General features: G+C 30.1%; 2 protein-coding genes across 2 annotated transcripts; one reads left to right on the forward strand and one right to left on the reverse strand.

Moving 5' to 3' along the window:
• Nucleotides 1-27322: 27322 nt before the first annotated feature.
• TrissinR (Trissin receptor) lies at nucleotides 27323-101699 on the forward strand. The gene is made up of 5 exons (XM_087160909.1): nucleotides 27323-27402; nucleotides 57629-57666; nucleotides 57746-57871; nucleotides 72640-72920; nucleotides 98748-101699. Exons 2-5 carry the CDS (start codon nucleotides 57654-57656, stop codon nucleotides 99537-99539), a joined length of 1212 nt encoding a protein of 403 aa, XP_087017035.1. The 5' UTR covers nucleotides 27323-27402; nucleotides 57629-57653; the 3' UTR covers nucleotides 99540-101699.
• LOC147810884 (uncharacterized) lies at nucleotides 39287-41099 on the reverse strand. The gene is made up of 3 exons (XM_087162136.1): nucleotides 40097-41099; nucleotides 39570-39850; nucleotides 39287-39346 (listed from the first exon to the last, which is right to left on the reverse strand). Exons 1-3 carry the CDS (start codon nucleotides 41097-41099, stop codon nucleotides 39287-39289), a joined length of 1344 nt encoding a protein of 447 aa, XP_087018262.1.
• Nucleotides 101700-144179: the final 42480 nt, after the last annotated feature.

The raw sequence follows: 144179 nt of genomic DNA on the forward strand, positions 1-144179 counted from the left end.
ATTAAGATTGAGTCATAGTAAGTAAAAATCCGATCATCAGATCAAAAGATATTTTGGGTGTTCCGTTTTTTACTTTGCACTGAGTGCCTGAATTACTATCTTTTTATATGCTTCCTGTTTCTAAAATATTCTTTGGGAAAGACACATAAAGCAAAGAAAGGGCACTTTTTTGTCAAATATATCTTGTGCCCAAAAAAGTTGATTCTCCTCACAGACATACATCTCTTCACAGAAAAATTTGAGTTATCTTTCGTATCTTTGAAGTGATTGCTTTTCTTCAATATTACCTTTTTATATTTATCGTTGAACAGCCGACCCAAATTTGGGTTTACTACTTCTAATATTAAACTCCGTAGTCTTGTCATTTTGCTTGAACCCAATCCGAAAGACAAGGGAACTCCTGGATCAAGTATTGGGAGAAATCTACCTCTGTGGAAGATTTTTTTATGGAACTAACCCACATTTGCGTGACATGGATAGGAATAGACCACGAGAACCTCCCACGGTTAGCCTGACGGCAAAGGGACTCGAACCCATGATCCGTCTACCACTGAGAATATTTCACGTCAACACTGCTAGCTGGTGCAAGCCGGATTCGCACTGACCAGCCATCGCTGGGATTCGAATCCCAACCATGGAACATTGGAAGGCAGACTATTACTGTTACGTGCATTCAAAATTGTTTTGTTTTTGAATGCACGTCAAGCAGAACTTTAGTTATAGCTATTTTAGTAACAGACGACGGCTGTCTAACTTACCGGAAATTACAAAAATGAAACCGGTAGTAGGTAATAGTTTCGGTTTCATTTCTATTTGTGTGTTTATTTTTCCAAGATATTTAATTTTTAAAAGCTCTTAAACTCTCAGCTAATAATCTGAATTATATTTTAATTAGATTTTACGTTTCGTGGTTACTGTTTGTGGGTAACATGAAAAAATAGCATATTTTCTGATAGTTAGTTTACATTTGAAGCGTACTTTCTATATCTTGATTTTGATTTGTTTTGAAGAAATTTATTGACTTCTTTCAAAAAAATTTGTTATTTATTTTGATAAATTTATTGAGATGGATAAAGGACGTACTTCTCGATCTAAGAAACGTAAATATTACGGTAATCAGCATGCCAACAAAAGCGATGATTTGAGTAAAGTTGATTATACCATTTCTTCAAAATTGTGTAAAGCAGATGAATCTATTACTTCAAGCTCTTCAAAATTATCGATTTCTATGGATGTCAATAAAGAACTGATCCTTTTGGATAAAAACAATTTGTGTGGCAATCGAATAATTGATATTGAGATCCTGATGATTATATTAACTTCAGTATGTTGTCCGGTTTGCTATGATAACAAATTGCATTTAGAAGAAAATTCTAGATTTGTGCTATTATAAATATTATAAAAATTATTTTTTTACTTCTAATTATTAATAAAAACTATATTTAGACATATATAGTAAAGTGTGAAAATACAGTAAGATGGTTGTTTAATAAAAAATTGTTCCTGCGTTAAATGCTTTATAAGTAGTAGACTTTTGATGTTATTCACTAAATACTTTAAAATATCGCTAAATAATACGTTAAAATATCGCTACGTTAAATATCGCTAAATACTTTAAATAAAACTAAGAAAATATGTGAAGGAATGTGCCCCCTATAAAATATAATAACTTCCTACCGACAAACATTCATAGTTTTTAGAAAAAATGTAATTATAAACTTTAATTGTGTTTTTCTCAAAATGAAAATTTTGCTGTTTTTTGTCTACGGAAAACAAGATAACTTAACTAATTATTATAAATTTGTCTTCAAACTTTCAGAGATTGTTTCTTGTATTCGTGGTTATATAACAGACCTCCAGAATTCAGATAACTGCATTATTTTTTGTTTTATGAGATATTTTGCAGTTGATAATGTAAAGAAAATGTGAAAAAAAATGGAAAAATATGCTTAACACTCCATAAATTTTTTTAATTTCATGATATCATTTAAGTTGAGGTTCATAACACTTCAGAGGGTCATACGAAACGGCTCAAAAAGTTTGCTAGCTGTATGTACAATAGTTTTTTGTGTAGTAGTGTTTTCCGTTAATGAGTTTTCATTAAAATTATCTAAAAAATACTCTTTAAACAAAAAATTTCCTGTATATTTAAATTTTCACTATTAAATATGTTTATTTAAATTAATATACAATATAAATTACAATAATGTTGTGGAAAATATTTATTTTTCAAAAATTTTGTCCCGAAGGTAGTCGGATACCTTAATATTATCTTAAAATATTCGGATTAAATCGATCTTAAAATAGTACAAAAAATTAAAAACCATAAGAATCGCGGCGAAACTGGGGCTGTTCATTCACTCGATTTATGTAATTTTTTGGTTTGTTCTTTTTTCTTCGGTTCTTGTTGCTATTTCTTTTAATCGTAAGTTTGTTTTGGCATAGCTTAAATATCGCATATGCGATTTGTTTCAATCGTTATACGCTTTAATTACAGTGATTTTATATCTTTTTCCAATAATATTATTTTCATTAGGTAAAAACAGCTTAATATTTAAACTTATTTTAGGCATATTTAAGCTTACAATTGATAAATGTTTTACAGATAATTTTTTAATATAATTCAAAAAAATCAATGGAATCAACGAATATTTGGGTCTTCTAAAGGAATCAATAGAAAAAAAAAAAATCACGTGGATCAACAACTGTTTCTTCAATCAAAATACATTATAAAATGTATGAATTAGAGTTGTAAGATATATATAATATAGAGCTGTGTTGCTAATCTACATTCTGAACTGAGAACACTACTTTATCACCCGCATCTTTATTTATCTATAGAATATTGATTCTAGAAACTAATTTTTAACTGAAAAAAGTTTTTTTCCCCTTCTGTTTTTATTGGTATTGGAGATGTAACACATGGTCATGTGATCAATAAGCGTGAAGTATATATTTTTTATTTTATTTATTAAACTTATCTCTGAATGAGTTTATTACATTATTTTCGTTCAATTTATTGTTGTTTATTCCCATTATATATAATGCAGAGTTTTATGCCACAAAAACGACTCGACTGCACCCGGTCGCAATTTAACGATACTTTGATTTTTTATAACTTAGTTTTCTGCAGTAGTTAAAAAAATAAAACAAAGATTCAATTTCTTAATATTTAATGGAACATTGTTCTTTAGATAATATTTTACAGCAGGTGTTTGATTAATAACGTATTGTCAGTGGACTGATCGTTAAGATACGGTTCCCAGCAGATCACCGAAGTCAAGCATCACTGGCTACGGTCAGTGTGCGGGTGGGTGACCACTTGGATCAGCCAGTGTAGGGACCGAGGGTGTGCGGTATTGGTCCTCGTTAAACTGTTCTACCGTAAAGTGCTCGACTTCGCGAGCAGGTCGTCAGGCTACCGAAGCGGGGGTGTCATCCCCTCTGCAGAGGATCAAAATTGTGATGGCATGTCCTCGGATCATCCTCAGGGATGTTTCCCAGACCGTCACCAATAGCCCATTGTGCAGCTCTAGTGCGACGTAAATGAACAACAACAACTTAAAAAAAAACTCAAACATTAAAAATAAATTTATTGTTCTTCAGATTCTATACATTTAGGATAAAAATATATGTTTAAAAATAAAAAATAAAAAATTCCTCAACATGTTGCCACTATAAAATATTTGACAATCGAAAAATTTCCATTGGATACATTATCGCTTAAAACTCCGCAATTAAGAGTTTTTTTTTCGTTTTTTTTTAAGGAACGTGATTTTAAAATTGATAAAGATATTTTTTTTTTATATTTCGTGCATAGACTTAAATTTATAATGACTAAAGCTTGCAAAAATTTCAAAATTATCAGATAAATATTGCGATTTTTTTAAACGACTATTTTCTAATGCTCTTATACTTTATCATTCACTTAATTGCTTTACATGAAGAAAGTGTGAAAGTTGAGCTTCATATCTGCCACCCATAAAGGAGAAAAACCCCACTATACGAAACTGGTTGGTTGGTTGGTTCAAATGCCACTTGCCACAAGGACAAGCCTGCTGCTGTTACTAATACGACGCATCGCAACGAATGGTAACGAATGTTTGAAAACTCGACAGTTTTGCACGTTCTTATATACAGAAAAGGAGATGAGTGGTATGTTAATCACTTTTAGTTACATGATCATGCTAAAATAAATTAAATAATTGAGCCTTTAGAAGTGCTGAAGATTTCTATTCATAGGTGTTCCTAAATAACGAGGCTTCACAAAAGCTTCGAAAAACGATCACCCTTCCAGTAATGTACCATTGAACCGTGATCTCCCCTTTTCGCTTCTTTGAAAACTAAAGTATTGTGTAAGGAACTAACTCGACACCTGTGAGTTTAGCCACGCTAATTATTTTGCAAAAGATAGTTTAGTATACATAAATTTACCTGTCTCTTGATGGAAAAGGTGTGCCCAGGCCAACAAAAAGGATAAGTACTCTTGAGCACTTTAGTCTCTTACTGATTATACCGCAAAGGACGTGTAATCGAAATATATATATGTCAAAGAGGCAGTAGAAAATATAAATTTAGGATAACATAACAACGTCATAATAACGTGCAGAAAAATCAAGTTACTTAAATACTTGATGATACGTAGTATATAAAGATAGAATACAGTAATATTATAATAGTATACAATGATATCTATCTATCTATCTATCTATATATATATATATATATATATATATATATATATATATATATATATATATATATATATATATATATATATATATATAATATAAAAAGATAATAGCCTGACGCGGTGGTACCATTATTGTCGGTGCATTTTTATTGGCCTGGAAAATCACATGGTCGAAACATATGGGTCTGAAACCTGGATTTTATCCAAAAAAAAATTACTTAAAACTTTGAACAATGTATGGAGTATCGAAATAACACATTTAGAAAAAGATACTACTGTAAAATAGAAAATTTAATTAGATGGGAAAAAATCATAAGATTTATCTAAGCTGAAAGAAGACTACAAGGGATATGTCATGTCAAGAGAATAAAAGAAACAGAAATATCTAAAAAAAAGAAGAAAAAAAAAAAAACGTGAAGGGAAAATTATATAACTACAGGAAAAAGAGAAAGACCGAAAATAAGATATAAAAAATAATGATAATAATAAATAAACTGAAAAAAAGAAATGTGGAGAGGAAGCTTAGTTGTGCTCCATTGTAAAGAAAGTCAAAGCCCACCAGGGACTGTAGAGTTAGAAAATAAGAATATCTAACTATGTATAAAAATCAAATGATGCAGCGGCTATTTTGTAATGCTAATTTCCAATCTTTTTCTTCGTTTTCATCAGCATAAATAACACTTATACAAATATTCGAAAAAATTTTATATCCCAAATTTATAGGTATCTTCAAATTATTTTAAAGATATTGCTATTCATTTTTCTTATTTAACAATGCTATATTATGACGTTTATTATTTTGAAGGTTTTCTAAATTTAAGTTTTACAACGAGTCGTTTCTCTCTAATAACGTAATTTCATGATTTTCTCTCATTACGCTACATTTTAAAAAATAAACTTATTTTAGTCAGTGTCTAAGTTTATTAACCGTCTTACAACTATAAATTTTTAGTGTGGTTTACATTAATATACCATTATAATCACATAATATATCAGCCTGTAAGCAAAAATATGGAATTACGGTTTTTGACACAAATATATTGTAACAATGTACCTTTAATTTTCCAATGTTATTTTAAGAACTGATTAATAAGCAAAATTAGCTATGTTAAAAAATAAATATTTATCTTATCATAATGAAATGTTTGAACATTTTTGGTACCACAGAGTTTTTTACCTGCACAAACAATCCGCTTTGTGGTTCAACAGTCTTCCACCTGCATGACCTCACCACTACACTGTTCCACATATTTTTCCACATTTATAATTATTATTAGTCAGTGATCACAACTACGAGTTACCACATAGTATTCCACCTGTATTCCATTTTTAAATTATTTTTTTTTAATATTATGTGCTGATTTCATAAAAAAAACAAAATATATTATTATTGGTACAAGTTAAACAGATTAATGTTGGTACTAATTAAACAGATAACTGTCTTAAATTTACGACATTCGAAACGGTAAGTTTATCGATTTTTTCGAACTACAATAGATAGTCTCTGCTTAAATTAATAAAATTTACTATAATTTTTGAATACTTCTATAAATAAAAAAAATTAAAGATATCCTTGGCGATAGAGGTAAGAGTCATCCACAGAATTGAGTAAATAATAATAATAGTAATAATAATAAAAAAAAACATATTTTCGGAGGGAGTTTAGTTTTTTTTTTAAAAAAAAGAAAATTAAGTTTATCGAAAATAATTTTATTTATTTAATAATAAGAAAGAAATTAGAAAAGGGTAAAAGAATTATGAATTTTGGTCACCTCAAAATATTTCAATACTTGACGAATCCTATGACAATAAATGTAAAAAATAAAATAACTGTAAAAATTTAAAAAAAAAACTAAAATTTTTATATTATTTTGCATGAAAATAATAGAAATCTTATTTGTATTAGGACAATTTTAATAAATTAATTAAGTGTTAATAAGCCAATTATTGATTGGCAAAAAATTAGCTTTTCAAAAAACATTTCTATTTTAAAACGATAAAAATGTTTAATAATGATCAAGATCTATTTAAATTCTTAGAATTAAATAAGAACATGAGTTCCCATAAGCTTAATTTTTTAATAAAAATATTTTTTCACGCCTCTTCTATTTAGCAAATAAAATTTGTGTTAATTTTGGCATTAAATTTGAAAATGCAACTGTCGAATTGAAGTAGATTCCATGTAATACGCAAACAGCAATATTTGAGATTTCTTGAAATAGAAAATTTACATAATTAAAAATAAAATATGAATTTTAATTGATTGAATATCCAGAGTTGTTGTGCACCCTTTTGATCCCCTTGCGGGTATTTATGAATTTATAGCGCCTTTATCATTAAATAAATTAACAAAATGAAACTACGTAAATGAATTTTTAAAAAAAGAAAAGAAAGAACGAAAAGAATCTTTGCGTAATGAGTGGTCAGTTTTCACTTTCTACTTTAGTAGAAAGTGATTGGTTTCCCCAGAAGATTTTCCTTCTAACTGGTCAATTAGGACTTACACCACTTCCCTACTCACAAGATTAGGCGGGGTCAAAGCATTTGGGCGGGTCTCAAAAAAATTAAATGAAATAATGTGTTTTTTATCAATATCTATAATACTTATACGAATGAATTTTTTTTCAAATGCTTTGTAAAAATAGTTGCTTGATGGACGCGTTGTCAAATATTTCAAAAATCTTGTAGTTTTCCCGCAAAAAGTAATTTAAAATTTCTCATTAAAAAAAATGAATTTTCTTTAGCACTTATTATTTATTATCGCAAGAAATAATAAAAGACCCCGAAGCATATTTTAATTTTCTTGTATAAAAAATTAATTGTTATGATATATCCCTAATAGTTTTAATGGAAAAGGTAGCGAAAATTCCCCCATAGACTTAACATTACGGAGAGTTTTCAAGATGGCGCAGGTTGAGGCCTCTTAAGGCAGAGTGTGCGATTCTTGTTTTTCAGTGGTGCCATCTATGGCCAAGAATTCGACTTTTGCCACATCATACGTCACACCTGTTTATAAGGCGGACCCATTCATGCATCCATTCATCCAGTGTTTTCACTACAGCGCGAGAACGCGAGAATCTCGCATATTTTTTTTATATTCTCGCATTAAAAAATGATTACCGCGAGAAATTTGCGCATTCTATAAACCAATTTCAAAATTCGCAAATTTCTCGCATTTTGAAAAAAAATTCTCATTTGCGCCATTTAGAATAAAATCCGTTTTACTTTTCTTCCTGGATCTTTTATTATTTTCAACATCTGCCCCATTATCTAGCTTCCCTATTTACCAGTATTGTTCAGAACCTTTAAGAACAACAGAACACCATCCTTCCGAACCAAGGAACCTCTTTCAGAACGCATTTCTCTGCAACCACGTGTTTACCGTAGGTAAGGTTTCTTCATGTAAGACGTTCAAATTTTTTGCTCGTTAATGTAAGATGGACAAATACTTTGTAAAGCCAATATCTTCTACTCCGAAACGGACAAATGAAAATCAAACAAATGTGGGTAGAAACGATCAAAACGAAACAAATACGCATTTGAGCAACCTAATGAGAATAGCTGATGAAAAAGTCGATGTAGAACATTTTCCATATGATGATGCAGCAAAAATATTCAATGCTTTAAAAATTAGAAGATGTTAAAAATGCATTATAATTAAAGAAATGATTTTTTTTTCAAGTCTCCTTGTGTTTTTTTTTTTTTTTTTTTTTTTAAATTTTTGAAATCTCACTTAACTTTTTGAAATCTCACCCTGTTTTTGAGAAAGGGTGAGAAATTCTCACCCATTTTTTTTCTGAGATGAAAACACTGCATTCATTCACAGATCGTAATTTTGACCTGAATCAGAGAACGATCGATCTCCAATCCAGTACTCCCAGAGGTTTTGATTTGTTATGGGGACATGGGGGAACTTGCGACTCGACAGAATTTTAACGTGCACCAGTCACCAACTATACGGGGAGTCTTCGACCGGCGGGGTTCGAACACTATACGAAACTGAAACATATTATTGACAGCAATGCTGATCGGTGAAGAAAACAGTCAACTTTAAACGTGAATATCTCAATAACCAATATAAAAAAAAAACTTTCATGAGCTTATTTTTTCGACTCTTTTCTGTTAATGCGCGAAAAATGGGAAAAATTGCAAAACTTTATCTGCTATTTAAAATCGAAATACGAAGACTTGTCTTCCATTAAAATAACGTTACGGTTTCTGGGCACTAAGTTGGAGTTTGTTTATTTTAATCCAGAGTTCAAACAGGGAGAACCCTAACCCTGCATTAAATGTTATCTCTATTAGATTTACCTTGTAAGATATCACCAGCAGGCCCGTAGCCAGGGGGGGGGGCAACGGGACAAATCCCCCCCCCCCGAAATTCTGGGATTCAAACTTTTTAGTCTTTCTTTGAGCCTCTCAGTAAAAAGAAAAACAAAAACTGTCGAATCAAACCTTTTCCCAGTACACCACCTTCGCTAGTGCATCATCTTCACTTGACCTTGTGGCTCATCTTTCCTTCGGTTAGACTCCTCCCCCGAAATCAATTGTTTTCCAGCATATTAATTTATGCAATTTCCGAATCTACATAGATTTCATTGACATCGAAAACCTCATGAGAGAAAAGGAAGCATGGGCATCAAAGTGGAACCTGCGTGTACCCCTTAGTAGACCAGATACGGCACTTTCAGCAATGGAAGAATGTGACAGTATCTTTTTCCCAAACATTTATTGCTTGTTATCAATATTGGCTACGTTGCCAATCACCACAGCAACTGCAAAAAGAACTTTTTCTACTCTAAAAACAGCAACAAGAAATGCTACTAAAGAAGAAAAGCTAACAGGGCCAACTTAATTAAGCATATTTCGCGATATTCCGGTTTGTCCTAAAAAAGTAATCGAAAAATTTTCTTCAAATCCCCGTCGCATGTCTTTGTAAACTTTGTTTACAAATTGATTATAATTATTATGTAATATTAATTGAAAAATAATTATTATATAATATTTTTTATTTACTAGTTTAACTTTTGAAAACAACAGAATAAACGATATTTGTTAGAATGTTTTTCCCCCACTTTGCAGGTCTGAAGCTGCCCTTGCTTCTTACCATATCCCCCCCCCCCCCGCGAAAAAATATCCTCGCTGCGGCCTTGATAACCAGTGAATACTATTTAGGCTATTATTTATTTATGATGATGCTATTTTCGAGCTATGCAGCAACTACAGTCGGATCTCAGTTTAGTAAAGTCGCTAAATCCCGATAAAAAGTTCGTTATATGGAAAATTCGTTATATAGAAAATCACCACTTGAAATACTTAAACAACACAAGACAGGTTTTAAATTCATAAACACTAGACATAATTAAAATAGCAATTGATTCATCTTTATCTTGTAAATTATAATCGACTATCAAATTGTTTCAAATGATTTTAACATTTTATCATATGAAGGATTGGTGACTTCTTCATCATTTCAGTCTTCCTCACAATTTATTGCTGCATTGTTTTTATTTTTCACACTCTACAAAATATCTGATTCAGATAACGTTTCTGTGGTCGCAGCTTCAGAATAAAAAAAAAAAAGGTAATTAATCAGTACATTATCAATAATTTCGTGGTTCTCTCTTAGCTTTACCCACATTTCAGTTCTTCTGAAGGAATGCCATCTTCGTCCTCCGCACTTTCCAAATTCTCCGCGCTGACCACAGCTTAAGCAAAACTGTTGCGAATAGTACGATCTGTAACATCATAATTCCATGCCTTAGAAGTTTCTGATATGCTTTTTCGTAAATTGATTTCTGGCATGAATTCCGTTATGAAATGCAAACAAAAAGGAATTTTACCGCTTTCTCTAATTAGAGTTGAGTGGCAGCGAAAATCAATTCAAGGTCATTTCCCCCATAAAATGCGTTAACAAGTTCGACATATTCCGAAATATTTTGAGAAGTAGAGAAAGTGGATCTTAAAAAAAAAGTTCGTTAAATAAAAAATTCACTTCGCTATTTGAAAGCTATTTTACGAAGAAATTTCCAAAATGCACTTGATTCCTCAAAAAAATCGCAATGTAGCGAAGTTCGTTAAATAGAATTCCTCTGTATTTGTGAATGTCAACTTCAAGTGAAGCTTTGCAAAAAAAGAATTCTTCAACTTTGAAGTATGAAAAGTAATAACAGCATCAAGGAAATTTTGATATCAGAATGTACTTTCTCCAGAATTTCATACTGTTACGTGTAATAACTTTTGACAGTGAGTTATTTCCTTTTTTAATATTGAGATACGATGGGGATAAAATCAGAAAGATATATTTCTTCTTTCAAGGAAAGAACTTTATTTAGTTGTTTGTTGACATAACTTCGTTTTTAAGAGGTACGTCAATACATCGATGTTCTTCTACATGAATTTCGAATGAATGTCTTCCATTTCTGACTAAGATATTTCTTGACAAAATAGTTTTTTTAAACCACAACCTGTTGCCTATTTTAATAAAGTTTCTGCTGAACAACAAATTTGCATTTGACTAAAATTATATTTCGACAAAAATAAACATTTTGGAATTTATCTTTAGAATCAATCTTTAGAAATCTAATCAATGCAAATGATGTTTGCAATAAAAGGGGTGTGCATCAATTTCAAATATTACTGATGGGTTTAAAAGGCTGCATTTTCTTTTATTGAATGTTTATTTTACATAAAATATTATGTTTTGTACAATTTCGTTCACTCAGCTTTATCAAATATTTTTTTTTTTTTTGCTTCATTAACTATGGTTTTAATCTTATACAATAATAATATTTTATTTTATTATTGTATAAAATTACAATTTACGTCGTTGAACAGCCGATCCAATTTTGGGTTTACTATTACTAATGTTCAACTACGTAGCCTTGTAGTTTTGAACTTAATCCAGAAGACAAGGGAACTCCTGGATAAAGTATTGGGAGAAATTGACCTCTTTTTAATGGGACTTACGCCCATTTGCGTTGCATGGAGATGAAGACGACGAGAACCTTCTACGGTTAGCCTGACGGGGACTCTTACCCATGATCCATCTACCACTGAGGATAGCATTGTGGTCGGTGCAAGGGGATTCGAACTCGGTTCGCCTAAGAGGAAGGTCAATAATAATATTAATTCAATACTAACTCATTCGTTAGAAAGTGAGTGTCTCTTTTTATTAGAAGTATCTTATATTCCAGTGATAACTGAGCAAAGTTGATCCATAAAAAATGTCATTTGATTGTGCAAACCTTGTTTAATCTCATCATGGTTACATATGGATGACATTCTTATCAATATGGCTAGCATAATGAAGTTAGCATAATCCCTGGCATAACTCAGTTACAAATCTCTGTGTCTTTTAGTGTCTTAAAAACCAAGAACACTGCAAAGTGACTTTTTGCTACATTTTGATTACATGATGATCATTAAGTAACTGTGTTTTAACTAGATTAATGAAACCGATGATGATGCAACGTTGCAGCAAGGGTGAACTTGTGGTGCATCGTTTTTTGTACCACCTGATGTTGGTACTATTCCTAATGATTGTTCCATAGCATATTTAGCAACAAATAATTAATAATAATAATAGAATCAACAATGGTAGTAAAATAGTTATTCATAATTATAATAAGCGTACCAAATTATTTGATATCTTAGTTGGCTCACTTCATAAATGATATGGTTAGCTGTCAAGGGAGAATCACACTATCTTGAAAGGGCATGTTTTTAAGGTTGAAATGGCGTACCAATTTAGGCATTTAATGTTTAATTTAGAAGGTCTATTGAAATTACACATTTGAATTACAGACTTATCTCTACAACTACTGGACCAATTTTACTGAAATTTCATATCTACGTACATTAATACAATACAAAACAAATAACTATTCAACAATTGTAATACACATGCATGATTGAGTGTAACACTCGTTGGAGTCGGAAGGTATGAAACAGAGGTTGAAAAAAAAACAAAAAATGGGTTAATAGAGGGTGTATGGTCCCCTCTTACAGATATACAGGCCTTGCAGCGCGCTTTCATACTTGAAATAAGGCAGTTTATCATTTCCTATGGCGACTGGCTTGAATTGTCCTGTGGCAATTTCATACTTTCCGACTCCAACGAGTGTTACGCACGATCATGCGAGTGTGTTACAATTGTCGAATAGTTGCTTGTTTTGTATTGTATTAATCAGAGTTGGCCGTTGATTACAGTAATCGATTACAACTGTAATTGATTACAGATAATTACAGCTATGTAATCAATTACTTGTAATCACGATTACAAGTAATCAATTACTTGTAATCGTGATTACAACTTTCAAAAAATTTTGATTACAGCTGTAATCATGATTACAATTTTGATTACAGTAATCAATTACTTGTAATCATGATTACAAGTAATTGCGATTACAAGTAATCACAACAAAAACGATTACAAGTAATTATGATTACAAGTAATCAAAATATATGATTACATGTAATCATGATTACATGTAATTTGATTACATGTAATTGTGATTACTTGTAATCAAACTATACGATTACAAGTTATTACGATTGTATACTATAGTCAAATTTTTTATGTAAGTATTCATGTGTTTACATATTTTTATGTACATAGAATGTACGCACGCATGAACGTACAATTTGCGATTCCTATGCATACAATGTATGCACAAATGTTGTTTGTACGTACAATATTCATAATTATATTGTAATATACTTAATGCAATGCGCATATGCTTAGTACATATAATTATGCATTTATGATACATGTACGCATGTATGTTAGTTTGTACAAAAAGGCAATGTTTTGTATCTTTGTATACATAGACAATGTATGTATGAACGTATATGAAAATAATGTTTATGCGTTTGCATGCTTTTATGTACTTAAGTGCATATATTGTATAAATTTACGATAATAGCACGTATATACAATGTACGTTTGTATATAAAATTGTACGTATTTGCGTACAATATGTAAGAACGTTATTTAAAGGTACAATATATGCACATAGTTGCGTAAATAAAATGCGTACATGTATACATGCATATTTATATGTGCATCGATATATGTGCACGCAAAGTATGTACTTATGTACAACTTACGTATGTACTTGTATAACTACATACTTTGTTAATACTTATGCGCATGTAATGCATGGATGTACAAAAAAATAGTTATATGCACAATGTATGCATGTGCATACAACGTATACATGTACATAATTACAAGTAATGTACAAATACGTGCGTACATTTAAATATATGTAATTACAATATACACATACATTGTGCATACATTAAAAAATTTATATGAGTAAAGTTATTAAAATTTGTTTTAAAATTTATTCTAAGGTATATGAAACTCGACCTCATATTTTTTAGAAAGCAAACGATAATTTTATTTGGAATTTCTAAATATTAATTCCACACATAAAATTTACCGTTTTTCTTACCATTTAAAAAATTTCTATGAATCATGCATTATGTTATAAAAAAAATAAATCTGTATTGTCAAACATTTCATGAAAATACCTGAAAATAATTTTTTATTCAGAGAATTTCAAAATGATATAGAACAATTAAAGCTGAAAACTAAAGTTAAATATCGTTTGATTTTGTCATTTAACTTGCTTGAGTCATTAAAAGTTAACTTACATGCATTTTATTTATTTCATTGTACACATATTTAGACATAAATATAATGTACATATGTATATGTGTAATGTATGTACGCATGTACAATGTATGTACATACATTCATGTATTGTACGTGCATATATAGTACATATGGATATGCATACATGGAACATACGTGTATTGTACATGTGTGGATACATTAATTGGACATATATACATTGCACCATATGCATAGATAGGGATAGCATGCATGTACACATGTAAAATTTGTACGAAAGAGTTATGCCCCATATATTTATGCACATACGTACTGTATATGTACACACATATGAACGTTATATGTTCATTTCATCATATGTACATTATATGAATATACATCTGTACGCTATATGTATATACATCTGTACGCTATATGTATATACATCTGTACAATATATGCATCTCAAATGTGCGTATGTACATACGTTATGCAAGTCGAATGCATGTATGAATATATGTGAAATATAAATACGCCCAATGTACGTACAATAGTTCGCAAATGTATTATGCATATTTGGATACTTACATTGAGCATGAACATATTATGTACATGTACATAAATACACTGGACATGCATATCATGTACATGTATACATACATATATTGTACATCCTACAGATATACCTATATTGTACTGTTCATAAATAAATTGCACATACATGCATGGGACATACATTGTACAGACAATGCATGTATGTTCGTACAAACACAAGTACTTGTATATACATGCGTACATGAACACAGATATACATTTTACATACACAAATATTTGCATAAAATGTATATATTCATTGTGTATAAATGTACATGCCTACATTGTTTGCACATACATAAGTAATTATTATCTATATACATACGTACATATATTTTATACCTACAATATAAGTGTATGTACATGTGTGTGATACTAAAATGTCTGAACACATGCACTAGGTAAAATCATATGTACATACATTTCAGTTACATTCATTTGTACGTATACAAATACGTACAAAATGCAATACATGTTAATGCGTGCAAAATGTATCATTATAAAATACATTCTACTATCTACTGTAAAATATTATCATTTATAAGAATACAATAGTCTTGTAATCGTGTAATTAGATTACATGTAATCATAATTACATGTAATCGTTTTTGTTGTGATTACTTGTAATCGCAATTACTTGGAATCATGATTACAAGTAATTGATTACTGTAATCAAAATTGTAATCATGATTACAGCTGTAATCAAAATTTTTTGAAAATTGTAATCATGATTACAAGTAATTGATTACTGTAATCGACTATGTAATCATGATTACAGCTGTAATCAAACTTTGTAATCACGATTACAAGTAATTGATTACTGTAATCAATATTGTAATCATGATTACAGCTGTAATCAAAATTTTTAAAAATAGTAATCATGATTACAAGTAATTGATTACTGTAATCAAAAAATGTAATCGATTACATTTTTGGCCAACTCTGGTATTAATGTACGTAGATATCAAATTTCATTAAAATCGGTCCAGTAGTTGTAGAAATAATCGAACAAGTGTGCAAATTCTCTTGATTTCTTACACCAGTGCGTAAAAGGAATAAAAATAATTTAAAACACCAGAAAAAATATATAATACAAGATTTAATTGATTTTATTTCCTGAATTAACACTAATGAAACACTCATAAAGTTTTTCTTGGGGGATTCTTCTCAATGGACGAAATTCACAAAAAGAAAAAGAATTTTTTTTAAAAATCTTATTGGCTATGTTAATTTGATGCACCCTGTATGTGATAATGATAGTTAAGTGCTTTTATTGCGCTTTCATTGCCATTTTACATATAAAACAACTTCTTAGAGTCGTGATGGTTTAGGGGACAGTTCTCTTTCCAATGAGATGAACGGGGTTCAAATCCCAACTACGGTTGGTCGATACGAATTCCGTATCCGGCTTGCACCAACCACAGTGCTGACGTGAAATATTCGTAGTTTTAGACGGATCATGAGCCAGACTCCCCTTGCCGTTAGGCTCACCGTGGGAGGTTCTCGTGGTCTTCCTCTCCATGTAACGCAAATGCGGATGATTTCCATCAAAGGTCCTCCACGAAGGCAAATTTCTCCTAATACTTGATCCAGGAGTTCCATTGTCTTCTGGATTGAGTTCAAAATGACAAGGTTACGTAGTGAAATATAAGCAGTCGTAAACCAAAAAATTAGGTCTGCTGTTCAACGACTGTTATAAACTAAACTAAAATAACTGCCTAATAAAACTGGTTATAAACATGTTATCTTTACTAAAAATATTTCTAAAAGGTGGTCACACAGATATTTATTTGCGTGATATACCAATGATTTAGAAGATTTTTTTTATCTGCCTTAAAATTCTAAAACTTATTAATGAAATAAATGCGAAGGTGTAAGCATGTATTATAATGCTTTAGTTGCGTGATATACCAGTACTAGCAAATGTTTAGATTTAGAACATTTCGGAATATTTTTTCAACAGTCTTAAACATTTTTGCATTTAAATAAAAAATGAAAAAACAATAATGTTTCGAAATTTGCATTAAAAAACAAGTGCGATGAGCAAGTTTCATTAGTTTTATAAATATTAACTGCTTTTTGATATCGCTAGTTCAAAACTAAAAACTACACATCTGCAAACATAATTACGTTTGCAGATGTGTCGTTTAAGTTTTGAACCAGCGATATACTTTTTAATAAAAATTTGAAGAAAAATAAATTTGTGAAATGAAAAGTATCTGCATTCATAATTATTTTATTATTTGCATCAAGAATATTTTTTCTAATGAAATGTTTTCGTTTCCTTGAATTAAAATTTAAATATGAAAATAATAAATAAAATTTATTTATAAAAAATGGACCGTAATAAAGTAGCAACACTATTTTAATACGGTCGTAAACACATGTTTATCATTTGATACAATCTGAATCTCATTTTACAGAAAGCTATCGATAATTCATAAATAATTAAAATGAATCATAAATAATAAACCAAAGCAATAAAACACTCATAACTAGGACTGGGCTATAAATCGATGTATCGAGACATATCGATTTAACGCATATATCGGCAAGACGATACAGCGACTTTCATTCAAGGCGATGCATCAGAAATCTGATTTAAGCCGTCGAGTAAACACAACGAGCGCAAAACGATATAGCGATATAAGACACGCAAGGTTATAAGATAACGATATAGCGATATAAGACTCTTCTCTTACGTTCCGATGTCGACTCGCGCTGTGGAAGACGATGTTCGTTTCGTTGTGTTGAAATGGCCTTGATTGGTGAGCTGTAGAATCAGAATCAGAGTTTTGAGAACACATATCGTTATATCGCATGTTCCTTTTCGCACCTCTTAGCTTTTTTTTTTCTTTGTCGCGACTTTTCTTGTAGATTATTTTCAGTGGAACTAACTTCGTGATCGCCGATGTTACCTTGTACTGAAGGCAATCTATTATTGAAAAGAATATATAAAGAAGAGTTTCTTCATTAACTAGATAAGTTTTTTTTTTTTTAAAAAAACTTCTTTTTATTTTTAAATGTGAAAATTATCGGCAATCTAATTTAGGCGCCCATAAAGAATTGAATTTGTTAGGTTATTTTTTTACTTTCTTTTAATTTATTAAGAACTTTTTGCATGAAACTTCTAATAATTTAATGAGTTTTTATTACTGATTTTAATTTTATAAATCTTGTTGTTTTTATTTTTAGAAATAAAGTTAAAACAAAATTTATTTTTTTCATTTGGATTTGGAGATAAGTCAATCAACTTTGTTTATACAAAAAAATTTGAAAGGTTTGCGTATTTTATTCATTTTTTTAAATCGTTTAGCACTTCGTTTTATTAGAGAGTATAATAATTTTTTTTAAAAAATATTCTTTTCATATTATTTGTTAATTTATCGAATATCACAGTTTTTTTATTTTTAAGAAATCAAATCTTACTTTGTTTTTCGTTCATAATTTGGTCACTATTTAATTTAATTTAATTATTTATCTGAAATGATAAGGTCCCGCAGTGGACTAATCGTTAAGACATGATTCCCTGCAGATCACCGAAGTCAAGAATCACTGGCTGCGGTCAGTGTGCAGGTGAGTGACCACTTGGATCAGTCTGCGTAGGGACCGAGGGTGTGCGGTATTGGTCCTCGTTAAACTGTTCTATCGTAAAGTGCTCGACTTCGCGTGCAGGTCGTCGTGCAGGGCGTGCCATCCTATCTGCAGAGGATCAAAATTGTGATGGCATGTCTTCGGATCATCCGCAGGGATGTTTCCCAGACCGTTGCCAATAGCCCATTGCGCAGTTCTAGTGTGACGTAAATGAACTATAATAGAACTATAATAACTGAAATGATAATAATAAAAAATAGTGTTTTAAAAGCGTTTTTTTTTTCTAAAATTTATTTAGCACTTTGTTTTAAACATACAAATAATTTTTAACGTTTCATTTAGAAATTGAACATTACGATCGAACTTAATAAATATGTAATTATTTATGCATAATAGTACAAGAAAATATTAATTTGTAAAAAACGCTTTAAAAAAAGTTTTTAACTTTTTGTTTTTCGCGTATTATGAATTTCTAAACAAACATTTCAATAAATATTTTAAGTAAGATTTGTACATTAGTCAATTTATTCAATATCTTTCTTAAGCAAAACATATATATCTTCAAATTTATAAATTGATTTAAATCAATCTGAGTATGAAGTTTTGATAGAAATCTGCAGCCTTACAAGTAAATGAAATTAAAAAATACTATATCGCGATATATCACTATATCGCGATGCAAAACTGACGATGCATCACGATATATAATTTCTAATATCGCCCAGTCCTACTCATAACGTTTATAATTTATTATTAAGAAACGAAATCTTTTGTTTAGCGCTCTCACAGTTCTCATTGATTTTTCTAGCAAATAACATAAAATATTTCATTAAGTTTTCATTTGGTCAGATCGTGTTTTCCTTGTTTTAAATCAGAAATATCTGGAGTTGATCAGAAAAGCTTCATCGATAACATTGCTCAGATGTTTGTCTTTCTAACAAGAGCACTTTTTCATCTTAGGTCTTTAAAAATAATATCACTTCTACACACATTGTATATACTTTTTATGAAAACTTTATTTTAACTAAAGCCAATGATGAGACATTGTAACAACATTGTAATTTATGCTTCTAAAAAAAAATTAAGTATATTAAAATTTATGAATATCTTGAATATGGAAGTATTTTTGTGAAAATTATGTTTTGAACTATTTTATTTTTATTTTATTTGTATAAGAACAAAAAATCACCTTAGATATTCCTTTTTAATAAATCCATCTGTTAGAGCAGCAGAGAGCGTGGATTCAGATATAGTGTGATTACCAGGAGTTGGCACTTGGTTCCTCGAACGCTGAGTTCGTTTCAACGCGAGAGTAAGAGGATCTCCGCACTTGAAATTGAGACAACCCTTAATGCGTACCAAACGCAAACAGTGAATTCTATTATACCTTTTGTTACTCTAGCTAATTAAATTTATTTTAAATTTAAAAACTGCTGTTTTCCTTGCAAAATGTCTCAAAAAGGACAAACTATTCACCCAAAAGAGAGAAATAACATCAAATTTATGAAATATTTAATGTTAAAAAAATGCATATAAAGATTGGGAAATAAATATTTTTGTCATACGATCGCCAAATAGCAACCTTGTTCAGGATTGTTCACATCTTTCTCCCCAAAATAGCGAAATTGTATCGTCGGATATCACGTGATGTAGGTGGAAGCCAACTGCCAATTCCTAGTGAACGAACTGTACTGTCCTTAGTGGTTGTAAGATTCATTTAAGAGAAATTGAATGTAGAATTTAATGGTTCTGTAGAATTTATGGAATTTAGTGGTTTTGTTTTGTGAGTTTTATATTTTTGCTTTCTCCTCTTTGGTTATGTGAATGAATTGTAATTGTGTGATTTCTCGTTATTACTAAATACTGAAAGAACGCAAAGGAACCAAATTTTTAGTAGGATTAAAAATAGTTTACTAAGAAATATTGTAGTTCTTCGTCAATTAAACTCTAAAATTCCGTTTTTTTTTCTTCTTAAATAGTGTTTCATGATTTTTTACTCCAGTGTCCATGTATCACCGAAAAGTCAACATCTTCAAGAAATTGCATTTTTCTAACAAATAACAAATGTCACCAAATTATAAGAACGATCTAGTAATGACTTTGAAATAATAATTGAATAATTTTGGTTGTTGGCTTGTTTTTCGTTTATTTTCGAAATAAAGCTGTCGTCTTTTTTGGAACTTTTGACTATACTAGTTTGAATAATTATCATGAGATTGCTCTTATAAAAAGATTATTAAAATACTTTTCCCTAAATGGATTGTATTTTTGATTATTTTAATAACTATGAGATTAAGAAAAAAATGTAACAGCAAATTTATGAACTGTAGCAATTATTGAATTTATTATATGCAATAGTTATACAAAATTTCCTATATTTATGGAGATAGGGAGGTTTAAACTCATTTTTTTTGCCATAACTTTAAGAATATTCGATAATATTAAACAAAACTTTTAGAACAAGTTAAAATTAGTTAAAAAAAACCATTGCTTTAAAATTTGAGGAAATGTGTGTAAAACTGCGCAAGATATGAGCAATTTAAGTAGTTCTTTTATACTGCGCTTGCGCGAGAAAAATCTAAGAAAATTTTTACTACTTAGTTTTGTAGGGAATCGTATTTGGCAACAAATAAAAAATGAACAATTTGAATATTTAAAAAATTTAAAATATTTCCAGTAATTTTCGAAGTAGTTTTTGTAATTTTTAAAAGAAACTCATATTATTTTGTATCATACTACAAATTTAAAGAGCAAATAACTTAAATAATAAAGGATGCTTTTATGGGGAAGATCCCCAACAATGCCGGTGTCATTTTTAATAATAATAGTACAAAATAAACTTTGTGGAAAACCCCTTATCATTTTGAGTGGATTTGTGGAAAAACTCCTTATCATTTTCCCTTATTTCATCCACCGCCTGTTATGGGTGTTTGATGATATTAAAGATAGAAAAAAGGATATTCAAGATAGAATGTAAAACATGATTACTTTTTTACAATTACTTTTTTGAAATCGGTAGTATAAATAGAATACACAGTATTTTTTCCCATGGAAAACACACCACCGTTAAATACATTTTGATCGTAAAATTTATACCGTAATTTTTACAGTAAAATTTATAAATTTTTACGTCGTTGAACAGCCGATCCGATTTTAGATTTATGACTACTCATGTTCCGTAGCCTTTTAATTTTGAACCTAATCCAGAAGACCAGGGAGCTCCTAGATCAAGTATTGGGAGAAATTTGCCTTCGTGGAGGACTTTTTGATGGAACTAACCCGCATTTGCGTTACATGGAGAGGAAGACCACAAAAACCTCCCACGATTAGCCTGACGGCAAGGGGAATCTAACCCATGATCTATTTACGACTGAGGATATTGGAACACTCTATCCCCTGAGCCATCGTGGCTCTAATTATTCATAAATTTCAGTGATTCAGTAAATATTACTGTAAATTTATGGGACATCAGATTTGTCTTTTGTTCCTTAAAATTTTGCGGTAAAAAGTAATGGCACCCTGCGTACCGTTAATTTTTACCTTATGTTGATCCTAAAATTTGATATTGTTGTAATCAATTTAATGAAATTAAAGGGCCATGAATTGTGAAAATATAAAAATGAAAAATATTTAGTATAACTACAGAACATGTGCTCTAAAGTAAGTACAGACATTTTGTGACAGGGAGGGATTATGGGTATTTGATGGATCCCACGGAATACTTTCAAGTACGTCAAACAAATCTATGATAAAAAGAATGTATCGAAGAAAGCTGTTTCTGAAATTATCCAATATATTTCCCAAAAAGAGAGTCAGACAAAAGAGGCATCCAAGAATTATTTGCATTTCTATTTATTGTTACATAAGTTATTAAAATGTTTACGATCTGAGTTTCCTAAATTTCACCTAATGCCGTTTTAATTATATTTACCACCACAATAACTTCAGCTCTGATCAAGTGAAATAGAATAAAATTGGTTACGCCTGTTTTTTTTCGCAATTTTTTTTAGATTAATTTTAAAAATTTTTTTAGGAATGAGAAATAAAGTTCATACTTTTTATAACACCTATTGGTTAGTAGTAAACGTACTTACCACAAAAATTTTTTTTAATTAATTTTATCAACTGATCAAAATGAATTTTTTCATCTAGATTCAAAAGATATTTTAATATAACCTTAAAATGCCCATTCCTTGATTCGATTTTGCATTCAATATTAGCGGTACTTATATACTATGGATTGACCTCCAATTACTCTCACGAGCGAAATCACTTATTTCACATTTTCAAAATTTAAACCCACAGCAATTTTTTTAAGTTTTACATTAAATTAGAAATTTAAATCATGTTTTTTAAGACAACGTACCTTGATAACATCATAAATTTTGCTTTTATTTGGTTTAAAGTTCAACTGTGTATTCATACATTAGTAGCATATACTGTAGAAATCCAACATTTAAAAATGTTTGTCATTTCTGATTGAATGATATTTTTCCTCATAACAGTCATCAGCCAATGGGTCGTCAAAATGCAAATAATAATGACAAAGTAACCCAACCTGCAAAGCAAACTACATTGTTAATACACAACAATACAATTTTTAGGTAAATCGTAAAAATGTTTGAAGTTATGGAGCCTGCAATTAGTAAGTAAAACTAAGGATATTTAAAAGAAAAAAAGCATTTTACTCAGGAATTTATTTTTAATTACTTTTTCATAACTTTGGCGAATTCTAAGGCTGCACTAAAAAGGATTTAAAAAGTTTTTGTTTAAAAAAGTCTGCGTAAGAAAAAAGAAATAATTAAAAGATACTGGGAGGGGATTGAATTTTACTAATCCACCCAATAAAAATGTCTTTTATTCAAATTTTTTTTTACAGTTATAGATGTTAGCTATTACATTTTATTTTTACTTGAGAAAACGTTCCTTAACAAAATTAAAATTTTCGTCAGAATACTTGACGATATTTTTTTTATGTAGTTTTACTCTTATACGCCTTTAAAAATCAGTTGAAACTTTTTATTTTGCAGAATCTGATAATGCATTACTTAAAATTCGATTAATTCCCTTAATATTTACTTCGAATATACACTACGGCACAGTATTCAGATCAATATATTTGAAGGCAGAAACAAATTGTGTTTTAATCAGCGTTAAAGACATTCTTTTAAATAGTGATAGTTATTAACAATATGATTGAGGACTATCGATTCTATGTCATAAAGACACTTGATTACAATCGATTGGCAATCGATAACAATAGAATGACAATCGACTACAATGAATCGATTCTATGAAAGATCATAGCGAGATGCTATGATTGCTTTACTATATGATATTTTATTCCCTGTTTACGAAGAAGCAGTGCAAATCTTTTAATAAAAAAATATTCACTTCTGATATACAGTCCCTGGCCAAATTATTAGACGCACTATAAGATTCGATGTAAAATCTTAATTATCAGGCGATACTATACAGCTGTATTGTTCTTACGCGACTGAAACTAGTTTGCACTTGTTTTGGTTCGTGTATCAATTGGTTAACATTGTAATGGAATACGTTAAAAATAAATACAGTAGAAAGTATATATAAAAAAAATAGTGCGTGAAGTCCCTCCGCGTGGAAGAAGTTAAACTTCGCAACCTGCGACGTTAATTGTAGAAGAATCAGCAGTCGTAGAAGGATCACTAGTTCTATTCAACGACTCTTTTTCATGCTCCGCTCGCTTCCGTGCTCTGTAATTACGGTAATATTGTGCATTTTTCCCTCGTGGACCTCTTGAATCAGTGGTAGTACTTGTGGTTGCCTCATCGTCTCACCCAGGAAAATGTATTTGTATTAATAATGTATGTGAATGTGTCATAATGTAATTTCAGAAGAGAAAACCTAACAATCAATTGATATTCACAAGAGACGTACATTGACCTAACCTTAAATCCGTCGCATTGTCCGCGGGATTGTTTTCACTCTTTTTTTACAATTGTTATCCACTAAATTTGAAAATAAAAAATACTACCCTATAAATTATATGTGTATCAAAACAAACTAAAAAAATACTTATAGAAAAACAATACTTTTATTATTTTTATGCTAGTGAGAACCAAAACAATATGGAAATGAATGAGGGAAAACTGGATCCTACCACGTGATTTCCCGGCCAATAAAAATGTAGCGTTAAGCGTTTAACGCAACCTTGTTGGAAGTCGCACAAGAAGTATAACTTCAAAAATCTCCCGAATAAAAACCCATTACATGTATGTTTAACTATAAAAGTATAGCATATAAACTCGTGCAAAACATGTCAATATTAAAACACTATAGAGAGACTAATAATCTGTTCGAATTATTATAATGTACTAATATAATATCAGTCTATATTTACATAATATATCGTCTAATTTTTCCAATCGTCGAATATATATTTTATATCGCCTAATTTAACCAATTGATACAGGAACATAAACTAGGGCAAACCGGTTTCAGCCGCGTGAAAACAATAAAGTTGTATAGTATCACCTGATAATTAAGATTTTACATAGACTCTTATAGAGCGTCTAATAATTTGGCCTGGGACTGTATTTGAATTTTAATCGAAATTTTAAAATTTTGTTTTTCTGAATACAAATTGTCTCGTTTTGGTTACTACAGTGAACCAAGCTTTTGTTCGAGCTTTTAAGAGCAATAAACGCTTCGAAAGGTTGCAATGAATTAAAAACCTACAGATATGAATGAAGACAGAAAAATACATACGTTCTCTGAATAAGTATTTGTTCAAAGAATTTTGGATTCCAAAAATATGGGGGAGGGGTAGCTGCAATATGGGGTGATTCCAGATATTGCACGTCTTTGTAATGTTTATTTTACTTTCAACTTCACATTCCGAGAATTTTCGATACGAAACTTTGAACATACCATTATGGAGTTCGTTTATCCAAAGATCCACGCAGAAAATATTTCTTGATAATTATTTATTATTTTTTATAATTTTATTTTTTTTATCATTCTACAGATAATTAGCAGAGGGCAGAAATTTTTTTCAATTGTGAAATATTTCCTACTATATAATTATATAGAGTCAGATCTCTTTTTAACGAAGTTGCTAAATCCCGATAATAAGTTAGTTAGACAGAAAATTCGTTCAATCGAAAATTACCTTTATAAATACTTAAACAACACGAAACAGGTTTTAAATTCATAAACACTAAACATAATTAAAATAGCAATTGTTGCATCTTTATCTTGTAAACTAGTATCTTCTATTTATTTTATAAATCTTAAGCATAAAAAAAATCTGCATTGAAAGCAAGAATAGAGCAAAACATTATCCAGTGTTACACTATCACGCTACATACATTTTCATCTATAAAAAGCTAAATTTATGTACAAAATTTATTTTAAAAGTAATTTTAAACACGCATTTCCACACGCGTTCTTAAGTTTAATTGCTACTGATAAAATCCGTTCATTTTGTCTGAGTTTTTAGTTTGAAATGAAAACAAAAAGGGATTTCACTGCTTTCTCTAAAAAATAAGCGTTTTCGAAAATTAATTCAAGGTCATTTACCCCCAAAAATGCGCTAACAAGTTTGAAATATTTTGGGAAGCAGGAAAAAGTAGTTCTCGAAGAAAAGTTCGTTGAATAGAACATTTACTTCGCTGTTTGGAAGCTATTTTACGAAGAAATTTCCAAAATGATCTTGGTTCCTCGGGAAAAAAATCTCAAAATAGAGAAATTCGCAAAATGGAAGTTCGTTGAATAGAAGTCCAACTGTATTTTAATTTCGACTTCTTAAAAATAGATCTGAATGCCCAGGTGAAAATTTAAGTTTGATACTTGTGAACTGATGCATTATGAAACATAATTCCGTACGAGCATTTCCTATTTTGCCTAAATGCCGTAAAATACCGATTATGTGAATCTCAAATTTTGACGAGAATCGCTCAGATACCGAATGGGCGAATAAAGGCATAAAAGTCAAAGGGGAAAAAAAATCGATTTTATTTGATAAGACTTAAATGTTGCTCAATTTAGTAATATGAATGAGAATTTAATTCTATACTAAGTATTTTACTATATGAATTAGAATTTTAGTATGTAAATAAATAAAAATTAGATAAATAAGAGTGATATGAATAAAAGACTAAGTTAATTCTTTTTTATTTCAAAAATCATGCTTTTATGCAAAAAAAAGTTTACCTTAATCAGGTAGAAACTGTTAATGTAAAAGTTTATAACATCATCTTCCGATAGTACTTAATAATTGTTAATAGTAATGCTTTAATTGTTAATAAATAATCTTTGCTAATAATAATGCTTGGCATTTATTTCATAAAAGCTTAATACTTCTTTGTTGGTAATGCCTTATTCTTCATTACTTAAAATAAAAGTGTTGATATTAATGTCCTTTTTGTTCGTTGGAGTAATAATAAGTACATTCGTCATAATAATAAGTTCTTTCGTAAATAATAAGTACATTCTTACGCTTCATTAATATGCATCAAAGATGCTCGGGCATGTAAAAATTTTATTCAGTCATGTATTTTGTTGTACAAAATATTACATATTTTTTCAAAACCACACATTAAATATCCTAATAAAAATTAATTCACATTAGATTGATTAAAAAAAATTAAAATAGGTTTTAGTTAGGTTAAAAAATTTTTTTTTTTCTATTCGAACAATCCGAGGATTTCTCTACTAAAATATTTAATTTCAGCGTACAAAAGAATCCTAGAATAATAAAAAATCCTCTCTTTGTTTCGGACTTGATGGAAGAATTTCCAAAGATTTTTAAATATCCCACTAGGTGGCGTTGAAACGAGAAAGTTAAAGGTAAGGTTCGTTCAATCGCAGTTGTGTCCTGTATTGCTTCCTTGTCTAGCGTAGTTCAGGAGAAAAGGTAATTATTGATTGTTTCTGATCTATTTTAAGGAATGCTTCTGAATGCATATCTTCAGTTTAATTCATTAAAAGATAATGCGCTTTGAAACTTATAGTTTGACTCAAGTAATTGTTGAATGCATAAAATTATTTTAAAACAAATCGTTTTTATCACTGTCTGTTATTGTTTATAACATCCGAAAATATTTGTAAGTTGAAAACTTTTTAACGTACAGAGCTAATAAACAAAAAAGTTTATACTTTAACAAATGCGTGAATGAATAGATGCGAAAAATTTTTTTGATTAGGTTATTCAACATATGACTCAATTTTCAAAATTATTATTTTAAAATCTTATGTCTACTTTTATGAATCATGTGGAGTACCTGATATTTATTTGATGATTATCTTTTGATTCGCAATTGTCAATGAAATCATCTGGAGGATAACTTCTTAATGGGTTTATAATTACTGGAAAGGGAAAAAACTCTACCGATTAAAATCTTTACGGAAATGTAATTTTTTTATTTTCTTTTTTTTTCATTTTTAAATTTATTTTTTACGTAAATATTTTAAACTCATTTGATAAATTATTTAATCTAAGCGCTTATTGCAGCAGAAAATTTTCTCTCTATTGTAATTTCAATGCCCGAATACTTAATAAGTAAGCTAGTTTGAAAATCATATTATATTTTCCACTATAAAATATTCTTCTTGAGCCAATTATTTAAGGTTCAATTTTCAATAATAGTAGTCATAGATTTCATGAATTAATTATAGTCCTTACTGTGTAAGTGTTCCAGTTAGAGTAAGTATAGATACTCCATAGTTATTGCACACATTTCATTCAATACTGAACAATTATTTTATAATTTACTCAATTATTTTTGCTTAAGTCGAAGTTGCAATGATAAAATTTTTTATGTTTTTCTGAATGCAATTTTAGCATGCCTTTAATTAAAAGTTTGAAGTAAATAAAAAAGAAACAGACGAGAATGTCCTAGTATCTGTATATAAAATTTAGTGTCTCATTTTACCTTTATTTTGAACTATGACCTTTTTTCATTATCTAATTTGGATATATAATGAGCAACTATTCATCTAATAATCGAATTTTCACTTAATTGATCTTAAAGGTTTGAGGGTTGACCTCGAATATGCTAATTAATTAGTGTAGACGATATTTTAAGTTAAACCAGGCATAACAACGTGCTTTCTGTGAAAGAAAATGCATATTTTCAACGAAATCATATTCAGATCCCTTGAAATAAAAGGGTAGCCACAATATGGTTTCAATAGTTCGGTCAAGAAAGCCGTCCAAAGTTCATATATTTGACTCTTTTAAAATTTGGTTTCTCAGGAACTATTCACTGATTTCGTTCAAAATTTGTATGTTGTCATTTAAAATTACATTCTTTAAAATGATGTAAACATTTTCTTTATGACTTGTCTACACTAACCTCAAAACATGGGGTTAGAATGGGCAGAAAAATAATTATTTTATTTAAAAAATTTAATTATTTATTTATTGTAACCAGCAAAAAGAAAGCAAAATCAGAATGGAATTAACTTTAGAAAAAAGAAAATCCAAAGAATGTGCTAAAAAATGTCTATATTTTTTGACAGTACAAAAATAAATAGAATTCTTATAAAGAATAGCTAAGTTGAAGAGAAATAGTACGTGCTTAAAAAAATAAATGCTTTAGAATGAATACTTAAAATAATGAATTAAATTATTCTGAACGGAAGCTTTCTAATGATATCTCCAAATCTCTTATTATTGGGAAAGTGAATGCTAATAAATATATAACATTCATCCTATATTTTAAACTTCGTCTAAAATACCAATTGAGAACCTTGTTTTATAATTGGCTTTAGTAGAGTCCAAAATTTAGTTGCCGCGTTTAGAATTATTTCAAAAATTTTATACGTAAATAAATATTTGAGTGAATTTTCATACTCTGACCAATCACTATTGAGGTAAATATATTGTAAAAAAATATTGTAAAGTATATTGTAAGAAAGAGCTTTAATTAAGCTTACTTGTTATGATCTGTACTTTTGATTGATTTGTACTCTCCTTTAATAATACAGTCGGACCACGATTTAAATAATTTATAGGGAAATATTATTTGTTAAATCGGGGATAATTCGTAATATCGGAGGCAAAATAAAGAAATTGACTAACCTTATGAAATATTCGAACCTTTCTAATAAGGCACAAAATAAATCTTTTTATTCAGGAACATAAAATACAGCGAATGAATTCGAAAGCATTCCGTGAGTAAGCTTTGCTTGACTTAAAAAAAGTTCTTTTTTGACGTCATGAAGAGACTTCATTTACATCTTGTGTTGTAGGTAAGTTTTCACTCTTTGCGCACAAAACATCATAAAAAGTAACAGTTACCATTGAAGATTCCTCAGTCACTATTCATTGTTTCCTATAAATCTACTTCATAAGCTTCATAAAATTCATTAATCACGAAATTCGGTTAATAGGGGCTCGCAAAAGCGGGGTTCGACTGTAAAACATAAAATTGTATTGTGTAAAACATAAAATTTCTTATTCTTACACTCAGTTGTAAATAATTGAAAAGATATTTTATGCTTAAAAACGAATAAATCAAAAAAGAAAAGTCAAATGAATTATTTTGAAACGTTTAGTGGTTTCTCACAAAACTAAAAAAATGGAACAATTAAAAAAATGCCTTAACAACTTTAGATAAAATGATCGTATTTGCAAGTACTAACATCTTAATCGATCTAGTCTAAAATATACTAATTTATAAACACAACTGCACTTTTCCTATATAAACATACCCGAAAAATTCGGATACTTTAACTTTTATAATAATTTAATCTATGTAAATTTAAATGACAAAATCAAAAATTTGAGCAGAATCGGTTAAATAGTTAATGAGAAATGAAAATTTAAATATACGACACTTAAAAAATTGAATCAAACAGAAATTGTTCACCAAATCTGTTCTCAAAGTTTGGATTTTGCCATTTAAAATAGTTTAAAATAATGCAATTATGTCTGTGCCTCACATTTCAAAAATTTTTTCATTAATTATTAAAATAAAGTATAAATAATAATGAATAATCTTGGTGAAAAAAACCTATATCTTGCATTAAATTACCTTTGAATAAAGAGTTCTATAACTGCTTTTGTTTCTTTTAAATAGTTCCTGGCAACTGGAACTATTTAAAAGAAACAATCCAATTTAAAAGAAACAATCCTCCCCATCCTCCAAATTTTGAATATCAAATGAAGAAGAAAATATATACAGAGAAAGTATATTTTTGTGTCTGATTTCGCAACTATCCTGTGAACTAATTAATAAGCATATTTAAGGATTATCCCTTCAAAGTTTGTATTTTAACAAGTGCAATCATTGGATCAAAAGTTATTAAGAAGACCAATTTTGCTCATTGTACATAAATGTTAAAGATCTAACTCTATTTAATTTGAAACATCATTTTTAGTTCAATTATCATATCTAAGAATATTTCTTTTGGTTGGCAAAATTTTCCTTATGTTTTTAGCTTAAAAAGCAGCTCTTAGAAATTAATTCTCAATCGTATCGGGTGTGTAAATGCGTCTTTTGAAAGTTTTTCGAAGACGCAGTATCATTTTAATTAGACGCATTAATATTTTTATCATCATATTTTAATCATTTAATAGCCGCATTATTATTTTTAATCATTATAAATATTGATTAGTGCATAAAATATCACGCATTTTACAAAATTCTACTTTTTGTAAAGACTTGAGTGAGATATCTAAACCATAGTAATAAATGACCGTTTCTAAAAAATCCAATTTATTACATAAAAACATGCAGATCTTCGTATTTATATGCATAATTTGTTTTTATAAAGCCTACTTTTATCTTAATTAATTACTTTTTCATTTCTTTTCAGGCATTCATTTGTGTTTTCTTATTTTAGAATATTTCATTTTTGGACCTTATTTCCATACGATTCTTATTTGTGTATTTTTTAATATTATTTACTATTTTTTCAATTCAATTTGTTTTTTTCGAATTGTGTTATTTATTTACTTGATTTAATTAAAAGTTCAATTTTGTACACTTTCACATTTTTATTTATGCATTTTTTCATCAGTATTGTTAGTCAAGTATGTACTTGTGTCCTATTATTATTGTGACAAACTTTAAGGGTAGGTTGGGGAAATTACAAGTATACTCAGAATTGCATAGTAATCTATAGTTGAAATCGTTACGAGAAAGTAGTGTGGCGTAATTACCACTATAAATAATAAATATAAATTTCCTAGTAAATAAAGGCACTTTAACTTGATTCTCTCTTGAGATACCTTCTGGTAAATAACGTAGAAATTGTCAACCTTCATATCTATGAAAAGGTACCCTTCACGACAGAAGCGAGTTTTATAGTGGTAGATACACTGCAGTTGACATAGTCGATAATTATGCTCCCCTCAATGATGACCTGCGGAGGTGATTCACCAACATCGATGGATAGTTCACATTAAACATTTAATTTGCTTAAAATATAGCGCTAAAAGGAAAGGGTGAAGTAAATAAGAGTCTCCCGGTCAATTAGCAAAATTAAAGGAAGAAAAAATGAGCGAAATGATATAAGTTAACAAAAATGAAGAAAAAATATAATGAGCAAAATGAAAAAAAAAATTTTTAAACATTAAAAAAAACATAAATCAATTAATGCTATTCGTTCATCGAATTCTATGAGTATTACAGATAAAATTCTGGAAGGGGAGTAATGTGGCGTAACTACCACTAAAAATATTAAATACCAATTCACTAGTATATAAAACATGAAAGCTTGATTTTATCTTGAGATATTTTTTGATAGATGAAGGTTGACATAGTTGATAATTACGCTTATCTCAGTAGTATGACAGGTACAAAACACAAAGAGACACAAAACATCAGAAATATTTATTGTTTAAAGATATTACATGAGCTATGGCAGATGATATGCGTCATAAAAGATGTTTACACCAATGCATGAATTGCACCGCCTGGATTGGTTCGTGGTTTTGTTGGTTGTTGGGCAACCAGATTCATTTCGGAATCCACAGGTGTTGCGAGCACATTTCAGTGCCAAAAAAAGCTGTTTAAATCAAGAAAGTGTGGTAACCAGAGAACCGATCCACCGCGACCCATCAATCGGTGACCTGATTCAAATGTTCACGAACACACCTGCCATAATGGGGAGGAGCTCTATCTACCACATGTGATGTCTGACGTGTTGTGGCATAAGCTTTTTAATAATTCTTGCAAAAAGATGAGATAACTTGCAAATGGTGATGGCAACAAGTAAAGCCCGAGATCGCTGACAACACAAGTGCAAAAATTGACTGACATGGGAATTCTTGCCAGCCCATAAATGAGCATTGCTGTGGTTGAACACATGATATCACGTGAAATACGCCTCATCCGTAAATAAAACGCATGCGACATTCGTTGAAACGTAAAACACAGAATGTTTTGGGAGTATTCTCTGAAAATGGGTTTTACGTTGCAAAACGCAATGAAGATACTTTAAGATCTTAGTTCTTACGTTAATACCCTTTGAACTGTATTCAACACATTTTGTTCCATGCTGAGAGTTCACTATACCTTGTAATTATTCATTCCTTGTAATTATTCACCCGGCATTTCACCAAATAGAGGCCACATATTGATCATATATAGGCCCTATATAGGACCAATATTGAAAGACATCCCTCGGTTCATACAGAGCAAATTTTGAACGAAACTGAGACTAATGTGCACATTGGTTCGTAAAACGTTGCCTGCTTGTGAACACCATCACTATATTTTTAATGCACCACCTACATTTTTACTTAATTATTGGGATATTTTATAATAATCCGAGTAATTGCGGTAATTGACCTAATTGACACAACTGCTGTAACATGTTTTTACCAATTAACAACGTTCCCAGTAGAACACCAAAGTCAGTAAGTGGGTGAGTGGCTACTTTGATCAGCCTACGTAGGGACCGAATGTGCGTGTTATCGGTCCACGTTAAACTGTTATATCGGAAAGTACTCCACTTCACGCTCCGGTCGTCAGGCTACCAAGGCACATGAGCCGTCGGGCAGAGGAGCCATCCCCTCTGCATAGGATCAAAATTGCGATGGCATGTTTTCGGATCAGTCTTCGTATTCAGCCTGTCGCCAATAGCACATTGTGCAGCTCTAGTGCGACGTAAATAAAGTACCTACCTTCAGCCATGATTTTTTTTTAAAACTTTCATCTATATATCGATTTCAGGGAACAACGAATTTTTGATAACATCGCAAAGTTTTTAAATAGCCTTTAAAATGATATGTATGATTCTAAATAAAATCTTTCCCCATGTTTTTAAAACATCGGTGTTTTTTTAATAGAAACTTGGGCCTTTTGTGTCCAAAGAGTTCTCTTCTTGTTATTCGCTTTCTAATATTTAGTTTTGGAGAAATTATCTCCATAAAAAAACATTCTGACCCGTCATTATAACCATTATACCATTGAAAAAGTCTTTGAATAAGCTTGTTAACTGTCGTTCTTTCTCGTTTCACTCTGTGTGAGGACCAACTTTATCTATGAATCCCCAACATAGAATCTATGAATCCCCAACATAGAATCGAGTTGTCTTATATACTAGTAAATTGTATTTTTGTCGTGGTCACATGGATTTTGTGTTTTTCACTGAGAAATCCACTTTTTCAAATCTATACAAAACTTGCCTTCACTCTTATAAGTCGATTTCTGGTAAGCACAACTTCTTCTACATTTTTTTTTTACTCACTCGAGGACAATAAATAATCGTGAATCAGAAAATTCATTAACTACTCTACAATCCCTGGCCTAATTATTAGACGAACTGTAAGATTCTATGCAAAATCTTAATGCAAAATCTTCTACAGCTTTATTGTTTTCATGCGACTAAAATCGGAATGCACTTGTTTATGTTTGTGTATCAATTGGTTAACATTATAACGCAATACGTTAAAAAATATATATACAAATAGAAGTATATAAAAAAATCTCCTTCATAAAAGCCCGTTACATGTATGTTTAAATATAAAAGTGTAGTGTATAAACTCGTGCGAAATATGCAATCATTAAAATATTACAAAGCGTCTAATAATTTGAGCTAATTATTATAATATACTAATATAATACCTGATTTAATAAATATTCTATATTTACGTAATATATAGTCTAATTTTTGTAATATATCACCAATGGTCGAATTTATATTATATATCACCTAATTTAGCCAATTGATACACGAACGCAAACCGGTTTGAGTCGTTTAAAACCAATAAAGCTATCTAGTATGACATGATAATTAAGATTTTACATAGAATCTTAATAGTGCATCTAAGAATTTGGTCAGGGAATGTATAGTGCGGCTTTCAGGAGAACTCTAGACTCACATCGTGGAGGGTACCATGTTCACTTTGAATAGGGATGTGGGGTGAATAGTTTTGTCTTGATCTTTGCATAAGTCAGCGTGAATGAACCCATCAACACATGTGCTCTAACTTACAGAAATAGCAGCAGACAATCCCGGACTTTTAGTGTGGAGGAGTTCTCCTCAAAGCCGAACTATAGATTATTTTCAGCACCTTCCTATCAGAAGTTCATAAAATGCTTTCTCAGTTCCTTCTATCCGGATCTTCTATAAACATCTTCATTTCACCCAAGAATTCATCTGACCTCTGTTTCTGAAAGACCAGTTGTGTTTCTGCGTAGTGTCTAAGACATGCTTGAAGTTCAAAAACATTATTTACTGAATGAAATATATTATTGCTGACTTTGCCCTTAAATAAAAACATCACAATGACATCAATTGTATTGAAAACAGAAATGAATCCACAGCAACTTACCACTATTTCTATCAAAATAACCATCAAACGATTTTATAACAATATCTGACACTCTTTTTGAAAAATAACTTTCAAGCAGGAGTTTATATCAAAACAAAAAGAAACATGGAATTGATTAATGTATCAAAGAAAAAGAATGTAGATGGCGTAAAAAACAATGTAACAGAGTTCTTCCTCTAATAGAGTATCTTCCTTTAATATTTAAACAAAACAAATCATAGAAAGTCAAAAATCTTTTCTCTTACCTCAAAAAATAATCGAATAACTCGAAAAATAATCGAAATTTCTTCCAAAATAAAATTGTTCTAAATGCTTTAAATGAAAGGCAAAAGTGAGCTAAATCAATTTGTTGCGCAATCACAAATGTAATTTGCGAATAGTTATTTCCAAAGTTCTTAAAGAAAACTGAAATTTGTAGCGCAATCACCAATGTCTTTAAAAAGGAAAGATTACACAAATCGACAGCAAATAGAATTAGGAAACACACAAGTAGAAGGGTTATTATATTTGAAAAGAACATTGAAAACATTTAGATGGCGCATTTAAAGAAGAATATCTTTTTCCAATTTGTTCTTTGCACCTCTTAGAGTCATAAAAAGGGAGATTTAATGTTTTTAACACAAAATATTGCATTGAATCTCGAAAATGGTATAGAAATTTTATGCAATATTAATTCAGTTAAATCTCTCTATTACGAAATCAGTTATAAATTCGTTATGGAGAAAAATTCCAGAAGGTTAGAGGTTTTTGCAATTATTGAATTATTTTCAGTCGGTGAGACAAGTTAGACAGTACCGCCCATAGCCAAATTATTAGACACACTATAAGATTCTATTTAAAATCTTAATTATCAGGCGATATTATACAGCCTTATTGTTTTTACGCGACTGAAACGGGTTTATACTTGTTTATACGTCCGTGTATCAATTGGTTAAATTAAAGGATATTGAGCCGCTCAGAAAACAATGCGGTTAAGTCCATTTTTTGATATTTTCTGATTTTTGGAAATTCTGATAAAATAAATAATAATCTTCTTGGTTATTAAAGGATTTACTCGCTGGTTACTTTTTTCTAGGTAAGACAGCCCTTTTTTTAATAGCTTCTGAATATATTGTATAATAATTTCAGAAGCCATTGTGAATAAGTTCACCTTTTATCAATATTTTTTTACATAAACTTTGAAATAAAAATTTAATTATTATTCTTCTTTCGATATTTGTTGGTAACACTGAAAAACAAGAAATTAATAGTAATTCAGGGTTGCCAGACGTAGTATTTTTTTACCAAAAAAAAGGGGTATGGTATTTTTCGTGGTATTTTTTTAAAATGTGGTATTTTTAGTTTTTTATTTTATTTATTAATTTTATTTTCATTTCCTAAAACGAAGAAAAGTGCCACTCTATTTTTGAAGTAAAAAACAATTTCTGAAATAATCCGACAGTTTATTTTCTATTAGTCACTGTATCTAGTGATGATTGTGAAAAATAAAAGTTCGTTTATACTAGTAGACTCTAATATAAATTGTTTCTTTGATTAAGTAGGTCATTTGGTTAAGTGATTGCACTTTGATTAAGTAGATTTTACGTTTCTTTTCTATGTAGGATGTGAAACAAAATATAAGATTTTATATTTTCATTTAGGTTCAATTTTATGCAACTTTGAAATAAATTATTATTTTTACACAAATTTCTTATCTTTTTCAGCTGCCAAAAGGTATAAGTCCTAACATTTTTAAGATGCTGTCATTATTTCAATAAATACTTACGTTTTTATTTACACATCCTGTACATATCTTGTTTTTTTGTAGAGTTTACCCCTCGAAAAAAGACTTTATACACTTTTCTAAATAAATTAATAAGCCAAGAATTTTAAAAACTAATGTATCAAGAAACATTAATTTTCTCAATTTTTGTGTTTTGGACTTAACCGCATTGGCTTCTGAGCGACTCATATACAATATAAATTCGACGATTGAATAAATTAGACGATAAACTATATAAATATAGATTATTTATTATATCAGGTATTATATAAGTATATTATAATAGCTAGACCAAATTATTAGACGCGCTGTAATTTTTTAAATACATGCTTGTTTTGCGCCAGTTTATTCTATGTAAAGTCTTAATTATCAGGTGATACTATCCAGCTTTATTGTTTTTACGCGACTGAAATCGGTTTGCACTTGTTTAAGTTCGTTTATGAATTGGCTAATTAGGGCGATATATAATATAAATTCGACGATTGAATAAATTAGACGATAAATTATATAAATATAGATTATTTATTATATCAGGTATTATATAAGTATATTATAATAGCTAGATCAAATTATTAGACGCGCTGTAATTTTTTAAATACATGCTTGTTTTGCGCCAGTTTATTCTATGTAAAGTCTTAATTATCAGGTGATACTATCCAGCTTTATTGTTTTTACGCGACTGAAATCGGTTTGCACTTGTTTAAGTTCGTTTATGAATTGGCTAATTAGGGCGATATATAATATAAATTCGACGATTGAATAAATTAGACGATAAATTATATAAATATAGATTATTTATTATATCAGGTATTATATAAGTATATTATAATAGCTAGACCAAATTATTAGACGCGCTGTAATTTTTTAAATACATGCTTGTTTTGCGCCAGTTTATTCTATGTAAAGTCTTAATTATCAGGTGATACTATCCAGCTTTATTGTTTTTACGCGACTGAAATCGGTTTGCACTTGTTTAAGTTCGTTTATGAATTGGCTAATTAGGGCGATATATAATATAAATTCGACGATTGAATAAATTAGACGATAAATTATATAAATATAGATTATTTATTATATCAGGTATTATATAAGTATATTATAATAGCTAGACCAAATTATTAGACGCGCTGTAATTTTTTAAATACATGCTTGTTTTGCGCCAGTTTATTCTATGTAAAGTCTTAATTATCAGGTGATACTATCCAGCTTTATTGTTTTTACGCGACTGAAATCGGTTTGCACTTGTTTAAGTTCGTTTATGAATTGGCTAATTAGGGCGATATATAATATAAATTCGACGATTGAATAAATTAGACGATAAATTATATAAATATAGATTATTTATTATATCAGGTATTATATAAGTATATTATAATAGCTAGACCAAATTATTAGACGCGCTGTAATTTTTTAAATACATTGCTGGCAGAGTTTAGTGCGTTGTGGAAAATGCCCAGCAAGCATAATGAAAAAGTCATCTTTTAACTAATCATAAATTTTATTAAGCAATAAAAATCATAACTTAACTTAAACATCATGAAGGAAAAACAATCCTCTCCATAACATGAATTCAATACATACAGTCTTGAAAATAAAAAGAAACAAACTCCAAATCCAATCTTGATTTGTTATATATATATACATAATAACAGTTGCATAATGAGGGTACTTACACACTCAAAATTAATACTATGCAAATTCTGTCTTTAAACCATTTTTAAATGTTTGAACTCCCTCTTTCAGAGGTTTTTCGAACTCGTGATCTCTGACTCTTACTCGAACCTTGTTCATTGAAATCCATAGTCTGACATGCGGCCCCATCGAACATTTTAAAATAAGTTCCTTTAATTTTATTTAATTCAGTCTTAGTTAAAGCCTTAGTCAAAAAATCAGCCAAATTACTTTTACTTTTAATATACTTAATTTCGAATTTTCCCTCATTAAGCAAATTTCTCACGAAATGAAATCTTATATCAATATGCTTCGTCTTTAAATTTTCAACATTATTTTTACAATAATAAATTGCAGATTGATTGTCACAATACAAAACAGGTTTTTCAATTTTTGATATTATGTTTAACTCATTACATATGTTTGTAAACCATAAAAGTTCTTTAACCGTATCTGTTAAAGCTATAAATTCTGATTCCATGCTACTTAATGCAATACATTTTTGTTTGCTACATTTCCAACTAAAAGGAATACCTGCTAAGCATATCAAATAACCTGATGTAGAAAATCTGTTTGTTAAATGACAACCCCAATTTGCATCTGGAGTGTATACTGAAGTTCTCTCCATACGTATACCTAATTCATTAAGAAAATCTTGAAATTTTACATTACAAAATTCCATGCCGTTATCACACCTTACAGATTTAAGTTTAACATTTAATTGTCTTTCATATTTTGCTAAATACAGTTTAAGGCAATTAAAAACTTCATGTTTATGTTTTATAGTAAAAATTTCAACATAACGAGAAAAATTATCTATTACAGATACGAAATATTCAGCTCCGCCAACTGAATTTACTGGACTTTTACCCCAAACATCCATATGTACTTTCTCTAATACACTTTTAGTCATTATACCGTGATTTACTTTAAAACTAGTTCTAGTCGATTTAGTTATTTTACAAGTATTACAAGTATCAAATTTACCACACAAATTATCTAAACCATTCACAACATTGTTTTGACTCATATGATTTAGCATTGCAACATTTAAATGGCAAAATCGTCTATGAACCAATTCCCTATCTAGACCTGTACTAAATGCTAATTCTTTAGTTACTACCACTTTTTCAACATAGCCTTTAAGTATATACAACTTATCAATTCTAGGTACAGTAAATAAATAATTATGGTTTTTACCAAATACAGTCATTTTGTTGTTACCCCATTTTACAGTAATCCCTGCTAAATCCATATTCGAACCGCTTATTGAATTTCTACGCATATTGGGTGCAAAATATACATTTTCTAATTTTATGGGAACAAATTTATCTCTATCTTTAACATTAAAATGTATATCACCAATACCAAAAATATCAGACTTACTATTTTTATCTCCAACAAGTACTTGACTAGGATTCAATGTCTTGAAATTACTAAAGTAGTCTCTTTGTGTACAGAAGTGAGCTGTGCTGGCAGTATCTATCAGGAATTCAACAAACTGCTTGTCTTTCCCTTGGCGAATTTCAGCACCTCTTATCGTAGTCAAATCACTATAAAAGGTTTCCTTGGAATCTTGAGTTTTAGAATTCCGTTTCGTGGTTTTCTTCTTCAGGAAACATCTTTCCGCACTATGTCCTTTCTTATTGCAGTAGGAACACATAATCGTTGTTGTTGTATCATTACCCAGGACGCGACCACTGCTTTTATTTCCATTCAACTTCCGATAGGCTTGCTTTCTAGTAGATGAAGTAGTATAAGCATCGGCGACTATGTCCTCTCCTCTGTCTTTCTGCTTTTGTTGTATCCTTCCAGATTCGATTAGGAGCTCCTTTTCAACATTAGAAATCGAAAAATCTTTATCTTCTAGTCGATAAAGCATTTGAACTAAGTTGTCATAATCTGCTGGCAATCTTCTAATTAATTGGAAACATGTGAGCTTTTCTGGAATTTCAAAACCTGCGTCGTGAATCTGTTTCCTTTTTTCATTTACTAACTTGCAGAAAATGCCAATAGTCTCCTTCTCTGGATCAAACTTCAATTCAAAGAATTCATCAATAAGTCCGGCTAACCGTGCTCGGGAGGTAGGTTCAAAGTTTTCCTTCAAAATAGTCCACGCTGTTTTTCCGTCCTCTGTGTCGGCTATCAGCGGTTGAAACTGCTCATCAATTCCTAGGAATATAGTAGAGTAACTTCTAGCTTTTCGCATTTCATAAGAGCGTAAGTCTCTGTCTGTTGCATCAGTTGGTAATGGCTTCTCTGTACCACCAACAAATTCCCAAGAGCCTTTATCGATGAGTAATACTTTCATATTTATTTTCCAACTACTGTAATTAAAACTGTTTAGCTTTGTAAATCCCAATATGGAGCTGCTGTCATTTTCGGCCATCTCCAATCGATCTAAACGGCCCCTGTAGCGTTATAATAAACTTGCTTCCAAAGACGACAAAAGCTTAACTAAGCTGGGCAGGCATGGCCCATAACCTTGCTGGCAGAGTTTAGTGCGTTGTGGAAAATGCCCAGCAAGCATAATGAAAAAGTCATCTTTTAACTAATCATAAATTTTATTAAGCAATAAAAATCATAACTTAACTTAAACATCATGAAGGAAAAACAATCCTCTCCATAACATGAATTCAATACATACAGTCTTGAAAATAAAAAGAAACAAACTCCAAATCCAATCTTGATTTGTTATATATATATACATAATAACAGTTGCATAATGAGGGTACTTACACACTCAAAATTAATACTATGCAAATTCTGTCTTTAAACCATTTTTAAATGTTTGAACTCCCTCTTTCAGAGGTTTTTCGAACTCGTGATCTCTGACTCTTACTCGAACCTTGTTCATTGAAATCCATAGTCTGACATACATGCTTGTTTTGCGCCAGTTTATTCTATGTAAAGTCTTAATTATCAGGTGATACTATCCAGCTTTATTGTTTTTACGCGACTGAAATCGGTTTGCACTTGTTTAAGTTCGTTTATGAATTGGCTAATTAGGGCGATATATAATATAAATTCGACGATTGAATAAATTAGACGATAAATTATATAAATATAGATTATTTATTATATCAGGTATTATATAAGTATATTATAATAGCTAGACCAAATTATTAGACGCGCTGTAATTTTTTAAATACATGCTTGTTTTGCGCCAGTTTATTCTATGTAAAGTCTTAATTATCAGGTGATACCATCCAGCTTTATTGTTTTTACGCGACTGAAATCGGTTTGCACTTGTTTAAGTTCGTTTATGAATTGGCTAATTAGGGCGATATATAATATAAATTCGACGATTGAATAAATTAGACGATAAATTATATAAATATAGATTATTTATTATATCAGGTATTATATAAGTATATTATAATAGCTAGACCAAATTATTAGACGCGCTGTAATTTTTTAAATACATGCTTGTTTTGCGCCAGTTTATTCTATGTAAAGTCTTAATTATCAGGTGATACTATCCAGCTTTATTGTTTTTACGCGACTGAAATCGGTTTGCACTTGTTTAAGTTCGTTTATGAATTGGCTAATTAGGGCGATATATAATATAAATTCGACGATTGAATAAATTAGACGATAAATTATATAAATATAGATTATTTATTATATCAGGTATTATATAAGTATATTATAATAGCTAGACCAAATTATTAGACGCGCTGTAATTTTTTAAATACATGCTTGTTTTGCGCCAGTTTATTCTATGTAAAGTCTTAATTATCAGGTGATACTATCCAGCTTTATTGTTTTTACGCGACTGAAATCGGTTTGCACTTGTTTAAGTTCGTTTATGAATTGGCTAATTAGGGCGATATATAATATAAATTCGACGATTGAATAAATTAGACGATAAATTATATAAATATAGATTATTTATTATATCAGGTATTATATAAGTATATTATAATAGCTAGACCAAATTATTAGACGCGCTGTAATTTTTTAAATACATGCTTGTTTTGCGCCAGTTTATTCTATGCAAAGTCTTAATTATCAGGTGATACTATCCAGCTTTATTGTTTTTACGCGACTGAAATCGATTTGCACTTGTTTAAGTTCGTTTATGAATTGGCTAATTAGGGCGATATATAATATAAATTCGACGATTGAATAAATTAGACGATAAATTATATAAATATAGATTATTTATTATATCAGGTATTATATAAGTATATTATAATAGCTAGACCAAATTATTAGACGCGCTGTAATTTTTTAAATACATGCTTGTTTTGCGCCAGTTTATTCTATGTAAAGTCTTAATTATCAGGTGATACTATCCAGCTTTATTGTTTTTACGCGACTGAAATCGGTTTGCACTTGTTTAAGTTCGTTTATGAATTGGCTAATTAGGGCGATATATAATATAAATTCGACGATTGAATAAATTAGACGATAAATTATATAAATATGGATTATTTATTATATCAGGTATTATATAAGTATATTATAATAGCTAGACCAAATTATTAGACGCGCTGTAATTTTTTAAATACAGGCTTGTTTTGCGCCAGTTTATTCTATGTAAAGTCTTAATTATCAGGTGATACTATCCAGCTTTAATGTTTTTACGCGACTGAAATCGGTTTGCACTTGTTTAAGTTCGTTTATGAATTGGCTAATTAGGGCGATATATAATATAAATTCGACGATTGAATAAATTAGACGATAAATTATATAAATATAGATTATTTATTATATCAGGTATTATATAAGTATATTATAATAGCTAGACCAAATTATTAGACGCGCTGTAATTTTTTAAATACATGCTTGTTTTGCGCCAGTTTATTCTATGTAAAGTCTTAATTATCAGGTGATACTATCCAGCTTTATTGTTTTTACGCGACTGAAATCGGTTTGCACTTGTTTAAGTTCGTTTATGAATTGGCTAATTAGGGCGATATATAATATAAATTCGACGATTGAATAAATTAGACGATAAATTATATAAATATAGATTATTTATTATATCAGGTATTATATAAGTATATTATAATAGCTAGACCAAATTATTAGACGCGCTGTAATTTTTTAAATACATGCTTGTTTTGCGCCAGTTTATTCTATGTAAAGTCTTAATTATCAGGTGATACTATCCAGCTTTATTGTTTTTACGCGACTGAAATCGGTTTGCACTTGTTTAAGTTCGTTTATGAATTGGCTAATTAGGGCGATATATAATATAAATTCGACGATTGAATAAATTAGACGATAAATTATATAAATATAGATTATTTATTATATCAGGTATTATATAAGTATATTATAATAGCTAGACCAAATTATTAGACGCGCTGTAATTTTTTAAATACATGCTTGTTTTGCGCCAGTTTATTCTATGTAAAGTCTTAATTATCAGGTGATACTATCCAGCTTTATTGTTTTTACGCGACTGAAATCGGTTTGCACTTGTTTAAGTTCGTTTATGAATTGGCTAATTAGGGCGATATATAATATAAATTCGACGATTGAATAAATTAGACGATAAATTATATAAATATAGATTATTTATTATATCAGGTATTATATAAGTATATTATAATAGCTAGACCAAATTATTAGACGCGCTGTAATTTTTTAAATACATGCTTGTTTTGCGCCAGTTTATTCTATGTAAAGTCTTAATTATCAGGTGATACTATCCAGCTTTATTGTTTTTACGCGACTGAAATCGGTTTGCACTTGTTTAAGTTCGTTTATGAATTGGCTAATTAGGGCGATATATAATATAAATTCGACGATTGAATAAATTAGACGATATATTATATTAATATAGAATATTATGTCAGGTATTATATTGATACATTATAATAATTAGACCAAATTATTAGACGCACTATAGTGTTTTGATAATTACATGTTTTGAAAGAGTTTATATGCAATACTTTTATATTTAAAAATACACGTAATGGGTTTTTATTCAAGAGGTTTTTTATATACTTCCTATTTTTATTTATTTTTAGTTACTATGTAGAATTATTGCATTAATATGTTAACCAATTGATACATAAACGTAAACAAGCGCAAACCGGTTTCAGCATCATAAAAACAATAAAGCTGTATAGTAACACCTGATAATTAAAATTTTACATGGAATCTTAGAGTGCGTTTAATAATTTGGACAGGGACATAGGTTTATTAAAAAACGAAGTAAAATTATTATAAATATATTGATGCTATGCAATGCTCAAAAGTGAAGACAAATAATCATGGAATAACAGATACAAATACGTAAAATTAAATAAAACACTCGGGCAACAACCTAGTTTAAGGCCAAGAGGATTATGATAACAACGGCAGGACTGTGACAATACGTACTAGCTACGTTTACATCCCAGATAGGCTGGTACAAATGGGAATGAAGCAGGGTAGGTTCCAAGTCCCCCCTGATGTTCGAACCCTATTCCGTCACAATGGCAGCCCAGAGTTTTTAACTTTTAAACCTTTGCGGTTCGTTCAAGTATGTACGAGAGTTTAATTTGCTTCAAAAATTTTAGTTTGCTTTGCACTTTTTGACATTTTAAGAGTAAGCTCTTCCATTTAAAAAAGTAAAATATCGTTTTAGGGTTTCGAATGATATGTCCAATGATGCTCTTCGGAATCTGACATTTTCCCGCTTCTGTTTATCAGTTCTGTTAGCATTCTTTTTTAATGATCTTCCTTTAATCAGAAATTAAAATGAAATCGTCATCTTAAACTAAAAAATCCGGTATAGGGAAGAACATTTCGTTCTATGGGGATATTTTCCGCAGAGATCTTTTTTTAAAAATTGGAATGATCAATATCCAAATGATGTCAATAAGAAAAAATTTCCTGATTTCAAAACTGATTTACAATAAAGAACTGCTTAAAAATAATGATTTAAAAACAAATAAATTTAACTGATGCGATAGTTCAGAAGATGTGTATCACACCACACTTTAAACTGTCACCACAACCCGATCTTTAAACTGTCTTTTAAGGGTTATTATGGTAGGAATGTCACGTGACGGACCACAACCGACGACAGAACTAGTTTAACAAACCTTTTGTTTTACTGGTGTGAGAGACTTTGTTACCGGAGCACTTATGGAAAGTAACAATTAAAGGTTTAAAAACTTCGTCAAAAATATGAAGAAGATAATAAAACTTTACGTGATTCGAGCACTCAAAAATAGGCGAATCGTCAGACGTCAGTGAAGAAGAAAAAAGTGATTTAAAGCAAAAAACGAAAATTTATGATCAAAAATTAGAAAATAAGGTAAAAACAGAGCCTAGAAATCTACGGAAGCCAAAAATGTAACAAAAAAATTTGAGAAATGAAAAAAATAATACTAAATAAATGAGTTAATATGAAGGGAAGAAAAAAAGAGAAACCGCAGTGGCCGAGGGAGGCAATTGCGGGCAAAATGCTATGGAAAGAACCACATGTTCTTAACAAGGCATTAGATTCCGGCGTGCAAGAGGATGAGATGGAACACTTTAGCATTGTCGAAATTGAATTAATGCCAAGAATTTATATAGAACATGGGAATGCATTTTAGACGCACTCTAAGATTCTATCTAAAATCTTAATTATCAGGTGATACTATACAGCTTTATTGTTTTTACGTGGCTGAAACCAGTTTACACTTATTTATGTTCGTGTATCAATTGGTTAACATTGCAATGCAATACGTTAAAAATTAAAAAAAAAATAGGAAGCATATAAAAAATCTCCCGAATAAAAATCCATTGCATGCATGTTTAAATATAAAAGTATTGCATATAAACTCGTGCAAAAAATGTAATTATAAAAACACTATAGTGCGTCTAATAATTTGGTCTAATTATTATAATGTACTAATATAATACCTCTCATAATAAATATTCTATATTTATATAATTTATCGTCTAATTCAGCGTTTCTCAACCTTTCAGTATTGGCGGCCCAGTTTTCAATCGTAATTTTCACCGCGCCCCCCAATTGCAGTAAAATGTATGCAACAGTAATGTATATTGAATATTTTTAATTCTGTCTTTAAATTACTTTTAACTAACTGCCAACACAAAAGCAAAGTAAAAATCAGCAGCAATTGATATTGTATAAACTATGTTTGGAGTTAATTTTTCAAAACAATTACAGTCCATACCTCTTTCAAATGATACTGTTGCTCGTCGAATTGGTGATACAGCTGGAAATGTAGTGTCAGCTTTTCTCGATGTTGCGTGACAAAATGTTTTCAATAAACTTTGAAGCAAGAGATATTAATAAAGATGCTCATTTCATTGCCTATGTTTGATTTTGTGATAATATGTCAGTAGTAGAACTACTTTTCTGCAAAGCAATAGAACTCAAAACAACAGCGATAGCATTATTTGCTATTTTAAATGATGTTATGAATGATGCAAACACAGAATGCAAAAATTGCATCGGAATATGCACTGGAATATGCATCGGAATATGCTTGTTCAATATCCGGGAGGTTCGAAAGTATACAAGCACTAGTAAAACAAAAATCGCCTCAATGCGTCTGGTCACATTGCATGATCCACAGAGAAGCTTTGGGTTCGAAAGAAATACGTCCTGGTTTAAATATTGTTTTAACTGCGGTTGTAACCATTTCAAATTATATAAAAATGAGAACGCTGAGAGCGAGAATCTTTCTGCTCTTTGTAATGACATGGTTTCAGTACATTCAGAGTTACTATTTAAATGTGAGGCAAGATGTTTATCACGTGAGAAATTTTTGAAACGTGCTCATGAATTAAGAGAAGAAATTGTCATTTTCTTACAAGATAACAGACCGGAAACCGGGAATTTACACTATTGTTTATTTGTGATGAAATTGAGATACTTGGTCGTCATATTCGAGAAATTAAATAACTTGAATCTTCAACTCCAAGGAGCAAATACACATATGTTGGATACGAGTGATGAAGTTAATGCTTTTTGTAGAAAATTAGAATTGTGGGGCAGAAATTTAAAGCAAAAAAACCTAACAATGTTTGCAAATGTGGATAATTGTACTAAAACTTATAAGGCTGAAGAAGAATATATGAAACTTACGTTTGTAACCATTGAAAATCATTTAGTCATGCTGGGAAAGAATTTTAAAAAGTATTTTCCTGCTCATGACAAACTGCTAGCAAGTTACGAGTGGGTTAGGAATCCATTTCATAAGACTCCCGAAGGACTCTCAATTGATGAAGAATAAAAATTCATAGACTTCACGACAAGTGGCGAAACTGAAATGCAATTTAGTAGTAAATCACTATTTGAATTTTGGCAGGAGGAGGATTTTTCTGCACTGAAACAAAGGGCATTTCGCATTCTATTACCGTTTTCAATATCCTACCTTTGTGAAACTGGATTTTCTGCTGTGGCTTCTTTGAAGACAAAATATAGATCACGGCTAAATATAGAAACAGGACTGAGAGTGGCTATTTCTAATATTAAGCCTCACCTCAAAAAACTTTGCTCTGCAGGACAGACCCAAGGAAGTCACTAAAAATTATTAAATTTTTTTTTAAAAATTTAGTATGTTTGATTAAGTAAGGTGGGTAAGCCAAGGGTGGCCAGTGCTCCTAACGTAGCCCCCCCCCCAAAGTAAAATGAAATTCATTTTAAATCATAAGATGTCCCTTCTGCATTGTAAATCTTGTATCTGAGGTGCACGAGGCTGAATTGGAAGATATTTCCTTGAATGGCTTCCATTGTATGAAGTGATTTAATTATTTGCAGTTGTCGTTCTAAATTCCAGGTGAGAAGATAATGTGTTCAAATTCTTAGAACTTTGAGTTATAATATGTTTTCTGAAAGTTTATTTCTTTTTCTTTAACCACATTACTTTAATTCGAATTAATCTATCAGATTAATAGTTTTATGTCGTGCAAATGGTAAGAGAGACTTTATGTATGTTCCCAAGTGGCGCGACACTCTGGCCACCTTCGGAAGCAAACGTGAAATCTATAAAAGAGTTAATTATAAATTATCACGTAGCATATTATTTCTCAAAAAGGAATGCTTGAATTAAATGCCAATTGATTTATTTCATTTTAAGCAAATGTGGAACTTTGGTATTTTTTAAATTTTTATAATATTTTGACGTCCTCTGCACTTTAGTAGACTTTGCGATATTTAGTTTCAAGTTTTTTGTTTTGTTTGCATTTTAAAGTCATTTTTCAGGTATTTTTTTATTTTTGTGGTAGTTATGAGTGTTTTTGTGGTCGATTCTGGTATTTTCTTGCAAATTTGGGTATTTTTAGATTAGTTAAGGGTTTAGTTAGTTAACTCTAGTATGGTTATTTAACTCTTATTTGTTGGCTGATCCTTCTGAAAAAATTAACTCAATAATTCTTGATTAATTCTAATGAGTTAACTCAAAAGAATCGCTAGTGACTTCACACAAGAACTATCAAAGTAAAATCAATAAACAAATTATACACTCTGAAAACAAATATCTTTTTTAAAGTCGGGAAACTTGTTCCTACCAGCAAGACACTTAAAGTGCCTTTTTAAAAGAAGTTTGCCAGTCCGAGTGTTTTTTCTAAAGGTAATTTGAGGAAGTGAAAAAGTGATTTCAAAACATGGCTCACCTTTGAAACCTGTGCGAAACCTTAGGTTCAGAAGCTAAAATTTTAAAATTGTACTATAAAATAAATGAAATTTTATTTTACAATGAGAAGTATACGTGATATGTATTAGAGATAGGTGTAAGATAATACAGAAAAAATTCAGATACACAGACTTAATCAGAAAATTATAAAAAAATCATTAAGGCCAAGCCACCCTTGGCTCCCCACCTTAAATTTTGATTAAATAAGTTGTTTCACTTTAATAAGTTATTAAATATGTCAAAATGTATTTTGTTTTCTATGTATATGTGTGTTTTCCTTTCATCCAGTTAATCAATTTTTTTTAATAATGTTTTCTCTTGAATATTCTCGCGCCACCCCTCTGGAGTGCTCGCGCCCCCCTAGGGGGGCGCGCCCCACTGGCTGAGAATCGCTGGTCTAATTTATCCAATCGTCGAATTTATATTATATATCGCCCAAATCATACACGAACTTAAACAAGTGCAAACCGGTTTCAGTCGCGTAAAAACAACAAAGCTGTATAGTATCACCTGATAATTAAGATTTTACCTAAAATCTTACAGTGCGTCTAATAATTTGTGCAGGGACTATAGAGTTCCCTTGTCTTCTGGATTGGCTTCAAAATTACAAGGCTAGGGTGTTGAATATTGGTAGCCGTAAACTCAAAATTGGGTCAGCTGTTCAACGACAACTATAAAATCATCAAGTATATCTTTCAGTTTCCAGAGATTATTCATTTTACATTGGACTCATCTTTTGAGTCACATTAAATGACCCTTTGTATGGCATATATTAATTTAATTTACATCATCGAAGAATATTATTTAAAAATAAAATATAGACATCTTATGAATCAGATAATGCTTCAAAATTAAGAACATTCTGTTACAGTTTGTATTAAAAGAAAATACATCTTACAAATTAATTTTATGACACTTTATTTAAAAATTCATCATTACTAAGTATTTAGTAGAAATCCTCTGTCTTTGCTCTTAGTGTAATTTTGATAGTGCGTCTGTTAAATGAGGTCATTAAATGTGTCTATAAGTATGTTCTTATGTTTGATACAATCAACAGTCAAGACTTTATTTATATGCATTATAGTTTGCTTTCAAGTCTTTGTTCATTACTGTGACTGCCTTGTGAAAGAATAACTAATGCGACAAAAAATTTGTTTAATTAATTTTTAATATTTTTCATGTTATTTACAGTTATATAACAAGTTATTAGTAAATATTAAGAAATTTTTTCTTCACTTTGAAAATTTTTTTTTTTATGCATTATTATTTGTACATTTTTTGCAAATGAAAAAACAGCTAAAGAAGCCCTTGGGCAATCTAGTGTTAAAAACTTTATATTTCAAGAGCTACTCAAGGAAATTAAACAAAAACTTCAGGTATCCTAAGAAGTAGTAAAGGATTTTTAGAGTAAATATAAAAACTGCGAAATATTAAATGCAATCACGTGAAGAGATTTTTTAAATTAAAAAAAAAATGATGGATAAAATAAAAACAGCGTTAAACGAAGAAGTTTTTTTATAGAATGTAACTACGAAAAAAAATTGTCCGGTAGTTTAAAAGAAAAAAGTTAGGTTTTTTCCATAGGTTCATGTTTAATTTTTAAGGTAAAAGTAGTTTTTTATTTTCCTGCTGCCGAGAAAAAGCATTTTTTCTTTGGTTATCAAAGTAACTCCCTCTGCTTCTTTCACGTAATTTTTACATAATTTTAATCTTTGTTACTCATTGCTTTGGGAACCTTTTATAAAAATTTCAGTAGAAATGTAGAATAACAAGCAGTCTAAATGTTGCCCAATTTACGTTTTTTAAAAGTGCAGGAGCAACCTTTAATAAATTACCCGTTTAACATTGATTTTATTTCTTCTCTGAATGATATTAAATATTTTTCAATTGAAAATTTTCTTTGAAAAACACTTACTATTTCACATAATTTTTTTTAATAATTTTCTTTTATTCTCGAGATATGTATTTTTTAAGGAATAAGTGCAAAAAATTCAATTGTTTCTAACTAAATAAATATCGTTATCTTATTCTTGAAAAGTTATTTTAACCTATGACTAAACACAACAGTCTATTTAATGCATATAGCTTCAAAAAATTATATTAAGTTTTTCTGTTACAGTAGAAAAAGTTTGAATATATCTACATATTTTATTTACTTATATTTGAGAGAATCAGCGTATTTGATATTATATATATATATATATATATATATATATATATATATATATATATATATATATATATATATATATATATATATATATATATATATATATATATATATATATATATATATATATATATATATATATATAAATACAAGAAAACACGATGAGTTAAGAAAAACAATAAGTTTCATTCATTGCGCTTAACCCTCAAGTAAACAGAACTCATTAGATAAGTTCAAAATGAAGAATAAAACAAAGAAAAATTATAGACATATGCAAAAAAAGGGGGGGGGATAATAAGTAAAAAATAACAAACGACAGTTTAAAAGGAAAAAAATCCATGCGCTAATCCATTTCGTGCAAATTCGTGGCTAAAATTATTTGCAAAACAGGCAATTTATGTTTCTCTTTTCCATTTTATAATTCTTTTTAAATAAACATCTATTTTCTAAAACTATTTATGGTCAATTTTTAAAATTATCCAGCATAATATTACCTTGCGCACATCCATTTCGAGCCCATCCTTGGTAACTAACAAATCAATGCACAGAATTACAAATCACTTCAGCAGTGCAGTAAGAACGACACTTTAAAACCCTCTTGTTACACTCAATCTGCGCTTTTGTTTTCATATTCTGTAATCTGGCAATCTTTCTGCGAAAACATTTTTAAATCATTCTTGAAAAATTTCCCGTCCATGTAAGTTGATCTGATTTCGCTACTCGCTTTATAGTCCATTTTTATACTGTTTTTTCTTTTTATTTCATTTTATTTTATATATATATATATATATATATATATATATAGTCGTTGAATAGCCGACCCAAATTTTAGGTTTACGACTACTAATGTTCCTTGTAATTTTGAACCCAATCCAGAAAACAAAGAAACTTCTGGATCAAGTATTAGGAGAAATTTGCCTTTGAGGAAGACTTTTGAGAGGGAACTAACCTGCATTTGCGTTACATGGAGAGGAAGACCACGAGAATCTCCCACGGTTAGCTTGACGGCAAGGTTACTCAAACCCATGATCCGTCTACCACTGAGGATATTTCACGTCAGCACTGTGGTCGGTGCAAGCTGGATAAAGAATTCGTATGTACCAGTTATTGCTGGGATTCGAACCTGGTTCATCTCATTCTAAGGCGAACGCTCTGTCTTCGGAGCCGCCACGGCTCTTTAGTATAGCTTTCAATTTTTAAATTAATTAGATGAAAGGATTTAAATAAACATTCATTTACGAGGGTTGTTATTTATATTTCTGGCCTTGGCAACAGTAAGTGTTGCTAGGCGACCGGAGACGATTTTAATCGAAAGTTTGATATTTTTAAACATAAATTCAGCAGACGATTTACCATTATAGCTTCATTTGTGTTGTTGACAGTAAATTGAAAAGTTCTTTTCTTTCAAAAAATGGAATTGAATCGTGAACATTTTCGTGCCATTATTTTTCATAACTTTCGACGTTGATTGTCAAGACAAGAGTGCTTCGATGAACTTAATTCTTTATTCAGCGATAAAGCGCCATCCTACAGCACTGTAAAAAATTGATATAACGAATTTAATCGTGGTCGATGTTCGATCCAGGACGAATCCCGTGCAGGTCGTCCAAAATCCGTTGTTGTGCCAGAAAAGATCGATGCTGTGTGTGAACTGATAAAGCAAGATCGTCATGTGACATAACGTGAGATAGAGGCGTCTTTGGACATTAGTATGACTAGCATCAATAAAATATTTCATGAACATTTGAGCGTAAAAGAAATTTGTTCGCGTTGGATCCCGCATAATCTGACAAACGCTAAAAAAAAAGGCCCGTGTCGATTGGTGCAAGGAAATGTTGGAAAAATACGTTCAAGGTACATCAAAGGCTGTGTATAACATCTACACAGGTGACGAATCATGGATCTATGCATATGAGCCGGAAATAAAACAGCAATCAACTGTATGGGTCTTCCAAGACGAGGCAAAACCAACAAAAGTTGTTCGAGGAAAAAGCACATCGAAACAAATGATTGCCTGTTTCTTCGGCATTAACGGTCATGTGGCAACAGTGGCTTTAGAGCAACGCAGGACGGTCAATTCTGAATGGTACACGACCATTTGTTTGCCAGAAGTCATCGGAGAAATTCGAAAAAAGCAGAAGAACAGGCGAATCATTCTTCATCATGACAATGCGTGCTCTCACACATCGACTCAAACAAAGGCATTTCTGACGGAGCGAAAGATCGAACTGATGGGTCATCCGCCGTACAGCCCTGATTTGGCACCCAATGACTTCTTCTTATTCCCACACATCAAAAATAAATTACGTGGACAACGATTTTCGACCCCCGAAGAAGCGGTTGATGCATTTAAAACGCATGTTTTGGAGTTGCCTCAATCGGACTGGAAAAAGTGCTTTGAAAATTGGTTCAAACACATGCAAAAGTGTATTGATCATCATGGAGAATATTTTGAAAAACAATAGAACCAATTTCGATCCAACATATTTGTTTTTTCATTATTAGGTCAGAAATAAAAATAGCAACCCTCGTAAGTAACATTACATTAAAAATGTGGTAACCGAAATATTAATCAAGATATACTTTTCTGACAGAAAATTTATCAAATAATTAAATAAAATTTGCTCAAAACCGAACACTCGAAATTTATTATTACTACTGGCCGATAAAAAAAATTTTATTTTTAATTCCAACAGCTATTATTTTTGAAATGTTGTTTTAAAAGCTTTTTTTATTGGAAATTCTATGAAAAATTAGAGATCTTTATTTTTTTTTGAATAATTGCTTTGAGTGGGGAAAATCTGCATAGGAACTTTTTTATAAATCACAATATTTGTAAGTCACAAATTATTAGCATGTGTGTATTAAACAGCAAATTATGTATTAAACAGCATAGAAAAAAACAATAAAATAAGTGTTTCTGAAGTAACACCTGCTGTAACAATTCAGATGCGGATAATACAATTATAATTAGAATTCATGAATAATTTTGTTATCTTTAATACTTTTGTTAACTAATAAAACATCGATAATTAGTACTTATAAGAGATTTAAGTTTTTTTGTTTTTGTTCAACTTTTCTTGATCGCTGTGAGACATCATTTAAAAAGTGTAGTTGTACCGTTTGTTTCATTAATATTTGAATCACATCTAGACTAATATAGATATTATAAACATTGATATCGAAAACATAATAATGACAAACATAACTATTAAGTCAGTTATTCTAATTTTTAGCATGACTTTATTTTCATCATCGGCAATTAATTTGGGTAACATTTCGTTGAAATTTCAATGAATTTCTTTATAATATATAATGCTTTCCTTTATTTCAGGAACATTTAATATTGTCTTTTGCTATTTGATTTCCTTCTAATCTACAATATTTTACACTATTCCGCAAAACTTTTTTCCAATTAAATGACTAGTTAATTTGGTTTAATTTAAGTTGAATAAATTGTTTTATATTTCCGCTAACATCACTTTTTCCGTATTGATCTTCATATACTGTTTGCTTAACTGTTAATGAAACCTATAAACTTGTACTTTGGATCCACGATAACATTTTGAAAAATTTATTTCTATGTTATCCATATTTTGTATACAAGAAGCACTGCTGTCATGCATTCTATAGGGAACTTCGTACAGTGCAAAATCTATTTGAATTGTTTTTGTAGCGAATCTACTACTACAAAAATACAATTCACAACTCGATTCTATGTTGAGGTACCTTTTCATAGATTCAGGTTGACATTGTAGATAATTTCTATTCCCACATTCTTATAATTCTTATGTATTAATCAAATTTAGTTTTGATGTTTGCCTTCTTCTCTTCTAATGGCCGTGATTGTATTTTAAATTATCGTCCCCAAAACTACATATGCTATTGAATCTGAGAAAGAATTAACTATTTTAGTATGCATCACTGAGTCATGCAACCATGCAATTTTTTTTGTTTATTTGCATATAATCATATTCATAGTATCTCAGTTCCTATCTTCAGATTCATACGTTTCTTCTGATATTTTAAATAATAAAACTTCATTTTTTTACTTCCGGAAAGTTAGAAATTAAGGATTTTTTTTCTTTCATCCCTTGCTTTTTATTTTTCTGCCTGTGATACATCTATCAAGCAAAATTGCAAAAATAGCAGAATAATGAGAAGAGAAAAGAATAATATTATTAAATAAAAAAACCGGGAAAAAAATAAAGATATAATCTCTTCATCAGCTCACACGATTATATCCGCAATGCTTTCTAATATTGTATCAATACAGTCAAAGCCAAATATATCAATACTATAGTGTGAAGAGCACTCAAAAATTTCTCTTGAAACAATATAGAATAGAACACATTAAGTAATAAATATCACGTAAAAAACAGGAAATAAAATGAAAAGAAAAAACAGAACAAAACACAAAACGAAATCTACAAAACGAGTAGTAGTGAATTCAAATGAACTAACATGAATGGGAAAATTTTCGAGAATGATTTAAAATATTTCCGTAATAAGATTGCCTGATTACAAAATATGAAAACCGAAACGCAAAATGAGGTAAAAGCGTAAATAGAGGGATTTTGGTTTATACCGTGTTCTTACTGCAGTGCTTCTTAATTTTCGTCGTTACTCTCTTTTTTTCCTTTTGCCCTTTTCGTATTTATTGTATTTCGTATATTACATATATATATATATATATATATATATATATATATATATATATATATATATATATATATATATATATATATATATATATATATATATATATATATATATATATATATATATATATATATATATATATATATATATATGTAAGATGTTTTTTAAAATTTCATTTCATTAAAGTTTAAAATTCTGTTTTTTTTCTCAATCCCGAATATTAAACAAAAAATACGTTTTTCTATCTTTTGGGCACAACCAATATCAAATATTCTCCTATCCTTAAAAAAAATTGAATATGCGGCTCGTAAACTAATATCGAAGGTTCTTCTATTTATTCTTCTATTCATTTTCCTTCTCGCTTAGATGACAGACTTTTTTCATCTTCAACCATTTTTTTTTCAATATAAATCTTTGCTATTTCAATTTTAAAACACATATATATTATTTTCAATTTCTTCAGATGGAATATAATAATTTAAACGTATTTACGTATCAGGTTAAATAATAAATTTAACTTTCAAAATTGTTGATTTCAGTTTCCATTTTAGCTTTTTGATTTGAATTTTTATTCTGAATTTATCGAGCTTTTAATTTTCTTTTTTTTCTCCAGATATTGCGTATATTAAGCTAATTTAAACTAAAGCCAAAGAAAAATTAATATAATAAATAAATAAAAAAAGTATCGAAGAACGCTTTTTTAATGTAAATGCTTGGTTTCTAAACTTTTGTGCGTAACTATATATTTATTTCGAGCTTTTTGGAAACATTTGTGCGTTATTTTAATTTTAGTGCAAACTGAGCAAAAAAAACTGCCCAAGTATTTGCAATAATGGCGAGTGATAGAAAACAGGGGGCATGGTAATTTAAATTAAAAAAAGAGCAGGAGTTTATATATATATATATATATATATATATATATATATATATATATATATATATATATATATATATATATATATATATATATATATATATATATATATATATATATATATATATAGGGTATCTAACAAGGCCTAGAGGAGCGAATAAAGCCAACCAACCCGTCGGCTACATCAAGCCTCTTGGCTTATAAAGGAATAAATCCATATTTAAAATTCATTTTTTAAAAAAGTGAATTTTTTTAAATAAAAATTTTTTTTGTTGAAAATTTTGGCATTTATGAAAGAGTTAAAGTAAAATTTATATCATATTATGTACGATATTTAACTATTTATTTTTATGTTTCTGTTAGTTTTTACAAATCGTAAAATCAATTTTTATGATGTATGTAATTTGCAATATTTTTATGCGAAAGTCATCTGTGTCAGAGATGAAATGTTATGAGTAAGCACGGATCTCGAATAACTGAGAAGACGAACTGAGTAAGCAATAACGAGCAATAATAAAAAAAAGGTATGTTTTTCAGCAAAAAAGAAACATTGAAGCAAACAAGATCATTTGTGTTCTATAAAATAATAATATTCCAAATGTATTTTATAGAGGAAGGAGAAAATAAGGGAAGCTAATGAATCCAGAAAGTAAGTAAAGTTTTGCATAATATTAATGCAAACATATTTTAACAAAATTGATATTTATTTTTTTTTTCTTTAAACACAGATTATCCAGGTGATGGTAATTTAAGCAATGTTACAGATGGAATGCATGATTATATATTCAACAGATTAGATGTCAGAGTATGGCTTGTATTAGCTTATACTTTTGTGTTTTGCACTTGTTTTTTGGGTAAGATCATTGCAGCAATATTTTTTTATCTACCCAAAATTGTTCTTTAGAAAAATTATTTTATTGCATATACAGTAGGACCTCTAATTAACGAAGTCGCTAAATCCCGATAATAAGTTCGTTATATGAAAAATTCGTTCAATAGAAAATCACCTTTTGAAATATTTAAACAACAAAAAAAAGGTTTTAAATTCACAAACACTAGGAGTAATAAAAATAGCAATCGATATATCTTTATCTTGTAAACTAGTATCTACCATTTATTTTATAAATCTTAACCATAAAAGAATAATGCATGAAAAGCAAGATTAGAGCGAATCATTAGCCAGCGTTACACTACCAACTATATACATTTTTAACTGAAAAAAGCTAAATTTATGCATAAAATTACAGCTGCATTTATTACAAAAGTAATTTTAAACAAACATTAACAAACGCGTTCTTAAGTTTATTGCTTCTGATAAAATAAGTTAATTTTGTCTGAGTTTTCAGTTTGATTTTATCGCTTTCTCTAAAAGTGAAGTGGCTTCGAAAATTTAGTTCAGGGTCATTTCCCCCGTAAAATACGTTAACATGTTTGAAATGTTCGGAAATATTTCGGGAAATAAGGAAATTGGATCTCAAAGAAAAGTTCGTTAAATAGAAAATTCACTTCGCTGTTTGGAAGTTATTTTGCGAAGAAATTTCCAAAATGCTCTTGATTCCTCGAAAAAAATCGCAAAATGTGCAAAATGGAAGTTCGTTACATAGATGTCCGACTGTATTTCTGAATGTCAATTTCAAGTGATGCCATCTATTAAGGAACATTGCTTTGTCCCACTTCTATGAAAACATTTAAAAATAATTTACAAAATAAATTATGTACATTTAAACAAAATAAGAATTAATACATCAATTGTTTTACAAAGGGGATAAAAATAGTTTCAATTAAGCTTTTGCAAGAAGTATTGAATTGTTTTCCAGCTTTTCTTCGTGCCCTTTAACTTATATTAATTTTGATTATCGAAATAGGGTGCAGGATAGGATTCAGGTGATACTATACAGCTTTATTGCTTTTACGTGACTGAAACCGGTTTGCTCGTGCTTACGTTCGTGTAACAGTTGATTAAATTAGGCGATATATCATATAAATTCGACGATTGGATAAATTAGACGATAGATTATATAAATATAGAATACTTATTACATCAGGTATTATATTAGTATATTATAATAATTAGATCAAATTATTAGACGCACTGTTGTGCTTTAATAATGACATGTTTTGCGCCAATTTATACGCAATACTTTTATATTTAAATATACATGTAGCGGGTTTTTATACGGGAGATTTATTGTATACTTTCCATTTGTATTTATTTTCAACGTATTGCATTACAATATTAACCAATTGATGCACGAAAGTAAACAAGTGCGGGTTCAGTCGCGTCAGAACAATAAAGTTGTATAGTATGACGCGATAATTAAGCTTTGACATCGAATCAAATGATTTGGCCAGTGACTTTATATATATTGCTTTAACCATTATATAAAACTAGTGGGCTGCGCCCCCTGCTCGCTAACGCTCGCCAACCCCCGAAAATTGCTACGCAATGTTATATGGTTTGCTCCGCAAACCAAGCTCGCTTCGCTCGCTACTAACTTAGGTACATTGCAAATGCGCAAAATTCTAAGAATTCAAAACAATCATTCAAATCCATATAACAACTTTTTTTTCTAAAAAAAATTACATCTTTTTAGTAAGTACTGAGTCCTTAAAATAAATTTGAATTCAAATAAATGACATGTAATTCGTTAAATCTATTAGAAATGTGCTATAGTATAAAATCTTAAGATAAAATTTCTAAAACTGATATCTCTTTAAAAAGATTAAAATTTCGGCTATAATTAAGTCTTTTAAAAATTTTAATAAGTGAATTGCAATGGAAAAACCTGCATAAACAAATAAATTCTAGTAAAACAAATAAATTCGTGATATAAATCAAAAATTGTCAAATAAATTCGTAATACATAAATTCGTGGAAAAAAAACGCTTTTGACAAAAAACCAAAATAGAGATCTATCGACAGACTTCTGCCTAGCTTATGCTCTCCCTGGTTACTTCAGTTTCCGTTTTTAAAAGCGCTATATGTTGAGCCATCTTAGCTAGATTTGCCATGTGACATTTTTAGCGGTAATCATTGGTCTATTTTCTAGCGTTGCCATTCGGGGAGATGTAATGAGGCTTTTTTTATCGCCGTGTAAGAGAAATATATATATAGATGCTCCCTAACTCACCTTTTACGGGGTGTACACCTTCTCCTGAGTATTCGGCTTCGAATACAGTCGTCCCCACTTAATCACATATCGAATACGAATCTTATACGAATAAAATTTAATGGAACCAAATCATTTTATGTAAAACTAATGTTCCCCGTTTTAATGGTTATGTGTTGTTGTTTGCCAAATTTTATAAAAAAAGTGGCAGGAGAGAGTGGGGTCAATTGTAACATTTTTCACTTAACTATTTTTGACTAACAAAAAATCCAATATATTATTAGTATTAATTGAGAGACAACCGTTCTACAGTTTATCCGGCAAGCCGATCGCATGAGTCTCTAATATCATAAAAGCCTGAACAAAAGAAAACTTTTACTGGTATAATGTTAATTTACGGTGAATGGCATTGTATTTAACGAGAAAAAAATTTACGGCCAAACTTATTTCTATGGCCACGATAGCTTAACGGGCATGATTTTATTTTTGCGGTCAGTGACCAGAGCACTTTTTATCGGTCATTCGCTGTAATTTATTAGTGGTATTTCAAAGAATGTAAACTGCATAGAACATTTTTAAATCGATCACTTTAAAGCAACTAAAACAATCTAAAAATACTTTAAGAAACTTTTTTCGCAAAATAATCACAGAAAGATAGTTTCCGTTCACTAAGATGGTTTCATTGGAAATATTAATGAGTTCTACCAGAAGATTGGTGCCAAAGATTAAATGTACGTTATGCCATAGATTTCAGGCGAGTGCATATTAATTGGACAGTTGTTCTTTGTACAGATAATGTGCTTTTTCTGTATAGAAATACTTGTAAATGTACAATAATACGGAAAAGCTTCACTTCAGTTTTAATTTATTTCATGATTATGTTTTGTTTAATTTATCATTTTCGTGTACCTCCTTAGTATTTACATTTAATCGATGGTGGTTGCAAGGCAGATCCTCCTTTTTTTACAAAAATGGAAAAAATTCAACATGAATCCTAAATAGAAGTGCTTGTGTAATGTTTTCAACACATTGCAGCTTCCTAAGCGATAATTATTCCTTTAAAAAATAAATGTTTAAACTTATGTGAGACGAAATAATCAGAAGAGTACTGAAAAACATTATATTTTTGAGTTCAAAACCTTCTTCCCAAGTAATATGAAAAAGTGCCTCCAGAAATGTCTTTCAAAGAACGTTCTTTTTTTCTTTTCCTATTTTTTTTCTTTTTTTTTATAAAAAAAAATATTTTGTTCTTACTTTCATTTAGAATTCCAAGTAAAAATGCCTTCAACAACATTGTGGTTTCTTAGTGCACTAAAAGGAAATATCTTAACGTAAAAAGTTTTATTTTAAGCAGAGTTTTTGAAAAAAGAATTTTCTATCAGTATGCATATCAAACATATAATTCAAGTTAATGATATATGTTTCTAGAATAAATAAGAACAAATATTTCTAATTTAAGGATTATATTTATTTTTTGAAGCACTATATGGAACTTTTCTATGTATTAAAAATATGATGATGTGATTTTTCACTCATACTATTATTATATTTAATACGGAATGACAAAATAATTATACTATGCCTGAAAAAATATATTTTGGGCAAAATTCAGGATAACCTTACGTTATTTCATTTGTCTTGCAGTTCTAGAAAAAAACGTCTTCTCGACGAATTGTGTTCATCATGAAAACAGTATTTCTAAATCAACTGTTTTAAGAATTCTTAAAAAAAACTACCAAGCTACCAAGTCAAATAAAACAACCACATTTAACAAAATGCCATAAATTTCTCTGCAAAGAAGCCGTTATTAAATGGAGGCAAGAAAATATTGTTTTAAAAGGATTTTCTGATGAATAAGAATTAAATTAAGATAGTTTTAGTCACTGTTTGACTTATGAAGAGATAATGTTTAGAGAAGTTCTCTGTTATGTTTTGGGATGAGATTTATGTAAGTGTGCAAAACTAATTCTAAAAAATACGAACTCTAAATTGATTGTTTAAACAGCAACTGATATCATATGATAAAATATTTAAATTTTTATTTCTGCAAGATGGAACATCTTCAATGCATCTATGATTTCAAAGAAGTGGTTTAAACAAATTAAAATTTCGAATGCTTTTGATTTAAATATTATTGAGAATGTTCATGAGCGCAAGAAAAATTTTAAAAAATTGAAAGCGATATTCAACAATGCAAGGAATGCCATACAGAATGTCTACAATGAATCGAGGGTGCAAATGTAATATTGATAAAACGATAATCTATTGATAAAGCGTGTAAAAATAGCAATAAAAAAATTCCGGATTTTCCATTTTTAAAATTTTTTCGAGGTACAAATTGCTGGTCCTTCCACAATCAGTACAGTTTCCATCCATATGAATCCATATATATTAATTTAAGTTATCATGGACAAAAATCTAATAAATGTTTTACTTAAAAATTCAAAAACATTTTGATCAAAGCTATCAAATGCAATTCTTATTTTATATGCATTTAAATGCACTTCATTACATGGTAGCAAGTAATCAGTTTATTTATGTGAATATTCTATTCTCTAAGCTCAACTTTCTGTGAAAAAATTAGTGTTAGCAAGATATGAGAACTCGTTGTCAACTAAAAGGGGAATTAAAACCATTAATTTATTTTCAACTAATGAGCAACAATACAAACAATAAAATTAGTTCCTAAAATAATTAAGATAATAGGATTAAAAGATTATTTTATCATCAATTTAAGGCAGTCAAACATCTAAAAGTTTTCAATCGGGATGTTCAATTGTAATTATTAAATTCTTATTTGAAATTTCTTCCTTTTTCATGAAGTATACAAAGAATATCACAAAGGGTGAGGTTTTTAAAACTCCCTAAATGTAAATAAGAATAAGTAATTAATTAATTAAGACTTATAAGCTTTTAATTTTCCTACATTGAGCTGAAAAAATATTTAGTTAGTTGGATTAGCTACATTTCTTCAGAAAAAAATTATAAAGTAATTCTTGAATAGTTTATATTTTTTTCATTGCTTCATTTTCTAGATTAATAATTGCAAAAATTGTTATATATATTTAGAACATACATATGAAGGAATCAAGGAAGTAAGGCAAACAATTTTCATTTAAAAATATTAACACTATTTAACGAAGTCGCTAAATGCCGATAAAAAGTTTGTTATACAAAAATTTCGTTAAATGGAAAATCACCATTTAAAATACTTAAACAACACAAGACAGGTTTTAAATTCATGAACACCATGAATAATTAAAATTGAATTTGATACACCTTTATCTTGTACATTAATATCTACTATCGAATTGTCTCAAATGATTTAACATTTTATCATATGAATATTTGGTGATTATGCATTTCCTTCATAATTTATTGCTGTATTGTTTCACTTTGTCCAAAATATCAGCTAAAGTTTCTGTGGTTGCAGCTTCAGATTCAATAAAAAGAAAATCATTAATCACTACATCATCATTAATTTCGTTTTTCTCTCTTAGTGTACCCATATTTTTTAAGTTCTTCTAAAGGAATGCCATCCTCGTCCTACGCACTTTCTGCTCTGACTAAGAATCCAGCTTTCGCAAAACTGCTACAAGTAGTACGATCTGTAACATCATAGTTCCAGGCTTCAGAAAATTCTTTTATGCTTTCTCGTAAATTGATTTTGCAAGCGAAATGCAAACAAAAAGGGAAAAGGGATTTTACACTTTCTCTACAAGTTAAGTAGCTTCGAAAATCAATTCAAGGCCATAAAGTGCTTTAACAAGTTAAAAATGTTCTGAAAGATTTTGGGAAATAGGGAAAGTGGAACTAAAAGAAAAATTCGTTAAATAGAAGTCCGATAAATATATATATATATATATATATATATATATATATATATATATATATATATATATATATATATATATAAAATATATATATAAAATATATATATATATATATATATATATATATATATATATATATATATATATATATATATATATATATATATATATATATATATATATATATATATATATATATATATATATATATATATATATATATATATATATATATATATATATATATATATATATATATTTTATATATATATTTTATATATATATATATACTACATAAATAAATACAAGAATACACGATGAAAGTTAAGAAAAACAGTAAGTTTCATTTATTGCGCTTAAGCTGCAACTAAACAGATCTCATTCGATAAGTTCAAAATGAAGAATAAAACAAAGAAAAATTATAGACAAATGGAAAAAAAAGGGGGGGGGAATAATAAGTAAAAAATAACAAACAACAGTCTATAATTTTTTTTGTTTTATTCCTTATTTTGAACTTATATATATATATATATATATATATATATATATATATATATATATATATATATATATATATATATATATATATATACTAGAGGGCTCTGCCCCCTGCTCGCTGCAGATCGCCAACCCCCGATAATTGCTACGCAATTACATTTTTGTTTGTTTCGCGAACAAAATTTGCCATGATAGCAGCAATTAAATTTCGTTCTGCCATTCTCTGCTGGAAACAAAAAGAGCACCACATTTTACACATTCATCATTGAATGTACCAACGGAAAAAGGAGGTATAATGTTTGATAAAGACTCACCAAGGTATTCGTTTTCATTTAAACGTCTTGACTCTTCAACGTTTCTTCGCCGCGCATTGATAGCACTACGATTATTTTCCAGGTAATTCTGTGCTGCTAAATTATGTTCAGCTCTATGTCGCTGTTGATATCACCTAAGATATTCACGACGATCCAGTTTTTATAAAAAATTTAAGTTTTTTAAAATAAACTCTGTTTAATATATTTTGATAATTTAGAATGTAAATAGTTTCTTTAGAGAGCGTTGATTCGTGCTTCCAATAACTCTACCACATTTATCAAAGCTATTAAAATATGTTGGAATTCTAAAATAAATAACTGCTTTCTATCAAAACAAACATTCCACTATAAAACTTTAGAACAACTATCTTTTTATATTGCCACTCAAAATTATTAATAAACTCCGGATAATATTGCGTTAATGACACTTTTATCTAATGACGTCATAAACAATCGTTTGCGTAAAGTTTAGTTCATAATAATCATATATAATCGCTTGCATAAATAATCGTTCGGTCTTTTTATAGCTTTACGTAACAAGTGTGAGATTTTTTTCCCTTTCTTTCTTTTTTTTTTTTTTTGGAATGGCGATGTTATAATTTATTGTTGAGTTAATAAATCTTTCTTTTTATAAACGTAATAGTAGAGTTTTCTTAATTATTTGATTCGAAGTACTCTGAGTTTTATTTGAGGTCAGTTTGTATTTAATGTTTTTGGACAGCATTATTAAAAATTATTACCTTTTCACACGCATGCGTTCTCAATTTTGATTGGCTGTTTAGTGCCAGAAGTCTTCTGTGATTGGCTATGTGTTATCATTCCACTCTCTTCTTATATATATATATATATATATATATATATATATATATATATATATATATATATATATATATATATATATATATATATATATATATATATATATATATATATAAGTTCAAAATGAAGAATAAAACAAAGAAAAATTATAGACATATGGAAAAAAGGGGGTGGGAAATAATAAGTAAAAAAATAACAAACAACATTTTATTAAAAAAAAAAAAGTGAAATGTTAATTAAAAAACCGGAAAAAAAGATATAATCTTTTCTTCAGCCCACACGTTTATATCCGCAAAACAGAGTGCTTTCTGATATTGTATCAATAAAGCCAAAGCAAAATATATTAATACAATAGTGTGAGGAGCACTCAAAAATTTTTTTTAAAAAATAACTACATAAAAATAGATCATAAAAAGTAAAAATAACATGTAAAAACAGATAATAAAATAAAATAAAAAGAAGAAATAAAATAAAAAGAAAAAACATTAAAAAGGGGGGACTATAAAGCGAGTAGCAAAATCATAACAACTTACATGGACGGTTATTTTTCAAGAATGATTTAAAAATGTTTTCGCAGAAAGATTGCCAGATTACAAAATATGAAAACAAAAGATGAAAACAAAAGCGCAAATTGAGTGTAACAAAAGGGTTTTAAAGTGTCGTTCTTACTGCACTGCTGAAGTGATTTGTTATTCTGAGTTTTGATTTGTTAGTTGCCAAGGATGGGCCCGAAATGGATGTGCGCAAGGTATATATATATATATATATATATATATATATATATATATATATATATATATATATATATATATATATATATATATATATATATATATATATATATATATATATATATATATATATCCTCGGTTATCTAATTCTCTTTCCAATACTTTTTTCTTTACATCAAAGGGTTATTAATTTATTTGAGTAAATTAATTGAGGAGAAAAAAATATATATCTTAAATTTCGAGATCAGAAGGCAATGACATTAAAATGAAGAAAGTAAAAATAAAATTTACAGAGCTACGTAACAATGGTATGCATTTTGAATAAGTCAAAGTTCATCTTTTAGTTCCTAAAGTAATAAAAAAATGGAAAAGAAATAACGAACATTCATGATAAACTAGTTAAATGAGTTTCTAATAGACAAAAAAACACTCTAAAGAAAAGTAAATATTTTCATCACATTATACTAGGCTATAAAATCAGATTATTATTAAAATTCTCAGATGTTGTTTATAAATAACTTTTAAATAAGCAAAACATTAATGAAATAATAATTTAGCTTGTTGCTCCATTAGTGTAACTCATTAAAGCGTTTTCGGCGCTAACCACAGAGTAAACAAAATAATGTGAAATTCATTTAAAGAAATTGTTCTACTAAATCCAAATTAAAATAATTTTGACAATTATTTGTAAAGAAATTTCCTTCCCCGCAACCAGCAAACCAAACAGTACACTGGGTTTTAGATACAAGTAACGAATAATTAATAAAAACATTCATTTCGTAACTAAACAGATGTTTAAAAAACCAAAATGTATTATGATATTAATGATCTTGACATTCCAGTAATAAATATAAAATTTAAATAATAATAGTAAATCTAGAATGAAGCTTTAAATTGAAAGTGAAAATAGAGACGACCATGCGAAAATGTAAAATGCAAAGAGAGATATTGAAGGCTTTATCCAAAATAATTAAAAAAATTAGACGGTAATGTATATACATAAAAGTATTTAATGTTCAAGATAGATTTTAAACAAAACTTAAGCATGATTTAAAATAATGTGAAATTATAACTATTAATAAAATAATTTGACCTTTAAGTAAACATTTTATAATTATGCTACTAAATTTTATTTAAACTTTTAAAACTTATTAAGCTGTTTAGGTATATAAATAATGAAGAAGACTTGTTTTGCCAAGAAAAATTTAGAATAAATATTATTCTTTCTTCTTTCTTGATCACAATTCCTATTTATTTGATGTTCAGCTGATAAATTAGAATTTTTCTTTACAAATTTATCTCACGAACTTTTTAAGCGAATCGAAAAGTTTTTACATACAATCATTAAATTCATTTGTCCAAAGATAATTCCAGACGAAAAATAACTTTTGCTAAAAATTTATTATTTTTCATTATTTATTTAATAATGACCGAAGAAATTTTGAAATGCAGGATATTATATTTTCTGCATCATTTTAAAAAAATATAATTTTGCATGGCAAAATACAAAATTTGAGCAAAATCGGTTGAATAGTTCCTGAAAAATTGAATTTCAAAAAAGTCAGATATATAAAACTCGATTTCTCGGGAACTGTTTGACCGATTTTGCTCAAAACTAGTATTTTATCTTGCAAAATTATATTCTTTAAAATTATACAAAAATTTTTATACCTTACAATTCAACATTGTTTTGGATTATTACTTAATAAAATAATAAATATTTATGAAAAATTATTTTTTCCGTGGAATTATCTTTAGATAAACGAATTGTATTAAAAAATTTTTCAATTTGTTTAAAAAGTTCTCGAGATATAGCGAGATACGCAAATATTAGCATTAAAGGAGCACTCTCTTGACCTAACTATCGGGACCCTATTTACCAGATTGCAGTGACCCCCTATATTTTGGAGGTTCAAAATCTGTCAAAGAAAAGGTATTGTGTCTGATTTCGTAACTTAAAATAAAGTCTTACTAATCAACATATTTGAGGTCACGAGCTATTGAGCACGGATTATTAGATCAAAAGTTATTTAAGACATCTGTGAGAGGCTTCAAAGCTGCGTTAGATGCGTTACCTAGACTGTTTCTTTGGATGAAGTAACTAGAATGAACTTTAATGCTTGACCGCAGACTTGGTTTATTATTCATGTTTAAAATTGCAAACAGACGTCTCACTACATGAAAAATATTCGCAGACGTGAATCCGGAGCAAGAATCTGATTGGTGAGTTTTTTTGCTGATAAATATATTTAACTAATCAGGTTGAGATAGAATGGAATTTTTTTACACGTCCCTGAAGAACCATTTCCCTCACATTCTGTTGAATGCTTGTGCTTCCCAACTTTTTATACAGGCGTTCTTTCATTTGCATTTCTTTCATTCATAAGACGATTTACATTAGTGGTATTATAATTTCGCTAGATAATAATAATCGCTAGAAATATTTGTCTTAAATAAAACAAATAGACATTTTGGATTCAAAATTTAAAGAAGGAATAAATATCCTCTCAAAATCTGACGAAATATTATTGAGAACAATCATAGTGGAAATTAAACTGTCAAAACCGATTTGTTTTGGAAGTACTAAAGGAGTTCTTATTAATCAGATCTTACCCATTCATCTTACCGTTCGTCAAATGGCTTATAATGATTTTAAACCCTCACCACCCCGATTAACACCAATATTTCCTTATTGGATTTTCTCTATCTATTGTTAAACATAATCGGTTGACGTCTGAGGATTTTTAAGAAGAATATTTTACAAAAAGGAATATATATATAAATTACTTGCTGCCATTATCATTAAAGAATTTTAATTTACTTAAGCAGGCTCTTCTATTAACTCATCATATTAAAATATTTTGCTATTTTATGCTTCTTTGAGATAACGGCCAAATCTTTTAGGCGACTTTTAATTACATGACTTTTAAAAAAATTTTTAAATAAATTTCTCAATAGTGAAATATGAGGATAGAAGATATTATTATATAATTATTAACAGCATTACAAAATTTAATAACAATTATTACATACGAATTATTTTTATTCCAATTTTAAAATAAACTATACATGTATAAGCCTGAATTCTTTTCATCATTAAATCTCTGACATCTCTCACCAATTTTTAAAATAAAATTTTACTTTTAATCCATCAAACTTATCAGTTTTAAATTAGGAATTGAAATAGTTACAATAAAAATGCTCTTTCCAGTATTGTAAAGAAATAGAATTTGAGGGGAATTCGGTAAGAAATTTTAGTCAACTTGATGGAACCATGAAGGATATGTTTAGAAACAAATATTCTTTGAGATTCAATAAATTAAAAATAAGGCTATTTGATTCCTACAGTGTTTATTAGAGTTATATATAAACGTCAAGAAAAGTATTGAAGTTTTGCACACTGAAATCTCTGATTAGGACCACTTTTACATGTAATGTAGGAGAGAGTGGGGTCAATTGTAAAATTTCTTACTTAACTATTTTTAACTAACAAATATTACAATATATTTTTAGTATTAATTGACAGACGAGTAAAGTAGACTATCCTCTACTAGAAAAAAAAGATAAATACCTTATTTCAAATGTTATTATATTAGTTATTAACAATTTTTGACAGTCGAGCACTTGTTACAATTGTCCCCACTTACGGGGTCAATTGTAACAGTTCATAAATTCAATTAAAACATAGTTAATTATACATATTATCATAGTTGTGATATATTTTTTTATTGATCAAAATAGTCGTGATATTTTAGGAGTAAAAATAATAATGAGCAGAGACCTAAAGGGTTAAACTTTTAACTTTAAGGGATTAAAAATTTTAATTTATGCTGTGAAAGGTGACAAATAAAATAATGCACATGCAACATAATATAAATGATATAGGAAACTATTGGTGGTTCTTAAAGAGTTAAGTAATGGTTTGTAAATATAAGATTATTTATTTTCAGCTGTTACAATCGTCCCTTTACTTATTGTTATATTCGTCCCCAAGACGCCATTTCAGCTTCATTTGTTAAAAACAATGCTAGTTAATAAACGAAACTAATCTTTTTTTTTAAACGTTAATTAAGGTGTCCACTTACATATTCGGTTAATAATTTTTATTTGTTTAAACAAAATTACTTTGTTACAATATAATATTCTAATACCAAACAAAGCACTTACGTAGCACGAAAATATCTTTTGTGATGTAACTCTTTCAAAAGTACATAAAAATGGTTGCCAGCAGGGGTGTACATGTAGATTTATTAAATATACCTTGTGCGCCACCTAGGAACCAAATCTAGAACCCGACACTCGAAGTTTTTGCTCTGTTACAATCGTACCCTGTTACAATTGACCCCACTCTCCCCTACTATTTACTAAATTTATTAGTCAACTCTAATGTTTTTGCAATATATTTGCATTAGTTCTTAGTTTTAAAAAATTTATTGGTAAGAACATCATATTTACAAATCATCTTAAACAATCATTTTGAACAATTATCACATCATTTTGAAAAACAGAAAAAAACTTTATTTGAATAGGCTTATCTTGCAAGGCATTTCTTAGAACCATTTCCTTGTTGAGTTTCTGATAGAAGTGATAAAAAAACTTGATGCTCTTTCACCTTGACTATCCAAGCTTAATTTTTCGTAAAATATTTAATTCACAAATTATTCTATATAGTTTAGGATATTGAATACTGTATTTTTTCCAACATGCATAAATGCGTGCATCTCTTTAAATGCAGAAGACATTCCACAGATTTAATGCGCACTTCCGTACGCAGTTCACCTAAACGAAAGCACCTCACAACCAGAAATGCTTCGATAGGTTTTTTCCAACATGCATAAATGCATGAGACATTCCGCAGATTTAATGCGCACTTCCATACGCAGTTCACCTAAACGAAAGCACCTCTCAACCAGAAATGTTTCGATAGGTTTTTTCCAACATGCATAAATGCATGCATCTCTTTAAATGCAGGAGACATTCCGCAGATTTAATGCGCACTTCCAAACGCAGTTCACCTAAACGAAAGCACCTCACAACCAGAAATGTTTCGATAGGTTTTTTCCAACATGCATAAATTGCTGCATCTCTTTAAATGCAGGAGACATTCCGCAGATTTAATGCGCACTCCCATACGCAGTTCACCTAAACGAAAGCAACACACAACCAGAAATGTTTCGATAGCTTAAATGAATTCTCAGTATGATATCTGGCAGTATGTGGGGCTGTATTATTTTTCCAGGTAGTCCAAAATAGTATAGGGTAATAATATAGAATACTTACGAGGATACTTACAAAACTCGTGAAAACAGCACTTGCAAAGAAACCTATTAGGGCAACGTCCTTCTTTTAAAATCCGTTTAGTAAGCTAATTTTATTCTTTGAAACAATAGATGTCTTATTCAGTTGCAAAAAGAAAGTTAATATAACAAAAATATGTTGTTGAGTAAAACTGGTCTGATTCCAGAAATGGAGTCAGACCAGACAACAACCCAACAACGATTAGCAACAACAACAACCTAATACTGTAAAACAACCAGAATGTGTATCCCACTATCCACCTAATGAATTTCCTCATGAGTGGTACACATTATAGCCGAGAGGGCGTCCATCTCATGACCAACAAGACGGAGATTCGAGTCCCAGCGTTGGCACCATAGTATTTCCTCCATTCACTTCAACACGTGAAGAGCTTTTGGTGTCTCCTCAATTTGTGATTCCGGGCTGTTAGAATACTCTCATTCACTAATAGATGGCAGCACTATAAATCCGCTGAACGATCTCCATACCTGCCAACTTTTAATCCCTTCCATTATGATTTTTCCCAGTGGTAGTAAAATAGAATAAAAATTTCAATTGCAAGCAAAAAAAAAAAACGTTGTATTTGAAAAAACATCTGCTGACAACCATGATAGTAACGGATATTACTATATATGCTGAATTTTTTTGAGATTAGTGGTGATCAAAATCATTTAAAAATTAAGTTTAAAGAAGAAAATATAGTATATATTTACTACCACTTTAAATATAAAAATGAAATTTTACACCAAATGCGTAAAAGTTGGCAGGTATGGATCTCCAATATTCAGTTAAAACAAATTTTTGCGGTTTTAAGACCATTCTAATCATAAATGGTAAAATAACAGTATAATTTTTTATTCATGGTTTCTTAACCATACCAGTTGTAAACGGTTTCGAAACTGAAAAGGTAAAAAATGTTCTTTACCGCCAACTTTACGGTTAATTCCCCATAATTTTAGAATGAAAATTTAAACATTGCTCATTTTCTCGAGTTGCTCACACTTTGAATTTCTTTACAGGAAATGTACTTGTGATGACAGTTGTCATTGTTCACCGAAGAATGAGAACAATAACAAATTTTTTTCTGACAAATTTGGCAGTTGCTGATCTTTGCGTAGGACTGTTCTGTGTCTATCAAAATTTATCTTTTTATTTGACAAGTGACTGGGCATTCGGAGAATTTCTCTGCAAGATGTATCATTTTATTCACAGTCTAAGCTATACAGCTTCGATTGCAATTCTTACTGTTATATCTGTAGAACGATATGTTGCAACTATTCATCCAATGCTTAGTAAACAGGTATGTATTTTAAATGCCTTCTTCAGTTTGTTTCTAATAAGAATAAGGACGTTCTAAATTAAAATGGCGTTTTTCTAAAAACAGCGTCTCTTTTAACAGCATCTCTAGCAGCAAAATAACTTGCATCATGAATTTGGGCTCAATAATTGTTCAAAGGGTGGCCCTATTCACCCGATATTTAACAGCCACTTTAAGACTAAAATCGGTTCTAAATAAAGTTGTCAGATTCACTCGATATTTTATATCCATTATTTAGCCAATATAGGTTCAATATCGGTTAATGTAAGCCCTATATAGGCCATTCTAGGACCAATATTAAAAGACATATTGGTAGCTCGGTTCTCATAGGATCCAAGCTGAGCCAATTTTGAGCCCAACAGGGGGCCAATTGTTACTAGGGATTTTATGCAAACTTTTTTTATTACATTTAAAATTGTTAGATTGAATGAAAATTGAATCCTTGGGACAATCTGTCGTTAAAATTAGAAATCACACGAAAGGTTATTCAAGCTGTTAAATCATAAAGCCAATACAGATAATTGGGGTCACAAAAAAAACTGACAAAAATTTGTCATCTAGTTTATATTTAGTTATAAATATGTATCTGCTATGCTGACACATTTATTTTTTTCAAGAATTGTGTCGTTTTCTTTTAAAGATGAATTTGTAAATTGTACTTTAATTGGAAAGTTCTACAAATGTTAGAAAAGTCACTTATTCACTCTTCATGAGATAAATAAAATTGTTACTTTAAAAGTAATGTTTGAAACAAGGCAAATCGGTTGCAGTCGCGTAAAAGCAATAAAGCTGATAATTAAGATTTTACATAGAATCTTATAGTGCGTCTAATAATTTGACCAGGGACTAATTTTTCCTTTACTAATGGAGAGAAACATAGATTTCCCTGTACCTACTTAAGGCACCAATTGTAATTACTCAGGTTACTTTTTCTTCTTAAAGATCTTAGAGTTTACGGGACTATTTTACTTGATTTTCCCTAATTTTCAGTCTATTTGTAAGTCACTTGGACTCTTCAAGAATATGCTAAAATAAATACACTGGTTATCATAAATTAAGGAAAAATCACAAAAATAGCGATAACTCTTTCAAAAGTAAGCCAAACCGTGCAAAATTTGCATATGTTGTCCACTAAGAGTAGCTGAGTAAAATTGCAATATGCAAATTAGTGGCGCTGCACTCGGCTTACGTCATCTGCCTGGAGCATAAAAGTCCAAGTTTGAGAGAAAGCACACAAATTTTACTGTGATTGCGACATTGAAAATCTGAGATAGCCAATTCGTAATAATGACCTCTAGGCATCATTTGCCTGAAGAACTACGATGGAGAGCCATCGGGAGACTAGAGGCAGGGCAGAGTCAATCAGAAGTGGCCAGATGGCTAAATGTGAGTCCATCTGTGGTTCATAGACTTTGGAGGCAATTTCAAACCACAGATTCGGCATCTAGGAGGTTCAGTCAAGGACGGCCAACTGTTACGACCAGTGCCGATGACCGATATTTGACATTAAGTGCACGCAGGAATAGAACCGCTACTCCGACACATCTTAGATCCTCTCTTGCTGCAGCCACCGGAAGGTTGGTGTCAACGTCAACTGTGCGCAGAAGGCTCCACGAAGGTGGTCTGTATGCGAGACGACCAGCCATTTGCGTGCCGCTCACATCACGCCATAGGAGAGACCGTTTGCAGTGGGCCCGACAACATGTCCACTGGACGTCAGATCAATGGAGGCCTGTTCTCTTTACGGATGAGTCCAGGTTTAGTCTAGAAAGTGACAGTAGACGTTATTTGATATGGAGAGAACCTGGGACCCGTTATCATCCATCAAACATCCGTGAAAGAGATGCATACGGAAGAGGCAGTGTCTGTGTTTGGGGAGGCATATCCTTAGGAGGGCGCACATACCTCCATGTCTTTCCAAGGGGAACCGTGAATGCTCAGGTTTATCGAGACAACATCCTTGATGCTTATGTGCGCCCATATGCCGGGGCAATTGGTGATTGCTTCCTGTTACAGGACGATAATGCAAGACCACACAGAGCTCGCATTGTTGATGATTATCTTCAACAGGAAACAATTACTCGCATGGAGTGGCCAGCTCGATCCCCGGACTTGAATCCTATCGAGCACGTTTGGGATGCTCTAGGGAGGCGTGTATCTGCCATCAATCCGCCCCCTCAGACCCTTGCCACGCTTGCAACTGCTTTACAAGAGCAATGGCTCTCACTTCCTATTGAACTGATAGACCGCATAATTGAAAGCATCACACATCGCTGTTTGTGCTGTATTGCTTCTAGAGGCAATCATATTCCATATTAAAGGTACTTTTTCTATTGCAAACCGATACTTCCAATTTGTTTATTTTATACATGTGCTAATTTCTATACTACTATTAATGTCTGATAATTTCTTTTTATGTTGTTTAATACCTTACTATGTGTTGTATATTGTGGGTAAGTTTCATAAAATTCCATGTGTAATTTCTTGAGTTATCGCGATTTTTGTGAATTTTCCTTAATTTATGATAACCAGTGTATAATCTACTCATTGGTTGCTTGAGACCTCACGGCAACGTTCTTAAATATACATATAAACTGTATATCGAATTTCTAAAGCTTTAAGAGATGTTTTTACAGAAATGAAACAACATTTGATGCCTTAACATTTTAGTCATCATTAGGGGAATATTTCGAAGTCTGTGCTTCGGGCTTTCCTTAATAGAATTTGTGTCAAGTCAAATAGAAACGTTTTCAACAATTCAGTTTCTAACAGAAATCACTTTGAATTTAACAATGCTTTTCTGATTTACTCAAGCAAATAAAATGCCGATAGAAATATTTGCTCAGTCTTTCTGTGATTGGCTCATTTAAGTAGAATATTTATCTAGATATATATATTCGTCAAATCGTTCGTCGAAAGCGTCTTAAAGACTGATTTCAAACTAAAATATATTACATCGCATTAGCTGTTATTTGCAATGAAAAAATAAAGATCGTAAATATTAACAAGGATAAACAAAGGAAAAAACAAGGATACGATGTTAAAATTAAAGAAGTGAAATATTGTGAAACAAAAATGATTTGAAAAGAGTGGACAAAATTGTCTAATATTTCCATTGAAACACTTTATTAAAAAGAATAAAATTGAGATTGAAGAACAAATCAGATGCTCAATATAGCCGAAATTACCAGTCAAAGAGCAAAATAATTCTATAATCAGCCTATAATTCTAATCCTTGATAATATACAAAGTGATAGAAAGTAGTATAATCACAACCATATATGGCAACGTTACTTTTAAAAAATAACGAGTAAAAGTACAAGTATTTTTAGAAAAAGTAACGAGTAAAAAGTAAAAAGTTCTTAATTTAAAAAGTAACGAGTAAAAAGTACAAGTAAAAGTACAAGTACTAAACAGAAAAAGTAACGTAGTACATTTCTAGGAAATCGAAAATTCAAAGTAACCTAAAATTTTATTGAATAATATTCTTATGTTCTGTAATGTTTTTGCAAAATTGTTGTTATTTATTTAATTATTTTTAATTTTGAAAGTTATGGATAGTAATTTATTTTTAAATTCGGAAGAATATTATAATATAATTTTATAATATAATCGTATAATATAATTTTAAAATCAAATATAATTTTAATATCAAACTTTTTATGGATTTGCAAGAAAAAGAAATTTTATCTATTGATTTTAATTTTTAGTTTATTATTTTTATTTATTTAAATTACCATTCATTAAAAATTTTTTTACTCTTTAGAAACGCGTTTTAAAAGCACAAACATAAACAAAGCAAACACGGGGTTTCAGATAGCTTTGTGGTCTTTGAGCTAGTAAAAAATATTGAATGTGCAGTATAAGTTGAAACAGAAGATATTTAAGCACGAAGTTAGCTGTGAATGCATATACACTGGTTATCATAAATTAAGGAAAATTCACAAAAATCGCGATAACTCAAGAAATTACACATGGAATTTTATGAAACTTACCCACAATATACAACACATAGTAAGGTATTAAACAACATAAAAAGAAATTATCAGACATTAATAGTAGTATAGAAATTAGCACATGTATAAAATAAACAAATTGGAAGTATCGGTTTGCAATAGAAAAAGTACCTTTAATATGGAATATGATTGCCTCTAGAAGCAATACAGCACAAACAGCGATGTGTGATGCTTTCAATTATGCGGTCTATCAGTTCAATAGGAAGTGAGAGCCATTGCTCTTGTAAAGCAGTTGCAAGCGTGGCAAGGGTCTGAGGGGGCGGATTGATGGCAGATACACGCCTCCCTAGAGCATCCCAAACGTGCTCGATAGGATTCAAGTCCGGGGATCGAGCTGGCCACTCCATGCGAGTAATTGTTTCCTGTTGAAGATAATCATCAACAATGCGAGCTCTGTGTGGTCTTGCATTATCGTCCTGTAACAGGAAGCAATCACCAATTGCCCCGGCATATGGGCGCACATAAGCATCAAGGATGTTGTCTCGATAAACCTGAGCATTCACGGTTCCCCTTGGAAAGACATGGAGGTATGTGCGCCCTCCTAAGGATATGCCTCCCCAAACACAGACACTGCCTCTTCCGTATGCATCTCTTTCACGGATGTTTGATGGATGATAACGGGTCCCAGGTTCTCTCCATATCAAATAACGTCTACTGTCACTTTCTAGACTAAACCTGGACTCATCCGTAAAGAGAACAGGCCTCCATTGATCTGACGTCCAGTGGACATGTTGTCGGGCCCACTGCAAACGGTCTCTCCTATGGCGTGATGTGAGCGGCACGCAAATGGCTGGTCGTCTCGCATACAGACCACCTTCGTGGAGCCTTCTGCGCACAGTTGACGTTGACACCAACCTTCCGGTGGCTGCAGCAAGAGAGGATCTAAGATGTGTCGGAGTAGCGGTTCTATTCCTGCGTGCACTTAATGTCAAATATCGGTCATCGGCACTGGTCGTAACAGTTGGCCGTCCTTGACTGAACCTCCTAGATGCCGAATCTGTGGTTTGAAATTGCCTCCAAAGTCTATGAACCACAGATGGACTCACATTTAGCCATCTGGCCACTTCTGATTGACTCTGCCCTGCCTCTAGTCTCCCGATGGCTCTCCATCGTAGTTCTTCAGGCAAATGATGCCTAGAGGTCATTATTACGAATTGGCTATCTCAGATTTTCAATGTCGCAATCACAGTAAAATTTGTGTGCTTTCTCTCAAACTTGGACTTTTATGCTCCAGGCAGATGACGTAAGCCGAGTGCAGCGCCACTAATTTGCATATTGCAATTTTACTCAGCTACTCTTAGTGGACAACATATGCAAATTTTGCACGGTTTGGCTTACTTTTGAAAGAGTTATCGCTATTTTTGTGATTTTTCCTTAATTTATGATAACCAGTGTATATTGCACATTAATTTTATAAATTAAAAAAAAACATAAGCATTCTTTTTTAATTTAATTTTTTTTTAGAAAGCTTACCGAGTTTTAGTAAAAAGTAACGACTTTAATAGGTATCTCCGTTACAAATACTTGTACTTTTTCCCAAAAAAAGTAACGAAAGTACAAGTAAAAGTACTAAATTTAAAAAGTAACGAAGTACAAGTAAAAGTACGTACTTTTTACTTTTACCGGCGGTACAAGTAACGAAAGTAAAAGTACTGCCATAAAATATCACAACTAATACAAGGATTTTTTTGAAACATCTTTGATTTCAAACTATCGAATTTATATTTCGTAAATAACTTAGCTGTTCACTCATTAGCTTGCATTAAATATAAATTGAATAATCGATTGTGTGAAAGTGTTTAATATGATAAACCACAATGTCCTAAAGTATATATCTTTTATAAACTAAATTAAATTAAAGTATTTACTGACAGTTGTCATTAGTTTTTTATAGTAGGAAAATCATTATTACTTAACATTTATTATTGGTTGTGTCTTAATAAATAATAATATACTTTACTACTTTTCTTAGCATTTCTATTCCAAAGTCATAACATTTTCCCAAAATAAGTCTGGAAACTATCGAATGAACTAGGGATTGAAAAATGGTCTCATTCTGAAGTCACGTTTCTGCCATCTAAGTAAAAACGTGTTAACTTGCGTTTTCTAACGGATTTTGCTGAGGATCATTGATCTTCATTTCTTTATTTCCAGCAATTTCTTCTTTTTCAACACTTAATTGGAATATCTGAATTTAAAGATTTATCTCTATATTTTATAAATATATTTAACGTATATAATTTTTTTCCTTTTCAAATGAATTGTTTCATGTAAGAAGGAATGCGATTAAATAAGTTTCCCGCAAAACTTACTGTTTCGAAATAAAACGTGAATATTTTATTGATCTAAATTTTCGGTCAATCTTTGCCACAGATCTTTAATACAACTATCGCTTCGTATTAAAAATTGTTTTAGTAAGTTATCTATACTGGGGTAAGAAGTTATGGTCGATTATCTCTAGAACAACTGGACTGATTTTAATGAAATTTGATATGTACAGTCCGCAAAAAAAAAAAAGGATATCACCCGGATTAAACTTTCGTTCTAATGATCGGATTTTCACGAACTACGTTTCAATCTTAATGGTTCCGGGGGGTGACCTCAAATAGGCTAATTAATTAGTGGTAACTATTAATTAAGTTACGAAATCAGAAACAAAAACTTACTTTCTCTGAATAAACATGTATTTTTTTTTACATATTTGGATTCTTAACCTTCAAAATATAGGGGGTAGCCGCAATCTGGGAAATGTGGTCCCCATAGTTTGGTCAGGAGAGCGATTCAAAGTTTAGACCCCTTAATGTTAATTTCGTTTTTTACGTTTTCAGTCATATTTTAAAAACTAATGAAGCAATTCAAAAAAAATTGCTCCCACCCTTAAAAATCATTTACCCAAAGATAATTTCATGAAAAAAATAATTTTTAATAATTATTTATTATTTTTTATTATTTAATTAAAGTGAGGATGAAAAAATTTCGAATTATAAGGTAGGGATTTTTTTATACCATTTTAATCTACATATTTTTCAATTGAAAAATCTAAAGTTTCTATTGTTTTTATTTATTAGAAGATAAAAAAAATTAAAATGAATTATTTAAAAAAAAATAATTTGGCGACAATGAAGAAATGATTTAATGGGGCGATTAATATTAAAATGTGATAAACTTACGAGGAACTTGACTTAGCGCGAGTGGCGTGAAATTTCATTAATATTTTTTCCGCTAATAATCGTTTGCTAAACTTTTTATTTTTATTTTTTTAAAACTATAAAATGCGATATTTCTTTTTTAGTCGTCTAAAATTCTATTTGCAATTTAGTAAAGAAATTTGAATAAAACATTTTAATCAACGAGTGTCGAGTTTTATAAAAGCATGCTTGTGATTGAATATGATTATACACCAGATTTTGCTTATTTAATATGATTATTTTTTATTTTTTAGTTTTTTTTCTCAATAACTGATACAATTTCCATAATATACATACGTATGAATAGATTTGGAATAAAATATTTATCAATTTCTTGAATATATTTTTTATAAATATTAATAAAAATACGCAGTCAACATTTTTAAGCATCTCTCACATCATTGCAAATTTCTCAACATCTTATATATCGTCTTAATCTTAAAAGTAATTTTTTAATCACCTGTCTGGGAATGACCGAATGTTACCTGTCTGTGATCACCTGTCTGCGAATGTTACTGTGAATGACCGAAATCTGGAAAATGTCGACTTTCACCTGTGAATGTCAACAATCACATAGTCGCTTTGGTGATTGTCTGAAATATTTTTTACCACCGATTTGATATTAATTTATTCGCTGATATAATTTATTCAATATTTTAATACTTACTGACGATAGATTAGAGGAAACATCATTGTAGGGTATACCGGGCTAATGCATACCAGGGAGTGGCACTTGACCTTAAAAAAACATCAGTGTTGGATATACCGGGCAAATGTATACCAGGGAGTGGCACTTGACCGTAAAAAAACATCAGTGTAGGATATACCGGGCAAATGTATACTGGGCTGTGGCACTTAACTGGACCTAGTATATATTTCGGACATTTACCAAAGGTCTAGTCATACTAGTTCTACTTAATTGCCACTGCCCGGTATACATTTGCCTGGTGACCGGTATACATTACCAGACACTGATGTTTTTTTAAGGTCAAGTGTCACTGCCTGGTATACATTTGCCCGGTATACCAGGCACTGATGCTTTTTTAAGGTCAAGTGCCACTGCCCGGTATACATTTGCCCGGTATATCCTACACCGATAATTTTTTAAGGTTCAGTGCCATTGCCCGATATATATTAGCCTGATACTCCAAACACTGATGTTTCTTCTAATCTACCGTCAGTAAGTATTAAAATATCGAATAAATGTAATTATATCCGCGAATAAATTAATATCAAATCGGATGTAATAAATATTTCGGACATTCACCAAAGCGACTATGTGATTGTCAACATTCACCGGTGAAAGTCAACAACCACCGATTTCGATCATTCACAGTAGCATGCACATCATTAATATAACATAATGACCTCATCAGCATATTTTTTTCTCCATATTTTGCCTAAATAACATTTGTCATTCTATAGAATGCCTAGGGAAAGTATGTAATGCCTCTCATATTTCATACTTTGCCTAAAAACATCCGGCATTGTATAGAATGCCGAGACATTCTATTCAAAACCGGCGTTTCATACTTTGCCGGTAACATATATAAGAAAGCAAAAATAATCATAGTAGCAGTATTTGGTGGTAAATGTAGCTGTAATCGTATTTGAAGAATATGCTGTGTGACATTTTATGGTGAATTTGCGTATGTAAGTTTCAGAATGTATCGAAAGATGAGGATGGTATTTGCTAATCATCTTTATCCAAAGAAAACCTTGTAATCTAAATATCTAGCAAAATGAAGCGATTTTTTAAACAATGAATCTTACAATATGCAACATATTATTTCAATATCTTATTCTTAAACATAACATATTTCAGCGTTTTTAAAATACCACTAAACATTCAGCAATTCCTGGAGTTATAGAAAAAAGAAATATCGTAAATTATAGAAAACCTTGTGAATGCACATTAGAATTACTATACAATATACATTTTATTTTTCAAGCTCTTTTTTTTCCTCAAACTTTCTTGCCTAGAACACTCGATTAAAGCTGTAAAAATGATTATCCCTAAAATTCTGTATATAGCCATAATAAGTTATGTTAATTTGATTTTAGTATGAAATCCTCGAATTTTTATAACAAAAACAACATAATCTAAATAATATCAGCTAAAAAGTTCATGTATTTAAATTCTAAGAGCTTAGAAAATCATAAATAATTTATAAATCGATTCAAATTTTCTTTTCAAAGGAGATTAAAATAAAAAAAAATTTGATTTCTGGACAGAAATTAGCTTAAAAATTGTCTATATCCTAGAAACTTTGAGATATTTGTATTAAACCTCTCCGAGCAATCACAGAGCATTATTTAAATTTTTTTTTTTTACAGTCAGAAATTGGTTGCTTAGCAACCTAGTGAAATTAAGTCTTCTCCTTTTGAATTAGTCAATGGGTTACCTTAAAATACTAATTTGCGTTGGCGACTTTTTCTGGCGGTTTTCTGAACTATCGCCAAATACATAAACCTTTATTGTGACCCAATTTAAGACCCAATTTTTTCAAAATTTTGTCTACCCCCCCTAATTCTAGTGTCTGGATTCCAAATGTGTAAAAACAAATACATGTTTATTGAGAGAAAGTACGTTTTTGTGTCTGATTTCGTAACTTAATTAATAGTTAGCACTAATTAATTAGCATATTTGAGGTCACCCCCCGGAACCATTAAGATTGACACTTAGTTCGTGAAAATCCGATTATTAGAACAAAAGTTATTCAGGGTGATATCTTTTTTTTTTTTTGCGGACTGTACATACATTGATATAATACAAAACAAATAACCATTCAACAAATGAAATACGCACGCATGATTGTGCGTATTACAACACTGGTTGGAGTCGGAAGGTATGAAACAGTTGCTGCAGAATGAACAGAAAATGGGTTAATAGGGGGGTATGGTCCCCTCTTACAGATATACAGGTCTTGCAGCTTGATTTCATACTTGACATAAGGCAGTTTATCATTTCCTGTGGTTCGAATTGTCCTGTGGTAATTTCATACATTCCAACTCCAACGTGCATCGCTCCATCATACGTGTCTATTACAATTGTTGAATGGTTATTTGTTTTGTAAAGTACCAGGCCATATTATTAGACACACTATAAGATACTATGCGAAATCTTAATTATCAGGTGATACTAAACAGCATTATTGTTTTTACGCGACTGAAACGGGATCGCACATGTTTATGTTCGTGTATCAATTAGTTAACATTGCAATGTAATACGTTAAAAAAATAATATATATTAATGCAAATAGGACATATATAAAAAATCTCCTAATAACAAACCTATTACATGTGTGTTTAAATATAAAAGTATTGCATATGAACTCGTGCAAAACATGTAATTATTAAAACATTACAGTGCGTCGAATAATTTGGTCTAATTATTGAAATATAATAATATAATACCTGATGTAATTAATATTCTATATTTATATAATATATCGTCCAACTTATCCTATAGTCTAATTTATATTATCTATCGTCTTATTTAACCAATTGATACACGAACGTAAACAAGGGAAAACCGCTTGCAGTTGCGTTAAAGCAATAAAGCTGTATAATATCACCTGAAAATTTAAATTTTACATAGAATCCTTTAGTGCGTCGAATAATTTGGTCTAATTATTATAATATAATAATATAATATCTGATGTAATTAATATTCTATATTTATATAATATATCGTCCAACTTATCCTATAGTCGAATTTATAATATCTATCGTCTTATTTAACCAATTGATACACGAACGTAAACAAGGGCAAACTGGTTGCAGTCGCGTAAAAACAATAAAACTGTATTATATCAACTGAAAATTAAAATTTTACATAGAATCTTTTAGTGCGTCGAATAATTTGGTCTAATTATTATAATATAATAATATAATACCTGATGTAATTAATATTCTATATTTATATAATATATCGTCTAACTTATCCTATAGTCTAATTTATATTATCTATCGTCTTATTTAACCAATTGATACACGAACGTAAACAAGGGAAAACCGGTTACAGTTGCGTAAAAGCAATAAAGCTGTATAATATTACCTGAAAATTTAAATTTTACATAGAATCTTTTAGTGCGTCGAATAATTTGGTCTAATTATTATAATATAATAATATAATACCTGATGTAATTAATATTCTATATTTATATAATATATCGTCTAACTTATCATATAGTCGAATTTATATTATTAATCGTCTTATTTAACCAATTGATACACGAACGTAAACAAGGGAAAACCGGTTGCAGTTGCGTAAAAGCAATAAAGCTGTATAATATCACCTGAAAATTTAAATTTTACATAGAATCCTTTAGTGCGTCGAATAATTTGGTCTAATTATTATCTATACATAATAATAAACGCGGCTGTGTGTGTGTGTGTGTGTCTGTAATCACAATATATCGCCCCAGAAGTCTCGCCCAGACACGAAACTCGGCACATAATTGTGTTTTGACATAATGAAGAAGTATTTTTTTTCTTTTTCAAAAATTTGGATTAGTTTCTTAGTTATCAGTCATTTTGTAAGAAAATCTATGCTTTTTCGTCTTCAAAGAGCCATATTCAAGAAACTATTAAAAAATGCATATACTTTTCTCCACTCTTATAAATGTATGCTAATGCGAACCTTACAATTGAAATATTAATTTTCGACAACTTAAACCAATAATATACGAAGGAATTAATAATTTAATTGTAAGGTTCGCATTAGTTTACATTTATCAAAGTGGATAAAGCTTTAACTTTTGTACTAAAAATGTGGCAACATATTAGATACGTAAATAGAACGCTGAGCTTTGATATATTTATCGCTGTTCATAATTGTTATAATAAGTTTTTCTTCTTCTTTCCACGCTCTTTTTTTTTTTCTTAAGCGAAGACGATAAGGGAAAATTATACTTGAGGATGCCCCTTGGCGAAATTGGTGACTTATGTTTGGCGCTATTCCTGTTTGCGCGGAACACCGTGGTAACGGAAATAACGGCCAAAACATAATGATATTTCAAAAAACATTGGAAAATTTCAACAAAACATCGCAAAAAGCTTGCAATGAACCCAATATAAGCAAAATTAATAAATCCAATAAAAAGGATTTTGAATCGAAGCAAAAATTAATGGAGTAGGTGCAGAAAGAAAAGGAAAAAAAAACAACTCACTTCTTCATTAACCCTTTCGCGCCGACTGTCACAAATACGTGACAGCATAAAACCGCATCAATCAGGGTAAGAAGATAAAACTGGTAATCAAAGTATTTCTTTAGCAGTTTATTTGTGGGCGGAGTTATAATTGTTTGATTTATTTAATTCACCATTACTTTGTTCAAAATAAAACTATTTAGTTATACTTTGAATTAACATTGATTATATATGTGATTAAACTAACAATAATTAAAGTAAAAGCAAAGTAAGTCTGTCAAATTAGCAACGACTACATTTAAGTTACCGTTTTTTATTTAATTACAACTTGATTCTGATTTTGTACGAATGCGTTTCTGAATCACCCGTCCCCAAGGGATTAAGCTTGAATATACTCAGATTTAGGTGCACAGAATTATCTAATAACAGTTAGAGGGAAAAATATACTTGAGGGTGCCCCTTGGCGAAATTGGCGACTTATGTTTGGCGCCATATTTGTTTGCCGGGAACGCCGTGGTAACCCACAAACAGGACATTTATATCTATTACTAATTAAACCTTCATTCATACACCAGTCAATCACTGTTTTTTTCTCATTGTTATTAAAATCGTACAGAAACTTAGGATTTATCTTATTGACAGTATTCATTTTTAGTACCAGAAGCAAAAATAACCTTACCAGCCGGTATCCAAAGTAGAACTAACGGATCTCTGAAATTACATTTAAAAATTCATTTAAAGACAACGCTAAATTCTAAACTAATCAGAATCACGATTAAAATCTAAACCAATCAGAATCACGATTGGTTTTCAGCATCTCCCAGCTTGGCGATCAATCGTGATCACAACTTGGCGGGGGCACCCTCAAGTATAGTCTACCCCAGTTAGATACTGTCTAAATTCATCGTGAATAGAATCTGTGTACCTCCATCGTCACATAAATTCGGCGAAATATGAATCGAAAATGGCGTTTGTGGTACCGAACTGGTGATGACATTTTTTTATAAAGTCCCTTTTTATGACTGCCCACATACCTTCGATCTTATTGACCAGAAGTAAAAGTAACCTTACCAGCCGGTATCTAACGAAGAACTAATGAGCCTCTGAAATTACGTATATCGTTGAACATTAATAACGCTAAAATCTAAACCGTTGAGAATCACGATTGGGTTTCAACATCGCCCAGCTTGGCGATCAACCGCGATCACAACTTGGCGAGAATCAAGGGGCACCCTCAAATATAGTCTACCCGACGTTAATTTTTGTAGCGATATAGAAATAGAAATTGATACCATAAAAAAATTATAGAGAAATAGATACCATAAAAAATTAATTCGTTTTCGTGTTCCTTTCATGTATTTAAAGCAACTTTTGTATGCTTTTACAATTTCTGAAGCCTTTTTTTAAGAAAAAAAAACAAGTCTCCACCTGATAGTTATATTATAGGTTAGGTTACCATAGCAAAGTTACATCTTCAAACATCCTCAAGAGCTATAACACATCTGCAGCAGAACTGGATATGAAGACAAAATTGCAGGACAGAAACACTTTAATTGTCCACTAATCTTCAGATTTCCTGCTATGTTTTAAAAAACTTTATTTGTGGAAACCTTTAGCGTGGCGGACAGCTGGCCGCCTTAGGCGGCTAGTAATATAATAATATAATATCTGATGTAATTAATATTCTATATTTATATAATATATCGTCTAACTTATCCTATAGTCTAATTTATATTATCTATCGTCTTATTTAACCAATTGATACACGAACGTAAACAAGGGAAAACCGGTTACAGTTGCGTAAAAGCAATAAAGCTGTATAATATCACCTGAAAATTTAAATTTTACATAGAATCTTTTAGTGCGTCGAATAATTTGGTCTGATTATTATAATATAATAATATAATACCTGATGTAATTAATATTCTATATTTATATTATATATCGTCCAACTTATCCTATAGTCGAATTTATATTATCTATCGTCTTATTTAACCAATTGATACACGAACGTAAACAAGGGCAAACCGGTTGCAGTCGCGTAAAAACAATAAAGCTGTATAATATCACCTGAAAATTTAAATTTTACATAGAATCTTTTAGTGCGTCGAATAATTTGGTCTGATTATTATAATATAATAATATAATACCTGATGTAATTAATATTCTATATTTATATTATATATCGTCCAACTTATCCTATAGTCGAATTTATATTATCTATCGTCTTATTTAACCAATTGATACACGAACGTAAACAAGGGCAAACCGGTTGCAGTCGCGTAAAAACAATAAAGCTGTATTATATCACCTGAAAATTAAAATTTTACATAGAATCTTTTAGTGCGTCGAATAATTTGGTGTAATTATTATAATATAATAATATAATACCTGATGTAATTAATATTCTATATTTATATAATATATCGTCTAACTTATCCTATAGTCTAATTTATATTATGTATCGTCTTATTTAACCAACTGATACACGAACGTAATCAAGGGAAAACCGGTTACAGTTGCGTAAAAACAATAAAGCTGTATTATATCACCTGAAAATTTAAATTTTACATGGAATCTTTTAGTGCGTCGAATAATTTGGTCTGATTATTATAATATAATAATATAATACCTGATGTAATTAATATTCTATATTTATATTATATATCGTCCAACTTATCCTATAGTCTAATTTATATTATCTATCGTCTTATTTAACCAATTGATACACGAACGTAAACAAGGGCAAACCGGTTGCAGTCGCGTAAAAACAATAAAGCTGTATTATATCACCTGAAAATTTAAATTTTACATAGAATCTTTTAGTGCGTCGAATAATTTGGTCTGATTATTATAATATAATAATATAATACCTGATGTAATTAATATTCTATATTTATATTATATATCGTCCAACTTATCCTATAGTCGAATTTATATTATCTATCGTCTTATTTAACCAATTGATACACGAACGTAAACAAGGGCAAACCGGTTGCAGTCGCGTAAAAACAATAAAGCTGTATTATATCACCTGAAAATTAAAATTTTGCATAGAATCTTTTAGTGCGTCGATTAATTTGGTCTAATTATTATAATATAATAATATAATATCTGATGTAATTAATATTCTATATTTATATAATATATCGTCTAACTTATCCTATAGTCTAATTTATATTATCTATCGTCTTATTTAACCAATTGATACACGAACGTAATCAAGGGAAAACCGGTTACAGTTGCGTAAAAGCAATAAAGCTGTATAATATCACCTGAAAATTTAAATTTTACATGGAATCTTTCAGTGCGTCGAATAATTTGGTCTAATTATTATAATATAATAATATAATACCTGATGTAATTAATATTCTGTATTTATATAATATATCGTCTAACTTATCCTATAGTCTAATTTATATTATGTATCGTCTTATTTAACCAATTGATACACGAACGTAAACAAGGGAAAACCGGTTACAGTTGCGTAAAAGCAATAAAGCTGTATAATATCACCTGAAAATTTAAATTTTACATAGAATCTTTTAGTGCGTCGAATAATTTGGTCTAATTATCATAATATAATAAAATAATATCTGATGTAATTAATATTCTATATTTATGTAATATATCGTCTAACTTATCCTATAGTCGAATTTATATTATGTATCGTCTTATTTAACCAATTGATACACGAACGTAAACAAGGGAAAACCGGTTGCAGTTGCGTAAAAGCAATAAAGCTGTATAATATGACCTGAAAATTTAAATTTTACATAGAATCTTTTAGTGCGTCGAATAATTTGGTCTAATTATTATAATATAATAATATAATACCTGATGTAATTAATATTCTATATTTATATAATATATCGTCTAACTTATCCTATAGTCTAATTTATATTATCTATCGTCTTATTTAACCAATTGATACACGAACGTAAACAAGGGAAAACCGGTTACAGTAGCGTAAAAGCAATAAAGCTGTATAATATCACCTGAAAATTTAAATTTTACATAGAATCCTTTAGTGCGTCGAGTAATTTGGTCTAATTATTATAATATAATAATATAATACCTGATGTAATTAATATTCTATATTTATATAATATATCGTCCAACTTATCCTATAGTCGAATTTATAATATCTATCGTCTTATTTAACCAATTGATACACGAACGTAAACAAGGGCAAACCGGTTGCAGTCGCGTAAAAACAATAAAACTGTATTATATCAACTGAAAATTAAAATTTTACATAGAATCTTTTAGTGCGTCGAATAATTTGGTCTAATTATTATAATATAATAATATAATACCTGATGTAATTAATATTCTATATTTATATAATATATCGTCTAACTTATCCTATAGTCTAATTTATATTATCTATCGTCTTATTTAACCAATTGATACACGAACGAAACAAGGGAAAACCGGTTACAGTTGCGTAAAAGCAATAAAGCTGTATAATATTACCTGAAAATTTAAATTTTACATAGAATCTTTTAGTGCGTCGAATAATTTGGTCTAATTATTATAATATAATAATATAATACCTGATGTAATTAATATTCTATATTTATATAATATATCGTCTAACTTATCATATAGTCGAATTTATATTATTAATCGTCTTATTTAACCAATTGATACACGAACGTAAACAAGGGAAAACCGGTTGCAGTTGCGTAAAAGCAATAAAGCTGTATAATATCACCTGAAAATTTAAATTTTACATAGAATCCTTTAGTGCGTCGAATAATTTGGTCTAATTATTATAATATAATAATATAATACCTGATGTAATTAATATTCTATATTTATATAATATATCGTCCAACTTATCCTATAGTCGAATTTATAATATCTATCGTCTTATTTAACCAATTGATACACGAACGTAAACAAGGGCAAACCGGTTGCAGTCGCGTAAAAACAATAAAACTGTATTATATCAACTGAAAATTAAAATTTTACATAGAATCTTTTAGTGCGTCGAATAATTTGGTCTAATTATTATAATATAATAATATAATACCTGATGTAATTAATATTCTATATTTATATAATATATCGTCTAACTTATCCTATAGTCTAATTTATATTATCTATCGTCTTATTTAACCAATTGATACACGAACGTAAACAAGGGAAAACCGGTTACAGTTGCGTAAAAGCAATAAAGCTGTATAATATTACCTGAAAATTTAAATTTTACATAGAATCTTTTAGTGCGTCGAATAATTTGGTCTAATTATTATAATATAATAATATAATACCTGATGTAATTAATATTCTATATTTATATAATATATCGTCTAACTTATCATATAGTCGAATTTATATTATTAATCGTCTTATTTAACCAATTGATACACGAACGTAAACAAGGGAAAACCGGTTGCAGTTGCGTAAAAGCAATAAAGCTGTATAATATCACCTGAAAATTTAAATTTTACATAGAATCCTTTAGTGCGTCGAATAATTTGGTCTAATTATTATAATATAATAATATAATATCTGATGTAATTAATATTCTATATTTATATAATATATCGTCTAACTTATCCTATAGTCTAATTTATATTATCTATCGTCTTATTTAACCAATTGATACACGAACGTAAACAAGGGAAAACCGGTTACAGTTGCGTAAAAGCAATAAAGCTGTATAATATCACCTGAAAATTTAAATTTTACATAGAATCTTTTAGTGCGTCCAATAATTTGGTCTGATTATTATAATATAATAATATAATACCTGATGTAATTAATATTCTATATTTATATTATATATCGTCCAACTTATCCTATAGTCGAATTTATATTATCTATCGTCTTATTTAACCAATTGATACACGAACGTAAACAATGGCAAACCGGTTGCAGTCGCGTAAAAACAATAAAGCTGTATAATATCACCTGAAAATTTAAATTTTACATAGAATCTTTTAGTGCGTCGAATAATTTGGTCTGATTATTATAATATAATAATATAATACCTGATGTAATTAATATTCTATATTTATATTATATATCGTCCAACTTATCCTATAGTCGAATTTATATTATCTATCGTCTTATTTAACCAATTGATACACGAACGTAAACAAGGGCAAACCGGTTGCAGTCGCGTAAAAACAATAAAGCTGTATTATATCACCTGAAAATTAAAATTTTACATAGAATCTTTTAGTGCGTCGAATAATTTGGTCTAATTATTATAATATAATAATATAATACCTGATGTAATTAATATTCTATATTTATATAATATATCGTCTAACTTATCCTATAGTCTAATTTATATTATGTATCGTCTTATTTAACCAATTGATACACGAACGTAAACAAGGGAAAACCGGTTACAGTTGCGTAAAAGCAATAAAGCTGTATAATAACACCTGAAAATTTAAATTTTACATAGAATCTTTTAGTGCGTCGAATAATTTGGTCTAATTATCATAATATAATAAAATAATATCTGATGTAATTAATATTCTATATTTATGTAATATATCGTCTAACTTATCCTATAGTCGAATTTATATTATGTATCGTCTTATTTAACCAATTGATACACGAACGTAAACAAGGGAAAACCGGTTGCAGTTGCGTAAAAGCAATAAAGCTGTATAATATCACCTGAAAATTTAAATTTTACATAGAATCTTTTAGTGCGTCGAATAATTTGGTCTAATTATTATAATATAATAATATAATACCTGATGTAATTAATATTCTATATTTATATAATATATCGTCTAACTTATCCTATAGTCTAATTTATATTATCTATCGTCTTATTTAACCAATTGATACACGAACGTAAACAAGGGAAAACCGGTTACAGTAGCGTAAAAGCAATAAAGCTGTATAATATCACCTGAAAATTTAAATTTTACATAGAATCCTTTAGTGCGTCGAGTAATTTGGTCTAATTATTATAATATAATAATATAATACCTGATGTAATTAATATTCTATATTTATATAATATATCGTCCAACTTATCCTATAGTCGAATTTATAATATCTATCGTCTTATTTAACCAATTGATACACGAACGTAAACAAGGGCAAACCGGTTGCAGTCGCGTAAAAACAATAAAACTGTATTATATCAACTGAAAATTAAAATTTTACATAGAATCTTTTAGTGCGTCGAATAATTTGGTCTAATTATTATAATATAATAATACAATACCTGATGTAATTAATATTCTATATTTATATAATATATCGTCTAACTTATCCTATAGTCTAATTTATATTATCTATCGTCTTATTTAACCAATTGATACACGAACGAAACAAGGGAAAACCGGTTACAGTTGCGTAAAAGCAATAAAGCTGTATAATATTACCTGAAAATTTAAATTTTACATAGAATCTTTTAGTGCGTCGAATAATTTGGTCTAATTATTATAATATAATAATATAATACCTGATGTAATTAATATTCTATTTTTATATAATATATCGTCTAACTTATCATATAGTCGAATTTATATTATTAATCGTCTTATTTAACCATTTGAAACACGAACGTAAACAAGGGAAAACCGGTTGCAGTTGCGTAAAAGCAATAAAGCTGTATAATATCACCTGAAAATTTAAATTTTACATAGAATCCTTTAGTGCGTCGAATAATTTGGTCTAATTATTATAATATAATAATATAATACCTGATGTAATTAATATTCTATATTTATATAATATATCGTCCAACTTATCCTATAGTCGAATTTATAATATCTATCGTCTTATTTAACCAATTGATACACGAACGTAAACAAGGGCAAACCGGTTGCAGTCGCGTAAAAACAATAAAACTGTATTATATCAACTGAAAATTAAAATTTTACATAGAATCTTTTAGTGCGTCGAATAATTTGGTCTAATTATTATAATATAATAATATAATACCTGATGTAATTAATATTCTATATTTATATAATATATCGTCTAACTTATCCTATAGTCTAATTTATATTATCTATCGTCTTATTTAACCAATTGATACACGAACGTAAACAAGGGAAAACCGGTTACAGTTGCGTAAAAGCAATAAAGCTGTATAATATTACCTGAAAATTTAAATTTTACATAGAATCTTTTAGTGCGTCGAATAATTTGGTCTAATTATTATAATATAATAATATAATACCTGATGTAATTAATATTCTATATTTATATAATATATCGTCTAACTTATCATATAGTCGAATTTATATTATTAATCGTCTTATTTAACCAATTGATACACGAACGTAAACAAAAGAAAACCGGTTGCAGTTGCGTAAAAGCAATAAAGCTGTATAATATCACCTGAAAATTTAAATTTTACATAGAATCCTTTAGTGCGTCGAATAATTTGGTCTAATTATTATAATATAATAATATAATATCTGATGTAATTAATATTCTATATTTATATAATATATCGTCTAACTTATCCTATAGTCTAATTTATATTATCTATCGTCTTATTTAACCAATTGATACACGAACGTAAACAAGGGAAAACCGGTTACAGTTGCGTAAAAGCAATAAAGCTGTATAATATCACCTGAAAATTTAAATTTTACATGGAATCTTTTAGTGCGTCGAATAATTTGGTCTGATTATTATAATATAATAATATAATACCTGATGTAATTAATATTCTATATTTATATTATATATCGTCCAACTTATCCTATAGTCGAATTTATATTATCTATCGTCTTATTTAACCAATTGATACACGAACGTAAACAAGGGCAAACCGGTTGCAGTCGCGTAAAAACAATAAAGCTGTATAATATCACCTGAAAATTTAAATTTTACATAGAATCTTTTAGTGCGTCGAATAATTTGGTCTGATTATTATAATATAATAATATAATACCTGATGTAATTAATATTCTATATTTATATTATATATCGTCCAACTTATCCTATAGTCGAATTTATATTATCTATCGTCTTATTTAACCAATTGATACACGAACGTAAACAAGGGCAAACCGGTTGCAGTCGCGTAAAAACAATAAAGCTGTATTATATCACCTGAAAATTAAAATTTTACATAGAATCTTTTAGTGCGTCGAATAATTTGGTCTAATTATAATAATATAATAATATAATACCTGATGTAATTAATATTCTATATTTATATAATATATCGTCTAACTTATCCTATAGTCTAATTTATATTATGTATCGTCTTATTTAACCAATTGATACACGCAGGGCCCGATTAACCTCTGAAAATAGGGGAAGCATAATAGGATTTTGGGGCCCCCCTAACTTGAGCAAAAGAAACTTTTGATATTTTTCGCCCATAAACAATACATTTTAAAGAGGGAAGAACCATGTGAAAACTATTAGAACCTTAGAAAGGAATACAGAGATCCTATGCAATCATGTTGGACCCTTCTTTACGTTCTTTATAAAGCACGTAAAGTAGGGTCCAACATGTATAGTAGCCAACTATATATAGTAACAAAAACATGAGGGAGTAGCTAGCACATATGTTGACAAAATTTAAATATTTCACTAAACTAAATTATAAAATTACTTGTTGTTATACGAAAGGTTCTTTGCAAGATGAGTCTCTTTTTTTATGCCAATTTTTTTAAAAAACAACACAAAGCATCCCATTTTTTTTCTTTTCGAGAGTTTTTGTTGGAGTCATTTTTTTCTTATTTCTTTTATTATTAATATTTTTTTGGCTACAAAAAATAAGAAATTGGGCCCTTAATTTCAGTCATTTGGGGGCCCCCCTAGAATTTAAAAGGGGAAGCACTTGCTTCCTGTGCCTTTTCGGTAATCAGGCCCTGGATACACGAACGTAAACAAGGGAAAACCGGTTACAGTTGCGTAAAAGCAATAAAGCTGTATAATATCACCTGAAAATTTAAATTTTACATAGAATCTTTTAGTGCGTCGAATAATTTGGTCTAATTATCATAATATAATAATATAATACCTGATGTAATTAATATTCTATATTTATATAATATATCGTCCAACTTATCCTATAGTGGAATTTATATTATCTATCGTCTTATTTAACTAATTGATACACGATCGTAAACAAGGGCAAACCGGTTGCAGTCGCGTAAAAGCAATAAAGCTGTATAATATCACCTGATAGTTAAAATTTTATATAGAATCTTATAGTGCTATTAATAATTTGGTCATGGACTGTATGCATCTATCAAATTTCACTAAAATCGGTTCAGTTGTTCTAGAGATAATCGACCAAGTCTGCAAATTTTCTTAATTTCTTACAGAGCAGCTATTATATTTTATTTTTTAATACTTTAAACATATTTAGTGAAAAAATTTGCTTCTTTGTTGGATTAATTCTATTTTTTTTTTTGGCAAAAAAAGGTAAATCATAAACAAATAAATTACTATTCAGTAAAAAATAAATTTCATTCTATATAGTAAATAATATAAATAAGATTTCGATACTATATAGTTGTTGTTGTTGACGAATGCCTGTTTAGGCAGATTGGGTGCGATTGTTCTTGTTTTCCAGTGGCGCCATCTATGGAAAAGAATTCGACATCTGCCACACCATACGTCACACCCGTTTATAGGGCGAACCCATTCATACGTCCATTCACAATCTCCATCCAGTACCCCCAGAGGTAGTGATTTGTTATGGGCTCATGGAGGACTTTTGCGACTCGACAGATTTAACGTGCATCAGTCACTTTACTACACGGGGAGTCTTCGGCCGGAGGGGTTCGAACCCTCGAACTGTCGGACATGAGCCCAGCTCCCTACCGACCAGGTTATCCCGGCTCTACTATATAGTTATTAATATAAATAAGATTACTATAATTTGTTAGTGTATCTTACATTAACTATACAATTTTCTATTGAAAAAAGCAAAAAAGAACATGAAGGAATGAAAAAAAAATTACAATATGAAATTACAATTATTTGATGGTTAATATGTTTAGATGCATTATTAAGAAACAGATTTTTCTTTCTTTTTACTTTCTTCTGTTAATCTTTTGAAAATACGAAAACTTTATTCCAAAACAAATGAATAATTCATTCGTATAGCTGTAATACTGTTTGATAATTTGTTTCAAAAAAGTAAAGTAAGACATAAGAAACGAAATTTGTTAAGATTAATTAGGAAAAAATAAGTTCTAAAATCATATTTAAAAAATTGTAAGAAATTGTATTAAAAAAGAGAAAAAATTTCAGGCTTCATACGTTTTAGTTATTTCTTGTCTCTTGCTAGACATTCGAATTTTTAAAAATACTTATCTTTAATTAAATAGTAAATTTCAAATTGTTTGGAGAAAAAAATTGAACTTAATTGTTTCATTAGTTTTCCATTAGAATTCTTTATAAAATATTTGCTCAAAATTTGTAACTATTTTTTTTTTGTATTCTTTCATATGTATTGTATTTTTTTTGTTGATCAATATCATTTTGAAATAACATAATTTTCACTTAAATAAATATGAATGTATTTCCTCGGAGATACTAACTTCAATATATTGGTTTGGATCAATGTTCAACATTTCCATCTTTAATTTTGTTGTACAATAAAGCCCACAGTTTTAAACAAATTTAAAAAGGAATGAAACTTTAAATAAAATGAAAAAAAATTAAATTATACTAAAATAAATCCAGTTTACAAATATGCGGCTCTTAATATAAATAAAACTAAGCAAACGAAAAGTCTGATCAATCTTTAATTAAATGGTAAATTTAAAATCGTTTGGAGAAAGAAACTTGAACATAGTTCTTTATTAGTTTCGTGAATTCTTTATAAAATATTAACTAATGGTAAATTAAATCGCTTGGAAAAAGAAACTTGAACATAATTATTTATTAGTTTCGTGAATTCTTTGTAAAATATTAACTGATTGTCATAAACTTGTATGGCAACGTTTCTTTTAAAAAGTAATGAGTAAAAGTACCAAGTATTTTTTTAAAAAGTAATGAGTAAAATGTACAAGTAAAAGTACAAGTACTAAACAAAAAAAGTAACGATTTAAAAGTACATTTCTCGTAAATCGAAAATTCAAAGTAACCTAAAATTTTATTGAATAATTTTTGAATAAAAATTTTATTCTTATGTTCTTTAATGTTTTTGCAAAATTGTTGTTATTTATTTAATTATTTTTAATTTTGAAAGTTATAGACATTAATTTATTTTCAAATTCGGAAGAATATTATAATATTATATAATCGTATAATATAATATAATCGTATAATATAATTTTAAAATCAAATACAATTTTAATATCAAACTTTCTATGGATTTGCACGAAAAAGAAATTTTATCTATTGATTTTAATTTTTAGTTTATTATTTTTATTTATTTGAATTACCATTGATTTAAAATTGTTATACTTTATAGAAACGCGTTTTAAAAGCACAAACATAAACAAAGCAAACACGGGGTTTCAGATAACTTTGTGATCTTTGAGCTAGTAAAAAATAATTGGATGTGCAATATAAGTTGAAACAGAACAGTCTACAGTTCTATTTGTAACAATGGCTAATGCTGAAGTCATGCGATAAAATCATTTTCCGAACATTTCTGCCTAACGGAATAATTAAAATTTGTAAACGAATTTTAGTATCGGCGGCTAAATTAATACCTTCGAGTTTTCAAGAGTTAAAATAGTAATTATAATAGTTTTCAATATCACAAATAGTTCTGAAGTTCTTAGAGATTTGACTGGGCGTTGTTTCACAAGATCAGGCATAAACATAATTTTAGTAAAAAATGTACTAGGTAAAAATGTATTTAGTAAAAAATGTATTAAAACAAAAATTTATTATTAGTGAGTTCTAAATGAAAATTATAAAACGTAATAACAAAATCCAAAATTTTTTATTTAAAATTTATCAAATAAATGCATAAAACTCGAAAATGAATGAAAATAACTTGCTAATTAATATTTTTATTCATTTTACAAAATAATTGCATTTCGAAAGTCTGAGTCTGCTGCGAGAATTTCTCAGAACGTGCTTAGCCACGCTGAATAAGCACTCCACGGGAGCACTAGAAGGTACTGCAGTATTATATTTCACACATAATTTCTTTACGATTGGATATCGATTGGATTTTTTAAGAAAGCTTACCGAGTTTTAGAAAAAACTGACGATTTTATTCGACATTTCCGTTACAAATACTTGTACTTTTTCCCAAAAAAGTAGCGAAAGTACAAGTAAAAGTACTAAATTTAAAAAGCAACGAAGTACAAGTAAAAGTACGGACTTTTTACCTGTACCGGCTGTACAAGTAACGAAAGTAAAAGTACTGCCATATATGCTGATGGTAAATTAAATCGTTTGGAGAAAGAAACTTGAGCATATTTGCTTATTAGTTTCGTGAATTCTTTATTAAATATTAACTAATAATTTGTAATAGTTTTCTTGTATTCATTCATATGTATTGCACTCTTTTTTTTTTAGGTTATGACATTGCGTCGTTTAAGAATCGTTAGCGTCACTGTATGGCTTGTGAGTGCGGCATATTGTAGTCCTCGACTGGTTATGTATGGCACAGTTCAAGTTCCATCAGTTCATGGAGAAATGGAAACTATTTGTATTTTGAAACGTTCTTTTTATGACTCTAAAACCTATGATTTAGTTAATTTCATTGTGTGTTTCATCGTCCCATTGCTTGTAATTAGCATCCTGTATTCCGTTATATGTCTTCGACTTTGGAGAAGTGATCTTGTATCTAAGCATTTTACATTTACAGCAACCCTTACTACTCGTGCTTCTGATCCACCGGTGGAAGAATCTAACAATTCTCATAGAGACGATGAACATTATACAATGACTGTTAAGCGATGTTCGGAAACAACTTGCCGCGCACCTAAAAATCATGTTTTAAAATCGCGTCGAAAAGTGATTCGATTACTCGTGGCCATTGTTTTTACATTTGCTTTTTGTCATCTTCCTTTCCACGCTAGAAAATTATGGCAGAATTGGTCAACAACATACGATGGAGCGAGTAATACATCTGTTTTATTAACTATTATTACTACTTTAATTTTGTACATGAACTCTGGGCTTAATCCATTTTTGTACGCTATACTTTCGAAAAATTTTCGATCTTCAATGATTGATGTTATGTTATGCAAGTTAAATCGAATGCATAAAACTAGAGCAGCAACGAGGTCCCTTATAAGGAACGAGATGAATTCTATAACAATACGGAGTATAAGTATTTCTCAAGAGGAAATAGATAAAATGTAATTTCATTTCAAAGAAAGAACATCTTCCATGCTTTTTTCACTTTTTGAGATAGTCCTTAATACTACATTATGGTTATGCAAATTGACCTACCAAAATTATTATACGAAGTTTAATTTTATAGAAAAAATTGTAACTTGAGATAAAAGTGCTTAAAGAATACTAACATTCTGAAAAATTAGAAAATCGAAACAATGTATTTTTTGCTCTAATAATAATTTGTCGCGCTATTGTATAGTTCAACTGTAGCAATTCAAGACACTAAATTTTAAAGCAATTTAGGGTCATGTTATTCCTTAATTTCGTCAAGCAAATACTAACAACTTCAATATATTAATTTGAAGCAAGGTTAAACATTTTTATATTAATTTCCATCTTTAATTTTGTTGTATCGTAAAGCCCATAGTTATAAACAGATTTAAAAAAGCGTGAAACTTTAACCATAGTTTTAAACAGATTTAAAAAAGCACGAAACTTTAAGCAAAATACAAAAAATTCAATTATACTAAATTAAATGCAGTTCATGTGGCTCTTAATATAAATAAAATTAAATAAAAGAAAAATGACTTTACCTAAATTATTTCAAAAATAGTATTTTTACACTTCTAAAATCACGAAGATTAAAGAATTAGTAATTATTTCTTTAGTGTAATCGATACATTTTCCCGAATTACATAATTTAAAATATAAAAATGTCTTGTGAACATGCTTTGATTAAAACAAAAACTTGCGCTTCGAATTTTAAATGCAGTTGTAGTTCATCATTTTAAGGCAATTATAAAAATATTTATTTATAAACTAATAAGGTAGACTAAAGTAATGTTTTATGGGCTACTGTTTCGGAAAAAAGCAGGAAGAGCTAAAAAATATATTTATTTGAACTATCTCTAGAAGCATGTCTTAAAATATAAATTTTGTTTGATTTTGTTTAACAATTTAAACACACATTCGATTCTATATCATTTTAGGAAGATGTTTCCATAAGCTTTTGGTTAATTTTTTACTATAGAGTGATTATTTCGCTGTTTATATTTTTTCGACATTTCTACTTAGCTACAGTTCCCCACCTTATACTGGATCACAAAATAATGAAAGAAAAATCAAAGTACTATAATTTTGAAGTGATTCTCCATGATAAAAAGGTCGCCAATAGTTCTTGTGCGACGTAAATGAAGTACCCACCTACAAAGTACTACTTACAGACCCTGGCGAAATTATTAAATGCACTGTAAGATTCTACTTAAAATTTTAATTATCAGATGATACTATGCAGCTTTATAGTTTTTATGCGACTGAAATTGGTTTCACTTGTTTACGTTCGTGTATTAATTGGATATATCATATAAATTCGACGATTGGATAAATTAGACGAGATATTATATAAATATGGAATATTTCTTACATCAGGTATTATATAAGTATATTATAATAATTAGACCAAATTATTAGCGTTTTAATAATGACATGTTTTGCACGAGTTTATATGTAATGCTTTTATATTTAAACATACATGTAATATGTTTTCATTCGGGATATTTTTTTATATACTTTTCATATGCAGTTATTTTTAACATATTGCATTAATAAGTTAACCACTAGATACACGAAAGTAAACAAGTGCAAACCGGTTTCAGTCGCGTAAAAATAATAAAGTTGTACAGTATGATGTGATAATTAAGATTTTACATCGAATCTTAAAGTGCGTCTAATAATTTGACCAAGGACTCTTATAAGACAAATGATTTTATATAACATGAAAGATCAATTTTAAAGCGAACATAAAAACTGTATAGGATTTCATGTTTATAAATGACATATGTAAATAAAAATAATTTACCCATTTCATCATGTTACATCATAAGCTAGTAATGACATATCTATTTTAATGCTTTTATTCTCGGCTTCTTTTAATGAGTCTTTTACAATCTTTGTGAACTTTGTAGTCATAGACTGATCAATATTTCAAAATCATTCAAAAATTTTATTTATTATGCAGCAAAAAGTTCCTTCACGTGTTTTAGCTGAAGTTTGAGCAAAATGTATTTGTTTGAAAAAAAATTAACGATTTTTAATTTTAATTCGATTACTTCATTTTATATGTTAAAATTTGAATAAAAATGCCTGACACCAATAGTGTTTGGATAATAAAAGATATTCTAAAGGCTTTTCTGTGCAATTTTGGAATTCTTATGAAATGTCGCAATTAATATTTGACCGAGAAGTAAACGCTATTGAAATCTCACAGTAATTAACATTAAAGTCGATTTAACTGGATTCTTTCTAATAATCGTCTCTGTTTCATGCTGGAATCAAACCTGCCTTCTTGTTTATAACCTGAAATTTTTGTCAGCGTGAAATGTGATAGTGTTTTGAATTTTGAATAGTGTTTTTATTTTCTCCTCGGTTAAAAATTAATTTGTGATCTTTAATATATATATATATATATATATATATATATATATATATATATATATATATATATATATATATACTTTTTTATTTTTGATAAAAAGAATACAATACAAATTAAGGGTGGCCTTTACATAATACCTTCTTTATATATTGATTTTTTAAATAGTAGTGGTAGCTGAATAAATGTCTTTTTTCTTGTTATTTTAGCTTAAACTAATCTTAAGATGTCTTTGAGTCCGAATGAGTAATATAACAATAAAATAAATTACATTTTATGCTAAAAAAAAAGTATGCATTATTCAAAAATGAATTGAAATCGCTTTATTCGCAGGATAACTAAAAGGCTTTCATTTATTTCTATTTAGCCGTTAATAGACATTGCAGGGCTATTTGAAGTCGCCTGCCAAAACTTTTGAAAATAATTTTGTAGGATTTATTCTGAATTTATTCCTAAAAACTTCAGTTTTTCTATAATTTCCTTAAAAATATTTCTATCAACTGTAATTCCATCGTTTATCATTGATACATCAGGTGTATCAAGCGTAGTATCCTTAGATTTTGTGTTTGTGGAAATCTAGAAAAATTTACGTAGTATTTCTCTAATTTATCAATTCCCTCGCAAATGGGGTAATTGTGCGTTATATTATAGAGGGGTGGACCAATGCTCTTGCACCAAGTTTATGGTAAAAATAATATTAAAGTAACGTTAATGCTAATTTTTTCATTCGAATTCATATTAAACTATTCATGGAGACATTTCTATACTAATACATTTTTTTCATAGAAACACTTAAAGAATTCTTTTTTAACTTCACAGGTGTTTAGATCATACTTATCAATGACGTTTAAGGCTTTTAGAGGTAGAGAGACCGACAAGAAATTACGAACAGAAAATGGTATTTTTGAGCACCCTATGCCAAAAATTGTGGAAATAAATTTGTAACTTGTAGTAGCTATTTTAGCTATTGTGTATAATAATCGCGCAAAATTTCGTTACCCTAGCCTAACTGGGGATATTTCTAGAAAAAACTAGCTTTTTTGTCTATGTTTTATGCTATAACTTTAAAAACATTCAATAAAATTAAGCAATTTAAAGCAATGTAATTTTTTAGAGGAATATAAAATTAGTTCGAAAATCATTGCCTTAAAGTGTGAGAAAATTTCGTTATAAATTGCGCAAATTTTAAGTAACTAATGCAGTTCTTTTATACTGAGTATGAGCGGAAAAAATTTGATTTTTTTAAAAATTTTGTATTTAGCAACTAATTAAAAAAAAGTCTTTATAGTAAAAATAACATCTTGAAAACTATCTTGAATATTAAAAATATCTTGAGGATTTATCAAGTTTTAAGCAATTTTCAAAATTTTTGTACTTTATAAAAGTAACTCAAAATCATAATGGGTTTTCTACAAATATTATTTTGTATCATAAAACAAATGATAAAGTCTTACAGAAATGATAATGTCTTGCAAAAATATGATTTTATAAGGATAGAAAACGAACCCTTAGGAAAATTTGCCATAGGTTTGCCATAAACAATGCCATAGGATATTCCTATGGCAAATTTTTGCCATACATGTATGGCAAACTTTTGCCATAGGCAAAACCCCATAAGAATATCCTATGGCATTTTTTTATATGGCAAAATTTTGCCATACGTATATGGCAAAAGTGTATGGCAAAATTTTACCATAGGCAAAACCCCATAGGAATATCCTATGGCATTTTTTTATATAGCAAATTTTTGCCATAAAACTAAGATGTGCTACAGCTTATGACGAAATATTTTTCCATAGGCTATGGTACACCTTTGCCATACAGCTATGGCAACATTTCTTGTTGATATTTCATCATACATCAAAAAATAGTTACTTACAAGAATCTTTCGCAATGGATATTAAAAATGCAAAACTTAATAAATGTAGAATAAATATATATCCAGAAAGCTTTTTTTTTTTAAATTTCTTTGATAAACTTCTCCTGTTTCACTTGCAGAATCCTTTCTGAATGCTGTTCTTATTCAAATAAATTTTAATTGGTTAGTACTAACCGTTAGAAAATGGGTCCGGCCGTCGGAGCGAGTGGGGAAAGTATTGGTCATGTTGATTAGGAACAAAATATATTGAGTACAGGCAACCAATATTTGTTAAAACTGTAAAAAACAAGAAAATAGAAAGTGAGTCAGGAGGTCGGAGCTAGTATAAAAAACGTTAATTTGATTGATTGGTATCATAATTAGTTCGATAAGCGTCAGATATTAGAGGAACCTAAAAGAAAGCAAATTTAAATAATGGTCCGATGGTCGGAGCGAGTAGGAATTTTTTTAAATTTTGATATGTGATACTAAGCTAAAAATTAAAGACTACTCCCTTAGGAAAATTTGCCATAGAGAATCCTATGGTAATCTATGGCAACCTATGGCTACCATAGAAATTTGTATGGCAAGATACCATACGCCTATGGTTACCATAGAGATTTGTATGGCACAACACCATAAGCCTATGCCTACCATAGAGATTTGTATGGCACAACCCCATAAGCCTATGGCAACCACAGAAATTCGTATGGCAGTATACCATAGGCCAATGGTCACCTTAAAGATTTGTATGGCAGTATACCTTAGAGAAAAGCTGATCTAGATCTCCACCAACGAAACAACAACTTCTATGGAGTCCTCAAAAACATCTTCTAAAAGAGATAAATATCCATTACTTCACCCCGAAGTTAATTAAATTCAACATGTTAACCCACAAGGCATTCCTGGTGAGTCTTTTCCGGCCTCCGGGTGGCCAATTTTTCCAATTTTGAGTGTTTAAAATCCGATGTTCCATTGATTTAGGCTTAGAGTATCAGACCGCCATATTAACGTGTCATCCACTACAAGTGGAATCTATCGCTAACTTTGGCTACTTATTTTTATATTTTTTCGATCTCATTCTTGGTCAAAAACATTTTATTGCAAACGCCTATGCAATTATCTATCTGAATTTATTAAGTTTTTTAATTTCCGGCTGTCTGGTACTTTTATCAGTGTTTACATTCTCATTAGTTTTTTTATTTTAATTCCACTTAGGTTCTGGCAATGCTTTTTTACATTATCTTACATATGTTAGGGCTTTATATTTATATTTTGTGTTTAATTTTTGCTTGCCATTAAATTGTTTTTTATCATGTCTCCGTGTTTTACTATTTTACAACTAATATTTCTTAAGTATCCACATATATTTGTACAATGTTCTGTTACATGTTTATACATAGCTTAGGGTCATCACTTAACTAGATTTGCTGGATTACTGGTTGACAATTGTTTTGCTTCAATATCATCAACTGGACAGTCCCTGGCCATATCATCTGCTGCTGTAACCAAAAATGCTTTTAACAATTTAATCTTTCCTTAAGTTTACAACTTTTTCGTCATAGTGATTCCCTATACCCAATTAACTTTTATTTACTATCCCTGACCAAGTGTAAATTTGTCAATAACAATTATTAATTTCACCAATTTTAATCATGTCTTAAACATGTTTTGTATTTACCAATGTTTCTATATTGCGTTCTCATTTCTAACTGTGCTAAACACAACTCAACATAAATTTTCTGAGTTTTATATCTCTCACTATTAGGGGATCAACTAATTTAGCCTGTTTTCTATTCTTAGCTTTTCATAGTCTAATACCATCTTTTTTATAGATAAAATTTTGTTCACATGCCACCACTGGTTGCACCGTTACATATTCAGCTTTTGTCCCGTTTGATCTATTTTAAACTAATTTCGCTTCGACCACCGGCTCCACTCTTTATCTTTTGAGTTTTAATAGTATTTTATTGTTTTAGTAGTCTGTTTAATTTTTAGTTTAGTATCACATATCAAAATTTAAAGAATTTTCATACTCGCTCCGACCATCGGACCGTTATTTTGCTTCGCGTTCTTTTAGGTTCCTCTAATATCTGACGCTTATCTAACTAATTATGATACCAATCAATCAAATTAACACTTTTTATAACTCGCTCCGACCTCCGGACCCACTTTCTATTTTCTTCTTTTTACAGCTTTAACAAATATTAGTTGCCTGTACTCAATATATTTTGTTCTTAATCAACATAACCAATATTTTCCCCACTCGCTCCGACCACCGGACCCATTTTCTAACGGTTAGTGCTAACTGTTTGAAATTTATTTGAATAAGAACCGCATACAGAAAAGGATTCTGCAAGTAAAACAGGAGAAGTTTATCAAAGAAATTTAAAAAAAAAAGCTTTCTGGATATATATTTATTCTACAATTATTAAGTTTTGCATTTTTAATATCCATTGCGAAAGATTCTTGTAAGTAATTATTTTTTGACGTATGGTAAAATATCAACGAGAAATGTTGCCATAGCTGTAGGGCAAAGGTGTACCATAACCTATGGAAAAATATTTCTTCATAAACTGTAGCACATCTTAGCTTTATGGCAAAAATTTGCCATGTAAAAAAATGCCATAGGATATTCCTATGGGGTTTTGCCTATGGCAAAATTTTGCCATACACTTTTGCCATACACTTATGGCAAAACTTTGACATACAAAAAAATGCCATAGGATATTCCTATGGGGTTTTGCCTATGGCAAAATTTTGCCATTCAAAAAAATGCCATAGAATATTTCTATGGGGTTTTGCCTATGACAAAAATTTGCCATACATGTATGGCAAAATTCTGCCATACGTATATGGCAAAAGTGTATGGCAAAATGTTTGCCATAGGCAAAACCCCATAGGAGTATCCTATGGCATTTTTTTATGGCAAACCTATGGCAAATTTTCCTAAGGGCTAAAACAATAAAATACTATGAAAACTCAAAAGATAAAGAATGGGGCCGGTGGTCGAAGCGAAATTAGTTTAAAATAGACCAAACGGGACAAAAGCCGAATATGTAACGGTGCTACCAGTGGTGGCATGTGAACAAAATTTTATCTATAAAAAGGATGGTATCCCTTAGGAAAATTTGCCATAGAGAAGCCTATGGTAATCTATGGCAACCTATGGCTACCATAGAAATTTGTAGGGCAAGATACCATACGCCTATGGTTACCATAGAGATTTGTATGGTACAACACCATAAGCCTATGGCTACCATAGAGATTTGTATGGCAAAACCCCAAAAGCCTATGGCTACCATAAAGATTTGTATGGCAGTATACCATAGACTAATGGTAACCATAAGGATTTGTATGGCACGTCACCATTGGCCTATGGCAACCACAGAAATTCGTATGGCAGTGTACCATAGGCCAATGGTAACCTTAAAGATTTGTATGGCAGTATACCATAGAGAAAAGCTGATCTAAATCTCCACCAACGAAACAACAACTTCTATGGAGTCCTCAAAAACATCTTCTAAAAGAAATAAATATCCATTATTTCACCCCGAAGTTAATTAAATTCAACATGTAAACCCACAAGGCATTCCTGGTGAGTCTTTTCCGGCCTCCGGGTGGCCAATTTTTCCATTTTTGAGTGTTTAAAATCCGATGTTCCATTGATTTAGGCTTAGAGTATCAGACCGCCATATTAACGTGTCATCCACTACAAGTGGAATCTTTCGCTAACTTTGGCTACTTTTTTTTATTTTTTGGAATATTTTTTTGATCTCATTCTTGGTCAAAAACATTTTACTGCAAACGCCTATGCAATTATCTATCTGAATTTATTAAGTTTTTTTAATTTCCGGCTGTCTGGTACTTTTATCAGTGTTTACATTCTCATTAGTTTTTTTATTTTAATTCCACTTAGGTTCTTGCAATGCTTTTTTACATTATCTTACATATGTTAGGGCTTTATATTTATATTTTGTGTTTAATTTTTGCTTGCCATTAAATTGTTTTTTATCATGTCTCCGTGTTTTACTATTTTACAACTAATATTTCTTAAGTATCCACATATATTTGTACAATGTTCTGTTACATGTTTATACATAGCTTAGGGTCATCACTTAACTAGATTTGCTGGATTACTGGTTGACAATTGTTTTGCTTCAATATCATCAACTGGACAGTCCCTGGCCATATCATCTGCTGCTGTAACCAAAAATGTTTTTAACAATTTAATCTTTCCTTAAGTTTACATTTTTTCCGTCATAGTGATTCCCTATACCCAATTAATTTTTATTTACTATCCCTTACAAAGTGTCAATTTGTCAATAACAATTATTAATTTCACCAATTTTAATCATGTCTTAAACATGTTTTGTATTTACCAATGTTTCTATATTGCGTTCTCATTTCTAACTGTGCTAAACACAACTCAACATAAATTTTCTGAGTTTTATATCTCTCACTATTAGGGGATCAACTAATTTAGCCTGTTTTCTATTCTTAGCTTTTCATAGTCTAATACCATCTTTTTTATAGATAAAATTTTGTTCACATGCCACCACTGGTTGCACCGTTACATATTCAGCTTTTGTCCCGTTTGATCTATTTTAAACTAATTTCGCTTCGACCACCGGCTCCACTCTTTATCTTTTGAGTTTTAATAGTATTTTATTGTTTTAGTAGTCTGTTTAATTTTTAGTTTAGTATCACATATCAAAATTTAAAGAATTTTCATACTCGCTCCGACCATCGGACCGTTATTTTGCTTCGCGTTCTTTTAGGTTCCTCTAATATCTGACGCTTATCTAACTAATTATGATACCAATCAATCAAATTAACACTTTTTATAACTCGCTCCGACCTCCGGACCCACTTTCTATTTTCTTCTTTTTACAGCTTTAACAAATATTAGTTGCCTGTACTCAATATATTTTGTTCTTAATCAACATAACCAATATTTTCCCCACTCGCTCCGACCACCGGACCCATTTTCTAACGGTTAGTGCTAACTGTTTGAAATTAATTTGAATAAGAACCGCTTACAGAAAAGGATTCTGCAAGTAAAACAGGAGAAGTTTATCAAAGAAATTTAAAAAAAAAAAGCTTTCTGGATATATATTTATTCTACAATTATTAAGTTTTGCATTTTTAATATCCATTGCGAAAGATTCTTGTAAGTAATTATTTTTTGACGTATGGTAAAATATCAACGAGAAATGTTGCCATAGCTGTAGGGCAAAGGTGTACCATAACCTATGGAAAAATATTTCTTCATAAACTGTAGCACATCTTAGCTTTATGGCAAAAATTTGCCATGTAAAAAAATGCCATAGGATATTCCTATGGGGTTTTGCCTATGGCAAAATTTTGCCATACACTTTTGCCATACACTTATGGCAAAACTTTGCCATACAAAAAAATGCCATAGGATATTCCTATGGGGTTTTGCCTATGGCAAAATTTTGCCATTCAAAAAAATGCCATAGAATATTTCTATGGGGTTTTGCCTATGACAAAAATTTGCCATACATGTATGGCAAAATTCTGCCATACGTATATGGCAAAAGTGTATGGCAAAATGTTTGCCATAGGCAAAACCCCAAAGGAGTATCCTATGGCATTTTTTTATGGCAAACCTATGGCAAATTTTCCTAAGGGCTAAAACAATAAAATACTATGAAAACTCAAAAGATAAAGAATGGGGCCGGTGGTCGAAGCGAAATTAGTTTAAAATAGACCAAACGGGACAAAAGCCGAATATGTAACGGTGCTACCAGTGGTGGCATGTGAACAAAATTTTATCTATAAAAAGGATGGTATTAGACTATGAAAAGCTAAGAATAGAAAACAGGCTAAATTAGTTGATCCCCTACTAGTGAGGGATATAAAACTCAGAAAACTTATGTTGAGTTGTGTTAAGCACAGTTAGAAAAGAGAACGCAATATAGAAACATTGGTAAATACAAAACATGTTTAAGACATGATTAAAATTGGTAAAATTAATAATTGCTATTGACACTTGGTCAGGAGCCCTATACCCAATAAATGCCCTATACCCAATAAATAAAAATTAATTGGGTATAGGGCATCGCTATGACGAAAAAGTTGTAAACTTAAGGAACGATTAAATTGTTAAAAGCATTTTTGGTAACAGCAGCAGATGATATGACCAGGGACTGTCCCGTTGATAATATTGAAGCAAAATAATTTTCAACCAGTAATCCAGCAAATCTAGTTAAGTGATGACCCTAAGCTATGAATAAATATGTAACAGAACATTGTACAAATATATGTGGATAGTTAAGAAATATTAGTTGTAAGATATTAAAACACGGAGAAATGATAAAAACAATTTAATGGCAAGCAAACTTTAAACACAAAATAAAAATATAAAGCTCTCACGTATGTAAGATAATGTAAAAAAGCATTGCAAGAACCTACCCTTAGGAAAATTTGCCATAGAGAAGCCTATGGTAATCTATGGCAACCTATGGCTACCATAGAAATTTGTAGGACAAGATACCATACGCCTATGGTTACCATAGAGATTTGTATGGTACAACACCATAAGCCTATGGCTACCATAGAGATTTGTATGGCAAAACCCCAAAAGCCTATGGCTACCATAAAGATTTGTATGGCAGTATACCATAGACTAATGGTAACCATAAGGATTTGTATGGCACGTCACCATTGGCCTATGGCAACCACAGAAATTCGTATGGCAGTATACCATAGGCCAATGGTAACCTTAAAGATTTGTATGGCAGTATACCATAGAGAAAAGCTGATCTAAATCTCCACCAACGAAACAACAACTTCTATGGAGTCCTCAAAAACATCTTCTAAAAGAAATAAATATCCATTATTTCACCCCGAAGTTAATTAAATTCAACATGTAAACCCACAAGGCATTCCTGGTGAGTCTTTTCCGGCCTCCGGGTGGCCAATTTTTCCATTTTTGAGTGTTTAAAATCCGATGTTCCATTGATTTAGGCTTAGAGTATCAGACCGCCATATTAACGTGTCATCCACTACAAGTGGAATCTTTCGCTAACTTTGGCTACTTTTTTTTATTTTTTGGAATATTTTTTTGATCTCATTCTTGGTCAAAAACATTTTACTGCAAACGCCTATGCAATTATCTATCTGAATTTATTAAGTTTTTTTAATTTCCGGCTGTCTGGTACTTTTATCAGTGTTTACATTCTCATTAGTTTTTTTATTTTAATTCCACTTAGGTTCTTGCAATGCTTTTTTACATTATCTTACATATGTTAGGGCTTTATATTTATATTTTGTGTTTAATTTTTGCTTGCCATTAAATTGTTTTTTATCATGTCTCCGTGTTTTACTATTTTACAACTAATATTTCTTAAGTATCCACATATATTTGTACAATGTTCTGTTACATGTTTATACATAGCTTAGGGTCATCACTTAACTAGATTTGCTGGATTACTGGTTGACAATTGTTTTGCTTCAATATCATCAACTGGACAGTCCCTGGCCATATCATCTGCTGCTGTAACCAAATATGTTTTTAACAATTTAATCTTTCCTTAAGTTTACATTTTTTCCGTCATAGTGATTCCCTATACCCAATTAATTTTTATTTACTATCCCTTACAAAGTGTCAATTTGTCAATAACAATTATTAATTTCACCAATTTTAATCATGTCTTAAACATGTTTTGTATTTACCAATGTGTCTATATTGTGTTCTCTTTTCTAAATGTGCTTAACACAACTCAACATAAATTTTCCGAGTTTTTTTATCCCTCACTAGTAGGGGATCAACTAATTTAGCCTGTTTTCTATTCTTAGCTTTTCATAGTCTAATACCATCTTTTTTATAGATAAAATTTTGTTCGCATGCCACCACTGGTTGCACCGTTACATATTCAGCTTTTGTCCCGTTTGATCTATTTTAAACTAATTTCGCTTCGACCACCGGCCCCACTCTTTATCTTTTAAGTTTTAATAGTATTTTATTGTTATAGTAGTCTGTTTAATTTTTAGTTTAGTATCACATATCAAAATTTAAAGAATTTTCATACTCGCTCCGACCATCGAACCGTTATTTTGCTTCGCGTTCTTTTAGGTTCCTCTAATATCTGACGCTTATCTAACTAATTATGATACCAATCAATCAAATCAACGTTTTTTATACTCGCTCCGACCTCCGGACCCATTTTCTATTTTCTTGTTTTTACAGCTTTAACAAATATTAGTTGCCTGTACTCAATATATTTTGTTTCTAATCAAGATAACCAATATTTTCCCCACTCGCTCCGACCACCGGACCCATTTTCTAGCGGTTAGTACTAACTGTTTGAAATTTATTTGAATAAGAACCGAATGCAAAAAGGATTCTGCAAGTAAAACAGGAGAAGTTTATCAAAGAAATTTCAAAAAAAGCTTTCTGGATATATATTTATTCTACAATTATTAAGTTTTGCATTTTTAATATCCATTGCGAAAGATTCTTGTAAGTAATTATTTTTTGACGTATGGTAAAATATCAACGAGAAATGTTGCCATAGCTGTATGGCAAAGGTGTACCATAACCTATGGAAAAATATTTCTTCATGAACTGTAGCACATCTTAGATTTATGGCAAAAATTTGCCATTCAAAAAAATGCCATAGGATATTCCTATGGGGTTTTGCCCATGGCAAAATTTTGCCATTCAAAAAAATGCCATAGAATATTCCCATGGGGTTTTGCCTATGGCAAAAATTTGCCATACATGTATGGCAAAATTCTTCTATTCGTATATGGCAAAATTTTTGCCATAGGCAAAACCCCATAGGAATATCCTATGGCATTTTTTTATGGCAAACCTATGGTAAATTTTCCTAAGGGTAAGTGTAATTAAAATCAAAAACTAATGAGAATGTAAACACTGACTTTGATATTGATATATGACAGCAATAAAATGAAATTATCACCGAACAAGTTAAAAGAATTGAAAAATTTTAATTATTGAAGAAATGATGATCTGGCTTGATCATAAGCACTTAACCGCGTTTTTCATCATGAAGATAGTTTACAAATTGCTATCGGGAATAGAACACCATTAATAATGGAAAAGTGATGTGACTTTAAAAATTTATATAAAATCAGAGGGAGGGGATAAAATAAAAAGAAAGATGTCGTTTAATCAGAAACAGTTGGGGGAAAGAAATATAAAAAATTTAGATAAAAATATAAACAGCAAGATATTAATTAAAGTGTACAAAGTCTAGAAATGGCAAAATTTAACATAGCGAAAACCTGTACCCAATCTCGACATATTTTAAAAAGATGCAGATAATAAAAGTACCAGATTGACGGAAACTAAAAACTTAATAAATTCAGAAAAATAATCGCATAGGCGTTTGCAATAAAATGTTTTTGACCAAGAATGAGATTGAAAAAACATTAAAATAACTCGCCAAAGTTATCGAAAGATTCCACTTGGAGTGGATGACACGTTAACATGGCGGTCTGATACTCTAAGCCTAAAAGAATGGAACATCGGATTTCAAACACTCAAAAATAGGAAAATTGGCCACCCGGAAAAGACTCACCAGGAATGCGTTGCGGGATTACATGGTGAATTTAATTAACTTCGGGGTGAAATAATGGATATTTATTTCTTTTAGAAGATGTTTTTGAGGACTCCATAGAAGTTGCTGTTTCGTTGGTGGAGATCTAGATCAGCTTTTCTCTAAGGTATACTGCCATACAAATCTTTAAGGTGACCATTGGCCTATGGTATACTGCCATACGAATTTCTGTGGTTGCCATAGGCTAATGGTCACGTGCCATACAAATCCTTATGGTTACCATTGGTCTATGGTATACTGCCATACAAATCTTTATGGTAGCCATAGGCTTTTGGGGTTTTGCCATACAAATCTCTATGGTAACCATAGGCGTATGGTATCTTGCCATATAAATTTCTATGGTAGCCATAGGCTTAAGGAGTTGTGCCACACAAATCTCTATGGTAACCATAGGCGTATGGCATCTCGCCATACAAATTTCTAAGGTAGCCATAGGTTGCCATAGATTACCATAGGCTTCTCTATGGCAAATTTTCCTAAGGGACTGAAACAATCCCCAACAATGCCGGTTGCATTTTTAATAAATCTTATTCAATAGTACAAAATAAAATTTGATCCTTATTATTTTGAGCATTCTTCAAAAAAGTATAAAAACTAATTAAAAAATTACGTCAAATTATTTAAAATATTCAAATTGGAATTTTTTTTTATTCCTTGCCATATACTATTTTCTACAGAATTAGGAAAAAAATTCTAATCCCCGCCATGTCAAGTATAAGAGACCTACTTTTTCACAATAATAGGAACTTTTCTGAAATTTTAAAACTATAATTTTGTAAATAATTTGAAATTGTTCTAAAAATCTGTTTAATTTTAATAATTATTTTTATAGCAATCTCTCTCTTCCTCTCCCTCTCTCTCTCTCTGTATATATATATATATATATATATATATATATATATATATATATATATATATATATATATATATATAAGACAAAAAAACTATGACGAAAAATTTAGTTTTTTTTATAAAAATGTCCATATCTTCATAAGTATTTAAGCTAGGCTTACAAAATTTTGTGTAATTATTGCAGTCAAAATAATTGCTACAAGTTACAAATTTATTGCTACATTTCTTGGCATATGGTGTTCAGAAACACTATTTTCCGTTTGTAATTTATTGTCGGTCCCTCGAATCTCGAAAAGCTTTAAACTTCATTGATAGGTATGAGAAATCGCATTGATCTGAAGTCATAAAATTATTCTTAAAGGTTTTTTGTGTTGAAAAAAGTGAAAAAATTTATAAGTATAGAAGTGTTTTCATTATTTTGTCCACCCCCTGTATTTTTTACGTATTTTAAGAAGGAGTTCTAACAATACATAAATATCACTAAAATCGCCCTTCTAGTTTAGAGTTATTTTGTGCAGGATTAAAAAAGTTATGTTGCATAACAATAAGATGGTCTATTTAGTTTAGTCATACTTTCTAGTATTCATTTTTAGCTGTACTTATTGATGGAATCAATATGGGATAGAATATTTATGAAACCAATTCATGGCAAAAAGATATCTGAATTTTTCATTATCTACAGTTTTTATATTGTTCAATGTCTGCAAATAAATATTTCATTATTTACAATTCTTTTTTTTCTCAGTCAAAAAATTTCTTTTATGCGGATTGGGAGAAGATAAACTATATCATTTTTGTTATTTTATTGGCATTATAGCGCGTTGCAATAATTTATGTTTGAATGAATCATATATAACTGTAATAGAGTCATTGAAAAATTATTAAAGTATAACCAAGCTAAAATTTATTAAATTTTGTACTGGTCATAATTTTATGATTTCATTTTTGAACAAATAGTAACATTTTAAGACTTGTGAAAAATTCATATTTGATGAAGTCATAAAAGCCAAGCGGAATTTTGACTGATTGAGAAATCTGTTCCTCAAAATGTTCCTCAGATTTTCTTTTTGTGAATGCGTCCATATTTGGAAGATCATCCTGAGCAGTAAGTAAGAGCAAAGCTTTTTCAAAGAAAGTCTCACTTGATTCTCTGATTCATGAAGCACTTGGCCAAATTATTAGACGCACTATAAGATACTACATAAAAACTTACTTATCAGATGATACTATATAGCTTTATTGTTTTTATGCGATTGAAATCGGTTTCACTTGTTTACGTTCGTGTATCAATTGGTTAAATTAGACGATATATCATATAAATTCGACTATAGGATAAGTTCGACGATATATTATATAAATATAGATTATTTATTATATTAGGTATTATATTAGTATATTTTGTTTTTATGCGATTGAAATCGGTTTCACTTGTTTATGCTCGTGTATCAATTGGTTAAATCAGACTATATATCATATAAATTCGACTATAGGATAAGTAGACGATATATTATATAAATATATAGATTATTTATTATATTAGGTATTATATTAGTATATTTTGTTTTGATTCGATTGTAATCGGTTTCACTTGTTTACGTTCGTGTATCAATTGGTTAAATTAAACGATATATCATATAAATTCGACGATTGAATAAATGAGACGATATATTACATAAATATAGATTATTTATTATATTAGGTATTATATTAGTATATTATAATAATTAGACCAAATTATTAGACGCACTGTAAGATTCTATATAAGAACTTTATTATCAGATGATACTATACAGCTTTATTGTTTTTATGCGACTGAAATCGGTTTCACTTGTTTACGTTCGTGTATCAATTGGTTAAATTAGACGATATACAATATAAATTCGACGATTGAATAAATGAGACGATATATTATATAAATATAGATTATTTATTATATTAGGTATTATATTAGTATATTATAATAATTAGACCAAATTATTAGACGCACTGTAAGATTCTATATAAGAACTTTATTATCAGATGATACTATACAGCTTTATTGTTTTTATGCGACTGAAATCGGTTTCACTTGTTTACGTTCGTGTATCAATTGGTTAAATTAGACGATATATAATATAAATTCGACGATTGAATAAATGAGACGATATATTATATAAATATAGATTATTTATTATATTAGGTATTATATTAGTATATTATAATAATTAGACCAAATTATTAGACGCACTGTAGGATTCTATATGAGAACTTTATTATCAGATGATACTATACAGCTTTATTGTTTTTATGCGACTGAAATCGGATTCACTTGTTTACGTTCGTGTATCAATTGGTTAAATTAGACGATACATAATATAAATTCGACGATTGAATAAATGAGACGATATATTATATAAATATAGATTATTTATTATATTAGGTATTATATTAGTATATTATAATAATTAGACCAAATTATTAGACGCACTGTAAGATTCTATATAAGAACTTTATTATCAGATGATACAATACAGCTTTATTGTTTTTATGCGACTGAAATCGGTTTCACTTGTTTACGTTCGTGTATCAATTGGTTAAATTAGACGATATATAATATAAATTCGACGATTGAATAAATGAGACGATATATTATATAAATATAGATTATTTATTATATTAGGTATTATATTAGTATATTATAATAATTAGACCAAATTATTAGACGCACTGTAAGATTCTATATAAGAACTTTATTATCAGATGATACTATACAGCTTTATTGTTTTTATGCGACTGAAATCGCTTTCACTTGTTTACGTTCGTGTATCAATTGGTTAAATTAGACGATATATAATATAAATTCGACGATTGAATAAATGAGACTATATATTATATAAATATAGATTATTTATTATATTAGGTATTATATTAGTATATTATAATAATTAGACCAAATTATTAGACGCACTGTAAGATTCTATATAAGAACTTTATTATCAGATGATACTACACAGCTTTATTGTTTTTATGCGACTGAAATCGGTTTCACTTGTTTACGTTCGTGTATCAATTGGTTAAATTAGACGATATATAATATAAATTCGACGATTGAATAAATGAGACGATATATTATATAAATATAGATTATTTATTATATTAGGTATTATATTAGTATATTATAATAATTAGACCAAATTATTAGACGCACTGTAAGATTCTATATAAGAACTTTATTATCAGATGATACTATACAGCTTTATTGTTTTTATGCGACTGAAATCGGTTTCACTTGTTTACGTTCGTGTATCAATTGGTTAAATTAGACGATATATAATATAAATTCAACGATTGAATAAATGAGACGATATATTATATAAACATAGATTATTTATTATATTAGGTATTATATTAGTATATTATAATAATTAGACCAAATTATTAGACGCACTGTAAGATTCTATATAAGAACTTTATTATCAGATGATATTATACAGCTTTATTGTTTTTATGCGACTGAAATCGGGTTCACTTGTTTACGTTCGTGTATCAATTGGTTAAATTAGACGATATATAATATAAATTCGACGATTGAATAAATGAGACGATATATTATATAAATATAGATTATTTATTATATTAGGTATTATATTAGTATATTATAATAATTAGACCAAATTATTAGACGCACTGTAAGATTCTATATAAGAACTTTATTATCAGATGATACTATACAGCTTTATTGTTTTTATGCGACTGAAATCGGTTTCACTTGTTTACGTTCGTGTATCAATTAGTTAAATTAGACGATATATAATATAAATTCGACGATTGAATAAATGAGACGATATATTATATAAATATAGATTATTTATTATATTAGGTATTATATTAGTATATTATAATAATTAGACCAAATTATTAGACGCATTGTAGTGTTTTAAAAATTACATGCTTTGCACGAGTTTATACGCAGTACATTTAGATTTAAACATACATGTAATGGGTTTTTATACGGGAGATTTTTATATACTTCCTATTTGTATTTATTTTTAACGTATTTCATTACAATGTTTACCGATTGATACACGAACGTAAACGAGTGCAGATTCGCTTCAGACGCGTAAAATCAATAAATCTGAGTAGTATCACCTAATAATTAAGATTTTACATAGAATCTTACAGTGCGTCTAATAATTTCGCCAGGGTCTGTAAATAAAATAAATTGCTGCAATTATTTCTTTCCATCCTATTCTTCAGGACACGAGACACATTTTCATATTTATTAATGTAATTATTTTAATTGCCTTTGTTTTCTTACGAAGGATAACTTCTTTAATATGAGAAATAATTGATTCCATTCTAGAAAATAAAATTTCAAAGCTGAACATAGCTTTCTAGAACAGAAATCTCATTGGATCACACTAAGAAGAAAAATGTATGGTCAAAACTACCGGAATATGGTAAAAGTTACAGAGTCTTTGGCTCTGTGGGAACACCAAAACACCAAAAAGCGAAAAAATTGATTTTATAATATGTGATAAAATTTGGTAAAAGTGGTAAAAATTGGTAATTTTATCATGATATTTTAGAGCATGATATGAAAACCATTTACTCTATTAAATTTAATTTTCAGTTCAATGTTTTTTTACTAACGTGTGGAGTCTACTTTTTTTAAAAATAATGAACAACATTCACACATAAAATAAATAAATAATTCTGGTAGCTCCGTTAAGAGAATAAAAATATCACCACAACAGTTGAATAAAAATGTGTTTTTACTCTGCGTCCTATTTGTAATATCTATTAAAATTTGAAACAAAATACTTTTTCAGATTGCTTTTTCTTTATTGAACTGAAAAAGTCTTCAAAAAGAATCGTACTATAGGACATTTAGGTATTTCTTACATAAATCTTTAAATAGGATTTCAAATAAACTCGTCATTTACCATTTTGAAGTAAAATATTATCTGGGTTTTGAAAGAAACAAAGAGTTTTGAAACAGGAGTATCTGGGTTATGAAACAAACAAAAATATTTTAAAAAATTATTAAAATTTACCAATTTGGCTGGATTCTAGATTTAAAAAAGAATTCAATAAAAAAAAAAATTTTTTTTAAATTTTTATGACACCGGATAGTGCAAGATTGGAATAACTTTATCAAATACTAGAAAATCAGGAAAGAAATGCTTTTCATTATCTCAAAAATGTGGGGTTTCTTCTTATTGGCATTTTGCATCATTTTTATAATTAATTTAGAGGGCGCTGGCTAGATAGCAAAAATTTCCTTAATTGTCTTGAATAACAGCATTATGTGACGACAGAGCGTTTGAAAAGAAAAAGAAAACTTTAATAAAAGCACAGTGAACCGTCGTGGATCCGGGGATAGAGCTCTCACCTCCCAATGAGGTGTTTCGGGTTCGATTTCCAGCGATGGAAGGTCGAAACAATGCATCGACGACAGTGCTGTTGTAAAACATCCTTAGTGGTAGACAAATCATTGGTTTGAATCCCCTAGCCATAAGGCTGACCGAGGGAAGTTTTCGTGGTTTTCCTCTCCATGTAACGTAAATGCCAGTTAGCTCCATAAAAATATCCTTCACGAAAGCAAATTTCTCTTTATAATTCCAATACCCATGTAAATAAAATGACTCTTTTCTTTAAAAAATAAAAATCTTTAATGTTTTACACAAGTAGTGATAAAGAAAAAAAAACTATTTCTCAAAAACAAGAAAATAATAGAAAAGAATAAAATAATGACAATGAAGTGAGCAGAAAAACTATTATAACGATTTGCAGCTCATATTTAATGATAGATATTATTTTATGACTCCCAGTGGGCAGATCAGTTTATCTAAATTTCTTCTGCAATATTCAGCGACGCCACTTTCATTATTTAATTATAGCCATCGATTAAAATTTAATGACTAGTTAACAACTTTATTTCAACTAGTTATATTATATATCACGCTGAATATAATTTTGATTTTCTTTTATTTCACTTAAGATGGTTTTATTTGAACAAAAAAGTTGAAGTATAAATTGTATCACAATCTATTCAATAGTGAACATACGTAAGATATGAAGTATAAAAACTCAATTAATTTATCGATTTCTATTTTTTTTTTACTTTAAGTGGTTTTACTTAAAGTGGTTTTATGTAAGCAAAAAAGATTAAGTAAAAATAGTATTACAATCTATTCAATAGAGAGCACATGTAATATATGAAGGGTAGGAATTATAATGAAGTGTGTATATACACTGGTTATCATAAATTAAGGAAAATTCACAAAAATCGCGATAACTCAAGAAATTACACATGGAATTTTATGAAACTTACCCACAATATACAACACATAGTAAGGTATTAAACAACATAAAAAGAAATTATCAGACATTAATAGTAGTATAGAAATTAGCACATGTATAAAATAAACAAATTGGAAGTATCGGTTTGCAATAGAAAAAGTACCTTTAATATGGAATATGATTGCCTCTAGAAGCAATACAGCACAAACAGCGATGTGTGATGCTTTCAATTATGCGGTCTATCAGTTCAATAGGAAGTGAGAGCCATTGCTCTTGTAAAGCAGTTGCAAGCGTGGCAAGGGTCTGAGGGGGCGGATTGATGGCAGATACACGCCTCCCTAGAGCATCCCAAACGTGCTCGATAGGATTCAAGTCCGGGGATCGAGCTGGCCACTCCATGCGAGTAATTGTTTCCTGTTGAAGATAATCATCAACAATGCGAGCTCTGTGTGGTCTTGCATTATCGTCCTGTAACAGGAAGCAATCACCAATTGCCCCGGCATATGGGCGCACATAAGCATCAAGGATGTTGTCTCGATAAACCTGAGCATTCACGGTTCCCCTTGGAAAGACATGGAGGTATGTGCGCCCTCCTAAGGATATGCCTCCCCAAACACAGACACTGCCTCTTCCGTATGCATCTCTTTCACGGATGTTTGATGGATGATAACGGGTCCCAGGTTCTCTCCATATCAAATAACGTCTACTGTCACTTTCTAGACTAAACCTGGACTCATCCGTAAAGAGAACAGGCCTCCATTGATCTGACGTCCAGTGGACATGTTGTCGGGCCCACTGCAAACGGTCTCTCCTATGGCGTGATGTGAGCGGCACGCAAATGGCTGGTCGTCTCGCATACAGACCACCTTCGTGGAGCCTTCTGCGCACAGTTGACGTTGACACCAACCTTCCGGTGGCTGCAGCAAGAGAGGATCTAAGATGTGTCGGAGTAGCGGTTCTATTCCTGCGTGCACTTAATGTCAAATATCGGTCATCGGCACTGGTCGTAACAGTTGGCCGTCCTTGACTGAACCTCCTAGATGCCGAATCTGTGGTTTGAAATTGCCTCCAAAGTCTATGAACCACAGATGGACTCACATTTAGCCATCTGGCCACTTCTGATTGACTCTGCCCTGCCTCTAGTCTCCCGATGGCTCTCCATCGTAGTTCTTCAGGCAAATGATGCCTAGAGGTCATTATTACGAATTGGCTATCTCAGATTTTCAATGTCGCAATCACAGTAAAATTTGTGTGCTTTCTCTCAAACTTGGACTTTTATGCTCCAGGCAGATGACGTAAGCCGAGTGCAGCGCCACTAATTTGCATATTGCAATTTTACTCAGCTACTCTTAGTGGACAACATATGCAAATTTTGCACGGTTTGGCTTACTTTTGAAAGAGTTATCGCTATTTTTGTGATTTTTCCTTAATTTATGATAACCAGTGTATATATATATATATATATATATATATATATATATATATTATTGAATATTGACACGACCCACCCTATTTATGTAGGGTTTACGTCAAACAGAAATTGTACAATAATTAGAAAAAAGTTACATAAACACCCAAAGGGGCAAACAGACAGTCAAAAGACATTTTTTAACCATAGTAATAAAATCAAACACAATAAAAACACAATGTATAAATAAAAACACAAAATAGTTAAAATACTGAGATTACATCGTAATGGAAAAATGCAAGTAAAACCGATAAAAAGAAATATTAAAAAGTTGATAGTGATAAAAAAACCCCCTTGAAAGCATAGAATCAAGCCCCAGTAGAAAAGATGAATGACAATTAATGAGTAACATAAAATCATTAAAGAAAAAACATTAAAAATGGAATAAAGTAAAACAATAAGTTAAAAGCCGATGAAATGCCTGAGACACCCAAGAATTAGGGAGCGCAGGTTCCGGGTGTTATTGCCTGTCTCCGAGTACATCTTCAAGTGTTTGTTTAATAATAGAGATGATAATTTTTCTGCAGGCCAAATTGGCAAAACATTGGTGTTGATTAAAGTTGTTAAAAATATTGTCACGAAGTGTCCGGAAATGGGAGCAATTAAAAATTAAATGATCGATTGTTTGTTGTTCCCCACAGTAATTGCACTGAATGTTTTTATTAAATAGTCTATTTTGATGTTCTCCGAACACTCCATGACCCGTTAAAAATTGGTTAAAATAAAAATTTGCCTGCAGTCTGTTTAGTTTTGGTTCCTTGAAGAATTTAAAAGTTTGCCTGCCCTTCCCGGAACTCTGCCACTCCCGCTTCCAGCGACTCATATTGTGTGATTTGACCACGGTTTTAATTTGGGCATTGGAACTGGGGACTTCAATTGAGATGTTGCAGTCACTCGTGGCTTCTTTTGCTGCCCGATCCGCCTCCTCGTTGCCTTGAATGCCCACATGGGCTTTGACCCAATTGCAATCAATGTTGTCATGCCAAAGAAGTTTTATCTCTTCCACAAGTTTTGAAATAGGCTTTGGATTGTTTAGTGCTTGCAACGAGGACAGCGAATCGGAGTAGATGGTTGCCCTGGGATAATTCATGTCAGAAAGCCATGAAATTGCCCTTTTAATTGCCACGAGCTCTGCAACATAAACGCTAGAGTTATTGGTGAGTCTGATGGAGGCCACCTCAATAGTCTCACCATCCAATTTCACAATCATGCCCGAGCCTGTTCTATATTCCTTATCGTTAGTATTGGGGTTGGCGACCTCCATCCTCGAACCATCAGTAAAAATTTCAAGTCCCGTATTAGTTGGTAGAGACTTACCGCAGGGCACAGAACGAAAAGTGGATGGGTGAAGCCTAGATGGAGGACAGTCAGGACGTGCAGTCTGTAAAACAGCCCTAATATCCGAGTCAAAGTCTTCCAGTCGCCACTGCCACCTAAGTCGTTTGACACAAATATCATTAATTACTTTAAGGTGAATAGGTTCCACCCCCGCCAGTATCTGGAGGGCCTCTGTGCTGGTAGTTGCATAAGCTTTAGTTATGAGTATTAGCGAGGACCTTTGGATGGAATTTAATTTATCATTGATCTTATTAGTATTACGATACCAGACACTGGCGGCATATAAAATAATGCGTTCCGTGGCCCGCAGGTAGATGGTTTTAAGTATTTTTGGCTTAAGTCCCCAGGTCGCCCTGGCCACCCTTTTAATAAGATTGTTAAAGTTTCCTACTCTCTCCTTGACCTGGTTAAGATGAGGTATCCAGGTCAAGCCTTGGTCAAGTAAAATACCCAGGTATTTAAGAGTTTGGACCTGTTTAATTGAATATGTATGATTATTGCTCATTTTAATATTCGGTGGTCTTCCGATTTTCTTTCTACTCTTGGGAAATGTGATGCAATACGTCTTATTGTCACTAAATTTGAGTTTATAAGCATTAGCCCATTCCGAGAGTTCGGTAAGGCAGCGGGTGGCCAGTTGGTCAAATCGATATAAAATTGGGTGTCTCAACAACATAAAAAGATCATCCGCGAAAGCTATTAAGCGGCAATCATTAAAATCAACATCGATAAAATCATTTAAATTAATCTGGTTAAAATGATGGAAAACAGTGTTGATATAAATAAGCCACAACACCGGCCCAAGCGACGAGCCCTGTGGAACTCCCATGTGTATGAAACGTCTAAAAATACATCCGCCTTCCTCATCGTTAAAAATCACTTCTCTATTACTGAGAAAGCTAAAAAGCGTTTTACTGAAGTTATCTGGGAGATCCAGTTTGTTGATCTCCGTTTTCAAGATATGCCAGTTGGCGTTATTGAATGCGTTATCAATGTCCAGAGCCACCCCAATACTGTGTTTCCCCTCTCGTCTTGCCTCCTCCACGAATGTTACTACCTCAAGGAGAGCATCTTCTGTCCCTCTCCCGGTCCGGAATCCAAATTGGTTTTTGCTCAGAAGCTTGTTGTTCTCCAGAAAGAAAGAGAGTCTTTTTGTCAAAAGTTTATCTAAAATTTTTCCCCAGACCGAGAGCAGTGATATTGGTCGATATGATGCGGGCAGTTTCCTATCTCTGTCTGCTTTTGGAATTAGGGCGACTCTGGCACATTTCCAAGGCACAGGAAAGTGATTAAGAGCAAGGCAAATGTTAAAAATCGTCAATAACCAATTACAATTAAAATAAAATATGTCTCTAAAAATTTCATTTGGGAGTCCATCAGGGCCCGGAGCTCTATTACATTTAAGGTCCCCAACAACTGCTTCCAATTCTGATCTAGTGAAAGGCAAATCATTGTGACCATTCTCCAATGGTTCACATTGTATATCCTCATTACCCGGGAAGTGGTACGACATGATGGCAGAAATCGTATCCTCAAAGTTCGTTGTAAGAACACCATTGTCTCCCACAACTTGACAATGGCTGGACAATCTCAGATTATCACCCTTGGCGATTTTATATGGAGCCGAGAAGGCCCCATCCTCATTAACTCTGTCCAAGAATCTTTTTAAGTCCTGAGCCTTAGCCCTCCTGATTTCCTTTTTATAAAGCCCCAATTGTTTCTTAAATCTGATCTTATAAGTTTCGCGCTCTTGACCGTCAGTGGCCTTCTGATAGCGTCTCCTGAGGGCCCTAACCTCTCTGCGCATCTGCCGAAGTCCAGAACTCCACCACGAACAGTGCTGTTTTCCGCTGTTGTGCCGTCTCTGAATGCATTCCCCACATGCTGCAACAATGTCCCCTGTAATTTCTATAACTCTGGTGTCAAGTTGCTCAATAGTGTCGATATTAGTAAGGTTATGGGAATCCACAATATTTTTCAGTCGAACCCTAAGTGCCATCCAGTCCAAATGTTCGTATTTAATATTTAAGTTACAAGACTTAGCTCTTTTATCACATTCAGCGATGTGAACGGTAATCAAAGCGTGATCCGAGCACGAGATCGCATCGTGAACCGTGTAATTACCCAGCTCTCTGACATTACTCACAAAAAGATCGATCCAACTCTGTCCGAGGACAGAGCTGTAGGTGGGTGGTCCGCAGGGATCATTCAGTACTTCCAAATCGTGAGAGCCAAAAAAATCCAAAAGTGTTTCTCCCCTTGGGTTTGATCTGGGTCCCCAGGCCGTTGATTTTGCATTAAAATCACCCGCAATAACAATTCTGTAGTTAGCATATTTAACCAAAAGTGAGCTAAGAATCGAAAGATTCCCTGCAATGTCCTCACTAGGTGATAAGTACACAGTCACAAAGAGATAAGTGCAGCCGTCACAATCAAAATTGATCGCCACTACGTCCCTTTTACTCAGAATTGATAAAACATTGCGAGTCCCCTGTGCAGTGAGGACTGCAGCTCTTGGCTTATCACACGAGGCGTGGATCCTCCATTTTGTGGGAAAACCGATGATATTGTTTTGCCCATCATAATACGGCTCAGTGATGCCAATGACCTGTATGTCCAAATCGACAATGTCTTCACCTAATTGATAGTGTGCGACCATGGAGTGATGCAAATTTATGTGTCCCAGTTTTAGCTTGCACTTTTTGTCAGAGTCCATAGTCCGTTCTGCGCATCTCTCTCTGCTGTGCTCTTGAATATTGACCACACGTCCTATCAAACGGAGAATGGTTCACATCCAGGTCAAGTCGAAATTTCTTATTTGCCTTGTCGCAATGTGTACAGAACAGATCATCGTGGCATTCACCTCCCGCATGTTCCGTTGAAGAGCAATTCCTACAGATTCTGTTTGCTTTACAGAACTTTGCCAGGTGACCAATTGCTCCACATCTGTAGCATTGTCTCACGCTCAGTGACTCTTCAAAGCCATACCTTCTCCAACGAATGTTCAATTTGTGTCTGTATTTTAATCTGTTGAAGGCAGTGGGTGTCACCTCCAGAAACCAATTTCTCTTACCACCCTTCGGTCTAGTTGAGGTCCTGATTTTCAATTCTTCATCCTCCAATTCGAAATTCTGGCTTGTTAAGCAGTCGATTAGGTCCTGCTCTTCTATTTCTTCTTCAACTCCAAATACGATGATGGTAGGATTTTTCAACCTTGGTGGTTCTACTGTGAATTTCTCATTTAGTTTTTGAAGCTTGATCTCCTCATTTAGTTTCTCCAAGTCCTCAGCAGTGTCAGTCTGGATTAGCACTCCCCCATGATTAATGTTGGCTATACGTTTTATCCCGATGCGCATTTTAGCTGGATTCAGCTCGTGTACAAGTTCCGATCTTGTTCTTTCTGATGTGCCTCCCTCATCTGTCGGCCTAATAATCACAATGTGTTCTTTGGTCTGATTACTATTGATCAGTGGTCTTCTTTTGCTCCTCTTGACAATTTCAGCGTAAGACCTACTGGTAATTTCGTTACTTTTGCTGTTTCCCTCTATGATTGGGTCCAGGACTGTTTCGTTAAGGTCACGAAATGTCTCAAGCTTGGCCTTCAGCAGCACAATACGGGTATCCTGTTCCGAAACAAGTGCCACTAGCTCTGACAAAGTACTCAAAACGATATCCCTGTCGCCCCTAGTAAGTCTGTAGTTCTCTTTATATAGTAAAGCGTGAATCCTATTCTGTAACTCCAGAGCAGGGGCAATAGTAGGCGGAAGCAGAGAATCATCCACGACCGCCTCCCCCAGTTGCTGTTCTCCATTTTCGGCCATGTTCAGAAATCACCAGGCTGCCACCATGTCAACCACTCCCCGTATAACACCGCACAGATCCCCCCACAATATTAAAAAAAAATATATATATATATATATATATATATATATACTTAAATCAGACAAGGTAAATACAAGTAAAAATGCATAAGTAAAATCAGGAAACAGTTAAAAAGAATTACCAACTGCGACAAAGTCAATAAAATACAGTAATACAATCAAATCAGTCAAGGAGATAGTTAAAATTGATCGAAACCATTAAAAGATTGTTAAAAAAGGCACAAGAATGAGTAAAATAAAAGTCCAAAGGGGCAGAGTAGGGTTAAAATCATCCAAAAATAATTTTGAGTAAGGCTAAGATAAGTAAAAGCAATTGTTGAGTAGTTAAAAAATTTACCTAAAATCATTAAACTAAAAACACCCAGAAAAACTAGAGACCACAAGGGATCCAAAATTTAAAAAAAAAAAAAAAAAAAAAAAAAAAAACAGAAGTTCAAATAGTAAACAAATCAGGAAAAAGTTAAAGTCCAAAAAGGACCCCAAAAAGTTCGAAGGAAATCACAAAATGTCAATATGGGACTGGTCCCTCAAGCATCTCAATTTCAATACAAAAATACTAAGTTCAAATTGAACATCAAAAAGTCAATATGGGGCTGGTCCCCCAAACACATCAGTTTCAAAACAAGTTCAGAAAGAGTACCAGAAAAGCTCAAAACACAGTGCAAATTATTAAATTACTCACTTGGTAATTAGATTAATCCTAGATTTAACTTTCTGCATAAGGATTAACACAATATCAATCGGCACACGTTATTTGTTGGTAAACTTACGTGAATCAATCAAAACAAACTGTTTATTTATGTCGCCATCTTGTCGACAAAATGTGAAAACACCAGTATTGCAATAAATATAGCTCACCCTGTCGCCAAAATGACCACACAGCACTACAACATCACAAGGCAAAAGAATATCTCAAAGAATATATGAATTTCCACTAAAATTTTTAAAATTTGGACTTAGAAAAATCCCAGCAAAAAAACACAACCTTCACCGGCCACTTATATATATATATATATATATTATATATATATATATATATATATGTGTGTTTTATATCATATGAACAAAAAGAATGAAGTAAAAATTGAACCACAATAGCAAAGCATGCATATGATATGAAGTATAAAAATGCAAGTACACTTAAAAACACTGTAAAAAATCGCGAAACAAAGTACTGACACTTTTAGATGCATGATCCATAAAATACATTTTACCGTAAAATCCTTTATTTCTGTAAAAATATTATACCGTAAATTTTGCAGCAATATTAATTTAATTAGTATGCTTCAATGAGTTTGAGGCAATTATTACTGTAAAAATGTAGATTTTTATGTATGTCAGATTTTTAGTTCCGCAACATGCTTCAGTAAAAATGTATTTTATGAAGAAAAAAAAAAGTACAAGCACCCTGGGTTTGAACAGGAATTTTATATAGTTAAAACATAAGGCAAAATATTTGCAAATTTTTAAACGGAATTTCAGTTGATTTTTATAAAATTCCATTTGATCGTTGTTGTTTGCCGTGCATGGAGATCTCATGAAGGCTAATACTTCGAATTTATTTAAAAGAAGATATTAAAAATGAAAACCTACTACTGAAACTGTAATAGTCAAATAAAATGCATAACCAAAGATCTAATCAAGAACGGTAATTTGCTTTGATAGAGAATGTAATTGGTTTCATTTTACTGAAACAATTATAGCTGATTACATTTAAACGATTTCTTTATGTTTTTTTAATGTCTGGTTTGTAATTAATATCATAATTGTTATTGAATTTTTTTTTTACTTTCTTTTACGAATACATTAAGGACGTAATATTGCTGATTTTTTTGCTTTTCTAATAAATTTCCTTAATTTAATCATCGGACGTTTTATGTATCTAATATTCGAGACTTTTAAATAAGTAATCACTCACTAGCGAAAATGCATTTCCTCGAAATTTTTCTTTTACAGTTAGTTTGAATCGGAAAAGAATCCCTTTTTTCCTTTGTTTGAAAAAAAGTGATGAAAAAAGGGTATCAATTTAAGTCATAATTCCTTATATTAATGCATAGTACAAGTCGATTCTTTATATTATTAATACACAAAACGAATGCCGAATTTAAAAATGTTATTATTGAGTTATTGGAAAATGTATACGAGTATTGAGAGAGAGGATTAAGAATATTTTTACCATATCGATTGCTAAGTTCAGATCTACCTCTGTGAAACTTTCTGAAAATAAACAAAAAAAATATTTAATAATATTTCTTATTATTCACTGTTCCCAGAAAAGAGAATTCTTAAGGAAAAATTATTTTTGATCTCCTTCATAAAAACAACCACTTGTTTAAAAATATTACTTATATAAATATTAAATTTTAAGTAAGCACAAATTTCCATAATGTAAAAGAATAACTTAGCATTTAATAAGTCCTTTTTTAAATTGAAAGAATATACTTGAGTTTCCTAAAGATCATACGTAAAAAATGAATAAATTTAAGTAGTAAAAATATCTAGTATATTTAATATTCAGTAGTAAAAACATATTTAGTCGTAAAATTGAACTAGATATTCGAAAAAGATAATTTCCTAAATTATGAAAAAATTATATTAAAATTAATTTCTATTAAAATTCCCTTTTTATTTAATATCAATCACTAAATAAAAATGTTTTCAAATGAAATAAAATCTCCAATAAAACGTAAAACTATGAAATAAAATTGGAAATAGTTTTTGTTCAATTGACCTGTCTTCGAATTCGGAGGTTGTTTTTAAAGGAATTAAACTGAAGTTCTTATATAGAAAGACAAGTTAATTTGAAAGATATTAATTTACATAATGTTTTGAGAAAATGAATAGCCTTGTTTTTAAGATGCAAAAACGATATTACAATATTTCTTTATAGAATTTCAATATTTTAACTGTTTTATTTTTTTCAATATTTCATTGTTCAGAACTATGTTACAGGATATTAAAGAAGGAACTGCATGAAATAAAATTAGAAAAAAATTTCCGAAATTATTTTAAAAGATGAGCAAAATAAAGAGATTCAAAACGCAAACATAAAACTTGAACGTAACAGGAACATAAATTTAGTTCTAATAAGTTAAAGAATAATTATTTGAAATACTTCTCACTAGAACATTAATGTATGAATACAAATTAATCCTATGAATCTGCTTTTATGTGTACTTTTTTTTCCAAAAATTCTAACACACGTAGTGAATATCAACACAGAAGATGCTCTGTGCAAACATACGTAGAATATTTTTATGCATGTTTAATAAACTAGAAATCATTAAACTTTTAAGAAAATGTCTACATTTTGTTTAAATGTCGACAGTGTTTTTTCTTAATATTTTATTTTACATCCGTCGTTGAACAGCCGACTCAGTTTTTCGGGTTTATGACTTGAGTTCAACTCCGCTGCCTCGTAATTTTGAACCAATCCAGAAGACAAGGACATTCCTGGATCAGAACCCCCAGAGGTATGATTTGTTATGGGAACATGGGTGACTTTGTGACTCGACAGACTTAACGGGCCTCAGTCACCATTTACTACACGGGGAGTCTTCGGCTGGCGGGAAACGAACACACCACCTCTTGCACGACCACCAACAACAACAGCACCAGCGCACGACCCCGCAGGTATGCCCTAAAAAGGCATCTATCAAAAATAGGGTGGTGACGCGGCAAGGGAGACTGAAAAAAGCTCTTTGCAAGACATGCATTCATTTGCATTAACCTTAACTAGACCTTTGATATACCTTGTAAACAAACATTATCTTAATTATTAAAAGCTGTTACTTTTAAATTTTATTAAAAAGCAATTGCTTGAAAGAAAGAAGCAATAAATAAATTTTAAAAAAATGCTGCTACCTTACTAAGAATGCTATTACTTGAAATCTTGTAATTAAAATAATGGAAGTCAGGAAATCCCATAATTTAAGTAGAATTTTGAGGGGTAATGTATAACACAAAGTTGTTGGTGAAAGATTGTGTAAGGCAGTGACTGTGCCGCGGCACTTTTGTGTGCCGCTAAATTCTTAAAATGTGCCGCCAAATATTAGAAATGATACATTAAAAATTATAATGCTTTTTTTTTTATTGCGAGTAAAGTTTAAATTTAAGAAAAGTGTATATATAATACTATTATATATATATACTTTTTTATAATTTTTCCACGCCTTAACTACGTGAACATCTTTGTCGGCGACTGTCTTGTCTTTGACAATCTTAAAATAAGAAGGAAGAGTTTAAATTGTCTTTGACAAAAAATTTTGAAATTAGTAGGAAACTTAATGACTATTAAAATTATTAATTAACAAAAGCAAGCAAGCTGAGTATTAACTTTCAAACGGAAATAAAAGCTAATCATTAAAGTAAGCTATGCAATTTATAATTCTGAAAACAAATCAACAAAGGATAACTAACAAAAAATAAGCTAACTATTAATAATTAGCAATAAAACTATTTAACAAGAAATCACAAAAAAATAATTTATGTAAAAAACTAACAGTTAATAACAATAGAAAACAAGATAACAGTTAATAATTAGCAATAAAACTAATTAACAAGAAATCGCAAAAAAAATAATAATTAATGCAAAAACTTACAGTTAATAACAATAGAAAACAAGCTAACAATTAATAACTAGCAAAAGAAATAAATAACTGTTGCTAACTAATAAAAAATTTGTCGAAAGAAATAATTAATTCTTTAATAAACGTGCTTTTGTAGTACATATTATTTTATTTCACATTCAAAATTATTATCATAAACTATTTAATTCAGTGTATTATAGGTAAGTAAACAACTTTTAAACTAATTTTTTTCATTGTGTGCCGTCAAATTTCGAAATCGTTAAAAGTGTGCCGCAAAAAAAAGGTTGAGAATCACTGGTATAAGGTATCATGAAAGAGGGCAGAAGTTAGAGGAAGTCTTTTTATTATATTACAGCGTAAAAGAGCAGTATGTCCATACAATTAACGAGGAAGTTGACGGTTTGGAATTTTATCTTTACGGTTTTGAAACTGTTTACAACTGGTATGGTTAATAAACCATGAATACAGAACTATACGATTTTGACCATTTATATCAAATGTGGTTCCACAGAAATGAAATTTAACTGGAGTTCTGTTAGGCCGTTCATTAGGCGGATTAGGTTATGTTAGTGCTTTTCGTTAGGAACATTGTAGTTGCGTTGTGTTCTGTCAGGAAAACCTTGGATGACTTCATCTAGTGGTGCTATCTATCGTGAGAGATGGAAAATACTAAATTTGTTTGTGTTAATCAGTTCTGTGGGGCTGCCATCTAGGCGGGATTGAGAGTTTTTCATTCTACTAGTCCAATGTCACCAATTGGGGAAAAAGCTGGAACTTCAGTGTATGACATTACAAGTTCAACCTATCAAGCCGCTATATTCTTGATTCAATGTAATGTACTATTACACTATTATAATATTCAATTTTTTTAAATACTATATTTTTCATTATTACTTTAATCAATGTTTCTTTCATATGATAAGTATAGACAGAATATTATTTATTAGCCTAATAATATACTTTTACTAGGGGAAGTGCGACAGCAGTACCCGGGGGTTGGCGAGTGATAGCGAGCAGGGGGCGATAGCCCTCTAGTTTACTATGTTTAAAAATAAAACTTTTCTTTTCAACTCTCACAAATAAAACTTTAGTAAAATAGTTATAGTAATTGTAGAGATATTTATATAAAATTTCACATTTTGAATATGTAGTAATAATAAAATAATATGCAGTAATAATAAAATACAGACATAATAAAATACAGATAAATGCGGAAAATATATGTACAGATTTTTAATTAAAAATGAAATATTTTAAAAACAAATTTTTCTTTCAGTATTTATAAAAAGAAATTTGTATGTTTAAAATAGTTTTTTAAGTATTTGATGATTCTTATAGAATTTCTAGTTCAAGCTACAGAAAATTATTGCAAAACTTCAATTATTTTTTCGCAGATGAAACTTTAACATCAGGATTGAAGTTGCAAAAATGAAATATTGAAAATAGAAAACACCTTACATTAAAAGTGCCGACCATGTGGCCGAGTGGTTAGCATGCCTGACTGCGGAGCCGATGGTTGCAGGTTCGAATCCTGCTCAGGGCATGGATGTTTCTTTCTCTCTGTGTTCTATGTCCTTTCTCCTTTGTGTGAATGTGATCCGCCCCAGAAGTGGGTTTGTGGTTGTGTGACGTGGGCGACGCTGCTCCACCGCCGTGGCTTCGCCACAGGTGCCAACTAGGTAACGAGAAGAGAGTAGCAGTTATGGTATAAGTGGCCAATGGGACAATACATCCCAAGTGCCCGCCATTTAAAAAAAGAGAAAGAAAAAAAACATTAAAAGTTTTGTAAATAATAATGGCACTTCTGCTTATCCAATAAAAAGCCACCATTCATTCATCACTCACAGTGCATGGAATTTGAATAAAAAAAATCAACTCAACTTATTTAACGTGTTTGATAGCTTTTCTGTTCATAACTTAATATTTTTTGTGGCTTGATACAGTTCCAAATATATCCTCAACTAAATCTTTCTTTTTTTATATATCATTTTACTTTATTTGATTCGAAGAAAGGAAAAGATCGAAGCTTAAAAAATTTTTAAAAAAAATGACTATGAGTAACACGTGGGCCTCAATTGCTTATTTTTTGGGGGAGAGGATTAACAAATCATCTTTCTAGTTTCCCAAAATTTTTTTAAAAATAAAATTGTTCGAAGTATAACTATGATTCTCAAGGATTAAATGCGTATACAGAAGTGAAAGAAAATAAGAGAATTTGCAGACTTGGTCGATTATCTCTAGAACTACAGAACCGATTTTAATGAAATCTGATTTGTACATACATTGATACAATACACAACAAATAACCATTCAACAATTGTAATACACACGCATGATCATGCGTAACACTCGTTGGAGTCGGAAGGTATGAAACTGCAACAGGATAATTCAGGCCAATTGACACAGGAAATAATAAACTGTTTTATTTCAAGTATGAAATCACGCTGAAAGGCCTGTATATCTGTAAGAGGGTACCATACCCCCCATTAACCAATTTTTTTTGTTCATTCTGAAACCGCTGTTTCATATCTTCCGACTCCAACGAGTGTTACGCATGATCATGCGTGTGCATTACAATTGTTGAATGGTTATTTGTTGTGTATTGTATCAATGTATGTACAAATCAGATTTCATTGAAATCGGTAAAGTAGTTCTGGAGATAATCGACCAAGTCAGCAAATTCTATTCATTTCTTACACCAGTGAAGCTTAAATGTAACTCTGGATGCCTTTTAATTGGGAATTTAATTTAAACTATGCGAAAACCGGAGTGTTGTTTAGTGGAAGACTCAAGATTAAACCTCACAAATGTATATATCAGCCTATTTTTATTTTAAATCTTCAAAGTAACAGTATAAAAGTGTAGCATAAACAGAATTATATTTTCTATAAGTTGATATACCCAGAAATTAAAAAAGGAAAATGATCAATTACCATATCTTTCAGACACATCGTGTAATTTTTTTTATTTTCTTTGTTTAACACTCATAGCCTATTTCCATTTTGATCTCAGACGAGTTTAACAAACTTTACTACTTCAATACGTGCTTTATTTGTTTTACTTATTTTTCCGTCTCTTTCCATTTCCCATCTATTCTCTCGTGGTAACACAAGAATATATTTTTTTTACTGTTTTTCAAAAGTCCATCCTTTTAAAGGTTAATACCCAATCACTTTAAGTTAACCCATTTTCGGCCAAACGTGAGCAAACGCACCATTTCAATAAATATTTTTTTATTAACACTGTGACGTATATTTCTAACTCATTTTATTTTTCTGCTATTGTTAAGACACTCAAAAATTAATAGTAATTCAATTGGAGTAAACACTTTAATTTTGAAAGTTTTTTTTATCTTTTAACTTAAAACGGTTATTGACAAATGAAATTTTTTGAAAACCATTAAACCGCTTTAAAGACGTTAAACCGCTTAACCGTTAACCACTTAACCGTTAAAACGCTTTAAAAAACCGATGCGAGTTGCGAGTCAGTAAATAAAAAAATAAACCAAATTTTATTTAAAAAAAAACAAGCTTCCAACTTAATCGTTTGTTCATTGATTTGGTGAATGGTGCCTATACGCACAATTTTATATTTCTTAAGTAAAATAAAATTTTTTGTACGGGAAATTTTTTTTTTGCGTCTTAATGAATGCAATCCAACCATATTTCAATGAAAATAATACCACATTTTATAAATTTTATATGCTTTGCCTAAGATGGGTTAAGATTCAAGATGCAATGAAAACTGAAATATCTTTAACCAATCCTAAATTTAAAATGGTAACTCAATCGTCCTCTGTTCAAAGGTCTTAAAAAGACGCCATGCCGCGGGAGAAACTTTTCATAGCAAATGCTCTCTCATTCTAATTTAAAGTGTAGAAAGAGTGAGTTCAGATAAACCTAGAGTAAGAGCCGCAATGGCTCAGGGGACAGAGCCTTCCAATGAGGTGGACCGGGTTCGGCATGCTGACGTGAAATATCCTCAGTGGTAGACGGATAATGGGTTAGAGTCCCTTTGCCGTCAGGCTAACCGTGGGAGGTTCTCGTGGTCTTCCTATCATTGTAACGCAAATGTAGCTTAGTTCCATCAAAAAGTACTCAAGGAAGGCAAAATTTCTCCCAATACTCGATCCAAGAGTTCCCTTGTCTTTTGGATTGGGTTCAAATTTACACGGCTTTGGTGTTGAACATTAGTAGTCGCAAACCCTAAAAATGGGTCGGCTGTTCAGTGACTGTTATAAAATGAAATAAAACCCAGAGTAAACCACGTAGTTGCATTTGCTGAAAAGAAATTTCCATATTATCAAAATTTAAACACATTTTTAGAACTTCTCCATTAGGTCATCCTTAGTCTCATAATTTATTTCCATTTTGATTTTTTTTAGTGTTTGAAACATCATGGCTTATTTTAGGTCTGCTCGTACTCACTTTTTCTATACTTTGGAAAGAGAATTTTCGATGAAAAGATTATCCCGTGGTATAGTATTCTCTAAAGTTGGGAATTTTTCCTCGCAGTTTGAAAACCGGATGCATAAATATTATGACCCCAAGTAGTTGTCCTAAGAACAAGACGCATTTTATTTTAAATCACTACTTTAAGGAATAAATAATTAAATAAACAGTCAAATTAAAATGAATAATAAATTAAAGAAGCTACATTAAAATATGAATTAAATTACGATATAAAAATATCGCTACAATTGGTCCAATTTTCAAAAATTATCTACGTTGTTTAATTGCTTTGAAGACATGTTTGGACATGTTTCTCATCATCATTATTTTTTAAATGCTGGAACGATAATTGTTTCTAATATTAAGAGTGGATCAATTTACCCCCAAAACTGGGGAGAATGTTTCTCATCATCATTATCTTTTTAAATGTTCTAACTGTTATTGTGTCTAATATTAAGAGTGGATCAATTTACCTCCAAAACTGAGGTGAGTGTTTCTCATTACATGTTTCTCATCATAATTATCTTTTTAAATGTTCTAACGGTAATTGCGTCTAATATTAAGAGTGGACCAATTTACCCCCAAAACTGGGGTGAATGTTTCTCATTACATGTTTCACATTATCATTATCATTTTAAATGTTCTAACTGTTATTGAGGTTAAGAGTGGACCAATTTACTGGGGTAAAAATTGATGGATTAAAAATTAATGAATTAGTAAAAGTCACTAATGTAAGTGTTGTAAAAAATGTTGTAAAAAATGAAAGATAATAATTTTTAATGTACACAATTACGTATAGAATATCATTATAAACAAATAAATGTTTAATAATTATCATTACTGATTTTCAAAATGAAATATGACAATATTTACATTCGAATAGCATATTTAAGTTAAATTTTACTGTTTGTTATTCTCGATCTAAATATCATAAAATATCATTCAAATAAAAACATAAATTCAAAGACAAAAAACAAACAATGCTTGCAAGAAATATTTAGAATTTCAGCAATACTATCTCCATCATTAAGAAAACAATAAAATATCTTTACAAGCAATAAAGTAAATGATGCAATATTTATGCCTGGAATTTCAATTCCTGTAGAAAATTATTCAGGAGGATAAAAAGAATTTTATTTTGGATAAGATTTTCATTAAACCGGAATTCATCGTTTGCAATCGAACAATAGAAGTATGCTTTCGCGTATTTTCTATTTTATTTTATCAGAAGAGAAGGAACTTTTAGGATCATTTCTTTATTTTTTTCAATAAAATTCTATCGCAGAAAAAGTTTTCTCGAATAATTTAAAGACTTTCTCAAAAAGAGAAAACAGAATTTGTATTCTGTAAAGGGCATCATGTTTTCGGACTTGAATAAAATAAGACAATTTATAAAATTATTTAGTATAGAATTATTCTACAGAAATAGATTGTAAACTTTTAACCAAACTGCCTGTTGCAAGAATACGATAATTTTTTTTACCAATTTTCCTCGTTAATTATGAACATTTTATATAAGTTTCAAAGTAAATTAAAACGTATTTAAATAATATCCAATATCATTTTTCAGGGTTACCGATAGATGGCAACAATAATTAAAAATATTTTTTTCCTGTACGAAGAAAAAAAATCTGGTGAAATTACCTCATGTTAATAACATTTCTGGCAAAATAATAATAATTCTGTTTCGTAAAATTAAAATATTCCGTATTTAAACCATTTATTTCGTAATTTCTCCGTTCATATCGTAAATATTTACCACAAATTCTGTTTTTCAAAATAATGATTTTTATTTCCACTCATTTCGAAAAAATTACAAAACTAAAAAGTAAATTTAAATGGTTTAAATATAACGTTTAAAAGTTTTTTAAGGTTTTTACGCCATACTATACGGTATCATGATAAAATTAAAAATTTTTTCCCCATACATCAAATTTTAAAGCATATTATTTTGTTAGTTTAACCAAAGTACTTTTCGGCGCTGCCATAGAGCCAGAAACGTGGTAAATTTTACAATATTCTAACCATACTTTTTTTTCCTCGCTCTAATGGAAATTCAATCTAAAACATTCATAAATATTTTTATCCGGTGATGAAATTTTGATTGTATTTAAATTCATTGCATGGAATATTGATAGGGGAATGAAAGAACGATTGGAAAATTAATGAAAATAAAGGAAACTAACCTGTAAGAATTACTCAAATATAATAAAATGAGAAGGCGTGCTAAAAGTATATTAAACAACAGAATATAGTGCGAAAACAACACGTGAATTATACTTACGTACGTAAAATAATTAAAATAAAAGTAATTATAGGAAATAAATGTGAATGTTCCATAACGAAAATAATAAATAAAATAAAATTAAATTAAATTAGCAAAAAAATTAACCAAAATGAAGAATAAATTAAATTAGATATTTTATTTAATTTTTTTTTAAGAAATACTTATTAGAAAAAGAATAATTTCATGAGCAACCGCCAAGAGCACACAGAAAAATAATGATATTTAAATTTCTCTCTATTTATAAATAAATCTGAGGGGGGGGGGGAGGAAAACCGTTGGGATTATCTTTATTATTGCATTTCAGAATCTCACTCGAAAACCCACCACAGCAACGCTGAAACAATTTTTCTCCTTTGATTACGTCACAACCTACATCTAACTTTGTCTGAGAAAGATATTTAGGTTGTCGTCGTTAAAAAAATATGATACGCCCATTTTACGTCATAGCTATAGCTTTACCCCTTTGCGCGCGAAGCCATCCTTCTCAGCCCATGAGAAATAAGTTTTCATTTGTTAGGTCCTTCCTTTTTGCGCGCGAAATCATCATTCTCAGCCAATGAGGAATAGCATTTAAATATTTGAATGTTTTGTTAATAGAAATGAAGGTAAACTAGTGTAACATATTAAATGCTTTTCAAAAGAATAAAAGATTCAAAATTTCTACGTTTTAATAAGATGATGTTATTCCCATTTGAATTTTTAGTTTCATTTTTATTATTTTAAATATTTCATACATTATAGTAAAATTTTATGACAAAAAATCTGTTATATTTAATATTCAGAATTTGAATAAGAATTCTCTCAAAGTAATATCTATTAATTTTTGAACAAATCAGAACTCATCTATTTTATTATTGAATGTGACAAAGCTCCCATCACGATACCTTGAAACATAAAAAAAAAAAAAAAAAAAAAAAAAAAAAAAAAAAAACCCATTTATTCCGTGTTAAATTTAATTTTCAGTTTTGTATTCTATATTAAATGCGTGGTAATAAGAACTCTTATCCCGATAAACAGAATTACTACTGATTTATAGTGTTTACAATACATCGAAAAAATATATTTTAAATACAGTCACGATTATCACGATCATTAAAGAATATAGATATCTTGAGACGTATAAGCTCAGCTCTATTGTAATGTCCTATTTCGTTTTATTAAAGAAAACAGAATCGCAAAAGACATTCAACTTACCTTTTATTGTTTAATGAACCGAAATGTAATTGTCTTATACAAACATAAATCAATTTAGAGACATCAGATGATGATAAATTGCTTTTGTTTCGAAATTGTCTTCTAAGCATGTAATGTTTACATTATTATTGTCTTTTGTTCAACCATTTCTGGTCCCGCAGTGGACTGATCGTTAAGACACGGCTCCCACCAGATCACCGAAGTCAAGCATCACTGGCTGCGGTCAGTGTGCGGGTGGGAGACCACTTGGATTATTTTGCGTAGGGACCGAGGGTGTGCGGTATGGGTCCTCGTTAAACTGTTCTACCTTAAAGTGCTCGACTTCGCGGGCAGATCGTCTGGCTACCAAAGCAGGGGAGCCATCTCCTCTGCAGAGGATCAAAATTGTGATGGCATGTCTTCGGATCATCCTCATGGATGTTTCTCAGACCGTCGCCAATAGCCCATTGTGCAGCTCTAGTGCGACGTAAATTAACAACAACAATCAACCATTTCTGATAAATAACTCGAATTCTTCGTTATTTCAGTTACTTTTTTTATTACTTTGCTGGATAAGGGAAAATGCTTTGTTTCTTAAGAAGATGTTACCTATAAAGTATAGAGTGAATGAAACAAGAATTTTCCTGCCTTTTTTAATCAACGAATGTCAATGAAAAGAAGCGCCGGATAAAAAAGATGGCAGATCACATTTCATTTTGTCGGAATTTTTATTCATTTTGCATGCCATTACATTTCGAAAGGAAAAATTAAGTAAAAAATTACATATAAGATCTCAATTACCGAGGGTTAATTAGACAGTTAAACAAAACATGTCTTATTAAACGAAAATAATGTGGAGTATTTTTTTTACAAATACACTCTCGATGGCGCAGAGGATAGAGCATTCGCTTTCAAATGGGGTGAACCGGGTTTGAATTCCAGCGTCGGCTAGTCGATATGGATCAGCATCCGGTTCGAACTGACGACAGTGCTGACGTGAAACTTCCTCAATGGTAGTCGGAGAAATAAAGGTGAAAAGAATTTTTAAAAAAAAGTGAAGAAAATGGGTTCAAACAAAATGGCTGATTATTTATAGCATCATATTAACAACCATTTCTCTACGTCCTGTATAAAGTAGAAAAAAAGCATTTTAAATATTTGAATTAAAATAGTTGCTCATATATTATCAACGTTATTTATTTTTCGCTGTTTTTAAAGCGATGACTTGTTTTTGAAAATTGTTTTAAAAATATTACTTAGATGAAACTAATTTTTAAAATAAAGAATTCACCCTAGAAAAATATGTTTTTGCAGTAGACTGTGAAAAAATAACTAAGTAAGTGACATTTTCTAAATATGCTTTCTGTTATTTTAAAAGAATATGAGACTGTTTCGTTATCTCAAAATGTTTGGATGCATTATTTTTTCTGCTGCTATTGGGGCAGTTTTCAAGAGGTCTGAAAACTAGTTCGTTATAATTCGGTCTAGTGACACGAATTAATAAAAGTTTTCTAAAATTACCTTAAAAAATGCTCTTTAACTAAAAGGATCATTAATTTGGGATATTAACCAAGCCTTTTTGAGATGTTTAGTAATAAAAAAAATTGTTTAAATAGGACGATTAGTTGAGTATTATATAAGTACTCTGTAAAAGATTGTTTTGATGTATAAACAATGAAGTTATGTATTTTTTAAAGGAAAATCAATTAAAATAAGTACTTACTTACCTATCCTAATTCTTTAAGTATTTTCCTACGTTTTTATGAAATATTTCTACAAAAAAAATTTTGTTGCTCGTGGAATAAAGGATTGTTCAAATCATGCAACGCCGATTGTTTTTCCATGAATCTATTATTTAGGAATATCATATGTCGTCAATGAAGAAAGTTATTCAAGTGTTATTTAAATATTGAAAAAATATTTAATACAGAAATAAGAATACAATTAGTTGACTACCTTTTGAGAAGTGGCCATTAGTGATAACTGTGGGTGAGTCGACCATGTCATTTATGAGTACTCCAACATACTTATATACTAGTGAATTGGAATTGTATTTTTGTTGCTCCTCCACCAGAATTTTATCTGTCATAGAATTCGATAAACGGAATACCACTATTTGAGTCATTGCTGTTTTTGTGAGAAGCCGGGAGAGCTGTATCAAGATCATCGTACTTTTGTTGATCGTGAGAGCTGCATTAAGTTCACTGTCGAGGTCACTCCTGTGTTGCAATTAGCAGTCGAGTGTAAACAGACTGTCGTTGTGTGTGATCGAGACTGAGTAGCAACAGCGCGAGGAGGAGGAGGAGGATGTCCTAGTCACAAGTCAACTGTTCTATAAGGACCATCCATCTACGTAGACGTGCTCAAATCGAAGTGGGAGTTTCTGTCAAGGTAGGCGTGTTCACATCACGTCCGGGTCATCAATGTGGGAGGCAGTCACATCGACCCTGTCACCCTTCATCTATGAAAAGGTACCCCATCACATGTCTTATATACTAGTGAATTGGAATTGTATTTTTATAGTTGCAGACAGAATAACATTAGTTTAATAAGTGAATAGCATTAACTGTTATCAAAATAGAACATTTTTACAGGTTGTAAATTCAAGCAGTTTATTTATATACAAAGTCCCATTGTTTGATAAATCATTTCTGTTCCGAATTGAAAGAAAGCACTAAGCTCTATAAAAGAAAAAATTAGTGATCAGACTGTTTTTACATAGATGTTATCTATCCTGATGCTACTTGAATGTTATTTTAGATTTTCTCCCTTTCAAGAAAATAAAACTTTATAAAGAAGAAAAATATTGTAATATTGATGCAAAAAGAAAGACGCCTGGTTCGAACCCTGTGTCCATCGCTTCTCTGATTTCCTACGGGGATATATACAAATTATCTAATGACTGAGGGATTCCCAAATAACATATGTTATCCAACTTCTGATGTTTATACAATGATGTATACAGTAATATTTCGCTTGAATTTAGTTTAAAACCATCTTCCAACTCAAAATTGTTTAAGCATTATTCAATAAAATAAAAAATAGTTAAATATTTTTACGAGAAAATGTATTTTTTTGATAAATGAGTTTCATAACGATGTGTAAAACAGTTTTCGCTCAATATCTCCCCGACATAAAGTGGAAATAGCAAAACGTGAAACTAACATTGAGGGGAACAAAATTTCATCTTTCTTTTTAATATAGAGACCCTATTTTTCACATTGAGACTAACTACCGCATCAATAAAAATCGGTTTAATAATTTCTTTTTAAACGTATGTAAGTTTTTATGTAGTATTACTAAAGGTAAGATTTCGCACAAATTAACAAGCATATTTGAGGTCATCTTTTAGAATCCTTAGAATTAAAAACCGAAAAGTTATTCAGAGCGATATATATATATATATATCCGAAAAGTTATTCAGAGCGATATATATATATATATATATATATATATATATATATATATATATATATATATATATATATATATATATATATATATATATATATATATATATATATATATATATATATATATATATATATATATATATATATATATATATATGTATGTATATATATACATACATATAGATAGATAGATAGATAATCAGTTCAAAATGTAGAGAAAACATAGAAAAAATTACAGAATAATGGAGAAGAAATATATACAGAATAATCACTTCATCAGCTCACACGATTCCATCCGCAAAAAGGAGTGCTTTCTAATATTGCATCAATATAGCCAAAGCAAAATATATCAATACAATAATGTGAGGAGCACTCAAAAAAATTCTTTGAATTAAAATAGAATAGAACACATTAAGTAATAAAAAACACATATAAAACAGAAATTAAAATGTAAAGAAAAACATAAAACGAAATCTATAAAGCGAGTAGCGAATTCAAAACTTTAGAGATTCGCAATGAAGAAAATTTTCTAAGAATGATTTCAAATATTTTTGTGCAAAGATAGGCAGATTTCAAAATATGAAAACAGCATCCCAAATAGTGGTAAAATTGTTAAAAGAGTGATTTTGTTTCATAGTGCGTTCTTACTGCAGTACTGAAGCACATTTGATTTGTTTGTTACCAAGGATGGGCCTGAAAATAGATGTGCGCAAAATCATATTATTGTGCATAATTTACAATTAATAAAGAAGTTTACAATTAATAAGGTTGATATTTAATAACACAGTTTTAATGAAAGAAAGAGAGAGAGAGAAAAAAAACAGGGATTTTCTGCCTTGCACATAATTTTTTTTTGTACTTTTCTCTCTCTCTCTCTCTCTCTCTCTCTCTCTATATATATATATATATATATATATATATATATATATATATATATATATATATATATATATATATATATATATATATATATATATATATATATATATATATATATATATATATATATATATATATATATATA

Source organism: Parasteatoda tepidariorum, chromosome 4, assembly GCF_982258835.1.
Source record: "Parasteatoda tepidariorum strain Cologne lab strain chromosome 4, Ptep-v5.0, whole genome shotgun sequence".
Lineage (NCBI taxonomy): Eukaryota > Metazoa > Arthropoda > Arachnida > Araneae > Theridiidae > Parasteatoda > Parasteatoda tepidariorum.

What these genes read in the sequence shown, in the direction of transcription:
- LOC147810884 (XM_087162136.1), bottom strand. Translation starts at nt 41,099, where the DNA reads ATGGCCGAAAATGACAGCAGCTCCATATTGGGATTTACAAAGCTAAAC. An exon ending in ACTTGTTGGAGATAAAAATA is followed by an intron (nt 39,851 to 40,096) that starts GTAAGTCTGATA and finishes ATATACTTAAAG; the next exon opens with GCTATGTTGAAAAAGTGGTA. An exon ending in ATGTTTGGGGTAAAAGTCCA is followed by an intron (nt 39,347 to 39,569) that starts GTAAATTCAGTT and finishes TTAATGAATTAG; the next exon opens with GTATACGTATGGAGAGAACT.
- TrissinR (XM_087160909.1), top strand. An exon ending in GTTTTGCACTTGTTTTTTGG is followed by an intron (nt 57,872 to 72,639) that starts GTAAGATCATTG and finishes ATTTCTTTACAG; the next exon opens with GAAATGTACTTGTGATGACA. An exon ending in ATCCAATGCTTAGTAAACAG is followed by an intron (nt 72,921 to 98,747) that starts GTATGTATTTTA and finishes TTTTTTTTTTAG; the next exon opens with GTTATGACATTGCGTCGTTT.